General features: G+C 41.0%; 5 protein-coding genes across 10 annotated transcripts; 2 read left to right on the top strand and 3 right to left on the bottom strand.

Moving 5' to 3' along the window:
* The first annotated feature begins 11,634 nt into the window (after nucleotides 1-11,634).
* On the top strand, nucleotides 11,635-22,103 carry dpp4 (dipeptidyl-peptidase 4). The gene is made up of 26 exons (XM_048235527.1): nucleotides 11,635-11,736; nucleotides 12,000-12,087; nucleotides 12,246-12,338; nucleotides 12,709-12,809; nucleotides 12,922-12,996; nucleotides 13,115-13,167; nucleotides 13,321-13,387; nucleotides 14,210-14,330; nucleotides 14,850-15,004; nucleotides 15,602-15,699; nucleotides 16,013-16,142; nucleotides 16,409-16,447; nucleotides 16,631-16,729; nucleotides 16,906-16,976; nucleotides 17,093-17,140; nucleotides 17,489-17,613; nucleotides 17,954-17,998; nucleotides 18,153-18,251; nucleotides 18,341-18,410; nucleotides 18,499-18,693; nucleotides 19,749-19,803; nucleotides 19,894-19,993; nucleotides 20,121-20,179; nucleotides 20,259-20,331; nucleotides 20,911-20,984; nucleotides 21,576-22,103. Exons 1-26 carry the CDS (start codon nucleotides 11,734-11,736, stop codon nucleotides 21,666-21,668), a joined length of 2,229 nt encoding a protein of 742 aa, XP_048091484.1. The 5' UTR covers nucleotides 11,635-11,733; the 3' UTR covers nucleotides 21,669-22,103.
* A 984-nt stretch (nucleotides 22,104-23,087) lies between these two features.
* On the top strand, nucleotides 23,088-26,829 carry LOC125288552 (glucagon-2-like). The gene is made up of 6 exons (XM_048235008.1): nucleotides 23,088-23,168; nucleotides 23,390-23,492; nucleotides 23,812-23,967; nucleotides 25,434-25,550; nucleotides 26,065-26,208; nucleotides 26,421-26,829. Exons 2-6 carry the CDS (start codon nucleotides 23,398-23,400, stop codon nucleotides 26,443-26,445), a joined length of 537 nt encoding a protein of 178 aa, XP_048090965.1. The 5' UTR covers nucleotides 23,088-23,168; nucleotides 23,390-23,397; the 3' UTR covers nucleotides 26,446-26,829.
* A 17,353-nt stretch (nucleotides 26,830-44,182) lies between these two features.
* On the bottom strand, nucleotides 44,183-104,845 carry slc4a10a (solute carrier family 4 member 10a). Of its 5 annotated transcripts, none has more exons than XM_048234268.1 (27): nucleotides 104,295-104,845; nucleotides 97,928-97,957; nucleotides 75,240-75,321; nucleotides 69,491-69,634; nucleotides 68,767-68,908; nucleotides 67,065-67,225; nucleotides 66,391-66,582; nucleotides 66,191-66,279; nucleotides 65,689-65,846; nucleotides 61,618-61,705; nucleotides 59,404-59,550; nucleotides 57,994-58,094; nucleotides 56,887-57,061; nucleotides 55,195-55,328; nucleotides 54,031-54,276; nucleotides 51,994-52,099; nucleotides 50,912-51,073; nucleotides 50,490-50,603; nucleotides 50,240-50,401; nucleotides 49,904-50,155; nucleotides 49,503-49,571; nucleotides 49,029-49,202; nucleotides 48,736-48,858; nucleotides 48,411-48,475; nucleotides 48,184-48,294; nucleotides 47,578-47,602; nucleotides 44,183-45,854 (listed from the first exon to the last, which is right to left on the bottom strand). In XM_048234268.1, the coding sequence occupies exons 1-26, from the start codon at nucleotides 104,340-104,342 to the stop codon at nucleotides 47,590-47,592; spliced, it is 3,288 nt and encodes a 1,095-aa protein (XP_048090225.1). In that variant the 5' UTR covers nucleotides 104,343-104,845; the 3' UTR covers nucleotides 44,183-45,854; nucleotides 47,578-47,589. The 5 variants fall into 5 exon arrangements, with proteins under 5 accessions (XP_048090225.1, XP_048090224.1, XP_048090221.1 ...); XM_048234267.1 differs by having other exon boundaries at nucleotides 47,564-47,602; nucleotides 104,295-104,843; XM_048234264.1 differs by lacking the exon at nucleotides 47,578-47,602.
* A 1,624-nt stretch (nucleotides 104,846-106,469) lies between these two features.
* Nucleotides 106,470-110,767, bottom strand: LOC125288148 (T-box brain protein 1-like). Of its 2 annotated transcripts, none has more exons than XM_048234269.1 (6): nucleotides 110,073-110,767; nucleotides 109,733-109,902; nucleotides 109,442-109,560; nucleotides 109,005-109,163; nucleotides 108,827-108,888; nucleotides 106,470-107,856 (listed from the first exon to the last, which is right to left on the bottom strand). In XM_048234269.1, exons 1-6 carry the CDS (start codon nucleotides 110,756-110,758, stop codon nucleotides 107,058-107,060), a joined length of 1,995 nt encoding a protein of 664 aa, XP_048090226.1. In that variant the 5' UTR covers nucleotides 110,759-110,767; the 3' UTR covers nucleotides 106,470-107,057. The 2 variants fall into 2 exon arrangements, with proteins under 2 accessions (XP_048090226.1, XP_048090227.1); XM_048234270.1 differs by having other exon boundaries at nucleotides 109,748-109,902.
* Nucleotides 110,768-111,693: 926 nt separating this feature from the next.
* On the bottom strand, nucleotides 111,694-130,071 carry psmd14 (proteasome 26S subunit, non-ATPase 14). The gene is made up of 11 exons (XM_048235442.1): nucleotides 129,941-130,071; nucleotides 126,220-126,271; nucleotides 124,201-124,272; nucleotides 123,376-123,495; nucleotides 123,067-123,137; nucleotides 120,676-120,826; nucleotides 114,586-114,693; nucleotides 114,297-114,371; nucleotides 113,618-113,743; nucleotides 112,742-112,804; nucleotides 111,694-111,875 (listed from the first exon to the last, which is right to left on the bottom strand). Exons 2-11 carry the CDS (start codon nucleotides 126,265-126,267, stop codon nucleotides 111,777-111,779), a joined length of 933 nt encoding a protein of 310 aa, XP_048091399.1. The 5' UTR covers nucleotides 126,268-126,271; nucleotides 129,941-130,071; the 3' UTR covers nucleotides 111,694-111,776.
* Between the last annotated feature and the right edge of the window lie 14,108 nt (nucleotides 130,072-144,179).

Genomic DNA, 144,179 nt, shown 5'->3' with positions numbered 1-144,179 from the left:
GCTTTTAGCAGGCTTTTAGGGTTTTATCTCACTGGCTGGATCTCATTGAGTGTGTCTGCTCAGGTTTTCATTGACCAAATCCTGTGTATGTGACAATCGGCAGATGTTACTGTTAGATCAAAAGTCCTTGCAAAGCTATAATAAAAGACATGACATAAGACAAGTGTCTATTATCTCAGAAACAAGTGAGATGGATTCAGAGTCAGTCAAGTTTACAGAACCGGTATACCATTTTCTTGTAAGCCCATCAATCTTCAGCCATCATCAAAGTACAGATTTTACTACTATAATTCTATATGATTCTATGTAAGTAATTAACTGGTACACTTAATAGGTTTATTCCACTGTATCAAAGAGTAACAAGGTTGTAGCAGCACAGCTGTTACATGTACACTGAAGACAATAAGGCCTTGACTGGAGCTAAGAATGGTTTGTATATCAAATCTATCATGACCAGATTTACCCCATCCAGCAGGTCTCAGGTCAGCTATTTGCCTCTGATGAAAATGTAGGCAAATTGGCAAAGTTTTGTAAAAACACTCAGTATTACAATGTAACAACTATATGTAGGTACCCACAAATACATAAAGCAAGTACAATGATAGTACCTGATAGTACATGATGTTACACAGGTACACTGTACCTAATTAGGTAGGTACACTGTAACAGCGACACATTAAAACTAGAAAAGCATTTCCTGAAGGAAATACAGTGCATGAAAATGCAAAAATATGAGGTAAAATATCATACAGAGTAAAAACAAACTATGTTGGTTGCTAGGTAGATGAGGTTTAATATAGTTGGAATGACTGAACAGTTAAATAGGTGGATAGTTTAAATAGTTAAATTATTTAGGTAGATAGTTGACGATAACTGACAGTTGGAATGTCTCTAATGTTTGCTAGCAGTTATGTTAACTATGTTAACAAAGATAATAATGCTAACCAAGTTACTTAGTTAATTAAGCTAATATTTTCTAGCAGTTTTTTTAAAAATGCTAATGTTTATGCTGTTAACTATGCTAACAATGCTAACTATGTGACTTAGCTAATAATTTATAGCAGTTGTGCTAAAATACTAAGAATGCTAACATGCTAACCATGTGACTTAGCTAACCTAGCTAATCATTTTTAGCAGTTTTGCTAAAAATGCTAACAATGTTAGCAATGCTAACATGTTAACTATGCTAACCATGCTAACTAGCTACAGTGGGTAGGAGTCATACTTGATGACAAGTGTTGACATAGTTGATGACAAGTTAAAAGTTGTTGATAGACAGCTAGTTTAATAGATAGTTTAATAATAGTTTAAAAGTAGACTGTTTAAAAGTTGAATGTATATAGTTTAAAAGTTTAAAAGTTGAATGTAGATAGTTTAAAAGTTGTTGATAGACAGCTAGTTTAATAGATAGATAGTTTAATGATAGTTTAAATGTAGACCGTTTAAAAGTTGAATGTAAAAAGTTCAGTAGTTTAATGGGTTACATTGTTTAACAGTGGATTATTGTAGTGAGGACTTTTATTTTAAAACAGTTTTGGGCAGAGGAAACAGTTGAATAGGATGTGTAGTCTTAATTGACCCAGATTGTATGCTTAAAGCCTGAGGCTAGTTTCAAAGTTTCAAAGTCGAAAAGACATAGCAGCTTGGTCCGTTTGAATACCTACGTTACAAAGTTTGAATGAAGTTTCTAAGTCAAACTGTTCAAGAGAAATTGCGTACGGAAAAAGTGGTAAGCGGAATAATAATAAGAAGTTGTTGCCTAGGAAGAACTGTACAGTGCATTTTCATGCACTGTAATAAAGTGTTACCAAGTATAATTTGCCAAGCGTTTCCTGAAAATGTAATTGAGTAACCACTGTGGTAGCCGTGGGGAGAGAATGGGTCTGTCTTTTAATAGCCAAAAAAGCATCTCTGTGCCAGGCACATAGGTCATAGGGTTGTTGTAATGTTTTTTAATCAAATCATGTCTGTGTTTTGGGCGAAATATCTATCTTGACCAAAATAAAAGGGACTCAGTTCATTTTGTATTCACATTATGAGTTAATTTGAAAGAATCTCTTTCTGGCGCACTTCGGCTCTGATAGGGCCTCAGTTTCCTTCCTGTTCACACTATACATTCTCCAGGGGTCTCAGACCTTAGGCGACTGCTTTAGATTATGAGCTATGTAGTTGCTCATTTCCATCATCATTCATTATCAGGTTGAAATAATTATTATAAACCATAATTGGTGTGGTGATTTTGTTTCATACATTCTTTTTTTTTCTGAAAAATATATTTTAGGACTGTCAAACGAAAAAAAAAAAAAATGAACTAATTAATCTCATATTTTGGAATGAATTAATCTAGATTAATCACGATTAAAAAGTAAATTTTCTCCCTAAAGACTAAAGCTTCTTAAATGACACCCACAATTTGGGGAATTAGGTTCATTTTCCACCTCCCCTCGAGTTAAACAATTGATTTTTACCTTTCTCCAGTTCATCTAGCTGAGTCTGGCGATACTACTTTTAGCTCAAGCCTAGCATAGATCATTGAATCAGATTAGACCATGGATTCTGAAAATAGTCCCCGTAGGCCAGGGGTGGGCAAACTCTGGCCCGCCAAGCACTTTCATCCGCTCCGCCGAGCATTTCATTTAGTTATCAGGCTGCTCGCTATTTTTTTCCTGCGATAGAGACAACGTTGGTTAGCTTTACTGCAAACTGCTTTTCTCTCTCCTTAGATAACGTTTACAATGTCAATGTCAATTACAATTACAATGTCAATTGCGACCCGCCGGCCAATTTTCAAAACCCAATGTGGCCCTTGAGCCAAAAAGTTTGCCCACCCCTGCCGTAGGCTGTAACTTCCAGCAACAAGTTTGAGGTGCAGCAGATTATTACGCCGGAATGAGAGTATAGTTCCATGTCAAATCAGCCTAGAAAATCGCCACGTTTCATTTTCCGTTAGTCTTATTACACTTTCTAACTTGAGAAGAGACAAAGTTTTAAGTAGGAAAATTACCAGAATTCTTAGTCACTTTTTAGCGTGATGCTAGCAGGCGAGATGATAATGGTCTAATCCGATTTAATGATCTAGTCTGGAGCTAAATGGGGTATCGCCAGACTCACAGAACGGCTGGATGAACTGGAGAAAGGTAAAAATCAGTTGTTCAAATTGATGAGAGGTGGAAAATGAGTAATTCCCCAAATGGTGGTATTTCCCTTTAAATACAACATAAATCACAAAATTAATGAGTAGGCCTAACCAAAAAGGTAAAAGTAAAACACTTTTATATTATTTAATTGATAATAATGACACAGTAATTTTGTTTTAAAGTATTAATTCCTTAAAGGGACACCAGGCAAGCCTGATGCTTTTTCTCTAAGCTCCCCCTAACGTCTCGGTCTGAAGCTCTTTTCCTTTTCTTTGCATCTTCCGTCAAGGGTTTTCGCTGCTTCTTCGCCGGCTCTGCCATTATACACACGTTTGCAACAATCGCTAGCATTTCGTTAACTTGCCTCTGTGCTGGGGATGCAGGATGTAAACGGATCCTGCTTCTCGCGATGTCTGAGACTTTGTGAGACTGAAGGTCGGTGGGTACGATACACCGAACTTGTAAAGCGGGATATTCCTCCTACAGGCAGTAGGGGCAGGCGAGAGAGTCTTTATTCGCCCTGTAATGAGTCATTTAACCATATACCGACTTACGAAGATGATTAATTAACACAAAACGTTGCCTGGTGTCCCTTTAAGAAATACTACTCATTTTATGCTGTTTAACTCATTTGTAAATGGTGCACTGTCACTTTAAGCTCACTGTGTCCACACGTTGTCATAATGATCTTTTTTTACCAGCTCCATTCAAATATAGGCTAGTCCACATACCCTAACACTGTTTGTACCAGCACAATATTAACAATGATAAGCATGATATTAAGTTGGTATAGACAGTTTTCATAGAAGCATCAAATAGAAGCATGTATGACATGATGCTAGCTAGACATGTTCTGTTTGCAATTAAAAGTAAATTATGAGCCTGGTAGCCAGTAGCCACCTAGCTAGCTGAGTGGAATGCTTTCAATCGGCATGTCATGTAACCTGACTCTCGCCAGATGAATTTCGTTCCGCCTAGTTCCACTAGCTCCATTGGAGAGGTGTTTCAGAAGGCTGGGCCTTATCAAAAATCCTTGCATATGATTGGATAAGCCACTTGTCCGTCATCTTTATTGACGTCCTACTTCAACCACTCCTCGATGCGAGCCGCCATAGACCTCTCCAGAATAAGTCCCGCCTCCGTAACTTCCGTATCCATCCAACTTCCTGGCGTCGATTGTCTATGGGAAATAACATGGCGTTTCGAAATATCATACCGGTAAAAAGATTGCAACTGGCTTTCCCTGTGTTAGTCTCTGCAATCAGTTGTTGACATGTTCTCCAGCCAAGCTCATATCCTACATTCCTGTAACCCCATAGGCTACGTGGGACAAGCGTATACATGCACGGGACTGACTGATTCATGGGGAAACCCTACATTTAATTAAACTGAACTTTCTGCTGAGATGAGGAGACGAAAGGAGAGTTTACTTTCAATCCGAAATAAAGATAACCAACTACCTAAATGTCAATTTATATCAGGCTCCGCGGGGTTTTTTTCTGGCCGTCGATTGACTTTCCCTATCGAGTTCACAGGAAAAAAGACTTGACTTGAGGTAGGCTATATTGAGTCAGTAATTAGCAGGGCCGGTGTTACCAGATATACGGTTTCTGAGATTCTGAGTTTCCATGGGTGGAGTCGGGTGGAGTTTAGCGTGAATATTTATAAACGGAGGTTGACGCGCAGCGCCTAGAGAGCATTCGTGAAGCGTGACTCAAATGGAACTGAAAATGTTGGTAAAGAAGCTAGAAGACTACAGCAATTTTAAATCGTTTTTTAAATGTTGATATGGGATATTGTGGAAAAACGCGTGACAATTTCGGCGACCACTGGTGGTCGAGTAAAGTGTCTGATTAGGCAATTTACGCGTCTATGTTTTGATCTTGTGTAGCTTTGACAGGCTAGCCTACAGCCTATCAAATTGTCATAACTTTAATTTAGCCCTGTTTAAATGGGCTATTTAGCACTTAAGGTTGTAATGTCAGTGGGACATCATGGTAGATGTCTTGAAAGTGTTAGTACATCATCTGTTTTTGTGTGTGATGTCCAATGAGTTTCGAGGTTTGGTCATGCATGCTTGCCTACACAAACATGTTAGCCTAGTTTGACAAATTTACTTGTGCTGCATTACAGTGCCCAGCTAGCTACCTCTGTTGCCAAAAATGCTTTATTGGACATTCTGATATCTTGGAGTCTTGTGAAATAATACAACTTGTTTTATACAATCATGTTGTTATTGTACCATTAGGGAAGCAGGGCATTAATATGGGCCATGCACTTTCAGTATATTGGTTATGTTTATCCATAAAGGTCATAACTGCATTAATTCAATATGCTTTATTACCTTACAAGTACTGTCTAGCTTTACATGGATCATGCCTTCTGTAAGAGAAGTCCTTCAGATACAGTACACAAGATGAATGGGTTATGGTGTGGTGAATGGGTATGAATGGCTAATGGTTACAAATTAAGTAGTACTTTACAAGAACCTATGTGCTCAATGAGGATGATGGGGGGGGGGGTCTATAAGGTAAAGTTCATCAGTCATCAGATTGAGGTGAATGACTACATATGGGCTGATTATAACAGGTAGTAATCTGGCCCTTCAAACCCCAAATTAGTCATGTGATGCATAAAGGACCCCAGAGGAGTTTTTACCTTAAAATAACGTTTCCAAAATCATTTTGAAAGCCCATGAACTCTTAGTTAATGGCATTTTGAGCAGGCTCATTTTGAGTCTTATCGCTTTGAAAGTTTACTGTTCAGGTAGGAACAGAGAAACACACCACTCCACTCGTGTATTTGATGCCAGACAGGCTCATATCTTGCTGTTATATATGCATGCCCATTAATTTACATTTTCGACCAAATCTGCTGTTATGTTCTATTCCCTAAGAATATTAGGCTAACTTGGCCAGACTCCCTCTTACTATGTAAAATTAAAATGGAAAAGAATAAACTGCTCTACAATAGATAGACAGGGCACCCCATTTCTGTCCTTTGAAGGCTGATTACCCAAACTTTATTTTGTATATCCTTATCCTTGCACACAATACTCTGTGGGTTTTTGGTATGGTAATATATATATTTTACAACTTTGGCTTGACATCAGTATTAAGCTTAACTCAATGTTTTTGTCTTGAAGATAAAATGTGATTGCTGCCAGGGCTGGCAGGCCTACCACTGAATGTGTAAACTGGCCTGACACTGAAGGACAGTTTATATGCCCTGGTTGTAAATAACTAATACAATAAATTGTTTTCACAACTTTTGTGTGTTTAGTTATGTGTAGTAATTCCTATATTATGTCTCAGAATAACATATCACATGTGCATGCGAGCAATGACAGGATGCCATTTGTTCAGAGTTAGGACACACACAGGCATGTATAACATGCTATTTATTGCACAGACATTTGTGTTGTAGGCTATACAGTGGGTCAATTTGATGTAGGCTATGTTGCTGCCTGGGCTAACATGTCACTACAGATGCACAGAGCCTAGGCTACAATCAAAACGATAAAAAAAAAACATAATAGCCTAGCTAGGCTAAGACTACCATCAAGGCCTACTGTGTAAAAATCGCCAATATCCTTAATGGTAAGCGACCCACTGAATCTGACACAAAGTTTTGTTTGACTGGCTGCAAGATAACAAGATAACAACATTGACGCCAAATTGCATCTAAACTCGAACACAACATAGTCATACTTTCCATTAATAACATCTGACAACATCCAAAAACGTGTTAAAAGGCCGTGGTCTTCTACTTTCTTTGACAACATTTTCAGTTCCATTTCATTCACGCTTCAGCAATGGGCGTCCTAGGCACTCAGCGCCGCGACATCCTCCGTGCATAAATATTCACGCTAAACTCCGCCCTGGAAACTCAGAATCTCAGAAACCGTATATCTGGTAACACCGGTTCTAGCCCTTTGGTTGCCCTAGGCGAGATTGAGATTTGAGAATTCTGGCAGGGTGAAATATGCGTAGTTACGCGTTTTTTGACTTTACGCACGCACTTAGTGTTTTGTTGTGCATCTACAGTGTTGGGAGTAACGCGTTATAAAAGTGGCATAATGTAGGCCTAATGGGCCTAATTTTCTGTAACGTGGTAGGCTAATGTAAGGCATTACAAAAAAATGGTAAATATTTTACTCGGGAGTCGGGATAAACTTCAGTAACGCGCGTTAATGCATTTTAACCCGAAATTAAGTGGTATTTTGTTTTTATAAGCATATACAAATTCGCCAACAACGCCGAGATCAACAGAGGAGAAAAAAATCCGTGTAAATTGTAGAATGTTATCTCCTGTCAGGCCTAGGCTAGGCTACTTTCAAGATTATTGTGGCTGCAGCAAGTCGGACTCTACATTTGCGACATGGACATAAAGGCCTGCTTGAGCATATGAAGGCAGAACATTCATTCATATCACAGAGGGCCTCTGACTCTGGGTGGACTGGGTAGATTAAAAAAGTTAAAGCAGATAGGCTACACACCTTCCAAAATCGCCTGTTTTCCGTTGTATATTGACAGTTGCTGGACGGTGGAAGAATAACGATTTTTTTTAACTCCCAATTACTGTAACTGTGTGTCACGTCACCCTGGCGTTCGTTAGGTCCGTAGCCTACCACTGGAGGAGGGACCGCTCAGGGGCGATTCTAGATCTAGAGCTTTGCTCCAACTCCCAATAGCCTACACAAAAAAAAAAAATGTGCGCGCAATATGAAATAAATGGCTACAAGCTTCAAAACCATTATTGTCACTGTCATACTGTAGGACCAGCACTCTCCCTCAATTGTTGTAGCAGCCACTATCCAGCAACATTCAAACACATAGGCATAAGTAGGCCTAAACTCACTGCATGAATGTAATAGGCTTTCCTACTAACACAAGGGAAGCTTATTTTTTCAAAATGTACATAGCTCCCTCCCAAAGGGTATCTGCAGTTCTTTTGCTTAAATAGCCTACTAAAGCCTTCATACCAACCCGATCTCACTGTAGGACCAGCAACACTACCTCAATTGTTGCAAAATCAGCTAGCCACTATCCAGCAACGACGGCCATGTCAAAACATTTTTTATTTCATAAATAAGGCAATAAATAATGGTTTGGTGTAGGCTAATTAATGAAAATTCGTTTGATAGCAGTACTTAAAATTTGATAATTAGGTAACCTTTTGGTCACGATGCTAAAGGTTTACGTTTGTAACACAAAAAAATCCGTTTTTTTGTTTTTGACCCATGTTTTTTAAAAAAAATGATTTTACATGGCCGCGGCGTGGGCCATGTTGCTTCCCAGGATATGGCTATAGTCCTGTCAATGATTTGCGTATATGTTCTTTAATTCGGTAGCTTAAATAGCCTACTAAGAGCCGGGTTGTTCATACTGACTTTTGGTGATAATTTCCAAATGTATCCTATAATAATCTGCACAGAATCAGAGTAGCCTACATTTGCAAATGCAGCAAACTTATTTAAGTTTGCCATTAAACCATAGATCAAATCACAGCACTGGCTACCAACATAAATGTTAATGTTACCGTTAATGTGGGCAATTATCATACCTCCCTCATCCTCCTTATCTCTCCTCACTGTTCCTCTCCCTCTGCCTCTGTTCAGGAAGACATTTCTAATGTCCACAGGGTTGCCAACTCTCACGCATCTGGCGTGACACTCACGCTTTCAGCACCAATCTCACGCTCTCACGCACACTCAAGAAATGTCACGCCAATTCCATTCTTTTTTTTTGCAATCCGTTCATTTTTTGTTGATGACTAGACTAGACCACAGCATTGTTTCTAAATGACAGGATACGAGTTTAAGGCATACATATGTCTAGACCAACAGCAGGTAGGTCTAATATCCGCCTACAATGTTCTCAGCGCAGTTTTCTCTGATTGTTCGCTGACTGTTATGCTGCGATAAACGGTTCGCGAGAAAATTAACTTTCAAGAAATAATCATATTAGGCTACTATAGCTCTGCGCTTATTTCAATTCATATAGGAGGAATATTTCACAAACTTTTCGTTCCACACATGACAAACCGTAAACCAGAATAAACAGCAGACCTTACCGAACACAAAGGTGTAATGCAACCCCCTGTACAATAAGCCGTTCCAGAGTAATCCGGTTTTGAAATGGTAGCACATTTCTATATGGTCTCCAATTTTGGGCATTAAGTGTCTTAAAACTGAGCTGTGCTTAAATACCTACATATGTGTTAATATTAAAATCAGAGGATATACAGCTCATGGCTAAGAGTTTGTCGATGTAGCCATAATGATTTGTTTTCACAAAATGCTAAGCATGCATGTATTTAAGTGTCTTAAAAAAGTGTGCTTATATTGGTCAATGCATAATTTCATAACAGGCCAAATAAAAAATAAATGTTAAATGTTAAATATAGCCTAGACATAATATTAAAATCAGATGATGTAGGATAGTATAGAGTTAGATAAAGTTGGATGGCTCCAGAACTCACAACAGTGAATTGGGTCTTAAAGGAGCCACACCACTTTTATGACACTATAGCTGTATAGCTGTTCTGTTGACCTTTAGATTTGTTGCTACTGGGCATGAAGGGCAGGCCAATTATGAGTTCTGTCCAACATTGATGGTAGGTTTAGAAAAAAAGTCAGCACATTTTAATCATATTGCATATTTCATCAAATGTTCATACTGTATATCTAGTGGCTGGTAGACTTTGGAATCCACCAGCCACAATAGTAGGTGGAAAAAAATATTTTAGGCTATTTCCATCCCTGATACATATGTACACTCATACACACATTCATACGTCTCAATCTGTCCATTTCTTTCCACAAAACTAGCCAGAAGTCATCATTTAAGGGGTTATTTTTCATGTTTTTCTACTGAGCTACTACCTTTTACAGGTGGGCAGGGGGGCCCTTTTCATGTCTGTGCCCAGGGGCCCAGTGGCTCATAATCCTTCCATGCCACGGGGTTAAAACACTGGTCTTGTTTTCAAGTGCAATCAATAATTTAATTGTACATTTTGAAGAAACTTTTCCATTCTATTAGGGTTTTTTTAAATAAAAAAAACATAAATCAGGGATTATACTGTACATAGCAAAAAAGTCAGATGACAGACATTTTTAAAATTAGGTTTAGGGAAAACTTTAACACACACGCACTATGACTTCACAAAATCTCACTCCAGCCAAACACCCAAAGTTGGCAACCCTGTGTCCATCTCTGAATAGTTTATCAGAAGGCTATGTTTAGTTTTACAGTAGGACAGCTTCACAAACAGTATACACGCTACTTTTACAGGACTCTCTCTACAGTATAAGTAAATCATTATTAATTCTCCGCATGTGTGCATGCAGCCTACGCATGGTGTGAGTGTGTGTGAGGGAAAGAGCACAAGCTGGTAAACTGTTGCTAAATTTAGGCTACGATGACGCTAACCATTGAAAAACAGATGCTAATTATGTGGGCAACATTCTCTAACAGCGATCAACTTTCTGTCAAACAAGCTGTGAATTTGTTGTAGGCCTAACATTAAAACAGGGGACGACTTACTATGCGCTCAAAGTGATGTGATGAGCTCCAGCAGTTTCCACAATACAACGAAACACTCGGAAGAATCATGTGAACGATTTTCATTGGTTGTTGCGTTCAATCTTACCCAGCTACAGAGGTGCTATTTTCTAGTGGGCTATTATGGCAACTTTGTTTTTTTCCTTTTTTATTTTTATTGGCTGGTAAGTGACAGGCTCGAGTCATGACTAAAGCACGCACGAAGATGCGCTCATGAATGCCATTTCCAGCGAGAGCAGCGCTAGAAGTTTACTGGGGCACTGGAGACTTTTACTAAGGCACGTGCCCCAGTGAATAAGGTCTAGTGACGCCCCTGGGACCGCTCATAAACTCCCCTTAATTGTTGCAAATATAGACTAGATATAGTTGCGACTTCCGAACAGTTTTTGTGAGTGCTACTTTGTTAATATTTGGGGAAATTGCGAGTAAGGGGCTGCGACCGTTCTACATGTAGGCGATGGCGCAGCAAATGAATTTCAGAAACAATATATTTAAACTCACGACATTCAGACAGGCACAAAAAGTTAACGGCCCACCGGGAATCCTCCCGCAGCTCCCGATAGCCACTCCGGGGCGCCCCCAACACATTTGTCTCCCTAGGCAATTGCCTAGCTCGCCTATAGCAATCGCCGGCCCTGGTAATTAGTAATGAATCATCTGATGTAGCTACGACAGTTACACCCTAAACAAAGCGCACAGGACCTGTACAGTATATTTGATATGCAGGATATGTCTACTGTGCTGAAAGCAGAGCAAGGTTGTCCATATCAGCCCTGTTGGTTAGCCAATAGCCAGTTTTACCTGGGCGAACTTTAATCTATCGGAATTTTATTGTCTAGGCTACTTTACAACCGATGTTCAGATAATATGTAACACATTTGTTAACTGTGCTCGTGTTTTTTTTTTTTTTTTTTTTTTTTTTTGACGGAGTACCCTAGGTTGGAAGTAACTGGCTACTTTTCATGTCCACAGTGGAAACACAACATAAGACGTGGATTTGACCTAACCGACCAACAACCCTATCCACCGCAATGGTCAGTATTTTGAAATAAAAATTCAACCAACTTTGATACAGCCTTGCGTAGATATACTAGCCTATTTCCTTCAGGGCTGCTTCAACGACTGTCCTAACGCAATCAATTTAAACGAATTAATGAATGATTGAGCAACTGAATGAAGGAGCAACTTCTAGTTTTCTAATGAGCAAAAAGGAAGCAAACTATGTTAAAATAGTAACCTGAAATTTGTAGACTTGATTTCTTGTATTGCATAGCCTTTTTATTTTTATATCGCACAGAACACTATCGGCAAGTGGATCTTGGGAATTTTTGGGTTGGTTGTCGTTGTCGTCTTGATAGCTGTCCCCACTACCATATTTTTGAACGGTAAGTTCCAGTCTGCACTAGATAGTTAATTCAGTGGTGGGATTACTGTAGCCTAAATAAAATAACCCAGTACAGGTTCATGTGAAGTTGATTTGGTAGTCTATAGTTTGCTGCCAAAACTAGAAGAATCTAAATGTGTATTTGTATGTGCTTTTAAGAGGAGAAGATAGAAGCCCAGCGGACATTTACTTTGGAGGACAACTTCAACAGTAGCATCCGGGCAAGGTCCTACAACTTGCGCTGGATCTCAGGTAGGCCTGCATCACACTTTTACTCTGTAATATTTCCCAGACAGCATACACGTCACAGCTTCTTAGCATCTCCTTCTCAACCAGTTTTGGTGAACCAGTCTTTTTGAAATTGAATGTTGAAGTCCAACACACACACACACACACACACACACACACACACACACACACACACACACACACACACACACACACATACAAAGAGAGAGAAGTTGTCCCTCCAACAACCCCCAAATTTCAAGTCAGTTGTTTGTAGCAATTAAATAAACTAAACTGTTCTCCAAAACAGGGAAGGAAGGAGGTCATACTGGGCATACTCGTTTTATTTGCTTATAAATGTTAATTTGATGTATTTTTGTCATCTTTTGAAAAGACATAGATTATGTTCACAGAGGAAGTGATGGCAAAGTCTACCAGCACAGTGCTGCAGCTGTAGGCAGTGGAGGATTTGTGTTTCTGGAAAAAGACATATTTGTAAGATCATTTTTTTTAAATATTATGCTAATTGTACCATATTGGTGTGTGCTTGGTTGTGTGTTTTTGACAGAAACAAATAATTATTGTTTCACATTCATTTCCTCATTAGGATCAAAAAGAAGCCTTTGATTATATAATTTCTGGGGATCATAAGTATGTTGCCCTCATGAGTAACTACTCCAAGGTAATGACTCCAGTCAATACATGATTTATATGCCCGTCCAAGCCATAATGTTATGATGACCATAATTACACAGTGATTTTGTCAACACAAATATCTCACCAACCTTTTAATTCTACAGCTATGGAGACACTCCTACACAGCATCCTACCACTTCTATAACCTTACTTCAAAGTAAGAAACTCATTCTTAACCTCATACATATAGCTATAGCCAGCCCAATGAACTTTAAAGATCGTATAATAGTACACTAATCATTGTATGTCAGCATTTTTAGGAAAATTAAATCTTCATGTACGGTCAGTGTTATTGTCTGATTCCATTTAGGATTTTTGTCAGCCCAAGCCTTCATGAAATCCAGTATCTGGCATGGGCACCAACCGGCAATGCACTGGTATGTATAAGCATTGAAGTACAATATGCTAAAACTTCAATGCAAATCATTTGCACTTTAACATAAGATACTAATTATTTTTTTATGCAAATAATGTAATCCAAAGATGTGTATCTCAACATCTGTGTAAATCTTTCAAGACCTGTCATGCACACATATTCACTAGTCACATGGCAGGGTCAATTTTATTATATCTATATTACTACAGTGCTTAAAGCCATATCTCTGAGTATTTCACTGATCTGCTGATACTTGTAATACTCACATGTAGGGAGGAGGCTTCATAAAAATGTACTATCTGTACGACTATGTAATGACTGTACTATCTCACTGGATGACTTTATGGCTGCACTGCAGAACATTGGTTTTGGGATTTCTTAGACATTTCCTTTGGTGTGTTCATTGTGTGGGGATGTATCATGAGTGAAGTTGTAAAGTTAGTGTGAATAGTGACTGTGCGATTTTATGATGCAACTTTGGCTCCCAATAAAGTGAGTAAGTCCACAAACTGGACTTGGATATCATGAATATCTTCACATGAAGTATCCTCTAGTATGCTCTAAGATGTCTGGACATATAATAGCTCCATTAAAGATAGTTAAAATATATGATTGTATAATGAGGATAAATAATCAATATTTGCACGTGTGCTCATAGCCATGCATCTGAGAAGATAGATCCATTGAGATAACTCACAACACGTCTTTTGATGTGGCTGGTACCACATGGCCTAAAATGAATATTTAAACAAGGTAGCTCAAACATACAGTAGTTGACAATAATGGTTATTTGCTCAATACATCATATGGATTCTACCTCCAGGCTTATGTGTGGAAGAATAACATTTATGTGAAGGCCAGCCCAACCGGTGAAGTCAAGCAGGTCACCAGTAATGGAGAAGATAATCTGATCCTCAATGGAATTCCAGATTGGGTCTATGAGGGTTTGTGATGCCTGCTCATCCACATTAAACAGTACCCAAACTCAGTCAAAGCAAATGCCTTTCTATACTTTGTCAACAATTACAGACTAAGTCGTTGATCTGTGGGACTTGTGAGCAAGATCCCACAGGGTGAAAGGCTTTCATGTTTATAAGTGGTGTAGAGTTAAACGCCTCTGGAAAGCAGGCAGTATATGAAAATATACCAGGGTGGTGTCAAGTTATAGGTGAAGTCCTTGATTATGATTCACTTCACGTTTTGTTGCATTTTCAGAAATGTGTCACATTCCTCTTGATTTTCATATCCACTGTGTGTGCACTCAAAACTAACTAACTAACTAACTAACAAACTAACAAAGTAGCTTGAACTCAGCCATTCATGTTGCTTAAGGAATTTGATTGGTTGGTGTGCTCAAATATCAACTATAGGCCTATGGGAAACAGGCCTGGTTAGAAAAATATCAAGCTAATGTTTGTTGTCATGTTAATGTGCTGTTTTATGTTATGGTGGTGACTCTGCAGAGGAAATGTTTTCCACAAACCGCGCCTTGTGGTGGTCCCCAAATGGCATGTATGTGGCCTACGCTGAATTCAATGACACTGGCGTTCCCATCATAGAATATTCCTGGTACGGAAAAGGGCAGTACCCAGAGACTGTCATGATTCCCTATCCCAAGGTAGGACTTTTCATACAAAGAACAATCATTAGAGCAACAAATAAGCGGTCCTACATTTGTCTAATAAAACCAAGTTTAGATGTTAATTGGAACAAAAAAAACAATGTTTTTAGGAACTTTGTAATTTTTTTTTATTTATGGTGTCACACAGTCAGTACCAGTCCTGTCATTGTAAAACATTCACATTGGAGCTCTGATTTTCAGTGGCATTTTGAGACGGCTCATTATCAAGCAGAAAGAATTCTTCTACAGTAACAAGGGCCAGGCTAAATTAAGTTTTCTGTCTGCATGTGGACTCTGAACTTGATGTGTGCAGAGTAAACTCAAAGGTCAAACATGACTGGTTTGTGTGGGTAACACACTCAAGACTCAAGTCATGCACTTTGCACACACTGCTTTCATCAGTAGTTTTTCCATTAGTGATATAACTTCTCTATTTGAGAAAGGAGAATCTGAGTCGTATACCTATTGATTACATTGAATCATGTACATATTGGTTCATGTGAAAACAAGTACCATATGTTACTGATTTGATTGGGTTTAGTCTGATTTATATTTGTCTCTTTATTTTTGTCTCCTTTGGGTTTGTGCCTGAAGCCAGGAGCTGAAAACCCAACAGTCCGCCTGTTTATTGTTGATGTGTCGAACACATCAACAAATATTGAGGTCTTCGTCCCAGGCTCTGTTGGAGCAGAGTAAGTTAACAAAATAGTTGTAAAACATGCATAAATAAAACATCACCAAAGAAGAATAAGACAAAGAGTGGATTTAATTTAATTGACTTTGTTTTTGTTTTAACTGCAAGGCACAATATGGCATTTAAATGTTCTTATACACAATGGTAAATGAGTTGCCATGGGTGAGTCTAAGGGATTGCACTGTAGATGGTGTAAATTAACTAGATGTGTTGTATACAGTAAATGCCTCCACTGCGCTAAGAGACCCCTCACACTTATAATGGTTGTCTGTGGCTCTGAATTACTCTTTGATGAACCTTTTCCCAATTAGTGATCACTACCTGAGCACTGTTACCTGGGTGTCAGACATACGCATAGCTGTCCAGTGGCAAAAGAGAGACCAGAGCCATGTGCTTCTGCAAGTCTACAACCTTAATGGAAACAGCTGGGTTATGGGCACAGTAAGTGACCTGTTACTTACTGTAATGCAAACAAGGGGAAATGTGGGACCTATTTTTATACCGGTAGTTTTCAGTTTAAAGGACTTTGTTCCATTTTTATTTAATTAGAGAGAAAATGACAAATGGCAAATATTTATTTCTAAAGCAAACCATCATATGGGCTTGCACTTTTGGAGAGAAACACTACAGTATACTCAGGTCATACACTATACTGTTACCATTGAGTGAAAATGGGTGGAAAATCAAATAGTCTTTTTTCTTTCCAGAAACATGAACAAATTATGCAAAATGGTTGGGTTGGTCGGGTAAGTGTTCTGACTTGTGAAGACATACTGACACAAGCAATACTCTTACCCATATTGCATAGATTTCACCTAAATACTATACCATTGATAAGTTGTTTTAATGTACCAATACTACAAGGTAATCTACATAAATAATATGTGTGTTGATGAAAGGCCTTGATATCAGAATTCCTTTGCCTTTAGTTTTCACCATCAGCACCCGTCTTTGCTGCAGATGGGAACAGTTTTTACCTTATAGAGAGCGATGCCAATCACTACAAGCATATCAATCATGTCAAGGGAGTAAGTGCTCAGAACACACACACACACACACACACACACACACACACACAAACACGAACACGAACACGCACACACACACACACACACACACACACACACACACACCAAACATACAACAATAGAGAGAGGACTGAATGATCGTCTGACTAATTTAATGATGAACTTCTTTGGCACAGAACATCAACACATTCATCACAAAGGGAAATTGGGAAGTCATCAGTATTTTGAAGGTCACTTCAAACACCATGTAAGCAATTCACACTTGCATCTCCCTGTTACCTCCTGTGCTTGTTACTGCATGCACATATAACTCAGTCTAGAAGAGAATCCTTGTTATTTTTTCATTCTTACTTTTTGCTGCAGATTCTTTGTTGGGAACGAAGGACATCCTGGGCAAAGAAATGTTTACAAGTAAGATCCACATCTCATATTGTTTATTCACATTACTGTAACTGACAGATTAGAAAAACAGCTTGGAAGTCTCAGGCCAATCACTGTTATGTCATCTCTTGCTATTTCCCATGATCGCAGCATAAACAGGAAGTACTCGCTCTGACTCGTTCTTTCTTTTTCTTTCTCTCTCCATCCCTCTCTCTTTCTGTGATTCTCTAAATGTGTATGCTTGTGTATTGTGCATGTTTGCCTCGCATGCATGGTGGTGCTTCTGTGCACCTGCGTGCCTGTACAGTATTTGTGTTTATTTATGTTTGTGTGTGTGTTTGTGTGTGTACTGTGTGCGTGTGTGCGCGTGTGTGACAGGATCACAATCTCAACCACACATTCCAGTCCAGAATGTCTGACATGCAATGTGAACCAGGAGAGGTGCAAGTACAACTCAGCCAGCATCAGCTTAGGCGGCTCCTTCTATCGCATGGATTGCTCTGGTCAGCTTTCCAGTTCGCTGGATATAAACATACACATACACACACACACAGAGAGAGAGACTCACAAACATGTACATGGCACTCAGTTTCTGCATGCTTGCACAGACCAAGCATACAGTAGCTTTCAGGGTGCTTTTCCAATGAGACAGTGTCAACTATAGTACTGTATTTCATAGCTTTAAATGCTTCAGAGTGTGGATACATAAATCAAAAGCAATGGGGCAGAGGGTGCACACACATTTTACATCACACATGCCCAATGTCCCTAACTTAGGAGTGTGTGTATGTGCGATGAAACACTGATATGTTGTAATAAGCTGATGTTCATGTGTCTCTGAAGGTCCTGGACTTCCTCTGTACACCCTCAGAAATACCACTGGTGCAGGTGGGGGAAAAACTGCTCAGAAAATATGCTTTATCATTTGTATTATTTCTAAATTCTGTTGTCAACTATATTTTTGTCAAATAGTACCCATCATTGACCAATCATTTTATTTTCATATGCATACATGCATTCTTTTCTTTTCTCATCATACCAGAAATCAAGGTTCTTGAAGACAACCAGCAGCTGGATGACATCCTGAAAGATATTGCCATGCCCTCAGTTATTCACGATACCCTAAAGATTGACAAATATGGTCAGGCTGATGTAAAATGCTTTAAAAAAGTTAATTCCACACTGCAATTCTCACTTAAGTGAATGATTTATTATTGTACTATTTTATAGACTTATGGTACCAGATGACCTTACCTCCTGGTTTTGACAAGTCCAAGAAATACCCCCTCCTCATTGATGTGTAAGCATTTGTCAGGCAGCACTGAACTGGACCACACACGTTGTGATTGCAGTGATTTTATCTTGATTTGATGTGATGCCCTTTCCAGCTATGCAGGGCCTTGTAGCCAGAAGTCAGACTTTCGCTTCAGGCTAGGCTGGACTACCTACTTGGCCAGCACGGAGAAGGTGATTGTCGCCAGCTTTGACGGCAGAGGAAGTGGTTACCAAGGAGATGAAATAATGCACCTCATCTATAAACGGCTTGGAACCTACGAGGTGGAGGATCAGATAACAGCAGCAAGGTGAAAACAGCTCTCAAACAGCTGAGAAAACTGTGTCAAAACCAGAACCTTTCAAATCTAGAAACCCAAATCTTGAATCTCTGGGCTTCTTTGGTTTATCACCACTATAGAACATTGAAGGCCGATTGTTCTGAGGTTTTTATAGTGTTGTAATGTCATTATATTATTAGGTTATCATTCTCTTCCACATGTAAATTTGGGAAAAGTAGGCTAATATAAAGATCCTCTGGTTTTCTTTTGAACCTGTTAAATTGGCTTGTCCAGATTTGTCCCAGTGTTAAACTGTATCAGTGGAGTCAACATGATATGGACATGAACAGTAGTGAATCACCATTTTCTGGCGTTCTTGTTTTGGATTATTATACTGTTATTTGATTGAATAATTGAGAGTAAGACATACGGTACTGCCATACTATATTTCCTATTGCTGTTCTATCGCCCTCTGTGGACTGGTAGTCCACATTACATGTAGTACTGCAAGACATTTTGGTACTTAGTGACTTGACTACTTCAATAGCTGGACACAATTTAGATTAGGCTAGCTAAACGTATTGCTTCAATAGAGCCTTGGATTTGGTATCCAGTATCAGGCCATGCTAACATTCACATAACCAAGAACATTCTTATTGAACCCAACCTTATTTTTGAACCCAACACTCATTAATGCCACCCTCCTATAACTAAATGTACTGTAACTTTTATGTTAAGAGTTTTTGTACCTTAAAATAATGTTTCCAAAATCGTTTCAGTGGTTCATCAACTCGTAATAGGGTGAACGGCACTTTCTGCATTTGCGGCCCTCTACCGCACTATACTATAAGTTTGCGGGATCGGGTAGCGGATCAGTAGTTCGATGGAATGAGACATGAGAAACTACAAATTTGACTTGCATCTGATGTTGCAATACATCGTACTTTCATAAAATCATGCAACATATTCTACATTGTCTGTGGATTGTTGTGCATTGTTATTTGCAAAGCTGGTGCTGGATAAACAAGTGCGTGCGACAGAGGAAAAGTTCTTTGGTGTTGCTTTAATAAGATATTTTCTCTCAGACGATTCATAGATCTTGGATACATTGACAAAGAGAGGATCGCCATATGGGGCTGGGTAGGTAAACCTTGGAATAAGAATTAATGACTGCCATTGTATGTGTCTGTGTTTTGACTTGATGAACATATGTGTCCTCTTCTTTTTCAGTCTTATGGTGGCTATGTCACCTCCATGGTTTTAGGTGCAGGAAGTGGCGTTTTCAAGTGTGGCATAGCAGTTGCCCCTGTGTCCAAATGGGAATATTACGGTATAAATAGAATAGAAAAATAAATAGAGATGAATCAAATTAAAATAAATTAAGTTTCACTGATGTACAGTATAATGCATACACAGACTTTTTAAATGTATGTAATTTTCGTTACTGAATCCCTTAGATTCAATCTACACAGAGAGATACATGCAGCGGCCACAAGACAACCAGGCATTCTATGATGTAAGTTTATCATATTAATAAATGTATTTCAAGTGTTTAAGAGTGAATTCAGCATGGTGATTGCAATAATTTTCTACAGAATTCAACTGTAACTGGCAGAGCAAAGAACTTTGCATCTGTCCAGTACCTCCTGATTCACGGAACAGCAGATGGTGAGGTTTCTCATTTGACTGACATTTACTTAAGCAACCATAATTATTACAACCTTAATTAAAACAGACTTATCACCGCTTTTATCACCCGGAGAGAAGAAATACTGTTTTCTGATTAGCTGGTGGGTGGCTATTAATTCTGAATAACATGACACCTATGACGTACAGTAGATCTGATAAAAAAAGTTTAATCAATGCTTATGAATGGCAACTTTAACAACCACAGTAGGACGACAGTTGAGCCTAGAAACAGGCTTCACAACAATGGAATCAACTGTAAACAAGCTATCTGTCCACTGCTATCACTGTTAGGGCCAAAGAAAGTTGTACAACAAATTGAAAAAGTCGGCTTTTTTTAAATGGAACAGCTTGTTTCCTTTGCATGCTATAAAGGCATGATTATTGCCTATAGTGGCAACCGGGTGATAAGCGGGATAACGGATGCTGAGGTGTCCTGTTATACGGAATTAATGACCTTTTTTTGTTAGTGAAAGTCATCAGAATGGGCAAAAAAAGCTATGTTGATATTTTTACAATGTTTTTTTGTTTGTTTATGTGCTTGTTTTTTGTTTACTTCAGACAATGTGCATTTCCAGCAAGCAGCCCATATCTCCAAAGCTCTGGTGGATGAGCAGGTGGATTTCGAAGCCATGGTAAATATGAAGGAAAGAAAATGATCTGGATCATCACAACCCTTAACATGCTTATGTTAAGGGTTGTGATGATAATGACATTGCAGCGACATTGTGACCTGGTCAGCTGATGATGTTGCATTTTGGTACTGTGAAGAACGGTGCGTGCCACACCATTGTGATCAGGTCAGCTGATGGCATTCCCATTTGGTACCATGAGCAATGTTGCAGCAACGTCCTTACCTGGTCCACTGATAATGTAGCCAGTTGGTAATGTGAATAACATTGCCGCAACGTCATGCTATGGTCACTTGGAAAAGTTGCTATTTGGTACCATAAGTAATGTTGCCGCAACGTCCTGACCTTAATTAAACTCAGCTCAAATTTTTGGTCATTAAATTACGTTGCAGCACGTAATGGCAACGTAACTGTGGTAGCTGGGTAGCCATTATGATACTCAAGGGTTGAAGCATCCGAGGGCCCATCTAAAATGTAGCCTATATAATGATGACAAAATACTTTCATGGTCAAATGCCTGGTCATACCGTTTACCATTCTCTCTACACCTTTTGCAAATCTGTCTCTTTATCTCTCTCTCTCTCTTTCTCTCAGTGGTACACTGATGAGGATCATGGCCTTGGAGGCACAGCCAATCACCATGTCTACACTCATATGAGCCATTTCCTGAAGAGATGTTTCGCTTGAGACATGGCATCTGCCTCCCTTTTGACATATGCTCTACCCACAAATCAGGGAATTCTATCATTTATATAGTCTCTCACTCGTATTAAACTGCCTAATAGCACTTTAAATGTAATTTCCATATTTCTTTATTTGAGAGATGTACTGTAGGTTGATAGCTGTGTATTGGTTGATTTTTCTAAGAACGCTGTCTTATGTGGAACAAAACATTATGCAGTTGCAATGTTATTCATGTGGCCTGGATGACCTACAATAAAATAACATTTAAAGGAACCACGCCATACACTTTTCAACTAATTTGAACATTTCCTGAGATGCTTTTGTAAAGTCTGCAAGTCTTTTTATTGAAAAAATGCCTTGACTCAGTTTTCTCATTATGTTGTAGCACCTGAGCTTTTATTTTGATATTAAATTGAGACGGATATGTCTCCAATCACATTGACATATCTTATTATTACATATAATATTGTATTAGCCAACATAAAAAAATGGTTTCCTGTGGCATGAACCCTTTAAAACCGAGACTCAGCACAATTATTTATGTAGTATTTCATACTGGTTTAATTTGTGAAATTATACACTGATATCACACATCTTCTTTGTGTAATATTGTTTGGAATGACTACAGAATTTTTATAATTGCTTAATGAGCATACATTATGAGTAGTACATATTTATTTTATTTACTTAATTTATCATTTACAAGGATTCATCTACTTCAATTGATTCATGGTGTTTACTTTACATGTTGATAATAAAAGTGGTATACACAAACAAATTTGGAAGAGTGTGATTAATTTATACCACAAGGGTCCATCATAGCTACATAGCAGACATTTGTATAGTCAAAGACACCATTGTTTCAAATGAGGTTTCTCAGTCTAACACACATATATCTCTAAGGAAACAAAAGCCTGCATAAGCATATTTCCTCAGGACAAACATTCTGTGACTAAAAATCTACAAATACTGACTCAGTGAGTCAGAATTTGTAAATTTTACTGACTCTTATATTCTAGACAGATAGATACTTTATTGATCCCCAGGGGAAATTCAAGAATTGTTCTTTATTGATTATTCTATCACATAACAAAAAATTACCCAGTTTCGTGCTGAGCTGGCAGAAATAACTTTCTCTTTTCCTAATTGACAGGATGGCATCCTGTTTTTCCATAGCCGACAGAGCTCTTATCTTTGCTTTCTTGCAGTCTTGCCTCCTTCTCTTTCTCTCTCTCTCTCTTTTTAAACAAACAGAGCACCTAAATTTACCTAGCCCATCGAAACCGGTCCCGGTGTAATGGGTTGGGACTAACGCGCGAGTTTAACACGTGTGCGTGTGGACCATGCCACTGACTTTGCCTTGCCCACCTGTGGGGACTATAAAAGGGATCTCTCTGCAAGGAGACAGCCACAAAACGGCCAGGGAGGACAACCTCAGGACACTGCGAAGATCTCAAACTCCTGTCTTCACTCACTCAAACTCTCTGCTCCGCACTAAGACAGGTGAGACTAATGTGGGGAGGTTTCCACCACTTGGCTGTAAAGGTTTCTTGCTACCAGTGGACTTTTTATAAAAAAGGAAATACAGTATCATGCACCCAATGGATGTAAAATTTAAGAGGAGAAAAAAAAAATAGATCATATTCTAGTGAGGCACAAAGTGAAGAAGTGGTAATTTTTGTGTGTGTGTGTGTTGTGTGTCTGTTCATCTCTTGTTGATGAAGGTGTCATAATGACAAGCATGCACTCTCTCGCTGGTCTTCTTCTTCTCATCATCATCCAAAGCAGCTGGCAGATTCCTCTGCTGGAAGACGGGGGGAACTCTAGGTAAGGCTGAAGTTGTCTATTAGTTCTGTCCTTAGCTGCTGTTAGCACTGTCATTAGCTTCTGTGAGAGACTACTTTATTGTGACAGACTACTGAGGCATTAGTTCTTTCTTAACTGGTAGGCTAATAACTGAATTAAGAAATTATACATTGTTCTTGGTGGTAACAATGATGGACATGTGGAAGGCAGCCATGATTGAATATGCTCACTGGAAGGACCTTAGTCCCTATCGATCATCAGAAACGGCCACAGCTTGTGTGCTGTTAACAAAAATATCCTTAGGCAATCGGCAGTAATTGTTTCCTTTAATTTTTAACAGCTTGGAGCCACAGGATACCCTCATAGAGGAGCCAAATGAGGTTCCCAACATGAAAAGGCATTCAGAAGGAACATTTTCTAATGACTACAGCAAGTACCTGGAGAACAGAAGAGCTCAAGATTTTGTACAGTGGTTGATGAACTCCAAAAGGAGTGGGTGAGTGTGACAGAGAGAATGAGAGGGAGAGAGAGAGATAGAGATATAGAGAGATCTTGCCTATCTTGCCATAATGTTGAACAGAACAGGTTTATTTGCTGTGTGAAGCCCTTTGAGCTTAGAATGTATCTTGATTGTGACTAATGTACTTCACACAAATCATCATTAAGGGACAAATGACACCTTGTTCTGCTTCGTTAAAATATAACAGGGAGGGAGAGAGGGAGAGAAATAGAGAGAGATCTTGCCTACAGTATCTTGCCATAATGTTGACCAGAACAGGTTTATTTGCTGTGTGAAGCCCTTTAAGCTTGGATGTATCTTGAATGTGACTAATGTACTTCACACTAATCATCATTAAGGGACAAATGACACCTTTCTGCTTCGCTAACATATTAGCTCTGCACTTATGCACTTGACCAAAGACTGGTATGTCAATATTCCATGACACATGTATCCTTTGATATGAGAAATTCCTAATATGTTTTCAATCTATACAATGGTTATGGCTCTAAAAAAAAAAGCCAAGCAAATAACAAATTGCAGTGGCACAAATCAGATAGGCCTATGACAAATTCCTAATTATTCATAGGCTAATTTAATAACTAGCTTAATAAAATATTGACAACATATAGACACAAGCAACATGGGCGGATTATGAACCTCGGGCCCCTGGGCCCAGATGTATTAAGGGCCCCCCACTAATTGTCGTATATGTGGGAGGGGGGGTTTGGGGGTCCTCCCCCAGAAAAAAAATAATTTGTTTGATGTGATTTCCTAGCCTGATGAGCCAGACCCACATTAAAATGTAGGGTCTGGGCACTCACCGTTCGCAGTGCTCAGTCCGAGGGGCGGGATAATCGGGTTGTCTTTCAAATTCCCTGTGCACATAATGGGGACAGCTGAGTCCCATGTGTTTTCCCACCAGCGGAGCTAGTTGGCTAGTTCAAACTTTTGCCATCTTAAAACAAGCTTAACTCGTGTCACACTGTTGGCCAACAGCAACATCCATCTTCTTTGTTTTCAAGTAGCAGGGAATTCAAGCCAAACCGTTGCAACTCTGCCATCAATCATTATGTTAAGCCAGAATTGACTCTATACACGATTTGATTGGCCTGATAGAAGTTTAATTTTTCGAGCTCACAAGCCAACGGAGAGTTGCTAGACTAGCCCTGGAAGCAAATGTAATTTGCTGCCGCTAGGGTGCGTCTAGATTTCTAGGCTAGTGATTTCCTGTATTCTGGTGCATTTTGTGGATGGCCAATACTAAATTCAATCAGATTCATAGCCTACATCCTGATTTGTTGATAGTGAGGCAATGATTCCATGCAAAGGCTTGGGCTTCAGAGCCCCCTGACCCCTTGGGCCCCTGGGCCTGGGCCCGGTAGGCCCGTGCAGTAATCCATCCCTGACAAGCAATGGATGCTCTGAACATCAATGTATCCCATATGACTCCTTTCTTACAGCGGCCCTTCCAGACGTCATGCAGATGGAACGTTCACCAGTGACGTCAGCACCTATCTCCAGGACCAGGCGGCCAAAGAATTTGTGTCCTGGCTCAAGTCTGGACAAGCAAGAAGAGAGTAGGCTCTCGCCCTACACACAGTATTAGTGACAAGCCAAGAGAAAAAGAGAGAGAACCAAAAGACAAAGAGAGAGAGAGAATCTTCACTGCTGTCATACTAATCCATTCACCTCCATCAACAGTCTTTCTCATATTACTCGTGTGTTGTTCTTTGAAATGGTCGTGCTAATAAAACGCCATGAAATTAAGATGCTATTCACTGATATTTTGACCAGAAATGACAATTTGATGTGTGCGAGAATTTTGGGATGAGTGGACACATCAACATTCAGTATATTGTATCCTACAGCAATCAACTACACATAAATCTTAGGCCTATATATGGTGTACATTGAAACATGTAAGGTATTACACCCTAATGGTATTTCTAAAGGTGCAAAACCTAACACAGGCACAAGCTAAATGATGCTTCACCACAATGTTTCTCAGCTGAGTTACGTGCATGTGTTAGTTGGATGAAGATGTGCACTTGTTGCTACATGATGTTCACATTGTGTTTGCTGTACACTCAGACTTGAAGAGCCTCTCCGCATAGAATCACTGCAGAGACGACATGTAGATGGGAGCTTCACCAGCGATATGAACAAGGTGCTAGATAGCATCGCTGCAAAGGAATATTTACTTTGGGTGATGAACTCCAAACCCTCTGTGGCAAGGTACTGTGACAGCCAATGCACATTATCAGTGTTTTGATTTATTTTCCACTGAATTTCAAAATAGTTTATAATTAGAAGGATCAACAAGAAGACAAAAGGTCAATTAACTGTTTTATCATTGCTTCACATGCTATTTTTTATATCTTATATCACAAGTAGTTAAAACTGTATTGAGTCAATGTTTCCTTAAAGTATCTCTCCTTCTCTTTTAGCAACAAACGAGATGGAGAACAATAAGTGCTTCCTTGTTCAACTCAATGATTCTCTACCACAACTTAAAAGAATGCAGTCTAACAATCTTTAAAAGCCATATTGCTTAGCCAACAAAGATGCTATGAAGATCGTAAGCCATATTTTTATTGTATGCACTGTGGCATTGAAACAAATATCTATTTATTTTCCAACAAAAGAGGAACACCACATATTGACTAATGGGATAGACTATTTTTCTAAAGATATACATTATTTTCTATAGTTGTTATTTTGGAGGAATACTGTAATATGCTCAGGTAAAATGCCCATGTCTGAAGGAGTTGGTGTGGAAATGTAGTTTACAAATGTTTTAAAGTGCCATTGATAATGGTGTCATGCTCTGCAAAATAAACTCATTCAATATGTTCATGGGTCGTGTCACTATCCTATTTTCTGTGGTCATTACATTCATGCCATTATGTTCCTAACTATGATTCAGTGGCAAAGGATTTAATGGCCACTACTTGACTAAATGAGTACCAAGTATGCAAAACAAACAAACAAATGAATGAATAAATAATAATAATAATAATAATAATAATAATAATAATATTAATAATAATATTACAAGTGGTAATTGTCAGGGTCCAAGCAAAATTGCAAGGTCACAGAGGAAATCTGTAGCACTCCAATTTCTATGTTAATCTGGTTATGCCGGGATATGCTTCTCTGTGTTATGAAGCCCTATGAAGAATAGAAAATGTGATGAAATGATGGCAAGTGTAAGTGTGCAAAATTTCACGTTTTTACGTCAAACAGAAATATGACAATGTAAATGTGCATATAGCGATCCCTTGTGGCCAATTTGTATTATTTGATGCATAGCCTCTCTGTGTCATTATGAAGAAAATGAAATGTGTTGTTCCTATCTGGACACAGAGAGTGTTAAAAAAACAATGCAAGTTGTGTTGTTTTCAACACATATTGTGTAACAAATAAAAAAGGAAACAGCACAAAATGGGGTAGATTTACTAACACTAGCACAGTTTGCACTGCATCTGTCGGTATTAGCGGACATTGTGCTTCCTCATTGTGTGCAGTATTTATCAAACCTGCAGCTCATCTGATAACTAACCTTTCTCCGCCCTCTACGAATTTACGATACTTCGATCACAAGCGCAGTTGAATGAAGTTCGCTGATGACAACATTAAAATGAATCAAACATTTAGCGATCATGAAACATTAATACAATACATGATAAGATGTCAACAAGCAGGGAGATAATGAAGAGCAGTTGTTCTACTCAAACTACTTGTGGTAGGCTATGGAAGATTGGTCAAATCTAGCTAGTTCAAGTGGATAACTTGAAAGTGAAAGTATGACATTCGAAAGCCCAATGAAAATTAAGGTTGCTTTGGATAAAGTGCAATGCAAAAATGGTGCTCTGAATAGTGATTCCGTTGTCTTTGAAAATTCCTTTTCTTGATGCACCGTAATTTGGAGTAACACCTGCTTCTACCAGGTGGAAATATTTCACTGCAAAACAGATGTGCGCTTTCATGGGCAGTTTTCGTAAAGACAGGGGTATACCTAATTAGGCGCATTTTGCTCTCCTCCTACTTTTTAACACAAAACTTCCACTTTCCCCTAACCCTCCTCTGAATGCATATGCATGACACGGCAAAACGCAATTTGCCATTTTCAGCTCCTGCAACAGGCAGTTTGCGGTTTTACTCAAGTGTGGCCAGTTTGTAAATAGCTCGCATCAGTTACGTCAGTCTTTGCGAACAATTAACGCAAATGGCTTGATAAATCTAGCCTACTGTGTTGTCCTTATCTGGGGCCTGTTGCACAAAAGCAGAATTAAGACATCCGGGATAAGTTACTGAGCTGCGCTCAATTAATCCAAAACAAGAGTGTACAGGCTTAATTGGTTGCACAACGAGCAAGCCAGGATGAGCAGACACGGATTCATCAAGCCAGGTGAAACCTATCCTGGATAAGTGCGCGTTCAAGGCTCCCTCAATTAGACCCCGCCACCGATCACAGATTCACTGATTCACCATGGCAACTAGAGCGGCTTCATTGCTTCTTCTACGGTGTGAAGTAGGTAGCGATAGCCTTTTCACAACAGCAACAAACAGCAACACCTCTGTTTAGGAGAATATTGCAACTAGTTACGCGACCACCACGTGCGAAATGGTTAGGCACTTCTGTGACGTCACATTGTCGCATGACAGGTCGGGAATGCCGAGTATGTAAAAGTTAATTATTGATCAAAAAAGTTTAAATAATGACAGTGGGTCTAGGTATATGTGATAACAATGTGTAGTGGGCAGTGGAATAACTATTGGTTTCCGTTTGTGGTGACTGCTGACTGAGATAAGGGATGAGATTAAATAGATCCTGGAACTTAGCCTGGTCTGGAGCAGGCTAGCTCCACAGAATAAATCGCCATGGTAACTTATACCATAACATATCCTGCTGCCCCCTATCCCGCTTTTGTGCAACTGGATCACGGATAAATTGAGCCAGGATAACCAAGATATCCCGGCTTAATCCCTTATCCTAGTTTTGTGCAATAGGCCCCAGGACACAGAGATGTGTTATAAACAATGCAAGTTATGTTGTTTCAAACACATTTGTTTTAAGAGTGTATGAAGTTTCATGAGGATCTGCCATTTACATTTGCCCCTTTCCCAAGTTCTTCCATTTTTGCATATTTGTCACACTAAAATGTAAAATGTTTCTGATAATCAAACTAATTTTAATATTAGACAAAGATAACTAGAGTAATCGCAAAATGCAGTTTTTAAATAATGATTTAATTTCTTGAAGGAAAAAAGGTATCTAACTCGAAATGTGAAAAAGTAATTGTCCCCTTAGTCACTAAATTAACCAACTAACCAAATTGAATTTGATAACAAACAAAGTCATTGAAATCTATGTCTGGAAAGGATTACAAAGCCATTTTTAAGCCTTTTCGGGTAATATTCTGTGGACTGATGAGTCAAAAGTGGAACTTTTTAGAAGATGTATATTGTTACATCTGGCGTAAAGCTAACACTGCATTCCACAATAAGAGCATCATACCAACAGTTAAACACGGTGGTGGTAGTGTGATGGTCTGGGGCTACTTTACTGCTTCAGGGCCTGGGCAACAAAATTAAGGTTTTGGAGTGGCCTAGTCAAAGTCCTGACCAGATGCACTGACTGGAGAGCACTTTAAATTCCATTGTACTTGTGAGAATGACAATAAAGACCTACAGTATTTCTATTCCTATTCCTTGAAGTCAGGACTTTGACTAGACCACACTGTATAAGTATATATACTCTTTTGATCCTGTGAGGGAAATTTGGTCTCTGCATTTATCCCAATCCGTGAATTAGTGAAACACACTCAGCACACACTAATCCCGGCGCAGTGAGCTGCCTGCAACAACAGCAGCGCTCGGGGAGCAGTGAGGGGTTAGGTGCCTTGCTCAAGGGCACTTCAGCTGTGCCTGGTCAGGGTTCAAACCGGCAACCCTCCGGTAACAAGTCCGAAGTGCTAACCAGTAGGCCACAGCTGCCCCCAACTTTATTGTAGACACTGTAGGTCTTTATTGTCATTGTCACAAATACAATGGAATTTGAGGTGCTCTCCAGTCAGTGCATCATTCATTGAGTCTATAAAAATATAATTTAAGTGCTAGTCAGTGCACACAGTCATACACACCTAGTCATTGCATAAAAAACAGTATGAACACAGTCATTGCATAAAAACAGTATGAACATACATCTACAGACATGCATACTTTCTGTCATTGCATTAATCTATTTCACATCAACTTCCATATTGCACATTATTTTTTGCAGAATTGAGGGTGGCTATTGCAGTAGGATAAAAACTGTGTTTGAGTCTATTTGTTCTTGCATTGATTGATCTGTACCTTCTGCCTGAAGTCTACAGTTCAAACAGGGAGTGACCAGGATGGTGGGTGTCCTTTATGATGTTCTGGACTTTTTTAAGACAATGGGAACTGTGTAGTTCTTTCAGTTTGGGGAGAGGACAGCCGCCAATCTTTTAGGCGGAGTTGATGACCCTCTGGAGCGCTTTCCTCTGAGCCGCTGTGCAGCTGGTGTACCATACGCACATGCAGTATGTTAGCATACTCTCAATGGATGCACGGTAAAAGGACACCAGTAGTCTTTGTGTGATGTTATTCCTCCTGAGTATTCTTAGGAAGTACAGTCTCAGCTGGGCCTTTTTCAGCAGCTCAGAGGTGTTCACGCTAAACAGATGACCACAGCGCTGCAACATTGGAAGTCCGGAATCAGTCAGTAAACATTGGTCGTAGTGTTATCCAATTGCGTCGATGTCCGGAATCAGTCAGAGTAAACATTGGTCGTAGTGTTATCCAATTGCGTGCAGTGAGATTTTCAAATGCATGCTTGGTGCCGCCCCTCGAGTTGGGCCATTACATAATTCGTGGTCAGACCCTTAATCTTTCTAGATTACCAGGGTCTGGATTTTCCAGGCTACTTTGGACCCCTTAATAATACAAAATTTGTTCTCACACTTTCAATTGGTAATTTCACTCTGCTCACCGCATAAAAGAGCAACCTGTCCATCTTTCCCTTGAGCATATAGGCTAAGCAGGGCCACTGCACTACACCAAATATTATACTGTTATGTTACGGTTAAAAGTGTGCACAGAGTTCTTAAATGATTTGCCTAATTGCCTATGGTCATGTTTGTGATGTTATTGTATCACTGTTGCTGAGTGCTATCATGTATAATCTGTGTAGAGTTGTGTTGATCTGTCTTCTGACTGTAAGGAAAAGATGACAAAAGGGAATTTCACATTGTTTTCACAGCAGTCGGCCTACATATTTAAAAAAAGGAAATATTCAGAATAATGAATGATCTATCACTGAATAATTTGATCAGTGTTCTTGCACTGAGAATACTGAGCCACACTATCCTGCCAAAGTGAAAGGCAGAAAATACAATGTACAAGAAGCATGGTTGAAGGTGTCCAGCAGGGGGCAGTCGTGTATTTAACTATAAAGGATTGGCGCTTACTGTAAATCTACAAGTACCCCACACAACCTACCGTAATCATAGTAAAAGCAAGATAAGCTTTTCAGTCCTTGCAATATATTTAATATAACTGCAACACTGCCTGGCAGCTTCGTCCTGCTTTTACAACAAACAAAAGGTTGGATATAGGTATAAGTAGATATACTCTTTTGATCCTGTGAGGGAAATTTGGTCTCTGCATTTATCTCAATCCGTGAAGTAGTGAAACACACTCAGCACACAGTGGACACACAGTGAGGTGAAGCACACACTAATCCTGACGCAGTGAGCTGCCTGCTACAGCGGCGCTCGGGGAGCAGTGAGGGGTTAGGTGCCTTGCTCAAGGGCACTTCAGCCGTTCTTGCTGGTCGGGGTTCGAACCGGCAACCCTCCGGTTACAAGTCTGAAGTAGGCTACAGCTGCCCCCAATGACAAATATGTGCCTGTGTTGTTCTAATAATCTAATCATCAACACCTGATTCCTGATTCCTTTTAATGTGAAAGCAAAGGGGACTTAGTAAAAGAAGAGCATTCACTGGGTTCACCATAGAACTACATAGAGCTTAACCTCGTTTTTGCTGGAAGATGAAGTACAGTCACCATTAGTCAAATATAGCCGTAAGCGGCAATGGTGGGCTCGAACACCTGCGGTCCATGACCCGTGACATTTTGGAATTCAACAATGCACTCAGATGTGGTGCATGCGTCAAATGCATGTATCTGATGTGTGTGCTATTTGTTTTGCAAGTTTTAGAGATTGGAAACACTTACTTCCTGTTGGATCTGATGATTTACACCGATGATATTCACTATGTGGCGCTACAATTTCAATTTCATTTCACTTATAAAGCTCCAAAACATTACAAATGTCTCATGCCCCTTTACAGAGTGTTAAATAAACTCATGAGTAACAGGGGCAAGGAAAAACTCCCTAAAATTGGAGAAATATAGGAAGAAACCTCAAGCAGATCCACGACTCAAGGGCCTGACCCAAGGTCTGTATACATGATAAATGAATAGGTTAGTTAGGTGTAGAGAATAGAACATGGTGTTTAAAGCCACCTGAGGTATATGTTACAAAGAGGTAGGATGGTTACATAACCAGGTGTGCTACACCACAAATATATAGGGTACAATAATGTGCTTCCAAGTAACCAATTTCTGACATACATTTTGTGATATCCAGTGCAACAATTGACAATCCTAAAAATTGTTATCCTAAAAACTCCTTTCAGCCTTCCCACTTGGGGGTCTCCCCTTATATTCGTCTTAGGGAGGTCCATATTTTTTGTGTGTGGGTGAAAGTATTTGCTGACCACAAGACTCAATGACATAGGGGGCACTCTCTGTCCCAGAGTAGAAACTGTGAGGGATGACATGGTTGCCAAATTTCACCCATGGGAACCATTGATTTCAATGCATGACACCCTCCCCCCATAATATGAAATTACGCCACCTGCGAGTTCATACACTACATGTAAAATAAATCTGATAAAATTTCTAGGAAAGGTATAATAGGTAAGACCTGTCAAATAGCCATTTTAAGTGTTGCCAGACGGTGGCGCTATGCCATACATACATGTTGGGCATGTGAATATCATCATTATCATACTAATCAATAAACTGTGAAGTTTCAGCCAATAAATTCTAACATTATGACAGATTTTGTTCTTATTTTGTTCAAATTTATTGCGTCACCATTTTGGTACTATTCAATATCAACAACATCTATGTCATGTCCTCTAATTTTCACATGATTCTAATGGGCCACCTAGAAGAAAGTGCGTCAAAATTGATCATGTGCCACCAGAGTTATATGCTTTAATAATTTGAGTGCCATTTTGAACATTTTCAACATGAATAGGAGGGGAGGTGGTAAACCTGCTGTCGCACTACATTCATTTACAGTGCCATACAATTTAAGCTGCTTTGATAATCTTGCTGGCTTGACAAACAACCTTGAGGGCTCTATTTTGACGATGAGAAACATGGTGCAAAGCTTATTCTTAGAGCTACAGAAAGCTTATTCCTATCTTACATTTGAATTTTGCACCATGCACTTCACTTTTATTAAGCCTTGCGCCCAGGGTGTGGCAGAAGGTGTGGTCTGGCGCATTGTTCAAAAATCACTGTCTTACACCCTCTAAAAATCATTACACCACTGACCAAGAGAAACCTGGTCTATAGCGAAAGCCACATCTAAAGCACAGCCGAAGACGCATTGTCACAAGATGTAAGTAGCCCTTAGCAGATCTAAATTGTCTAAGCTGATTTGACATGGAGATAATACCAAGGCCATAGTCATGATGTCAACATTGGGAGGGGGGGCAACTTCATGCAGAGGCTTGGGCTTCAGGGCCCCCTGAGCTCTTGGGCCTAGTAGGCCCATTTAGTAATCCATCCCTGGACATAGACCTGTGGTATGACTCCATTTGTCTCCAAAATGTATATTTTAAAATACATTACAAACTTTGTCTTTGTTATCTTTGTTAAAGGAGAATTCCGGTGTGATATTGACCTAAAGTGTATTGAAACATGATACCGAGTGTGAACGTATGTCTCATAGCCCATCTCAGCTTGTCCCCTGCACTCCAAAATCTGGCACTAGTTAGCCGATGCTACCAACAGCTTTTTCAATAGTGGTGCTTCTCGCATTGGGCTAGCCATGCAAATAAATCACTGTTTTACACCATTTACGAGGCTCAATGTATCTCCACACTTCATTGGTAGACATCCGAGGGCCCTGACATTTTAAAACGAGACATTGAGAACTTTGAAAAGCACTGGTAGTTTATTTACAAGACGATTTATACAGACAGTATCTTCAAATTAAGTTTAGCGCTTGCAGCCATCTTGAATTTAGTCACTTATAAAGTCGGCGGACGAAAGTAAGAATGAACAGGTATGATAAGGGATCAGATTCCAAAATAATTCAGTGGAAATGCATGGATTCCAGTTGCTGCTACTGGAAGAAACTGGAATCCATGCATTTCCACTGAATTATTTTTGGAATCTGATCCCTTATCATACCTTACCTCACGTTACCCCATGCATTATAGCCTGGTTTCTGACAGAAATTACATTTTGTGCCAACATATGCCAACGTATAAACACTGCTACAGTTTTCATTTGAATGGAGGTGCAAATTCCTTTCTTTGATTATTGTCTGCGATTCACATTAACTGTAGGCTATCACCGCTAGTGCATTGTAAATGTTTTTTCCTAAATTGTGTGCCGTCGCCACATTTGATAAATGTAACATGCAAGATGCAACAACCATTTCTAAAAGGCATATAAATAAGTTAATCTCTGACATTACTACTAGCATATGAAATTATGAATGCATTATTTATGTTGTAAGACATGTGAAAGAAATGACTGACAAATTCTTCATTTGAACTAAAAGGGCACTTTTGCAAGAAAATAGGCTACAATATGGAAAATGCTGGGTCTGATCGGCTTCAAAAATTAATGGGATTTCCGTAGCCTGTGCTACACCTTTCCAACAAGTTTTGTGAGAATTGTACCGGTAGCTTTTGCGATATTGTTTACAGGCAGAGGCCTACCATACTGCAGTATGGTGCAGTAAATGGAAGCGTTTGATAGCCCACGCCACTAACAAATACGCAAAACCACCAGGACAAACCATTCAGGGGTGTACTCTCGAACCATCACTAGGTTACTCATATATGCTCATACATGGACTGTTAACACTCAATATGTTCTGAAGAAGTCCAGACAACGACTCTACTTCCTTCGTCAGCTAAGGAAATTCAAAGTTTCTACATCCATCATGAAGGCCTTCTACACTTCAGCGGTTGAGAGTGTTCTAACTGGTAGCATCATCACCTGGTATGGGAACTCCACAGTTAGAGATTGTAGTACTCTGCAGAGAGTAGTGCTCAGCTGAACATTATCTATAAGAACTCAACTCCCTGCTCTACAAGATATCTATTCCAGAAGAGTACTCCTAAGAGCCCAAAAGATTCTGAAGGACTCTTCTCATCCTAACAATGGATTATTCCTACCGGGCTGAAATCAAGAAGACGCCTATGTAGTCACAAAGCCAGAACTGAGAGACTCAGGAGAAGTTTTTATCCCCAGGCCATCCTAACTCTGAACTCACACTACACTGACTTTGCACACATTCCTCCTCAGCACTCTCAAACATTTCCCAACTCTGAACTCACACTATACTGACTTTGCACTCATTCACTCCTCAGCACTCATGACCCCACACCCACACACACACCCACCTACAAGACTTTTAGCACTTTTTACATCCCTCTCCCTATGCTACAGACCTTTTATTTATTTTCTTATTTCATCACACGCCAAAACACACACACACACACACACACACACACACACACACACACACACACACACACACACACACACATATCTGACTTTCTCCAAATTTTGCACACTTTTTATTTATTATTTTTGATTTCTCCTCCATCTACCCATGTCCTTGATTGCCTAGCCTTTCTGCCCCCCCCCCCCACCCCAACACACACACACTTACATCATCACTGTCATCACTTCACATACATACAGCACACTGCTTGCTTCCCAGTAAGCCTCTCTACATGCTTGCTGCACAAACCCCCTACATACACAGCACATTTTCTTTCAGGATCTTCTCCAACACACATCCTCTACATACTTACAGCACACTGCCCCCACCTACCCACACACACACACATTACACACACACACACACACACAGTCACTGCTCCACTCCCTCCCGCCCACACACACACATCTTCACTGTCATCACTCACATACATTACATACAGTACCCCCTACATACACAGCACATTATTTCATCAGGAAGCTTCTCCAACACACATCCCCAACATACTTACAGCACACTGCCCCAATACACAGCAAATTGTCTCATGAGGAAGCTTCTCCAACACACATATTGCACACTGCCCCCTCCCCACATACACAGCACACTATCCCATCTCCCCCTGTCATCCCCCAACACACACACCAAGACCCCTGGCAGTTGGGTTAGCCCCTTGAGCCGTGGATCTGCCCAAGGTTTTCTTCCTTGGTAAGGGAGTTTTTCCTGCCCCTGTTGCCTTGGGTGCTCCTTGTTGGTGCCCCCACCCAATCCCAATCCTCCCCCACCTTTTTTATGCAGCCCTTGCCACTTAATCTACTAAACCCTCTTCTACTGCACTCCCCAATTAATGCACAAATAGGCTGACACCAGACATAATTTCACTGCATTTCTTACTTCCAGTAACTATATGCATGTGAAAATAAACTTCCTTGTATCCTTGTATATGCGTTAGATTATATTTCAGACGGTGGTGCTTATTGGTTTCCTGTAGTAGCCTATAGCATTTTTTTCTTTCAGTATAGTATATTTGGGGGGGGCATTTTGGTCATATCTGAATATTGGGGGGAATGTATATGGTGACAATGGCCCTGATCTCATTCAGGCGTAATAATCCAGTCACTAACCAATTTGTCTCATACAGCTCAAACTTGTTGCTGGAATTCGTCCGCTGCTCACAGCCCTCGAACCCGCCACCTCGACACAAACCGGCATGGGAGTCAAACGATCTAACTACTGAGCTAAAAGCCCAGGCTTCCAACTCAGCGGTTAGAAGCGTTCTTAAGGTTAGGGGTGTGTGGATTTACACAGGCAACTAGCACGCTAGCTCAGTTCGCCTCCGTTACACTGGCGTGCTGCGTGATATCAATGTGCTGCTGCGCACATGGTAGGCTGCTTTTGCAATGTTCCTTGATTATTAGCTGGAATGAGAGTATAGTTCCATGTCAAATCAGCCTAGAAAATCGCCACGTTTAATTTTCTGTTAGTCTTACTACACTTTTTAACTTAAGAAAAGACCAGTTTTAAATAGGAAAATTACCGAAAATCTTTGTTACTTTTAAGAGTGATAGATGCTAATGGTCTAATCCGATTCAATGATCTATGCTAGGCTGGAGCTAAAAGTGGTATCGCCAGACTCAGAGAACGGCTGGATGAAATGGAGAAAGGTAAAACTCAATTTTTTAACTTGAGGGGAGGTGGAAAATGAGCGTACCAAATGGTGGCATATCTCTTTAATTTAGTTAATGCATAACGATACACACAGCTTTTAGGATGTTATTTTATTGACTTCCAGTAAAATTGCCACTAGGCACAATGTTTAAAATGGAAAGCAGCGGCTTGCTGTGGTGGTAGAGAGCTGTCTCATATGACATGACTTTGGATTGAATGTATCTTTTAAGAATGATAGTTTCAAACAGTATGACACATTTCCTGTTTATGTAGTGAGATGTTTCAATTCATCATATCGCCATTTCAGCATACAACATATCAAAAAAAGATTCTCAACTTAGAATCAACAATATCTTGATATATGTATACCATATTTGACATAAATTGATAGTCTAGGAGAAGTACGTCAAAATTGACCATGTGTCACAACACAACAAAATCCCAAATATCTCACTTCCTGTGGTTAATGAAATGTAAAGTTGTTGGTCTTGGGGAGTTACACACCCCTACCAAATTTATTAAAAAAAGGCAAAGCGCGGCAGGATATTCCCGACTATAATAATGATAGTCCTCACAGAAACAATAGGGCCTTGCGCCCTTTGGTGATCGGTCCCTAACCAGTGATTTGATGGCAACATGACACATTAGGTCAAGCGAAAGCTCCCAGGAGATGGAGGATCATGGTGCTGAAATTTGCTTCTGGCTGGCCGGTCCGCTGCCTCTCATTTCTGCACTTTTGTGTTCTGCCTTGGACAGAGAAATCCCATGGAACTAGAACAGAGAATTCCTACACAGACAGAAAAAATAGCTTTCCTTAAGATCCCTTTTTTAATTCCTAAAATAAAAGTGCAAATCAATCTACCTCAGAGATTAATTAAAACTTAGGATGACCCCTATAATTACTGATCATGACAAAATCTTACACCGAATCTGACTGAGTATGCTGAGAAGTTTGTAGTGAACAACAACCATCAGTGTAGTAAATTATAATTAGCATCCAATGTAAATGGTACAACATGTCCCAGACATGCCTGATACTTAAGTGATGGTTCATCACTAGCTGGCCAGACCACTTGCCTTCCATGAGTGGCCTGGCTGACATCTGACATCACAGCCATTGGTTGTATTCACAGCGCTGCCTATCTGTCATTGTAAAGCCCCCATCCCATGTAAAATAAGCAGTTGTGATGGGTTCCTGAGGTCTAAGTGCGATCAAAATTCCAAGACAAACGATCTCATGTCTTTCTTTGCCATATGCATGATCAATATCAGAAGATTTTTAAAGACGTTTTTGGACGCAGCTTATAGCCCACTTAAGAAAGTGAAAAAACGTATAGCTTACTTATTTCATAATATCTAAAAAAAAACACCAAGACGTACAATAGAATGATTGAAACATTCTTACAGGTGATCTAGTATATTTAGTGTTCTCACCAATCTAATATTGACCATAAAATGTCAAATTGCCCTCGTTTAGGAGAGGAAAAGTACATTTCTGCCAGGGATGTAGTGGTAAAATAAGAGGTGGGTGAACTATGAATTCTGCAATCTCGGTGAGGTGGACTGCGCCATGCGATATCGGATTTTTTAAAAAGGCATTCAGAACATGTTTGATAATGGTGGAGGTTATTGTACAATATTGGGAATATAGGATAGTATTGGACAATACAGTTTTGAATGTTAAAAGTGAATAAACTCTTTTGAGAGATGGATAAACTCTAATAAGAGGTGGGTGAGCCTAAACTCTATTTCTGGATAAACTGCGTTTACTCGCGTTTAGCCTCCACTACATCTTAATTTGCGTCGGAGTTGCGTAAAGAGGTGCAGAGCGCGCACCTGTTTGCTTTTTTTGACTGGCAGTGCCCAAGATCAGATGACAGTACGTGAGTTGAATAATGTAGGCTAAAATATAAAGGTAGGCCTAAAGCAAACAATAAAGGACAATGTTTAAGCCATTGGACATTATTGAAAGAAAACGATAGCAAAGATACGAAAGCAGAATGGATGAATAATGACCGGCGAACTAGGCTACTTTTTCAACAAAAACATAGCTTATCCTAAAAGAAACGTTACCTACATGACATATCACGCTTAATTTAGTCCTCTGTTTTGTAGACTAAATCAGCATATTACCCTGGGTCATATTGGAAACGTACAGTAGCCTACCATAACGTACAGGATTATGCTGTAGGCCTAGGTCTTTCCTTCATAAGGTAGGCCATTTTTTTCTTCTACAAAGTAGGCCTAAACATAGGCTACTAAATGTTGATTATTCACATTACTGCAAGCAAAAGGAATGAAAGCGAGCAGAGGACAATGGACATGGATGCATACCGTCGCTTTCCAGAAAGCTTTGCTGGAAAAAACATAATTAGTTAAGCTATTCGAACTGACGCATATAGGCTAGTTAACATCAGATGGCATAGGCTAGGCCTATACAATGTTTTCAATATATCATTTTATATAGGCTACAGCTTTTAGGCCATTGATTTCATTAAAACATATGCTAATGATATTGATGAGGGGGTGTTTACAAGGCGGAGACCTAAAACCATCCGTCTGCGCACAAGTTGACGTTCATTTGTGATTTATAATGGGCACATCTGGAAGGGTGGCGTACGCACGTTTTTTTGTGCGTACGTTCGTGTTCTCTGAATCACACGTACGATCATTTCAGAAATGATCTAAGATCAAATGAAGGATGGTTTCTACGCAACACTTTTATAAATGAGGCCCCTGGGGCCTCATTTATAAAGCGTTCCCCCTGGGGCCTCATTTATAAAGCGTTCTTACACACATATTTGATCTTAGACCGTGCGTACGCTCAAATCCATGGCAACGCTCAGTTCTTATCTCCACGTCTACGGCAAGCTGATTGAGCATTTATTCAGATATCTTGATATCAGGCATAATTGTCATGTACATGTAAGCCATTTCTGTCCACTAGTTAACTAGTGAGCCGTTTCTGTGTGAACTAGTTAACTAGTGACAGCCAAAATTCTCTCTAGTTAACTAGTTCATATGTTTCATATCTTACTAGTTAACTAGTAATGCTCAGCATGTTCACTAGTTAAATAGTGGACACTGAAATGTGCACTAGTTAACTAGTTTAAAGACTTCTATATTTTACTAGTCAACTAGTAAGGTACAAAAATGTTTACTAGCTGACTACTGAATGTCAAATTCCCACTTGTTAACTTCTATATAATTTGGCCAGCCGCTTGGGCATTTATTCTGATATATTGATATTAGGCCAACATGCAAGCCATTTTTGTCAACTAGTTAACTAGTGAGCCATGTTTGTGCACACTAGTTAACTAGTGACAGCATAAATGCCCACTAGTTAACTAGTGAACACATATTAGCTTCACTAGTTAACTAGTGAGAGCCAGAAATGTCCACTAGTTAACTAGTAAAGGCCAAAATGCATACCAGCTAGTTGAAGGCTTTTGGGTCTCACTAGTTAACTAGTGACAGCCAAAAATGTGCACATGTTTACTAGTGAAGGGAAAACTCCTCACTAGTTAACTAGTTGGAGTAGGTCAATGTCACTAGTTAACTAGTGAACCATAAATGGCTTACTAGCTAGCTAGGTGATGGCAGCAGGCTCACTAGTTAACTAGTTGATGCATCCTTTGTCCAAACTAGTTAACTAGTGAGGTCATAAATGTATACTAGTAAACTAGTTGAAGCCTAAATTCACACTAGTCAGCTAGTGGCGCAGAATTAAAATTAGGAGGCGGAGAACTCTGGAAATTGAGGCTTTCTATTGGCTCCCTATGTCCAAATAAAACATGACAACCAATCACAGCGCAGAATTTCACAAAATCCCACCCACAACATTTGCATGTGGCACACAAGTTAACATGCTGGCCAAGTTATGTAGGCTTAACGTATGTAGGCTTAACGTTTCTTTTAGGGTAGGCTATGTTTTTGCTGAAAAAGTAGCCTAGTTCGCCGGTCATTTTTCATTCATTCTGCATATCTTTGCTATCATTTTCTTTCAATAATGTCCAATGCCTTAAACATTGTCCTTTATTGTTTGCTTTAGGCTTACCTTTTTTATATTTTATCCTACATTATTCAACTCACGTATTGTCATCTGATCTTGGACACTGCCAGTCAAAAGCAAACAAACGCTTCTGCACCTCTTTACTTAACCCTAACACTAAATATGAAGATGCCCTGCTTTCAGAGGATAACTTCCGTCCCTTGGTTGTGTAGGCTATATATGATATAAAATATCTATAGCCTACATTGTATAGCTTACAGTCATATATTACCTTTCTGTTACGAAGCTGGGAATAGGCCTATGAGCGCAAATTAGGATGTAGTGGAAGCTAAACGCGAGTAAACGCAGTTTATCCACCTCTGAAATTTCAGAAATAGAGTTTAGGCCTAGCCACCTCTTATTAGAGTTTATCCACCTCTCAAAAACGTTTATTTACTTTTAACATTCAAAACTGTATGATCAAATACTATCCTATATTCCCAATACTGCACAATAACCTCCAACATTATCAAACTGTTCAATGCCTTTTGAATGCCTTCCTCTCCTAAACGAGGGCAATTGGACATTTGATGGTCAATATTAGATTGGTGAGAATACTAAATATACTAGATCACCTGTAAGAATGTTTCAATTATTCTATCGTAGGTCTTGGTGGTTTTTTTTTTTAGATATTGTGAAATAAGTAAGCTATACGTCTTTTCACTTTCTTAAGTGGGCTATAGTTCTCATTAGCAGTTTTATGCCAAACCATGAAACGTTAAACTGCGTCCAAAAACATCTTTAAAAATCTTCTGATATTGATCATGCATATGGCAAAGAAAGATATGAGATCGTTGGTCTTGGAATTTTTGAAAATGCATCGCGACTTGGACCTCAGATTACTTGCAGTACCCGGCATTACCACAAGGAAATGGTAGTGACGCCAAGTTTGAACCTGATTTGGAGATAAGCACTTTTCCACGCCAAAGACGTTTTTATAAATCTGAGCCATCATGGATTTGAGCATACGATGGTCTAAGATCAAATCTGTAAGAAGAACGGTTTTATAAATGAGGCCCCTGGTCCATTCTACTTCTATCAATGGTCCTTAAAATGCTTCTACAAATTCATTGAGTCCACCTGATGCTTGTCCATGCTTGTCCTTTTGTAACCTTTCTCTCATCTTCACAAAGGAACTCTGGATCTCATTCATAGTGACCATTGGGTCCTTGGTTACCTGTCTGAACAAGGCCCTTCGTCCCACATTACTCAGTTTGGCTAAGGGCCAAGATTGGAAGACTGCTGGTTGTTACAAACTTCCATTTGAGAATGACGGAGGCTACCGTGCTCTTGGGCCCTTTCAATGCTGCAGAAATGCTTTGTGTCCTTCCCCAGATCTGTGCCTTGACACAATCCTGTCTGGCAGGTCTACAGACAATTATCTCGACTTCGATTGGAGCGCTGTGCGGAGATTGATGCAAAAATAAATTAATTGAATCCATTCTAAGATGAGTCTGAAACATAACAAAATGTGGAAAACTTAAAAGGGTCTGAAAACTTTCCGGTTGCATTGTCCCTAGGAAGGAAATATTACAATTTCATGCAAATATAGTAATAGGCTATTGAAGAATTGGTGTAAAGCAATTTGTGACTCTCTGGGCCAGGGGAGAGCTAAGTTACAGGGCTGGTTCTCCATAGACGGATAGGGTACGGCTGTAGAAGACACACCAAGCTAGTTTATCATAAAAGGTTGTTTACCATAAAATTACTTCAAAGCTGTTATAAAGGTAAAAAAACTTGCATGGGATGACTTTCATCTGTCTGTCAGTTTGTTGTAGTATGCCTACAACAAATGGCATTTAACTGACCATAGTAACAGTCAGGGGCGTCATGCAAGCCGTGGCCTACTGGTTAGCACTTCAGACTTGTAGTGATGTAGTACTCAATTCTCAAGAGACCAATTTCTGCTTTCTCGGTCTCGTCTCGGACTCGTTCCTTCAAAGACTCGGTCTTGACTCGGTCTCGGACCACAGTGGGAGGACAAGGACTCTTAATTTCAGACCGAGTCCTCGAGACCAACGCTTTTTTTATGTTCATATAAAAAAAACGCAACACATAACAACAATAATAATAATAATAAAATGCAATGTTGACCGGCATTATTTTAAAATGACATCCCATGGTGCAATGCAAAGCAAAGTTCTCAATGTCTCGTTTTAAATGTCAGGGCCCTCGGAAGTCTACCAATGAAGTGTGGAGATACATTGAGCCTCGTAAATGGGTGTAACAGTGATTTATTTGCATGGCTAGCCCAATGCCGAAGCACCACTATTGAAAAAGCTGTTGGTAGCATCGGCTGACTAGCCAGATTTTGGAGTGCAGGGGACAAGCCGAGATGGGCTATGAGACATACGTTCACACTCGGTATCATGTTTCAATACACTTTAGGTCAATATCACACCGGAATTCTCCTTTAACAGAGCAAGCAGGAACTCTCCTCTATCTGAGGACTAAGCTTAAGTATCTATTTTGTAAGTTGGTGAAAGAACTGTAAGCTCAAATTCAGCTCATTAAAGTGTAAGCTCAATAAAGCATGTTTAGACACACACATTTACACTTAGGCCTATACACATGATTTTAAAAACAGTAAAGTGGTCTAATTTATACGCAAGATTTATACACACAGAGAGAGGACAGAGCCAATGTTAATCAGCTTTATTAGCTTTCACATGTACTTTTTGAAAAAAGTCACAATAACTATTTGGTCAACAATGGAAACAATTATTTCTACAAGACAATACTGATTTGAACGCAACATCAGTATTGCTTTGAAGGTTTAGTTGAATAATCAGTTGCAAAAAAACAAAAAAACATGAAAGTGCACAGTACAAAAAAAAAATCTACCACCTGCCTCTTTGGGCAGTTTCAAGCATGAGAAGCCAAAGGAAATGGCCCAATACTTCCATACTACTCTCTCTAAATCTGATTTAAATTACATATAGACAGGTAAGTCATGACACTTTATACAGTACATGGACGAAAGTACAAGATGGAATGTACAGATACAAATTTCCATTCAAAACTTGATATAATGCCATCTTATCAAAGAATTATTGCATCCTTCTCTCTTTCTCTCTCTCTCCCTGACCATTACACACAGCAGGTTTGATACAGTTAAACGCACACATTTATGGAACAGATATGTCAGCCGCCAATCAGGAGCTTGCATGGAGAAGTTAAGTGACATGACTGACAACATAGATGGAACAGTATGCAGGCATAACAGGTCTTTTTTTATCCCATTTAAACAAAATATATATGTAAGCTTTCTATATACTATATGTACTGTTGACCCGACCCCCCCTTATCATCTGTACATGGTTGGTTATTCTGCATTCAAAACATGCCAACTCACAACTCCTAAAAAGGGTTACGACAAGTCAGCTGAGATTCTAATGGGTTGAAAGAGGAAGGTAAGAACAAAGATTGACAGTGAGTTTGGGTAAAGATACTGCTACAAAAAATAAAGAAATAAAATAAAATAAAACAGCACCCACTTTAAAAAGTATGGATGTGGTGAAGCATTCAAGATGTGCTTCACAAGAATTTAAGAACATACTTCTTGAAATATACTGCTAATATACTGACAGTTTACATTTATTACAATTGCAAAGATTTCAGTAATTTTGTGATATATTTGCTATAAGAACATTTCAGACATAAACACAATATCTACTGAGTACATTTCTTAATTTCTATTTCTAGCACTTTAAAATAAGCTACATACAAAAAATGGATATATTTAATATACGAGATCATTTTCAAAAGGAGAATATTGAAAGTCAAAAATTAAAAAAAACATACAAAATACACACTATTCATTTGAAAAAAAAAAATTTTGAAAATGTTATTGGACCATTATTCAGTATGGAACTTCACACTGAAAAACTCCTGTGTCCTCACCCCTTCCATTAGAAGTACTGATACATCACACACATACACACACTCTAACACAGAAAAACACAAACTCTCAAACAAGCACTCGCGCACACAAACACACACACACACACACATACACACACAAAGACTATGGAAAATGGTGCAATGGTTTCCTGGAGGTTTCCACAACTTGTACAAACACAGACAAATGTGAAAGGAACGTATAGAAGTTTTGGAATGTGGCACATTAATACATGCATGCAGGTGATGTGTGTCCATTCACACACACAAGTGTGTGTGTGTGTGTGTGTGTGTGTGTGTAGGTTATTAATCATTGATGAAATAGGGAAAATGTCACAAACTGGTCTCCCTGTCCAAGCCTTTTTCGACATCTCTTTGGCGATCATGTCTTCGGCTCATCGCTCCGGGAAAACTGAGAGAAAAATGGGAGGTAAAACGACATGGGTGTTACTATGGCTTCCATGGCAACTCAGGGCTGTCAGCCCACAAATGTCCTTCTTCACATGACAACACCTGCAGACAGGCCACATTAGTCTATTCAGTGCTGTCTTTCCTCCTACATTGCTGCATATATGAAACATTTTAACATTTAATGTGTTTAAGTACACAGTGGGTAACAGTTCTAGATAGAAACTAAATTATGCATTAAAGGACAACATGCTGCATTTATTCCACATGAATTATGATTTCCTTAACTAAGTAACCATGAATGGTAAATTATATTGATTTCAGTATTAAAGGTGTCCAATAAAATATACTTGAATAAGCAAGGCTGGTATAGAAAAATGGCAAACCTAATTATATATGATTTGATCCAACAATTAATCTTGAGACAACAAGTGTGACAGATGTTGATGAGACAGATGTTATGATGGCTCAGCAGCTTAAGGCGTTGAGATCAACACCTTCAGCCATGTCTGAGAACATTCACAATTGAAACCTCCATTTGGGTAGTTGATAAATGCCTCTATGGAGGAGTGGCTTTTTTCCGAGTTATTGCTGAAGGGAACCATGAGTGTGGAACTGTCAGTTTTGAGTGTTTCAGAGACAATGACAACATCAACATTGTCATGCAGAAATGTTCCATCTACCATTTCCAATTTCCCATGACTTCATGGATGAAGATTTCTCTCTCTCTCTCTTTCTCTTATCTCTCTCTTTCTCTCTCACTGTCACCCACTCATTCGTTCACTCATTCACCTCTCTCTCTCTCTCTCTCTCTCTCTCTCTCTCTCTCTCTCTCTCGAGCAACACTCATGCGTTATGACTGAGCTTCCTTGCACATCTCCCCCTCGTTCACAAACAAACATGCACACACACACACACACACACACAGTCTCATGCAGTGCACACAGACACACTCGCAGAGCACCACCACAGAAACGAGCAAAAAGAGTCACACTCCAATGGAAAAACCACAGACAGAGACAGAGACAGACATTTTCGAGCCCCCATGGAGATGCTTTTTTTTACCCTGATGCAGTTTATTCAGGCCTGACCCAGTGGCATATCTGAGAGTGAACAGGTTTGTCTGGCAGTGACTAGACCAAGTCAGACGTCTACAACATAATGTCATTAGCAATCAGTGAGACGGTTTGCCACTACAGCCTTTGCCACTACTTATCTGATTTCAAGCACTGCACTGGCTAGCCAGAGCCTTGGCAGTTTAATGCAGAGACAAACATTTGCCATGAGACAAACTGTGCTAATTGGCCCACAGTAAGCAGCCGTCTGAATGGGCTTTGCACAGAGTGCAGAGTGCAACACGGAACAGCATCTCTGCCAGATCAAGGCCAGACTCCTCCTGAGGATGCTGCTATAGTATGGGCAAGTTGTTGTTTTTGATGTAGAAACTATTGATACTGTTTACCAATTAAATGGAAGTAGGAGTTTTCTAGTGATAAATTCTTCTTTTGAGATGACCTAGGGCATAGACTAGACTACTGAATTAAATTTCTGTGTCATGAAGCAAAAAATAAACTGCATTCTTCAAAAGAGAAGAAAAAAAAAAAAAGACAGTGATCAGGGAGGGTGGGGGAGGGGGTGGACGGGAGGTGGACGAGAGTGGCATCACCATGGCAACGGGTGTACCCCAGGTGAGGGGAGAGGGGAGGGGCTTACCTGTAGCCAATCACCTTGTAGGAAGTTTAGGTGGGGGAGCTTACATGTGAGATGGGATGAGAGATAAAAGAGTCAGGAGATGTGAGCTGTCGCCAGGTCAGAAGTTCTCTCAGAGACCGAGGGAGCTTCGCTTTTTACATACACTACAGAGGAGGTAGCAGGACTGGGCAACAGTTATACAGAGGAACAGTAACACATCAACGACAGCTGCAAAAAATCAAGTGCTGGAAGATACATTCCACTCCTTAGGATTCGAGGAGCTCAGTCATAAGTGAAAACAAAATGCATAAAAACGTTTCAGCTGAAATTGCCCAAGTTTTAAGTCTCTATGGCACAGCTATTGAAGAGATAGGGTCTAAAAGCAACCCCCTCTTGGCACATGGAATAATGTAGAGAAAACATTAAAAAGCAAAGTGCTCCTGTGCTCCAAAAGACTTAAGACTTAAGAAAACTAGATTTGCATACACCACAGATGCACAATGTGAATTTGATCTAAAAATAAATAACTCATTTTGCAGAGGCGTAGCACAAAATCAAGCTAGATGTTCCAAAGCAACTACCGGTATGTGGAATAAAACTTTTAATCAGAATGTGCAAATAAGAGGAGAAGAAGGTCAAACCTTTTTGAGGTCATGTCTTTTTTGGTGTTCTCTGGGTTGAGGCCTTTAAAAACATTACCAAAAGAGGCCTTTGTCATTTCATCAGAAATGTTAACTATGGAGGGGTCATCCCTGGTGAGAACAAAAATATGAACAGAAATATTAATGTACTTGCTGTTAAACACCACATTACATAGGTAAATGTTAATAAATCAACACATCCTAAATGAGCAAATTATTTCACTCACTTGTAGTGTCCCTCCAGGGGCACCTGGACGATTCCCTCATCCTCTAACACTCCACTGTGGACCTCCTGAATGAGACAAGAGCCACATTAACTGGACAGCCATACCAGATACTGAGAACATGTGAGGGGATCTGTTTACGCAGTCTGTGGCCACTTCTGAGGGAGAATGGCTGCTTGTACAGTATTACATAACTCTAATTTGATGAAAGTATACATAAACAGACATGTACTGACACAGAGACAGAAAGACACACACAAAAAAGGAGGCAGACAGACAGACAGACAGACAGGCAGACAGACAGACACACACACACACACACACACACCTCTTCCTCTGCATCTTCCAGCTTCTTCTTCTTGCTCTCTGGCATTAGATCATCCAGCCAGCTTAGGTCCCTCTTGCTAATGACGAAGTCCAGCAGTTTACGGATGAATACCAGAGCCAACACCTACACAGACAGAGAGGACAATGTTAACAATACTTGCAAGGTCACTTGTACAAACACACAAACACACTAAACCCAAACTCAAAGGCATACAAAAACACACAGACACACAATTGCAAATCTATGCAGAACATTGTGGAGAAAACTGACACACACACACACACACAGCTCACCATCATAGGGAAGACTATGGCGGCTCTGGAGGTCTTGATGACCCAGAGCAGCACCAGACAGGTAAGCTGGATGATGGTGAAGAGGTGGACCTTCCGCAATGGAACGTGGCGCAGGTAGATGAAGTCAGGCTGGTGCTTTGCTGGCATCCCAAAGAGCTTCAGACGGTCAAAGAACTGACACACACACACATGCACATAATATAATATATACTGTAAAGAAGGTGCATAGTGCACCCATAATATTTCACAGCAGAAGATAAAGCATTAAACTGGGAAAAACAAAAGTGTCATGGTTATACCAGGAAATAAGTGGGGAAGAAATGTATTTATGATGACTAGTACCATGATGTTTATACTATTTTGGGTGTTCACTGTGAGCCCTTGAGAGCTCCTGCAATGTGCATGCATTTAAAGGAAATTAGCTAAATGAAATGGGCTGTGTCTGGAGGGTGCAGGGGAAGGCCGGTGACTCACCTGGATACCTCTGAGGGAGGAAGCGCCCATGTACAGAAACACCCCATACAGGACAGGCATGGGGATGAACTGTAACAGAAGAGAATCATCTGATAAGACTTATAGCTCCTTATAGTGATTTGTAGGGATTTGTTTATATTTTTGGTGAAATCCGACAAAGGAACGATTTGGACAACCAGTGAGAAACCGAACCTCTCAAATTACGTGCTGATTTATTTCTGGAAAACCATTTTTTTTTTTTTTTTCAATCAGAGATGTTAAAAAATTCAGAGAGGTTTAAACTACACAGTTAGAAATCTATGATTTAAAAGCATTTCAGACATAATGAAGTGGGCTTTAAAAGCCAGAATCTGTTTCCCCTTTTCCCTCTCTTCCCCTTCCTCCCCCTCCCTCTCCCTGACCTTGAGCACAGAGGTCATGAAGACTGAGCAGCCCATTAGGGTGAAGATCATGAGTCCAGTGAAGCGCTGCTCGCGGATGCCCAGGAACTTGGGCTGCTCGCCAGGCGCTGAGCACTCTGACTCCAACTTCAGGCTGTTGACGTGCGAAATGGAGAGCACTGTTGCCGCCACAAACCATGGCAACCCCATCACTGAGCATATGCCCAGCATCACACCCACCACAAACAGGTCCAGGTGGTATCCGCAACCTTTCTATAAAAGCAACACATGCAAACACACACACACATTAGTTACAGACAAAGACACACACACACACACACACACACGCACACACACCTTCAGCTTGTGTTCCTTGCGGTTAATGATGACGGCGGTGATCTGCTGGTCCATGAAGATGAGGATGGTGCAGAGGAGCGCTGGGATGCAGGAAATAATGGTTGTCCACCATGGGTTAGGACCTAAAGGACTGATCAGCCACCCACGGTCATCTCTGGTTGGCTGTGGGAGGTCACATGACGGACATTACTGAAGAGTGTCATGATAGCCACCCAGATCAAGTGCTAAACAGGCCGTTTCCTTCACTAACCTTAAACTTACTGGGAACCTGAAGCTTTGGAGAGGGGACACCCAAGCCATAGTCCACTAGGACCATGGTGAGGATAGTGATGAACACAGCAAAGTCACTGATGACCTGCCTGACCTGAGAACAGACACCAGAGGAAATCAGGCCTCACTGCACTGTACACATTTGCCTATGTCACAAGGGTTTTAGAAAACCTTCACTAGACATACTCACAAGAATGGACAAACACACAGCTGTGCCTGCACAAACACACACATACTGCACAAACACACACAGCTGTGCCTGCACAAACACACACATACTGTACTGTACAAAGCCATCCACCTGCACAAACACACCACATACTGTACAAAGCCATCCACCTGCCCATGCACACCACATACAGTACTGTACAAAGCCATCGACCTGCACACATACAGACTTGCCTTGGTGGGGAAGTAGCGGCTGGTTTTGAACTCCTTGAGGAAGAAGGACATGGCCACAGTGGAGAAGAAGAGCACCACTGACCAAAAGAGAACGTCAGGGACATACGGGCCGTGATGACCACATGCAGTTCCCTCAAAGTGCCCTTGCATGTCTATGCAGCCCTGCAATACACACACACACACTTTCAGACCATACAGTGTCCTCAATGCACAGTGCATTGGTTTTAAGAGAACAAATCTGTGATAAGATCTGTTCTCCCTCTTTCAATGGTTGTCACAAACTATATTAGTATTTAAGCTTCAAGATGCCTCAGTTTACAGCTTTGTAATGACATTGAATACAGCTCAGCCAATAATGGCCAAAGACCAGAACTGTCCATTTTATGTAGCATGATTTCTCACTCTGGGTAACTGTCCTTGAGCTGCCCTTGCATAAAATGCACATGACTTGTGAGAATAAGGGCCTGCAGAGTCAGAGCTGCACCAAAGATTTAGAGTAAAAAAAAGGCTGCACGATTAATGAACTGAACTGAAGTAGATTGGATTTGTGTTTGGATTTATTTGGCTAAGCCAACGATGAGAAAGACACAGAGAGAGAGAGAGACATATACAGTACACTCCTACATCCTCAGGAGGGAAACCTTCATGATGACGAGAATCTGCAGAAATGTGCAGTGTCATGTCAGTTCACCGAACACACACACACACACACACACACAAAGACATGCACGGAAGGGCAGTGTCTGTGGGTTGATTCAGAACAAATAAATCCGGCAAAATCCAGTCCCTAATCTCCATCTGTGGAGGAAACGTCACCCAGCCAGGAAAAGGATGCTGCCCAAGTCCTTCATTTTGCCAGAGTTTAGAGTCAATGTAGGTAAAATGAAAGCTTTGTTTTTGCATTGGTTGGGTTTATGCCTTCAAGCCAGCCCACCCCATACACACTTTGACACACAGTGTATGTTCGTCTGTGACCCTCTCCTGCATGCATTCTACAGCCAGAAGGATTCCCTTGACTGGGCCCCAAGGGTAAAGGGAAATAAAGCACAGACAAACACACACACACACACACACACACACACCTGAACATCCAGATTTCCCCAGTCGACCAGAGTGCCTGTGATGTTGTTCTGCTCCCAGTATTGCAATGTGGCGTTACTGGGATCCTTAGGCATCACACACACACACCTGCAGCAACACACATAAGCAAACATGCATTACCACATTCTTTTCAGAGCATAAAAAAGTATTGTATTCATTCATTCTAGGCCTATACACACATGCCTATAAATAAAACAAAATAAAATAAATAATAACATAACCTACATAACATTATAGAGGAGGAAGGGAAAAATAAAAATACATAACATATTAAAATATTAATAATGAAATAATAACAATAATACAATAAAATGTACTTAAAACAGGTACAATTTGACATAGGAAGGAGTACAGATCTGAATTGATTATAGGAATGTAGGAGAGTTCATTTTTATATTACATTGAAGATTATTCCAGGAGGTAGGGGCACCATAACAAAAGGCCGACTTTCCCAACTCAAAATGGATACGAGGAATCTTGAGCATCAAACAGTCATTTGATCTGGTCTGATAGGGACCAGAATTCCAAACAAGCATGTTTGAAATATAACCTGGTAATTTCCCAACAATACCTTTGCAAATTAACAGATGCTAATGATTATGTCTCCTCTCTGTCATAGATGACCAACCCACTTTACCATAGAGGACACAATGATGAGTGCTATAGCCATCACCAGTAATGATTCCCAGGGCAGAGTGGTAGACTTAGGCTACGTTTATACAGTGACGATGAAAAGAGAAGACGCAGAAGTGGCGTCTCGTCTTCATTTTTTTATTCGCGTTTAGACGAGCATTCTCAGGAGGAAATCTTTGTTTTATGAAGACGCAAGAGTATGTGATATTCGATTGGATATGCATTCCAGACCGCTGGGTGGTGGTGTGATAGAACCTCGGTACGTCACGCGCAGACATTCTAATTTGACAGTTTAGCCAGAGAGGTAATCAAGGATCTTTGGTTTAGCCGTTTAGACGGAGACGCAACCCGGGTCTTCTTCAAAACTCTACACTCTGGAAACTAATTCAGCAACTTGTTTCTTACTTCCCATAGGGAGGCTGGCTTTGTTTATGTAGAAGAAACCAATTGTATATCTCAATTGCTTTACTAGGATGGTGATATGGTGACTAAATGTGAGTTTCTCATCCAGCTAGATAACAAGATATTTGTATTCAGAGACTCTATCAATGCTGGACCCACAGTGGTTATTTGCACACCTCAATGTTCCTTGCTTTAATTGACAGGATAGTGGAGAATGACAGGAAGTGAGTGGGAGAGAGAGTGGGAGGTGGGATCCGGAAAGGACAACGGGGCAGGAATCGAACCTGGGTCGCCGGCGTATGGTGCAGGTAAATAGCATATATTTAGTTTTCTTTTCATTTAGTACTAATTTAAGATTAATGAGAGCTTCTTGAGGAACATTAAATGAAAGCTGTAGATTGTCAATGGTAAGTTGAACAGAGTCAGCAATACAATACAAAAGTGTCATCAAAAGATTATTAAGAGTGTGCTCCAGCCGTGGTGCAACTGGCTGGGGCACCTGCACCATACGCCGGCAACCCAGGTTCGATTCCTGCCCCGTTGTCCTTTCCGGATCCCACCCCGACTCTCTCTCCCACTCACTTCCTGTCATTCTCCACTATCCTGTCAATTAAAGGCATAAAAGCCCCAAAAAATATACTTAAAAAAAAAAGATTATTATGAGTGTTTGTGTGTGTTTAAGGGGTTACATGACTACTGATTATTACTAGCTGAAAATCTTTTCATAACAGCAGCTGGTAAGTGAAGTTGTGACAGTATGTAACGGTAGAGTGCTCTTATTGTACTTCAGTACAGCTGTACATAAAATTACATATCATAACTGTGTGACACTGTAGTGCCAACTAGTGTCGACTGGTGGTTATAATAGTCAACTAGTTGATGAAATCCTGTGTATGTGTGTATACAAACATTTTTTTGTGTGTGTGTGTGTGTGTGTGTGTGTGTGTGTGTGTGTGTGTGTGTGTGTGTGTGTGTGTACTCACGAGTACTGTGTGAGCTTGTTGAGGTCATTGTGCATGTTGAAGGGGTAGTGTTCGCCCAGGTGTATGAGCTTCTCCAGGGCCTCGTAGATGAAGATGATGCAGATGAGGGACGCAAAGGCCTCCTCTGTGAAGCGGGTGATGTAGCACACCAGCGAGCTGGCGTCCGTGGCAACCAGCAGCAAGCAGAAAAAGGCCGTCCACAGACCAATGCACACACGCAGAGAGAGGTAGGACAGGCCATAGTCCCTGTGAATGCACGAGACACACACACACACACACACACACACACACACACACACACACACACACACACACACACACACAAATGCATGCGCAAACACATACACATACACACACACACACACACACACACACACACACACATGTACATGCACACATTAATACAAACAAATGCACATATCCACCCACATACAGACACAAGCACAGAAAAAACAAACAAGGTGTGGGCTTTTTCAGTTTTATGCTCTCAAATGGAGTGGCCCTTGCAAAATGTAAAACAAACTTCAATTTGCTGATAAGGTTATCAGTTGGTTATTATCAGTATGAAAGCAGTGAAAGAAACCACTTTAACACCATCAGCAACAGAAAATAAAGCAGTCATGTCCAAAGTAATGTTTTGCTTATGAAAGTATTACAGTGGGCACCGTGTTTTTGCTAAAATATTTATTTCTTTATGAGATTTTCCTTTTTCTCAGAATAACTTTGCTTCCCTTTAAGGTTGGATTTTTCCTCATTGTTTTCATTGCATTATAATAAATCACCAAAAGATTATTTTTTATATCTGTTTTTAGTCAACTTTAGCAAACTTTACCATAATTCTGGAGGGTATTAACTAATAACTTCTTCCCCCCTACGACTACCTCTTTAGCACTAATTGCTATTAAGTGTTCCTCTTCGGAGAAAATAGGACGGTTTGCCCTGAGCCTAGAGATTTAGAGAGTGGATGGGGCTGTGATGGCTGTATTGATTGAGCATGAGCAGATTTATGGGCAGAGCATGCTCATAAATCCATCAATAGCTGCATGTTCCTGTTTCAATAACAATATCACTACAACTCGTATATAGGCTACCCAACTTTCAATCAATCAATTGGTCTCCCTGACCATACACACACATACAGTATGCACCCGAATAGCCACTTACTTGCAGAATTTAAAGAGGATCTTCTCAAACACAAGCACAGGCCCAGTGCTTCCCAGAATGGTGAGGGGTTGTCCAGCAAACAGGGAGTAGGCAATGCCAGTCATGGAGGCACCAAACAGGGACTCAATGGCACTCTGGGTAGACGGAAAATTAACGCATATGTGTTTGAATGAATTTGCTGGTTTTATGTCTGTGTGTGAGTCTTTTCAGCAAACGGTGTGAGTTGTTAACAGTGTGCAGACATTGACAGAAGAAATGCACACATACTACTGTAGGGAACTGGCTATTGTGCAGGACACAGAATCTGCACACAGCAGAACATGAGAAAGATTTTAGTCAGGCATAATAGAGTGAGAAAATGGAAAATGTATATACATAAAAAAATAATGAATAGAATGAATGAATAAATAAATAAATAAATAATAAATAAATATAATATTATTATAATACTTAAAATACAATAAATAAGATAAAACAATACAAGATAAATGGTAGAAAATAAATCAATAGATCAAAATAGTCAAGTTTGCACCTCCTTCTCAAAAGCGTTCAACGGTGAATGCCAAGACAAGCCAGAGGCTCCACTGTAGAGATCGAAATCATACCATGTGATTTCTATCAGTGCACCATGCATTTGTATATATGATGTGAAAACGTGCCCCATGCTTTTGTTACAGTATGACCACCGGACAGCGAGTCATATAGGTTTAGTGAGAGGTGAGAGTTTTTTTTCTTCCGGATTTTTTTTTCTTCAGTAATTTTGTGTCAACGATTCCCAGGACACTGAAAGACCGGGGTGCACCCGGGGTGTTCCTTTTGATACGTCGTCCCCTCGACGGACATGAGGGTAGGGCGGACACAGTTTATTGGTGAATATCTCGAGAACCGTAGGGGCTACGAGGACCACATTTTTTTGTTGGTCTTAAGGGGCTATATCAACCTATCCCATAAACACTCATTTGATGTATAGCGCCACCTAGTTACAAATGAAAAAGCAAAAATGAGGTGTTGTAATCACAGGTATCTCTGGCTGACATGGTCAAAACTGCATGAAATTGGAGGTGTAGGATTATTATGACACCCACTGAATGCATCCCAAGTTTTGTGGAATTCCGTTCTAGACCATACAATAAATGAATATATATGTGTACATTTAGTGACTGTACACTACACATGCACACACACACACACACACACATAATACATGCACACACATGCAGGCACACACACGCACACACACACACACACACCTGAACGCATAAATGCACACACACACACATTCAGACACAGGTACGCACACACACACACACATGCACACACACACACACACACACACACACACACACACACACACAGTGGACATGCAGGCAAATGCACACACACGCACATGCACACGCACACACATGTACGCACGCACAAAGTGTTTTTTAGTGTATTTTATACCACTTTACAGTAAATCTAGTTTATTTTAGATCTCATGCCTTTAATTTCTTTCACACAAAACTCTTGCTCAGCAAAAATGGGAAACACTATTAAATTGATTACGGTATAAATAATTGAGAACGGTATGTGTGTATGAGCTCATTATTCTTGTGTTGTTGATTTGTTGTTGGATATCACATCTCTGACAATGTGTATCTATATGCATGTGCATATTTTGTGTGTGTGTGTGTGTGTGTGTGTGTGTCTTACTATGCGTCCCTCGGTGGCTTCCCCCAGCAGGCCTCCAAAGGTGATGACGGGGGACATGCAGGCGCAGTAGAGGAACAGAAAGGAGGCCAGACACTGCAGGCTCAGTGCGTCTGTGTAGTCTGACAAGTAGTGGGGGGCCTTGCGCTTGATGTCTAGGATGAGGCCACCAAAGAGCCTGACACACATGGCAAAACAGACAGGATAACGAGAAGATACACAGGTAAAAAAGAGAGCGGTATATTTAAATTTAAATTTACATTTTACAATTACAAATCAATGCTACATATACCAATATTTTCTGTTATACGTTTGAGACACCTTTGACATGTCCTTGCTTAATAGCCAATAGTGATGCCTAGGTTTGACTTTCTGATCAGGACAATTTCACTTCTCCAATAACAAAGCCAAAGGGGAGACAATGTTCGCTCTCCATTAATTTTGTATTGTATGGCTGCATCCTTGCTGTTTTTGAATACTAAAGCACTAAAAATGCCTGAATATTTTACAGTGTAACATAAGGCACATACAGACACCAACAAGGGCATGTTCTGTGCACTAATCTACTCCAACACAACTTGCGAAGACTACATGAACCACATGGTGTGTAAAATCCTAAACAACCCTCCAACAGCAGATATATTTTTAAAAGCATTTCAATGAGTGATCACTTGAAGACAAATGACCAGGGAGGGAGAACTCCGCTTGTTAGAGAGAAAGTGGGACCATGGGAGAAAATCTAGAGAGAAGTGAGCTAAGACAAAGAGCCTCCATTGGAATGTCTCTTCTGTTGTATTTCATTCTGAAGTACTCTGAAAGAGGCTGAGGAACAGCAGCAGCAGGAGCAGGAGGAGGAGGAGGAGGAAAAGGAAGAGGAGAGAGGGAGGCTGACTGTTCTCACACAGACAGCAGATTTACAGTGAAGGAGAGGAATGGCGGGAAAAAGAGAGTGAGACTGAAGGACAAAAGGACAGAGAGAGGTTTCGGGGGCCACCATGACCTGTGCTGTATAAACAACCTCCCCTATGCTAAACAAGTTCGTATTTCTGCTGCACTTTTGTGTAGAATGTGTCCCCTGTACTGTCCACACACATACACACACACACACACCTCCCTGTGCGCTGTAGTTCAGGGCCTCCATGTCCGCCGTGTTCCTCTGCTTCTCCCAGGTCTGTGACGCCATTGGGTAACGGTGGCAACTTCCTCTTCTCCTGCACCATAAACACACACACACAAACTTTGCAGATCCGTCTGGCAATCCTTTCATTCACAACAATTTCCAAAATCAACGAAAACCAAGAAACTAATCATAATGTGCCAGAGTTTAATTTCACTGATGGTTACGCCCCTTGGCTTGGAAAACGGTATAGAATGAAGCATCCCAGAGTAATTTTGTTATGGGAATCAGGTGAAGTACTAAGGCATTGGCAAAGCATGACAAACAAAACAGTGAGCTAGCTCGCTACTCCCTCCTCCTCCCTCTCATGCAATTGAAACTCTCCTAAACCCGCATCTCGTTGGTGATTGGTTGGAACAGTTTGTTATGTTTTTATTGTCCAGGCTGGACCAAGTTGTTTTTGTTGCCGTTTTTGGAGCCTGGGCTGTCCACAGAGACCACATTTGTTTTACAGTGTATTCAGGGCACAGGCAGCTACCAGATGGTGAGGTGATGTTTGCTGTATGTGACAAAAAATATTTTAGTTTAGAAACCGTGTAACATTGCTTAGAGCACCTTTAAAGTTGTTGTAGGTTGACTCCATTCAACTGCGCCTTGTGATTGAATGATACTTTTTAGCTGTGGGCATTACAAGTTACTGTAGAGGGCAGGGATGAATGCTATTTAGCTAATTGAATTAATGTTTAGTAAATTCCACTTATAATTAATATAGCAAGGCACAGCATGACAAAGGTGTTAATTACACTTTCCTTGTCCATCTGGCTTAGCCTGACTGAATTCTATTTAGAATTTGAGTCTGGTACTGCACCCTTGGGTTGTTTCAACCTATACAGGTGGGGAAATGCCTCTGCACACAAGAGGATAGAACTAACCAATCAGAGCAACGTAATACTGTATGTGAATCATAGGGAGAGAGAACAGACAAAACCTCCTTCTCTTCTCTGAAATCTAAATGTTTAGCTTCTCTAGCCACAGCCTTTTTGCTGTAAACAAAATCAACCAAAGCATTCAGGTGACGTGAATGGCTAGGCACTGTTGCTCATCTGTCAATCATTGTATAAAGCCCGCAAAGACAATCTGATTGGTGCACACATCTCTCATACGGGCAGAGAGGCTTCTCAATGGAGCAAGTCCAGTCTGTACCACATTCGGGTCCCAGTGCCTACAAGGGACCCAGGTTCAAATCCAACCCCCAGTTATTTCCTCATTCCACCTCATCTCTTTCTCTCCCACTCACTGCAGTCAGTGTCCTATGTGAATACATGCACAAAGCACAGAAATATAGCTAAAAAATTACAGAATTGGTGTGCACCATAGGTGTGTATGTATGTTTAGTGACTAACCTGAGAGGGCACATTTTTCGGGGGCTCTATCCTGATGGTGGGGTCCCACTCTCCTGGTGGCAGCACGGTCACCTGATCCAGGAACTCATCAATGCCGGCCACCAGGTCACTGCGCTCCTTGGCCTTATACGCCACATCATGGAACACCTGGGAACACAGCCGTGACACAGCCATGAGACAGAGACCAATAGCAGAGCTACACTGGCTGTTCATTCAGCTATGCTGCTGTTGGTGACAGGTGTAAATCAGCCCTATTACACACCTGACTATACCTACATACACGTGTGTTCACAGTACAAAATAAAATAAATAATAGGTCAGGTTACTGCAGACCCTCTCCCCTGTCGTGCAATATTAACCAAAGTGAAACCAAGAGTAACTAGATGTACCGCAGAGCGGTACAAAATATGACCGCCGCCCAGTCCAGCACATTTTTTCCAGAAAAATAAGTCACGCTTGTCCAATTGTGTTCATTTCCTACGTTGTTCCTTTTTTGTGTGTTTGTAATTGAGTGTCTGCAGAGTGTGTGGTTGTTTTTGTGTATATTTGTTTTGTGTGTGTTCTTTTGTGTGTGAGTGTGTGTGTGTGTGCGTGTGTTTGTATGTGTGGGTGCATGTGTGTGTGTGTGTATGTGTGTTTATGTGTTTGTGTGCGTGTTTGTGCGTGTTGTGTGTGTGCATGTAATGTAAGTGTGTGTGCATGTGTAGTGTGTGTGTGTGTTTTTGTGTGTGTGTATGTGTGTGTGTGTGTTTGTCTTTATGTATCTGTACATAAATAAAACTGTGTATATTTGTTTTGTGTGTGTTTTTTTGTGTGTGAGTGTGTGTGTACGTGTGTTTGTGTATGTAGGTGTTTTGTATGTGTGGGTGCATGTGTGTGTGTGTGTAAGTGTGTTTATGTGTTTGTGTGCGTGTTTGTGCGTGCCGTGTGTGTGCATGTAATGTATGTGTGTGTGCATGTGTAGTGTGTGTGTGTGTTTTTGTGTGTGTGTATGTGTGTGTGTTTGTCTTTATGTCTGTGTACATAAATTCAGTAATTCAGCAAAGTTAGGAGTATCTGCTGGTCTGGCTGCTGGCTAAAAACAAAAGGTGAAAGGCATAGGATTCTAACTGTCTCACTGAATTGCATTATGCACACTCAATTCTCACTGGTATCTGCTAGACAACAAGTACCAAAACATGATTAGTTCATAGATTTCACATGTAAAATACATTTTATACAACCCCACCCCCATCTTGCCTGTTCATAATTCTGAGAAATGTGCATGTGCTTGTGGGTGTGCCTGTGTGTGTGCCTGTGACTGTGCATGTGCATGCATGCGTACATATGTGTCATACGTATGATTACTGTGAATGTATGTGTGTGTGTGTGAATATCTGTTTATGCACATGTGTGCATATGGAATGGATTAACATGACCCCTGGAGGCAAACTGACTCAAAAAATTGGTCATCCTCGGCCCTACGATTCTCAAGATATTCACAGAAAACTTTTGGTGTACGGTCACTAAATGTACACATTAATTAATTTATTGTATGGCCCCCCATGAACGAAAGTCCACGAAACTTGACATGCATTCGGAGGGTGTCATAATGATCCATAATGATACAAAAAAGGGGGTCTCCCTAAACCCTACGGTTCTCGAGATATTCACAGAAAACTGTGTCTGCCCTACCCTCCTTCCGGGGGGGCCAGTCCAGCGGGGGGGCTACAGATCAAAATGAAAAACGATGGTTCCATGCTATCCATGTGGGGCTACATGCCCACCAAGTTTCGTGTACCCCGGTCTTTCAGTGTGTGGTTTTCATGACCCGTAAGCCGTAATCAAGATTACAACAAAAATGACATATTTCACTTCATATCTAATGAATCTAGAATATACAGTATGAAAGATCCACTTTTTAAATTAGGGGGTAAAAATTAACTTTTCCACAATATTTTCATTTGTTGAGACTCACCTGTACAGTATATACAGCTCTGGAAAAAATTAAGAGACCACTGCCCATTTTTCTCATATCATCCTACGGTTGCTGAGTGACATTCGAATGAGTTGACAGTCATGTTCAAAATTAAGAGACCACTGCATTTTAATATGACCGTCAACTCATTGGAATGTCACACAGGGAAGCTGTATCATGTATGCAAGAGCATTTTTTTTCAGAGGGAAATGATAAAAACTGAACATGTGGGTGAAAAATAAACGGCTTCTACTGACCTCGTCTGTCATCAGCGTGGCGATGGAACGGCCGATCTCGTGATACTGAGGGCCCTTCCCCATCGGCCCCAACAGGATAAACAGAAACCTGAGGATAAGGTGTCATGTTTATAAAGGAAAAGTTTATGCCATGGGCATCCATGGCCTACTGGTTAGGGAATCGGATTTGTGACTAAAGGGTGGCTGGTTCGATCCCTGACTGGTTGGAAAAATGTGATTGGGGGATGAAGTGCCCTTGAGCAAGACACCTAACTCTCAACTAATTCTCAACTGGATTAAGGGCTGCCCACTGCTCCTGGTCTGTGTGTGTGTGTATCATAATAATAATAATAATAATAATAAAGCTTTATTTGTATAGCACCTTTCATACACAGAATGCAGCTCAAAGTGCTTTACATTTGAAACATGTAACACAATAATAGTCAGTCAGTCATTATCAATCACTTTTTCTTTTGCTGTTTATGTTATACTCAGCAACATATCAAAAATATAGAAAATGACGCCATAAGACTGGCAGCCTTAACCTCTTACCCCCCACAAGCACTTTATATATGGCAACTGTGGCAAGGAAAAACTCCCATATTCCAGGAAGAAACCTTGAGCAGAACCTGACTTAATAGGGGAGCCCATCCGCTTTTGGCTGGCTGCTCTCCACAATAGTAGCAGATGTAGAATAATCTGAAAATGTAGTCTACAGGATAAGATGAGTTAACTAAAAGCTTTCCTGGGTACAGGTATGTTTTCAGATCTTTTTAAAAAAATATTTACTGAACTCGCCTGCTTGATGTACAGAGGCAGGGTGTTCCATAGTTTGGGGGCATAATGGATAAACGCAGCTTCTCCACTTTGTTTGTGGAGCACTTTGGGCAATTAAAAAAGATTAGAATTGGATGATCTAAGTTTCCTTTGTGGTTGATAAGATATTAAAAGCTCAGAGATATATGAAGGTGCTATGCCATTCAGAGCTTTGTAAGCAATTAACATAACCTTAAAATCAATTCTATAGGAAATAGGAGCCAGTGCAGTTCAGCCAACACAGGGTGATGTGTTCTCTTCTTAGTCTTAGTTAAAAGTCTAGCAAAGAGAGTTCTGTATGAGTGCCAATTTCTTTAGATGTTTTTGGGAAGACCAGTGAAAAGTGCATTGCAGTAGTCTAACCTGCTAGTGATAAAGGCGTGAATTAGCTTTTCTGCATCTTGTTGAGTTAAAAGGGCCGACTTTGGCAATGTTTCTCAAGTGGAAATAGGCTGTCTGAGTAACTTTACTGATATGGGGCTTAAAACTTAACTCTGCATCTAAGATGACACCGAGGCTTGTTACTTTTGGTTTGACCTGGTGTGCCAAGTTCCCAGATTACTAAGAATAATATCTCGCTTTAGTTTTGGTCCAACCAGAAGTACCTCTGTTTTGTCATCATTTAGTTTCAAAAAAGTTTTTGCTCATCCACTGATTAATGGAGGTTAGGCATGCAGTGAGGGAGCAAAGGCCATCTGGGTTAGTTGGCTCCACAGAAAGATACAATTGGGTATCATTCATGAGCTGTGGAAGTTTACATTATGCTGACTTATGACGTTTCCCAATGGGAGCATATATAGAAAATAGCAGGGGACCAAGGCAGCTCCCCTGGGCCACACCAAAAGGCAAGTCATGTTTTTCAGATACATGATCTCCTAGACTGATATAAAAATCTCTGCCAGTAATGTAGGTTTGAAACCAGTTTAGAGCATTATCAGAGAGACCCACCCACTTTGCAAGGCGGTGAATTAGGATGCTATGATCAATGGTGTCAAATGCCGCACTCAAATCCAGAAGAATAAGGATTGAGACTTTGTTTGAGTCGGTAGCTAGTCTGAGATCATTGACTATCTTTACTAGAGCCGTTTCTGTGCTGTGATTTGATCTAAAACCTGATTGGAATTTTTTTTTCAAGGATACTGTTTTTATGTTGAGGAAGGTATTTAACTGATTGCAAACAACTTTTCAAGTACTTTGCTCAAAAACGATAGATTTGATATAGGCCTGTAGTTGCTCAGATTGGTATGGTCAAGTTTTGACTTTTTAAGTAAAGGTTTCACAACAGCGGTTTTAAATGTGTGTACACTACCCCTGGATGGGTAAAATGCAGAAAACACATTTCCTACAGGACTAATAAAGTATAACTTAACATAACATAAGTGTCAGTAACCTCAAAATAATCCATCCATTAAAAAAAGGCATTCTCCAACTAAACTAAAAAAAAAGTTAGCCCCTGGTAGTCTTTGGATCAGAGCATTGATAATTTATTTATCAATTATGACTTAATAGAGATTATACCATCCCAAGTGTAGTGCACACACGCACACACACACACACACACACACACAACCGTACAGAGTGCCCTGAGGGCAGGATACTACTGTAATGAAACATGACACTGTTTATGCAGAGTCCGCAGGTCAGGCCAGATCAACACAAGCTTTGTGCAAAGGATAGGGTGTATGGGAATGTGTGTGTGTGTGTTTGTGTGTGTCACACAATTTCATTAAAATAATTAATAAATTCATTAATTCATTAAAATGGAGGATATAGTGTTTTGGAACCAAACTCTTCATTGTGTTTGAAAGGAAAGCATTCTCATTAGGGGTGTAAAGATTAACCGATACGTATCGGTATCCGTTTTTAACGTGTAAGATACGGCTACATCGATACGTGAAGCCCCGTATCGGAATAAAACTGAAATGAACTGGTCGTTATATTGATTTACTTGTTACGAATCGGTTCACAACCTTTTCTGCTCACTCAGACTCTCATTTACGCTCCAAGCAGCGCGTTCATCCCACGTCCGGTTTTGAAACTATACGTGGCACGGAATTGTGGGTAATGCAGTTCGTTTTTGGCTACATTCATTGCCCAAAGTTGTCAAATGACCTCATTACCCATACATCTACTGCAACTTAAGCACGTGACAACTCGCACTCGGTCGTTTGTTGTACAGTTTTTACTCTTTTGTTTTTCAAAATCCAGTGCGAAATTAAACACTAAACAGCAACAAATTATTAGCCAATTATTTTGTTCATATTCACTCAGACTTGTGGCATTATAGGTTTCTGCATTAGGTCTACCGTTGAAACAAAATAAACCCAGAGAGTTCATTGATATGTAGGCCTGTTTTATTCTTGTAGGCTATATGAGAAAAGGCCAAGAGTGTCTTAAGCACTGTTTTATTTTATTTCGGTATTGTCTTACCTCAACAAGGCTACAGCTCCATGAAAACAATCAGATATAGGCTAACTATAAAATCTATAAAGTCTATAAAAAATATGTTGTATTTGGCTGCTGTGTTTGACTGAAATGTAGACTATTCTTTTTTCATTTCAATACAGTACAGTATATGAAACAAACCTCAGTTTAAATAATCATATTCACACATTTTTTTGTCTAATTGACAACCATGACCATGATAACTGATCATATAAAATTAATGTGCACCTTGAGCAAATGATAAAAAATCTTTCAGAATGCTTTCCATTCTTGAACTGCATCGAATTGCATCGAATCGCATCGCATCGAATCGTACTGAATCGTTTTTTATGAACATGTATCTTTTCTTGTATCAAATCGTGCCCATGTATCTAGATGCGAATCGTATCGTCTTTTACATGAGAGATTCACACTTCGTCACACATCGTCTTTTACATGAGAGATTCATGTTGGAGGGAAGGGAACAGTATATGGCACAACTGTGGGCAGAATGTGTAAAAAGGTTTCTTGGCCAAGTATACTTGCGTATACAAGGAATTTGGTCTCTGCATTTATCCCATCCGTGAATTAGTGAACAGAGCACACAGTGAACACATAGTGAGGTGAAGCACACACTAATCCGGAGCAGTGAGCTGCCTTGATACAGCGGCGCTCGGCGAGCAGTGAGGGGTTAGGTGCCTTGCTCAAGGGCACTTCAGCCGTTCCCACTGGTCGGGGATCGAAACGGCAACCCTTCGGTTCCAAGCCTGAAGCCCTAACCAGTAGGCCACAACTGCCCCATGTGTATGTGTGTGGGGGTAAATGAAGTGTCTGAGTGGACAAGTCTCTCACCTGGTGGTGATGGGCACCTCCGCCAGACCGTTAAGCAGCACGGCAGGACAAAGGCGCACAAACGCCACCACAGGCTTTTCAAGAAACTCCAACTCGCCCACCAGGATGTTGGAGGCCTCTGCACCAGGGGGGATCTTCTTCATGAAGTGAAGGTCTATCTGCAGGGGCCAAAACACGGGATGGACAGGGACAACACTCCTTCATAAATACACTTGCATAAACAGCCATGGTTGCTCACAAACAGTTACGTCATACATGGTACATACTGGATGGGTTGAACTCTGACATAAAGCATTTATATTTTAAATTAAAATTATAAAGCAATACATAGCACATTAAAAAGACCAGGGGACATCATTGCTTATCTCTACTTAAATGGTGTATATTATTTTTCTTAAATTGACAATGGACTCAAATAAACACACAGATATACCTCATCACATACATCAGTATAGAGACTGCACCAACATTTTGAATGGCCTGAGTGTTGTGTGGGCCTTACCTTACTGAAGTCAACTGAGCTGTTCTCCCTGCTGCCATCACCCCGGCCCTCCGTGGCAGTCGGTTGAGACTGTGGGGACACCATCTGACCTGGGAAAGCACAGACACACCAGCACTGTGAGTGAGTGAGTGAACAGCTTGTGAGTGAAGCGGGGGGGAGTGTGATCTATGGCTAGTCAGACAATACGTGTGAAATCTCACCGCCATTCTTGTCCATGGAGTGTGGCTCTGACTGCTTCTTGCCAATATCGGCAAATGAGCGCACAATGGGGATGCGATTGGCCAGCTTCTTTTGGTTCTGGTGGTGGTGGCGCTTCAGCAGCGCATTCTTTATCTTCCTGCGTACATCCTCCCCCAGGGACCCTGTCGTCTCATGCTGGTCCAACACCATGTCTGCAGGCAGGGAGAGGCATGTGAACACACACTGACAGATTCATAGACAAAACCATGATAAATGTTGTTGAACAACTAAACTGACTTTCCGTAATTTACAAATTCAGACTCTGATATTAGACTAATGATATTATCTTTTTCATGTTAATGTACTATTTCTAACCATATTTTTACCACTGCCACTAACCATATGTTTAACTTCATATCACTCTTGAAGGGTGTTCTATCTTGCATTGTGTCTTTCTGTTTACCTCTTCTATGTGTACAAACATTCATTTTACAGAGGCAGCAGGAGCACCCCTGATTCTACTCAGTCAGTAGAAATCATGTGTGATTAACTAAGATTTCTTGGGTTGGAATGAGCCCTCTGTGGATTAGACTGCTTACAATGCCTTGAGGTTTACTGCTGTAGGAGTACCCAAGCTTGTCTCTCTCAGTTGTGAGTGGTTGAGTGAATGAGAATGAGCAAATGGAGCCCTTACCTGCTATTTCCTCCAAGGAGTTGGCCCTCATGTCCAGCATGACAATGCCGTTGAGGATGCAGGAGCGCAGCTCAAACAGACTGTGCAGTGAGAGGGTGGCCACATAGGGCTTACTCCACCTCTCCCCACCATCCTCCACATCCTCCTCAAACTTCAGCCATCTATACAAACAAGTGAGAGCGAAAGAGAGGGACATCAAGTAAAAAAAAAAGAAAGAAAGAAAGAAAGAAAGAAAGAAATAAGGAAATAAAAATGACCACAGCAGTATATGCTTCATCAATATGGAGAGCATGGACTGAACAGATGAACTGAACTGAAGTGTGTCAACATTAGTGATCTCAGAGTCTGACACACTGCCACAACACCAAGGAGATCCACCAGCTTCATGAAGACACAAAGTCACAACACACATACACACTCACACATAGCAGCAGGAGACACGAGCTTACACCTTCACATGGCTGCTTGCACTCACACTCACACATACACACACTGGCAGATGATGGGCTAAAACCTGCGGCTTTTAGCCTCTCATTAGTCCTGTGATAGTGGGCCCAGTGATCCCATAATCCAGGGCTGGGTCGGGCACGGGTCAACTAATGGAACATGGTCACATTGACACATCCCTTTAAGCCCAGGCCTGAGGAAGAGCCCAAATTCACTGCAAATCTCTTTAAATACCAAAGCGCCATGCTATACTTATATAAAATGTATAGAAATATATGTGCTTACAGCTCTAGTCATTTCATGCAGCAATATATGCATCTGTACAGATAACAAAACAGATAACAGAAAATATGCTCTGACAATTTGATCCATAACTCACCCAAATGGTCAAGTGTCACTATCTAGGCCAAGTCAATGAATTTAATATTTTGCTTTACTCATCCACCTCCCCACCAAAAACAGAATTATTTTAATTTTGACATAATTTTCCCGTTCCCGTGCTCCAAGACCTCTCCTCTAAATGGTTGGTTAGAACGTTATAGAAGAACGGTTAATAACGTTCCTTTAAAAATTACATTGCCTTTACAAATTGATTTATGGCAGGTGGCACAATAGCATATGCATATGACAACAGCTCTAAAGCTTTTAGCAATGCACATTAGGTATCAAGGTTACACTGTGCCTGAATTCAGGCATGGGGCGAGATTGAACGTAGGCAATTAGCCTATAGATAGCCTTAGGTCTTCAAAAATGTCTGACTTCAGACACAGAAAATGTCCTTGCTTTAAGCCCTGTAATATGTGTGGTGCTACCAGCTGCATGACACTAGGCCTAGATGTTTTCTTAGTGTTTGTTGTCTGCTATTTCACACAATGTTTCAGTAATTTAGGCTACATACTTGGAAAAGGCGGTTAAATAGTTTTAGATATGAAAATTAATTTGATCAACTCGTATATAGTAGGCCTAGTTTATTATACAGGGGAGACACTGATTCATAGAATACACAGTGAGGAACACACAGTGAGGTGAAGCACACACTAACCCGGAGCAGTGAGCTGCCTTGCTACAGCGGCGCTCGGCGAGCAGTGAGGGGTTAGGTGCCTTGCTCAAGGGCACTTCAGCCGATCCCACTGGTTGGGGATCGAACCGGCAACCCTTCGGTTCCAAGCCCGAAGCCCTAGGCCACGACTGCCCCACAGTAGGCCACGACTGCCCCATTTCTAATCCCTTCTTTAGAGTTTTACTGGTACAGTACCTTGCTGTCTCCTTCCACTCGGCGTCCTCTCCCTCGTGTAAGCAGATCTCGTCCAGCTCGGTGAAGAGGGCATGGGGGATGTGCTGTTCGTCATCATCCTCCGTCCCCAGCAAGAACTGCACCCTCTGGGAAGGGGTGTCCGCTGGGGAAAGGAAAGATGAAAGAGGGAGAGAGAAAATTAATGGAAAAAAGAGAGATAGAATGAGAGTAAATTACAAATGGACAGAAGACAGCAAGCTAATGTATTCTACTACTATGTGTGTTTGCTAACTACAGCTAACTGCAGAATTGAAACTACAGCTAACTACAGTCAATGTTTAAGCTTGTAGACCCTAATTTGTATGATGGGCAAAGTGCAAAGTCTTAAGTCTAACTAACTCTAATGTGATAGATAGGCCAAATCAACACCATGAGTGAATTTAACACCATGGGCAAGACAATGATGAGTCAGCTCAATGCTCCCACTTGTCACGTGATAGCTATAGTTCATGCACAATAACTTTGCTTGTTGATAAGAGGTGGTAACGTAGTGGTTAAGGAGCTGGGCTAGCATGCAGTAGCATGAAAAGTTGTGGGTTCAATTCCCGGCTTCTACCGCTTGCCCTTGAGCAAGGCACTTAACCTCAAGTTGCTCCAATGTAGTCCAATTGCCATTGTAAGTGTCTGCTAAATGTAAATATGCACTTTGTCCACCATTTATTGGTAACTTATGGCTATCTTTTACTGTATGAGGGTGACTCTCGTCCATCCTCCATCCCAGAATCCCTTTCTCTGGATCTCTTCCTGTGTCTGTGTCCATGGTGACGGTGTCGTCTGTGGGACCTTCTGCCGAGTGGCACATGGACACCAATGTAGAGTGTACGGTGGCCTGGCGGAAAGATATAAAAACACACACGCCCACAGAGACATAAAAATCCCAATGTAAAAACCACTGTGGTATCGACTTGACATTACCACATCAATAGGAACATGCCCTGGACTGAGAGAACACAGTGATCAATCTCTGCTATTTCACAGAGCAATGTCCTCTCTCAGCAGGTCACACAAATCCAAAACAGGAATAAACAGCAGTAGGTTTGACTAAAGCATTTATTAGCTCCGCTCTGCTCTGATACTTGCTGGCAGAACATGGAGAAAACAACAGGGTTCACCAGAAATGCTGCTTGAAGTTGACACCAAGCTTTAGACTGAATAAAAGACTCCATTTCGTCCTCTGTCTTGCACTGTCACACCATGTGTCTCTCACTGTCTCCCTCTCCCTGACACCCTCTCATCTCATCTCCATCAGATCAAATTAGGCTTCACAGCACAACTACAGAATAAACATACAAGTGAGCACAATCTCATACACTGCCAGCCACAAGTACGATAGCTGTATGATAACAACACAAATCTCTGTACACGCAATAATACAGTATACATTACTAATATGTATGTTGTAGCAGTTGCATTGTTCGTATGTGTGTGACAGCACATACATGTGTTCACTTCAGTTCATCTTACTCACCTTCTCTGGCAAAATGGCATATTTCCTTCTCTATCGTATCCATGTCTTCATCCCCCTCTCCATCCTCCTCTAATCTTGCCTTCCCCATCCTTTCTTTTCTATCTTTCTCTTCCTCTCTCTATTTATCTTTCTCTCTCTATCTCTTCCTCTGTCTCTACTCTCTGTTGTGGACTCTCACGTTGCCTCCCTGGGCTATGATTGTATGGAGAGGACAGAGGAGCGATGACTGGCAGAGTGTGTGTGTGTGTGTGTGCATGTGTGTGTCTGTCTGTGAGCGAGGGAGGGAGGGACAGAATGTGATCCATGCTGACTCTGGCCTGGCCCTGTAGCACATGCACAGGCACACACACACACACACACACACACACACACACACACACACACACACATACATACACAGATATGGGTAAACACTCACATAGCTTACCCTCACAGAGTAGCTACACAAATAAATAATAATAAATATACAACTTAAAATATAATAAATATACAACTGAAACATGGTACTTAACATATAAAATGGTAATAACATATAAAACACATATACTATACAAACAAACACAAACACACACACACACACACACACACACACACACACAATACATACATACATACATACATACATACATACACACACATATACACTACAGTTTGTGTAAAAGTGATTATATCCAGCACGCACAGAATGGAAACACAGAAGCAGCACTCCTACCCAGCTACAGCCAGACACAAATCAATGAATAAGCCATCTCCCCGCTCAGACTGGTGACTGATGGCTAAATACGGCTTTTAGCGATATAGATCCTTCTTAAATAATGATTATTGTTTAAATGCGTCATCAGCCTTTCACTGACAAACAAAAGTTGAATACACTTCTTGAGACACTATATTATGAGACATTTCTAAAAACCAATTGTTTTCTAAAAAGAACGCACATCAGATGTCAAAGATGGTCCATTTTCTGCTTTAGGTTTGTAAAGAAACATTAAAGAATCGTTTTTTTATAAACTTGGGATAACAACTCATAGTAAACATGCATACAGTAAATAACTGGACTAATACGCTCAACACCTTAGTGTACTGTATAATAGGAGGTGCTAAATTCTCCTGAGTGTCAATATAAACGTTATAAATAAAGGATAGCACTCACAGTTAAACACTTTTTAATCGTCACACGGACGTTTCGGGTCAGACACCCTTCTTCAGTGTTATTATGCCGATTTTACCTTTGATGCCTCACATGCATACATGCAATAATATAAACAGTAAATCAGATGTGACAAGAATAAAGAATCTTTGCAGTGTAGCTTAAGCCATCTGATGTCTAAAGGCGTGTTCACACTGGGCACGGTTCACTTGTACTGTGCCGGAGTACAGTTCTCTCCCATTCTTGCTCCGCACTCACACTGCATACTATCAAACTGTAACCAGGCACGGTTGAGCTGCTATGCTCTAGAATCTTTACATAGGCGCAATCATAAGCCCACCATACTGTGCCCGAGTCCACCTCCTCAGGGTACAGATCACACTGGTCAAACGAACCGGACTTTAGGGGTCAAGCATACTCGGGTACGGTACGGATGGCATAGTGTGAGTACGCCCTTAAATACATTTTCAGACAGTACCAGCAGTATAAGGATGTGTTTGATTGATGTAATACTCAACAAATGATCTCTCAACTGCTCTCCCAAAAAGCCCTGCAAGACAGAAGATCCATCCCATTCAGTTGCACTCTACATGAATGGACGCACCTTCACTGGTTCAAAAATCATAATGTCTCTTTCTATAAACCATTTTTCACAGTAATCTTAAGTTACTGTTACTTTCACTGTTTTTAGCAGACTGTCATTGTAGTTGTTATTAAGCAAATAAGTTATTCTACCAAATTCTAAGCATCACTCTACAATGCAAGTTCATGAAGTTCTAAGAAGCACTCTTTTCAAAGACAGAATATTTGACATTTCAGGCCAATGTAACTGAAAACCCACTCATGTCAGTGCAGGACATAAGCCCTTAGCAAGCTTACAGCAGACAGAGTGACTAATTGCAAAGTTTGACTTGTCAGTTGGCATCAGACTCACAGCATTCAGGACCAACACACACTGTCACAATCTGCTCCAGCACTGGCATCAAAACGCCAGTGCCCCCTTAGTAAGTGCATGTGTCATGTCACACATACATACACACATACATAATATGTATGTATAACTATTACATGCACACACACATCCACGCACACACCCATATCCACACAACAGATGGCATCTGCACATCACTGGTAATTCCCTGATCTCTCCGGCATCACCTTTCCCTCAGTCATAAGTATTATTTGCAGAGCATGAAAACAGTCCAGACATCAGTTTACATCTGCAGAGGTGCTTAGGGAAAGTGAAAAGTTATACACTATTTTACAAGCTACCACTCACATCAATGGCATTCATAGGGTTTCTAAAATAGACACAGCTGGCTTATTTTGTTTGCGAAGCACAATGATACTACAGATCTTCTGAGGTCATATTTACTAATCGCTTTCAGACATACGTGTAAGACCGGAGGTTCTGCCGATGTTAAACGGTGGGGCCGTATATAACGACATAACCGGTCATATGGAAGTCCGAATTTAGCCGGTTGTTGTACTACTCCCCCCCTAGTATTTCCTCCGGACATTATGTAAATGTACTGTGTCTGAACGAGGAGTAGAACATGCGGTTAAAATTCACACCTAGTGAGAGGGCGTGTTGGTGATGTTTCTTTTGTGCGTCCATGTGGTTAGATGTGACTTAAATGCCAGTGTTATGATGGAGTGGCATAGTCCTGTCCAGAAAATCTCCGACCTGGAAAGATGCAGACATCACGGAGCTACTGTCCATGAGGGCATACAACATTTTGATAGAACACATGAAGGAAATGGCACGTTGTAGCCTACAACTGCATGGCAAGGCCAAACGAATTCAAAAGACTGAATCATCATAAGCAGAAGGCGAAAAGGCAGTAGCCTACAGCGACGTCGTTGACGACAATAACAGGAGTATTTAATAAATTGTTAGCCAACACGGTTCTCTGTTCATTGATAGCCTTAGGCAGAATTAGGCTACAGAAAAGAATACAGGATTGTTTTCTCTCCCGGCAGTAAAGACAGTAGATTCGTGTTTAAAATGTAAATGCAAACTAAAGGTATAGGCTAACTATGCATATGACCATCCAGAGGAGGCTGGTGATCTGTCAAGAATGATGAAGATCGTAAGATACAGATGGTTTTATTGTTGCTGTCATTATTACCACAAACACGAATTGACAACGAAACCATGGCGATCGTGGGTTATATCTTGCCTGCTTATTAGGCCATGCAGCCCTGTCAGAACTCCGTGTAGCATGCATACTGGCAGTTTTCATAGACCATCACCAACTAGTTCGCACTTTGGATATATCGTTGGATTGTGAAAAGCCCAATTTCGAATAACTCCAGTACAACAGATGAGGTAGGATGCATCTTTTGCAATTAGAATTTCGTGTGGGTGAGACCTGTTGCCTATCAGTAGACATGTCATCTCGAGTTCCACGACAGCTTAGCTAGTGCCACCGAAATATGACACTGAAATCCTTTCACTATTGGAGTCGCTTAGATAGAAACAGCTGTGGTTGGGACACTTTTGCTGTGGAGTGGAGACACCATAAGTTAGGCTACTCAGAAATTGTTTGCCATTGTAGGTCATTGCAGCCTAATTAGCATATATTTTAAAGCCAAACATCTCTGATGTGGTTTTGACAATCAAAAAAGCAATATACTGAAATAGTTTAATGATGTAAAGTCAAGTGCGCTTTTGGGTCTGGTGTGTGCGCGCACTCATTTATTGATGAGTCGGAGTGGCAAGTGCTGCGCATAGTTGCAGTGGAATGTGGCTGTCCAGGGCATTATAAAACCTCTTGCTCTTAGGCCTACTCATACACCGCGCTGAAATGGCGTAGCTGTCTAAATTCAAATCATATCATGCTAGGGGAGAAATCGTCGGACATCCATTATTTTGTTATTCAGCACCCATGGTCAAAAATATGTTCCTACGCCTGCATGGGGAGAGGATGCTTTTGGAAAAAAATAAACCATGAAAAAACGAACAACTTCACTGTTATGTTAGTATTTTGTTTGTTGCTTAAAAACGTTGTGATGGCCTTGAAGTCTTGAGTTAGCCTACTGAATTGGCTGGTAGCCTGCCATAAAGTTTGTGCATGCTCTCTCTCTCCAACGCAAACCAGATTCTGGTATATTACGTTGAAAACAGATAAATGTGTTTATTTGAAGCACACATACAAATACTGTATGTGCGCACTTACGTGACTAGCCTACTTCAGGTATTAGCCTACGCACAATAGATTTCTCTTCTTTAGCCTAAATAATGCATAGGCTACACTTTGTAAACAAAAAGCAGCTGTGACAGGCAGCGGCCGCATATATTCTACGTCATATCTCGCATCTTGTGAACTCTACAAGCCCCCACCCCTCACTCGACAACCACACGTTGATTCTGTAATGTGCGTGTATGTCGTTCACACATACGTCCGTATAAGGTCAGTATAAGGTCCGCAGGTTAGCATCATATCTGAATCATCCGAAGGGTAGGACCTCCGTTTGACAAACCTCCGCATATACTCCGGAGGTTATATCTGAAAGCGCTTACTATGTGCAAACTACTGAAGTCTGAGAGGTAGCCAGAGCATCAGAGCCTTTCCATTGAGCCCATCACTGAGACTGTCTCCCTTTGAGCACTTCTCTCTCTCTCTCTCTGTCTCTTTTTCTGTATGTCTTTCTCTCACACACACACCTTTTCACATGGAAGAGTCTAAAATAGACTGTGTATATAAGTCTATGTCTATGTCTGTGATGACATGTCATTTGTATGCATGTTTCCATGACAGTTTATGTATACGTGAGAATGTGTGTGTGTGTACTGAGTGTTGTACATCTGCTTACCCTCTAGCTCCTCCTTCTCAAAGTTGGTGTTGAGCATGGAACGCGTCCCACCTCTGTCCAGTACCGCTTCCTCATCATTCCTCTGAGGAAAACACACACAGTCATCAAAAGGACATACACACAGGTACGTACACAGATACATAAACACACACACACACACACACACACACACACACACACACACACACACACACACCATTTTTAAGCTGTGCAGTTGCAGTGCAGCTGTGCAGTTGTGCAAGCAGATCTGCAACCCTAGCCAACCAATATATCCCAAGTTTGTTCAACAAAAGCATAAGCACGTTGTTTTCCACTCAAATGACTCAATTACAGTTCTCCAAGAGCCATGCCAAATAATCTTTTACACACAATACCTTTCAACACAATAAAACATCTCAGGCACACCACTTATTCTGTGCATTACAATAATCAACACTTACAGTATAATACAATGTATTTGCATACACCTATGTCCATGTGTTCTGTAGGGCACAGTGCCTGTAAAAGCACTATCACTGCTAGGTCCCTGATCAAAGCTCATAAGCCCAGAATACCCCCTCATCTCTCTCTCCTCACTGGCAACAGACTTTACAGCAGGGCTATTCAATTGGTGACATGTCCACATTAAACTCGAAATTTCGAGAATAAAGTTGAAATATCATGTCGACTTTAATCTTGACATTTTGTCTTTATTTTCGACATTTAAAACTAGTTAAAGCTGTTGATAAACTAGATTCTGAAGTACAATTTCACCAAATCATCTAGGCTACACAAGGCATTTTGTTGAGTCGTCGGCCAACTGATTGAGTCTGAGACTGACTGTCTGGATTCAGTGGCAGCTACTTTGGAGAGGTTGCTCTCTCTCCAAACTAATTTTGATGGACATGTCAAGATGAAATGCTGAGATTAAAGTTGATGATATTTCAACTTCATTCTCAAAATTTTTACTTTAATGTCGACATGTCGAGTTTAATCGCGTCATGGAAAAAAAAAAAAATCTTCATGTGTGGCCCTAATACTCTGTCATAGTTCTCCGCTCTTGCATGTCTCGCTTGCATCTCTCATCTCTCGTAGTCCTGCAGCCGATTGCTCAAGTTGAACGTAAGTTCCATCTTAGTTTCAACGTAAATTGGCATTACATTGGAGTTTATGAGCTACTAATATTTAATTCACCCGAACAGTGTTTGAGTTTGTAGGCTACTCACTGGAAATCCTATGGACCTAGCAGTACACAGATTCCATTGCTGTTGATCTGTTATCACAGATTTCATTAGCCATATTAGCAGTATAGAGTCAGTGTCATATTTCAAGCCGTAGGCTATTTCTCCGGCCCCTCAGTTGTGATACTTTTCATGAACTGGCCCCCATTACAAACTAACTAAATAGCCCTGCTTTAAAGGATCTCTGTCTCCGTCTCTCTTTCTCTCTCTCTCTCTCTCAAGTTCAACAGCTTTATTGGCATGAACGTTTCAAACATTATAGCCAAAGCTCAATTACACATAGAAGGACAAACATGTTTAACTTTCATTTGAGACCAGGATTATGCTTCTACACAAAGGGGTTCATGTGCAGTAAGCATTTGATTGTCAGTATGCATTTTGGCTAACCAAAAGTCCTATGGGGAGTTTCCATAGGCATTTTACAAAACGCATAAGCATACCTTGGCAAATAATGATCTAAAGCACTCATATTTTCATTCTATATTGATCTACTTTTTGCACACAGCTTCACAAGACCTGGTGCTAGGGCTCAGTTGTGTTTTAGCCTCTGTAACTCTGTGTGAGTACACATACACATAGTTATTTTGACTGTTGTCCTACGAAAACTACAGGTTCTCAGCTTTCTATAGAGGTCCAACATTTGATTGTAGGCCCCAAAAGAGGTGGGAACAATGCCCTTGTGAATAGGCACAGTGCAATTTCAGGCAAAAACTTGAAAGTTGATTGAGATCCATGTGGTTAACAGAATTGGGAAATTAAATGAGACATTGAAATAAAGTAAACAATTCTAATAATAATGACAAACATACATTGTTGGTTGTTGTGGCCTCACTGGCTGTCCCTCAAGTTATGGCACACTGCTACAAATTTTGCAGCTAGAATGGCTACTTCCTCATTCTCTCCTAGGATGTAAGGCAATTTTACCTCATTTGTCCAGGTTCGAAACTCAGGAAAGATTATATTTAATTTATTGAGTGAAGATTTCTGTATTTCCTCATATTTCGTAGCCTTGAAATCTAGACGCACCTTAGCGGCTGCAAATGTAATTTGCAGCCAGGGTAGTCTAGCAACTATCCTTGGGCTTGCGAGCTGGAAAAATCAAACTTCGATCAGGCCAATCACATTGTATATAGAGTCGGTGGGTGGGCTTAACATAATGACGGCAGAGTTGCGACGGTTGAGTTGCGACGGTTGAATTGCAACGCGTGAATTATCTGCTACTTGAAAACAAAGAAGATGGATGCTGCTGCTGGAGAACAGCAGTGTTTGAATAATGACTCGAGTTAAGCTTTTTTTAAGTTGGCAAAAGTTTGATCAACTAGCCAACTAGCTCTGCTGGTGGGAAAACGCATGGGACTCATGAGTTGTAGTGCTATCCTATTGCATGCAGAGGGAATTTGAAAGACAACCGTTTATCCCGCCCCTCAGATTGATCACTGCCAATGAGTTCTCAGACCCTACATCTTGATGTGGGTTTGGCTCGTCAGGCTACATATTTCGCGCATTCTGTCAGGCAGTGCAGCTCTGTCTCCACAGCTCCCAGGCTGCTGTGCGAGCATAGTCTCTCCTCAATGGCCAGCCAGGTCTGCCTGTGTTTGCCTTTTTCAATTGAGAGACTGTGCTCACTGAGTCTGTACATTGTCAAGGTTTTCCTGCGTTTTGGGTCTCTCAGTGTACTCAGGTAAGTAGCTATTTTGTATTCACGTTTAATGCATTCAGAATCAATCCAATGGTCTGATTAACTTTTCTTTTGTTTGTTTCCAATTGTGGGCAAATTTAAAATTGTAATATATATCTTTTGTAGATGGTGTACGGCCAAGTTGATGCCTTTATCATGCAGGTAGTTTGTAGATAGAAAACAGGAGTTCAGTGATTGTGTTTCCAGGTGACCTATTGACATTCTCTCTCTCTCTTTCTCTCTCTCCCCCTCTCTCTCTCTCTCCTTTACCCAGGGGAGCAGTGAGAGGGAGAACCTCAATCCCAGCTGACCTACTTCCATTTCCATAATAAAACAGGCTCCTGTACCACCTTCAAAGAGATTACACACACACACACACACACACACACACACACACACACACACACACACACAGTCATTATCTTTACACACAATAGGATTATCATGATAAATGAATTTAAGGAGCAAAGCACACATGTGATAAACACAGATTCTTACATAACAATCTTCACAAGGTATAGAATGCACCATCTAGTTTAGTCAAGTGATGCTTCATTATAAAGATTAGTTTCAGTGTTCACTAAACACCTCGTATAGACTTTAAACACTCTGATTGCTGAACATGAGATATGACATGGAAATAAAGGGAAAGTTGCTTCAGAAAACCTTCATTCATATAACTGAAATTACTGAACATGCGCTGGGGTTGGATTGTGAGCTTGAGTTGTTAGTCTTTAGCCTATTTTACATGATATTGCATAACACCCCCAGTATCCCTGCCAATGATGGGCTTAGTCAGCCTGTGCTAGCCTCTCTCTCTCTCACACACACACACACACACACACACACACACACACGCACAGGAGTCCTGCTGGGTAGGGTTGGCATGTTCCTTCCCGAAGGAAGACATCCGAAAATAAACTCTGCTGCTCTGTGAGACTGACTTTGGGAGACAGTAACCATAGCAACTAACATGGCCAACCACACACATTTATAAGTATGTATCTTTTTATTTGCTTTTTTCTTTATCTGGCTATCTGTGTTGGTCAGGGACAGGGGTACCATTGTGGCTGCTGAGGGAGTCCTTTTATACTTGTTTCGGCCCTGATTAATTCCCTCTATGAGTTGAAACACAAGCGGTGTCCCTGGGGAGCTGACATGACTTTATAAGGCCAGGTTACGCGACAGAGGGGGAAGGGATGACAGATGATAGGAGAGAAAGAAAGCCAAAGAGAGAGGAATGATAGAGAGGAAAAGATGGGGAGAACGATAGAGGTACAGAGAGAACTGGCCAGGCAGGAGTGTCTTTGGAAGCACAATGAACATCTAACACACACACACACACACACACACACACACACAAAGACATGAATAAATAAGTAAATAGGCTATGTATGTTAAGGATAGAGGTGGCATCGTCTTCTCCAAACATGAAGACTGCCTATGATAACTGACATATGATAACTGAGTATTTGGCTATTTGCTTAGAGGTCCCTTTACTCAGTCCACACTCACACACACACACACACACGCACGCACACACACATACACATACACATACACATACACATACACAAGCACACACACACGCACGCACGCACGCACACACACACACACACACACACACACACACACACACACACGCACATAGGCACAACCTAAGTCCTGCTCCCAGACAATAACTCATCACACAGACTCAGCCAAAGACAGATGAAATCATGTGGCCAGGGGAGTGAATCTATCATATCTGTCTGCATGATTATCAATATCTGTCTGATGGAGAAAGAAGTGGCACAAAGGAGAATGGCTCTATAGGGTTTATCTAAGAAGGGAAGAGTTTTTTTATCTGCATTATTTTTGTCAAATAGAACATCTCCTCGGCATGAGGGGTATGCCACTGAGAAAAAAAAAATTCACTGATGAAAACTTGTATAATCCTGACACCCAAGGAACCATTAAAATATGTTTTTAGAAACGTGTTAATGGCAGGGAATCTTTTCATAAAATAATCTTCAATTAGGAAAAGAACATATGAGCAAATGGATGATGTATGTGTGTGTGTGTGTGTGTGTGTGTGTGTTTGTAGTGCGTTTTGTAGTGGGAACTAAATGGGAACATGTGTGTGTGTGTGTGTGATACTGTACTGTGAATTGCACTGGAGGAGATTATCTGTGTGATGGATAAGGGCATGCCCCCACACACACACACACACACACATGGCTGACTATGTGATGGGATCATGAGAATGACAGAGATCTGTGGGGTATGTGAACCGCTGAACTTCTAATCCAAATACACACGGCAACTAAAACATGAATGACATCAACAAATATCTCACTTTCTTCTGCTCCTATATCCCCTCCGTTTTAAATAATATAATTATGTTGAACAGTGATATGCTACAAACATGTTAAACAGCTGGGAAAGGCTGTCGCAAATCCCTCGAACAGGTGGTCAATCAGAGATTTCAAACGAACGAGGGAACATGTCGCAATGCAACAGCGCTGTTTTCCCTTGATGAAAGTGAAACCATGAGTTTTCCCACATCTCAACTTTGACCAAAGTTTTCAGAAATAATCGTTTTCAGTGAATCAACCTCATTAAATAATATGAATTTTCCATATGGGGTCTTAAAAGCCATGTATCCTTCTAGCCACAGCGTTTTTGTTTCAAACATAAGCCTAATCTAAGTGTGCTCAGATGACGTGATAGACCAGGCGCTGTTGCTCACCTGTCCATCATGGTAAAGCCTGATTTGATTGGTCTGCCCGATTTAGGGTGAGCATACTTCCACCACAATAGAGCAATGCCAGACCGAACTTCCCGTGGGGCGGTAGAGATGCGCGGATGGGCTATTATTTCAACCGTAACCACATAGCAAAACTTCCAAAAAAAGTCATCCATCCGCCATCCATCCGCACCAACGTTTTTTGACCAATTTTCAAAACCGCACCCGCCCGCCATCCGCTGGTTGTTTTAATGTATATGGGTGATGCGTTTGATTGGTTCAACCGCCACCCGCCCGAATTTAATTAAAATATTATATTTCTTCACGTCATCCGCCCGATCCGCGGTTTAACCGCGGAGTCCGCGGCTGTAACCGCGAACCGCGCATCTCTATGGGGCGGGACTAAGTTCGGAATGGCACCCAGGCTAACACACAACCAGCCAACCCCTTAGACACGGCTGTCAACAGACAGCCCACCACCTCCCAGGAGAATATATGCAGTAAAGCACACTCACACAACAAAAATTATCTACATGGATAACATTAACACCAGATGAGTGTGAGAAATGTAGCTGTATACAGACATGAAGGTGAGATATGACACTGATAGCCATTCTAATGCTTAGAGATTTTTCTATCAAAGTAGTGGCAGTTTCATTTCAAAAATAGATTCAGTGATATTAACTTTTAAGAGCAGCCAGAAACAGAGCTGGGCAAAGAAACAGGCGATTCATCAGTGGCCTATTGTTGGGCTTCCAGAGGGGATGAGTCACCCTCCTTGCACCTCACACAGGGGATGAGGTAGAGCACATCTCCAAAGGGAGACAGGTTGCGCCACAAAAATACTAAATCATCCCAAGGGGCTCATGGCAATCACTCTGAAAATGACGACAGGATAGTGGGAAAGAGGGCAAGAAATCATTAGTCCTATTAGCTCTCTCTCTCACCCTCTCTTGCTCTAAAACCAGATTGATAATCTTCTATGTAAATCCTTCACCATCACCTCATAAATGCATTTTAGAAAATGATTTGTTCAGTTGTGTTAAATAAATATACCAACCAAATATGAACCATCCTAGCAACATCCCAGATTTTGGGAGGATAGTATCCAGGATATTGCTAGGGGACAATGTCCAGAATGTTGCCAGGATGGTATCAGAATCTTAAGTTGGTGAAATATCATCAGAGATGGTTGAAACGAAACATGTGAAGGGTTTTCCTAGATCACATCACATATATGTGACAGCCACCTTGGAATAGATGGCAGATACTGTGTTTTGTGAGCTGTTTGATATGAAGTTAACTGGTGTTAGATGGTTTGTTGGTGATGCTTAAAGGAAACAGACAAGGCAAAGCTACACGATAAAACGTTTATTTTCTGGATATTACCATATGAACATTTATAATTTTAACTTCTTCGATGTTGGCATCAGGGCCAGCTGCTTCCTATAGGTGAACATAAATAAGAACTCTAGGAGAATTCTGGGCCACTGTCACCATGGAAACCAGCCTGGTCCAGCCAATAGCCTCTTGGGAAAATCCCGTTCTCATTTACCAACCAACTGCCCCACCCCCCAGCACCATAGCCACTATGACATCATCAAAGCGAGACACAAATCCCTCTTCTCATAACCTTTAGAGGACACCTCAGAAGAGGATGTCAAAGAAGGGAATTATGAGAGCTCTTATCCTGTTTTGTACCAGAACTCGAGATGTTGCTTTGATGTCAGTTGGATGATGAGTGTGTGTGTGTGTGTGTGTGTGTGTATGAGTTTGTATACAGAAAAATATGCATACTAATGCATGCAGAAACTGTGATCATTAATTCACTGCATTCTTTCTCTCACAGGCATTTAAACTCAAGCACACTCAAGCATTCGCATGCACACACACACACACACACACACACACACACACACACACACACACACACTCACACTCACACTCACTCACTCGCCTCTGATGAAATTTACAAACACACCCAGTCACACATGTGCCCTCAACCAGTTATCCGCCATCAACATTGTAAACAAACATACAAATAAACACTCACACACACTCACATAATATAACACAATGAGTGAGGCAGCAAACAGAAAAAGAGAGCGAGAGCGAGAGAAAAGAGAGAGAGAGAGAGGTGGGGGGATCTTGGGGGCCGTGTTGAATACAACAGAATTTTGTGGCCTGTAGGTTTGATCGCTCTATTAATAGCTCCAGTGTTGTATGCCAGCTGAGGCGTAACATTAGAGAGCAACACCCCCTCAACACAGACACACACACACACCATCCCATCCCCCTCCCACCCACTCTTCTGCAGATCTGAAGTCCTCCCAGGATGCACTGCACTTCACGCATCACATGACTCAGGAGCCTACAAGGTTGAGCAGTGGTGGAGAGAGAAATGAGAAGAGACCCCCACAGAATAACATATGGGCTCACAGTCTCTCTCTCTCTCTCTCTCTCTCTCTCTCACACACACACACACTCACTACATTTGCAATCAAATATAGCACACACACACACACACACACACACACATACACATAGACATGCAAGCACACACACGCACACAGATTCTGACCTTGAGCTCTACACACTCATTAGGGGTCACACAGTGGGATGGGTGTGTGATGATGCTGTAAGATATGTTTGCGTGTGTGAGAGAGAAAAAGACACAATGAGCGGAAGTGGGAGGGACAGAAAGACATGACAGGGAAAGAGGGATGGAGGGAGAGGAGAGGAGGCTGCTGAAAATGCTATGCATTTCTCATGAATAAAGACATGTGGGTGGGTGGGAGGGAGAGGGAGAGAGAGGCTGCCTCCCCGGAGAGTAAGAGGGAGGGTGGGAGAGTGCCTGTATACCAGCATGCACGTGCTATATGAGAGGGTGAGGGAGAGATAAAAAAGGACAGAGGGAGACAGAACAACATAGAGAGAGGGAGAGTGTGAGAGAGAGAGAGAGAGAGAGAGAGCTCATCTCACAACAGGCTGGTGCATGAGTGGGAGGAGCTGCACTGGCCTTTTCTTCACATGGCTCTCCCTCTGGCTGACCTCCATCCCACTTCCATCACTCCCTCCATCTTTAATGCATTCTATACATCACAGCACATCTGCACAGCTCCACTCATTCATCCAAAGCAAAAGACAACCACCGCTTCCTTCCTGTGCCCTGCACAAGAGTGGTTGTTAAGTCTGCTACTGTCATACTATGTGTGTGCCCTTCAAATCTACACTTTTTTTTAGATATTGCTCATTACACACAATCATGCTTTATATTTATAATGCTTTGCAATATTTAGGTGAGTGAGAAACTGAGTGCACCACTTGATGAAAGGTGAATAATAAAAGGAAACAGGGACAAGGACACACAAACATACTCATGCATGCACACACACACACACACACCAACCATTTCAAACATAGAGATCCATTTGTGCAGAGGTATTAAATCAATGGCAGCCATTTTGACACTTTCTCATACACAAAGTGGGCTCCAATTTCATGTAGAACGGCTAATCATCCTGCTACTGACTAATGCTAATGACATGACTGCTAGGTTTGGCCCCTTCTTGACAGACAGCATCTCCTCTCCTCACCTTCAGCTGGGATCTCAAGGGGTGAGTCGTGACACCATGTCACCTGCCCCTCGCATCTCATCAAACTGCACGTTCACCCCACCCGGCCAAATCACACGGGACAGGCCCGAAAAGCTGCCTGCCTGTACCGGGTTACACACACACAGAACAGCTTAACCCACTTCCAAAAGCACAGGCCAAATTACTCATTTAAATCAATACTAAAGAGCAGCGCACTCTGGCAGAAATTCAAATGAAGCTTTATTAGCATGACCATTGTACAGTAGTACCAAAATATTGGGTTGGCTTGTACATTACATACACACATACTCAAATACATTAAAAAGGGTATATCTCTCTTCAGATTCCTGCTACTTATTCATCTTCCACTATTTTTCTTTCCCTGTCATATCTTCACTCACCAGTTCCAATGGATTTCCTATGACTCTCTCTTCTGCTTCCGTCCCTGTCAGTCTCACTGAGTAGCTCTCTCTGCCTATAGCTCTACATAAGAACAGCAGCTATCAGTGTGTGTAGATGAGACAACACAAGCTTAGGGAGAGTTTTTGTTGCGTGCATGCACACAAATAGTTTTCTCCTGCCAAAGTCTTTCACTTCAACCTGACAGCAAGGAGGCAGGTGCAGTGTCTGAAAGCACACAAATTGACAAGCACAAATATACATACACACTTACACTCACACACACATGCACAGAGAGACAGCATTTAATTACTACTCACTCATTCATTCATTCATTCAACCGTTATTTATTCTTGGAGGTTCATTGAGGGTAGTCCTCTTTTTCAGTGAAGCCGAGATCACAGACTCACCATGCACCAAACTAAAATCTTAAATCAATTAAGATATCTGCTCTCAGTGCTAAGCTGAGAACAGTGCACACACGCAGAGCTCTAGAGCAGGTGCTCATCTCTTTGACATCTTCCTCCCCTTCAACCCCCCCAGCACCCCGAATGTACTATTGAATGTACTAACTCAGAGTTAGTAAACTTGATAGCCTTGAGAGCCACTCCATCTCTGTGCATGAAGGTGTCTCTTTGTCTCTATCTCTCATTCCCTGTGTGTGTCTGATGTGTTTATGTGAGGGTCTCTCTCTCTCTCTCTCTCTCTCTCTCTCTCTCTCTCTCTCTGTGTGTGCATGCTGTTTGTTCTCCCAGGCCATCGGTGACTCTCACGACTCACAGAACAGCCTTGGCGCAGTTATCCTCAGTTCAACTTGTCGTGCTCAGATGTGATCTGTGGCTACAAAGCTTTGTCAAAGACAAAAACATGTTCCTGAGCCAGAGGAACCATCATAACAGAACCCTGTCCAAAAATGAGCACTTAGAGGAAACTAAAATATCTGGCTAGTGTAAAAGCTAAAAGTGACAATGAATTTTATACAAGCATATTAGAACTAGAATTAATAACTAGAAAAGCATTTCCTGAAGGAAATACAGTGCATGAAAATGCAAAAATATGAGGTAAAATATCAGAGTAAAAACAAACTATATTGGTTGCTAGGTAGATGAGGTTTAATATAGTTGGAATGACTGAACAGTTAAATAGGTGGATAGTTTAAATGGTTAAATTATTTAGGTAGATAGTTGATGATAACTGACAGTTGGAATGGCTCTAATGTTTGCTAGCAGTTATGTTAACTATGTTAACAAAGATAATAATGCTAACCAAGTTACTTAGTTAATTTAGCTAATGTTTTCTAGCAGTTTTTTTAAAAATGCTAATAATGTTAATGCTGTTAACTATGCTAACAATGCTAACTATGTGACTTAGCTAACTTAGCTAATAATTTATAGCAGTTGTGCTAAAATACTAAGAATATTAACATGCTAACCATGTGACTTAGCTAACTTAGCTATTCATATTTAGCAGTTATGCTAACAATGCTAACATGCTAACTATGCTAACCATGTGACTTAGCTAACCTAGCTAATAATTTTTAGCAGTTTTGCTAAAAATGCTAACAATGTTAGCAATGCTAGCATGCTAACTATGTTAACAATGCTAACTAGCTACAGTGGGTAGGAGTCATAGTTGATGACAAGTGTTGACATAGTTGATGACAAGTTAAAAGTTGTTGATAGACAGCTAGTTTAATAGATAGTTTAATAATAGTTTAAAAGTAGACTGTTTAAAAGTTGAATGTATATAGTTTAAAAGTTTAAAAGTTGAATGTAGATAGTTTAAAAGTTGTTGATAGACAGCTAGTTTAATAGATAGATAGTTTAATGATAGTTTAAAAGTAGACCGTTTAAAAGTTGAATGTAAAAAGTTCAGTAGTTTAATGGGTTACATTGTTTAACAGTGGATTATTGTAGTGAGGACTTTTATTTTGAGACAGTTTTGGGCAGAGGAAACAGTTGAATAGGATGTGTAGTCTTAATTGACCCAGATTGTATCCTTAAAGCCTGAGGCTGCAGGTGGCCTGAACACCTGCCATAGGATTCTAATTGCTTAATGGCCGTTTTATGATGTCACAATCGGCAATGTTAAGTCTATGGGGATTTTTAAAAAGTTTTTCTTTAATAGTTTAAAAAGTATAAAAGTTTGAAGACCTACGTTACAAAGTTTGAACGAAGTTTTAAGTTAAACTGTTCAAGAGAAATTGCGTACGGAAAAAGTGGTAAGCGGAATAATAAGAAGAAGTTGTTGATGTTGTTGCCTTGGAAGAACAGTACAGTGCATTTTCATGCACTGTAATAAGAAGAAGTTATTGTTGACTAGGAAGAACAGTACAGTGCATTTTCATGTACTGTAATAAGAAGAAGTTGTTGCCTAGGAAGAACAGTACAGTGCATTTTCATGTAAAAATCACATAAAAATCTGTGACCATTTAGAAAAAGGATGATTCTTTATATTCCACTACTTTCACTACTACGTTTTTTATTTCACTTGTATGTGAGTCTATGGCTGGATAGAATATATGACACTACTGTACACTAACCTATTCTATCCTGCCTGGGTACCTTTTGTGTCGAACACTTTGCCTTGTACACTTGGATGAACACACAACTGTCCAGTATATTTTCTGGCTTCTGTCAGCTTTGCCACGCTCTGGACTGCACTCACCACACACACACACACACACATACACACTAGCATGAAACCTAAACATTTGTCTTCAGTATCCTCCCACTGAAACATGTGCAGCATAGACCGCAAAGATTTCAGACTGCCTCTGGAGAATTCCTCCAGCATTCTTCCCACATTTATCTCCACTTCTATGGAGATCTCAATCACTAAATCTGTTTCCCTGGGGAGACCCGATGGACAAACCAGGAGCTACAATCCGTTTTTTTTTTTTACTTTAAAATCTCATCTCATTAACTGTTTCTGGGTAAGGTTATCACCATTCACCATAAATGGAAGAAAGATCTTTAAATGTCTTATGACATGTTAAGAGATTCTCTTAAAGAGCAACTTGCAGGTTGGAAACCGCTATAAAGTATAGTCTAAACTAGATCGGTACCGCAGAGCGGTACAAAATATGACCGCCTCCCAGTCCTGCACATTCTCTCCGCAAAAATAAATCACACTTGTCAGTTTGTCTCCATCTCCTACTCCATCCCCTACTTTTGTGTATGTACTGTAAATGAGTGTGTGCATAGTGTGTGCTTCTTTTTGTGTATATGTGTGCTTCTGTGTGTGTGTGGATTTGCTTGTGAGTGTGTGTGTTGGGGTAATGGAGTTTGTGTGTTTATGTGTGTTTACGTATGTGTGTGTGTGTCCGTGTGCCTGCTTGCCTGTAAGTGTGTGTGTTTTTGTGTGTGTGTGTGTGTGTGTGGATGCGTGTGTGTATATGTGCGTATGTGTGTGCGTGCCTGTGTGTGTGAGTGTGCATATGTACTGTGTGTGTGTGTGTGTGCATATGTGTGCATGTGTACTGTGTGTGTGTTTATGTGTGTGCATGTCCACATTGGCATGCATTCAGAGGGTGTCATAAAGTATAAGTATAGTATAAGTATATTTACTCTTTTGATCCCGTGAGGGAAATTTGGTCTTTGCATTAATCCCAATCTGTGAATTAGTGAAACACACTCAGCACACAGTGAACACACAGTGAGGTGAAGCACACACTAATCCCGAAGCAGTGAGCTGCCTGCAACAACAGCGGCGCTCGGGGAGCAGTGAGGGGTTAGGTGCCTTGCTCAAGGGCACTTCAGCCGTGCTTACTGGTCGGGGTTCGAACCGGCAACCCTCCGGGTACAAGTCCGAAGCGCTAACCAGTTGCCCCCAAAATAAACCTGTCAGCCAAAGATTACTGCCATTACAATGCCTCGTTGTTGCCTTTCCAGTTCTAGGTGGCGCTATACCTCAAATGAGTGGATATGGGATGTGTTGACATGGCCCCTGGAGACCAACATACCAAGATAATTGGTATCCTAAGCCTTATGGTTCCTTATGGAGATATTAAAAAATGAAAAGATAAAAACGATGTGTTGTAATCGCAGGTATCTTTGGCTGACAGGTTCAAAACTGCACAAAATTTAATTTGAAGTGTAGGATCATTATGACACCCTCTAAATGCATGCAAGTTTCATGAAATTCCGTTCACGGGGGGCCATATCAGCTACACACACACACACACACACATGCATGTACACAGAAACATGCACACACAAACATGCACACATAAAGACACAGGCACACACACACACAGTACACATGCACATGAACACATGCACATGAACACACACACAGGCACGCACACACTCATACACACACACTCATTTACATGCAGAAAAGTTGCAAGAGTAGGGCCTGGAGTAGGAGATGGAGACAACCAAGCGTGCTTTATTTTTGCGGAGAGAATGTGCAGGACTGAGCAGCGGTTATATCTTGTACTGCTTTGCGGTACATCTAGTTGTATTATAGTTATTATTATTAATATTATTATGTTGTGTTTGTTTTGTTTTTGTTTTTATATGTGAAGCACTTTGGATCAATTATGTTGTGTTAAATGTGCTATATAAAAAAAGTTCACTTGAATTGGATATTATTTTCTTTAAGGCTAAAATGTTACCCATGGAAAGTGTGGGGCCACTGAATGTCTGCAATACATCAACATATGTTTATGTGCAAATGGCCCCACTAAAAATGGGACCGATGGTCTTTTCCTGGTGACCGAATCCCCTAACAGGCACGTGAACAAAAACAATGTGCATCGCTTCCATGCACTACATTTACACAATTGATATAATCAGAGATATGTTTTTTCTCATTAACTCTGTGCTTCTTGGTAAACAGTAACAAGCTTTTAACACTTGGAGAGATTGATATTCTATTAATTGTGCGAGGTGAGATCAATGGCTCACAAAATACATTTTATCTAATAGACCTTGATGGTGCAGGCAAAACAACCAAGAGAAAAGCTTCAGCTAACAGAAGATCTTTGTCTACACAGAGCCAGGTTAAGAGAATGGCATTTGGTCTTTCAGAGGGACTTAAACAAGTCAACAAACAAGATGAACCCAGCTCAGAATTAGAAATATTTAAAACAGACATGCTAAGCCTTCCCTTAGCTATAGGATTTGAATAGAGATTTTACCATGGCAAGTTCAAAATTAAAGTATCATACATAATCCTCATCCTGAAAACCAGTATGCATGCAATATTATATGTGAGACCTTGATGTCAGTTCAAATCTGGGCCAGCACTCACATACATCAAATGTACAGTTAATACATGTATGCTTTTAGTGATGGTGTGTACATCTGTCCAGATGTCCATTACGATGCACATGTTTCAAATGGAAAGTCTTTCCCAAACATATTGAATTTCCATGCTACTGCAGTGCAGTGCATTGACTGAGCTGTGATGTCCAGAGCCAATCAGTGTGCGCAGGATACTGATAGCCTGTGATACCACACCCCTCTGGATACTGCCACATCCTGTTCAAAGGGCCTGGGTGTTAATGAGGACAGGGGTCTTCAGTGTGCTGCATTTTGGGAAAAAACAGAGACGGGTTGAGAGCACAGTTAGCTTCTGCTGCACAGAGAATACCTGATGTGTGCATCCTCACTAAGGAAGTCAGGTCTGGAGAGGATTCGGCCCTGATTTGGTACATGTTTGCCAGATTCCTGCCAGTTGAGGCCTTGAACCTTTCCAGAATCCTCTTTCATTCATGTGCAGTATCCTTCTGGTGAAATATAATCTTTACTTCTCATTGAGTTTGCAGACACACACACACTTGCATATCAATTTCCTGGAGCCTATGGAGGTTGAATCGTCACTTTCCAGGACACATGATTGTGACCCAGATATCCTCTTCCTAATTGCTGTCCAGCCTCAGACATTCAGGCAGCCAAGGAGGAAAATGCACAGGGCTCAGAACACACAACCAGAAAAAGAAAGGGAAAGATAGAGAGATAGATCGACATTGAAAAAGAAAGAGAGAGAATGAGAAAGCAAGAGTGAGAGAGAGTAGCACTGTCAGTGAGGACACTATGTTGTGCAGAGAGCAACGAAACATACCCAACACGACATGCTAGCAGCTCAGCAGAAACATACTGCCACGTGTACATCTCTTTCCTTACATATGCATGTCCTTTTATCTGTCTTCAAATGAGTACTACTGCACGTGTAGGGAGGAGGGAGAGAGGGAGAGAGAGAGGAACATGCTAAGAGTGCTTGTGTCATATAGCCTGAGCGGCAAGAGGCGGGGGGGGATTATCAGAGGAATGTCAGAGGCAGCTGATTGGTTGAGAGAGGAGGGACTGATCCCTACAGATGGCAGCGGTTACTATGGCAATGGCAGGATCAGCATCAGCATCTCCTCTCCCCACTGCCACAGCACATCATACACACATGACAGACCACTGGATTACTGGATTATACACACACTTCAGCTTATGTGTATGTGTGTGTGTGTGTGTGTGTGTGTGTGTGTGTGATCAATTATATGCACAGGCGGAGCAATGTATATTTAGCTTTGATCAATACACTGGTGCAAATAACACAGAATGTACCAGTGTAGTCTGTCCTGTCTGCACTTCAAGCAAAGAAGAGACGACACACAACATAAACAAGAGTAGCCACTGATGGGGTACACACACCAGTATGCCTCTCCACACAAACTGATCAATGGTCTGAACTGGTCAGCAAGGAAATTCTCCTGTCCCACTCTAGACCCTCTTTAAAGCTTGATGGAGATAGATTGAGTGTGAGAGAGGGATGGAAGCAAGAGAAGAAAAGAGATTGAGATAGAGGAAAAAGAAGAAAGGGGGGAGAGGGAAAACAGAGAAAAATGGAACAAAACCAATTTGCTATTGATAAATCCATCTCCTCCACTGTCTCCCTATCATGTTTCACAGTAAGGAGAATTGTACTGTCATACTGTGAATCACTCACATTCAGAAACTGGCAAAACAAAATGAAGACTCCAGATTGGCAAATAAGCCACACATGCTGACAACACCACTATCTCCCTGCACTAGCTAATGCCAAATCATTTAAAGAAGAGGGCACAGAAATAATAAACACATGACTGCACTTGGTAAACAAACAATAACACAACACGCATCTTCCTCTCTTGTCTCTTTCTCTCTCTCACACACACGCATCTTTCTCTCGTCTCTTTCTCTCTCACACACACTCACACACACACTCTTGTCCTTGAGAAATGGCACGTGACTGTAACACTCAACTCCCAGCCTCACATCCTCTTTACTCCATTCTCTCTCACTCTTTCACCCCATCCTCAATTCCCTCTCTCCTCTCCATCCTTTTCCATCTCCTGGTCTTACCTGGCAGTTGAAGCGTCCAGGCGGTGCGGAGCCTCCACTCTGCATACTGCCTGCCCGGCAATGCACTGGCTTGTGTGTGTGTGTGTGAATGTGTGTGTGTGTGTGTGTGTGTGCGTGTCTGTGGTAGGGGGATGAGCCCGAGCACAGCGACAGGCAGCAATGCTACAAATCCATCTGATGCTACACTCTCCCACCTCAGCTCAGATTCCTCTTCCTCTCGCTCGCCGTCTACCTCACTCACACATACTCCCTCTCCGTCTCTCGCTCTGACTGTAGTCTCTCTTTCACTGCAGCTGCTGACTGGCTTCCTCTCTCTAGCTCTCCTCTCTCCCCTTTGCTCTCTCCCTCGGCACAGCTGACAAGCTTCTTTGTGTGTGTGTGTGTGTGTGTGCGGGTGTGTCTGGAGCTGCACAGCCAGAGTGTTTCAGAATGTCCGTCCGACAATCGCATAGGAGATTAGGAAGTAGACAGAGTCTGAATGAGCTCAAGCAAGACCTGCAATCTTAGCTCCTCCCATGGGGTGTGTGTGTGTTTGAGGATAGTGTGAGAGTGAGAATGTGTGAGTGTGTGCTGATTAGAGTTCTGCATGCTATGAAAGCCCCTGTGGTGTCTCAGCATTGCCTGTGCCACCACTGGGGCATCCTGGGAAGTGTAGTATTTCAGTCCAAATTTTAAGTGAATTAAATTGATCAGTAAAGCTTAATTCAAACGGGTTATGGGTTCAGTTGTGGTAAGTGCATATTATGTTCGATGGGTCTGCCACCGATTAAGATTTATTATAAAATTGAACTCTTTTCAGACACAAATTAGAGCATTTTTACATGGAATTACTTTAACATTACTATAATTAATAATTTAACCACAATTATTTACATTGCATCACTGTAATCATTATTGTCTCATATATTCTATAGCTTTAACTGCAGACTGAGTGAATAGACACTCATAATTAAACTAAAAAGAGAGTGGACATTTTAAACTTAATCTTATATGGCCTGATGCCTGCTTGAGAGCAAAATCTCAGCAGAGCTATTTATTGTTGACACGTTTAAAAGAATATGATGTTTGAGAGTTGGTTTAGCAATAAGCAAAGGGCTAATGGATGACACAATGTTCGGTTCACAGAAATAAATACACGTTTGAGGTTGTAAAACATTGTAAGTACATTTATTTCTGTGAACTGAACGCCGTGGAGTCCATTATCCCACTTATTTCACTGTTGCCACTTGCGTTGTGTTCATTTCCTGTTATAACGTTTTAATCGTTAAAACTGTGTTGTTTGTAGAAATAGGCCTAAGCTACTTCTTTCCACCACATATCAACTAATTTCTCAAATTGCAGGACAAACTGCTGTTAGGCCTACTAGTTCTAAATGGATGATTGCTATAGTTAGTTTGTTGTCGTTAGTTCCATCTCTCCCGTTGTCTGATGAACTTCTGATGAACCTTAGCTTTGAAACATCGCTATTTTAGCCTACTGCCATCCAACTAGCTAAAATCCACCCGTTATATTCTACAATGTTGCTATGCTCTGAACGACTGTATTTTACAGCTTGGATGCAACATGACAGTTCATTTAACTGAGTTCGGCAAATTAATATAGCCTACAAGTGTGATAAGGCCAAAAAATAAAATATTGTAATTAGGGGTGTCACGATTCTCCAAATCCTAGATTTGATTTAATTTTCGATTTTAAAGTAACGATTCGATTCGATTTTGATATGACTATTAACGCATTCCTTATGTTTTTTACTGTTTTTACTGGTTTATATTTTGAAACCGTTCCTACCGCGAGGTTGTAAACAGAACAGATAAACATAGACGTGAACATAGTGAAATGAAACAACACAGAATGATAATTTGATTGTTTCAGCAGATTCTAAATAGACCCAAGGTTAGTGTTAATGGAATAGGCCTATGCACATATATCTCTGCATTTTATGCCTTTAAGTAATTTTGGACTGTAACTAGGCTATATCATCTTTTCACTTGCTAAGTGTTAATGTTAATTGTGTTAGTGTTAATTGACGTGAATGAACAACAAAATACTTCCACACCGGTGAGTAGCAAGAGGGGGCTTCGATTTTGGTCGATTGATTTTTTTTTATTTTATTGGCTGCAAGCAACCTAAAGTTAGAGGAGTGGGAGTGTTGACCCCGCAGTTTAACACGTGTGTGTGTTTTTGCGTCTTGGCATGTATGCTGGACGTGACACTGGGGGTGTGGCTACATCGTTGATTCTACCTTTGAGTTCAAAGTTCGAGAACGAGATGTAATTTCGATCAAATTCTACTTAAAATCGAAATCATGACACCCCTAATTGTAATACATTATCCTGATTATCATACTGCTACTTGCCAAAACGAGAAAAGAAACTTCACACAATGTGTCTTTAAAAATGACTTGGCTACCGTATTACTGTAAATATAATGTTGTTTAGGCTACGGCATATAGACCCTTTCAAGAGAGTTCCATTATCAGCATCATAGTTGGCACCACAAGACTTCCTTTTTAACATTCCATATGTAAGGGATAATGTATAGAACTCCGCTGCGCGTCGGGATCCGGTTCGCCCTGTCGGGACTTATTTTCCCAGTAATGACCGGCGTTCTATACATTATCCTTATTATACGGCTACTTGCCAAAACGAAATAATACACTCCCCATGATATGACTTTAGCCTACATAACCTAGCCTATTTGTTACCGTTCATCGTGGCATTTGCTGAGAAACAAATAGTTCGCAACAACACACGCTGTTGAACTTGAATCAAACATTCTTTAGAACACAGCTGATCAACCGTCTGCTTTCACGTTTGAATGAAGTTCCAGTCCTTGCGTAGTGATATGAAAGACATTAATCAGAAGCACAAAACCCGTTGCCATTGACAGCGGTGATTAAATGCTTTGCCGGTGATTTATGTAGATTTAACATAGGCCCGAACGTTGGGAAGGCCCATTCATGTGAATGGAACTTTCTGCAGCACTCTGAAGAGCCGTGTAATAAGTTATCTTAATGCAGAGGAAGTAGACTGGGACCCAAATAGAACGTTCAAGCATTGTTTTTGTTTTTATTGTTGAAAGGTTCTATAAATCTATTCACCTTATTCAGCCCCGGCCATTTTTTCAATTTCTTGTCTTCCACTTTGTCTTTAAACTTCCGGTCGGCTAGCTACATCTAGTTAGCTTAATTGGGATAACATGGCAGAAGAGGATGGAGAGGCTAACTTGGGAGGAAAACGACAAATGCCATCAGGAGGTCAGACTGCAATATTGTACTTAGCTACCCAAGGCTATTCACCTCTACGGAGTGGGTAGACGATATGCGGTAGTGGCGCTGTATCGTATGGAGAAACTCGCAAGTCCTATCTGTTTGGTAACTATGGTAACTAGTTTAGGAAGTCATTACAGAACAGCCGCACCAAAGTCAGTGTTTTCCTAACTTCAGATTGGAAAGGTGTTTAACAGAAATGTTTTAGACACCAAAATCCTAAATAAACGTTCCTAACTTTAGGATGACCCATAACATATAGAACTCGATAGAGTTCTCCTATCTCTTTTTTTTTTAAGTAGGCCTATATATTTTTGGCCTTTTTATGCCTTTAAAGAAGCCCTATGCAGGTCTGGTTATTCCTTCGCTGTTTCTGGGTTTTCAATTTCAACAGCAAGTCGGGGTCCGTTTTGCAGTCTTCTTAGAAACTACAATCTGACTACATTTTAGAGGCGAGAATGGATCCTTCCGCTGAGTTACATCCAGATGTATTCGGACCGCGACCAGAAAGTTGCATATTTGTTTTTTCCACGGAGAAGCACTAGGGGGAGACGAAGCACCCACCAAACGACCCAAAAAGTGTTGTAGGACCATCAGAACGACTCTCAACCTGCATAATTAAGGTAATTTTTGCTAAAATTGTTGCCGTGGCGCAACTGGCTGGGGCACCTGCACCATATGCCGGCGGCCCGGGTTCGATTCCCGCCCCGTGGTCCTTTCCGGATCCCACCCCGAGACTCTCTCCCACTTACTTCCTGTCACTCTTCACTATCCTGTCGCATTAAAGGCATAAAAGCCCAAAAAATATACTTAAAAAAAAAGAATAAAATAGGCCTACATATCAATGAATTCTCTGGGTTTATTTTGTTCCAATGGTAGACCTAATGCAGAAACCTATAATGCCACAAGTCTGCGTGAATATGAACAAAATAATTGGCTAATAATTTGTGCATCCTTTTAGCAAGGGCCAAATTATTATTTAACATTAAGGAAATCCCTTCATCAAATGTAAGGCTATACTATACAGACTATCATTGCTGTTTAGTGTTTAATTTCACGCTGGATTTTGAAAAACAAAAGAGTAAAAACTGTAAAACAAACGACCGAGTGCGAGTTGTCACGTGCTTAAGTTGCAGTAGATGTATGGGTAATGTCATTTGACAACTTTGGGCAATGAATGTAGCCAAAAACGAACTGCATTACCCACAATTCCGTGCCACGTATAGTTTCAAAACCGGACGTGGGATGAACGCGCTGCATTCGTAACAAGTAAATCGATATAACGACCGGTTCATTTCAGTTTTATTCCGATACGGGGCTTCACGTATCGATGTAGCCGTATCTTACACGTTAAAAACGGATACCGATACGTATCGGTTAATCTTTACACCCCTAGTGATTAAACTTTTTTTACCAGATCTACTTCAAAGGTGTTCCGTTATTCAGAATTAATAGCCACCCCACCAGCCAATCAGAAAAGAGTATTTCTTCTCTCCAGGTGATAAATGGAACGTTGGGAAGGCCCATTCATGTAAATGGAACTTAGTATACAATATACTGCTCACATCAACCACTGCGCTTACATATCCCTAAACAGCATCCATCTGGAATGTAACCATAACAGTGAGTTGTACTGTAGAGAGGGGCTCTGTGAATAAGCGTGCAAATGTGTGTGTGTGTGTTTCCTCTCTGGGTACTGCAGTTCAGAAGGATTCCCACAGATCCCTGAACATGGTGGCCCTGAGGGGCCCAGCAGCCCCACAGAGACACTGTCTGTCTTGTCTGGAACCAATCCAATGTCACACTGACCAGCGTACACACACACGCACAGTACACACACACACACACACGTACACATACACAGAACTGTAGAAATGAAGATACTGCATTTCATTTCATTTGTACTTCTACTCTGCACAATGACAATACAGTTGAATCTAATCTACAGTATCTTAATCTAAAAGGTTATACTCCTAAACTCATCTACTGTATATCCTCGGCTCCACAGCACAGACTCTCTCACAGAATATTACTATTAATATACAGGAAAAATATTTCACACACACAAGCTCATGAAAAAAGCACTGCGCCATAAGGGGGAGCCTTTTCTCCACATGCACAGCTCCAAGCACACATATACATGTATACAGACACCCTTCTCAAGGTCAACTCAGTGGTGTGCACAAACACACCCACACACAAAGACAAAGCAATCCCTCTGTGCTGAATGCATTTCACTCTATGGCTGATGGCTCCACATACGCTGGACAGAATTTGATGGGGCACACATCAGATAGCATGGACTGGTGAGATAAACAAATAAAAGCATGTGAATACAGCATGCAACGCACACGAGCGGAAAGCAGGCGAAAGCCTTTTAGCAGCGCACGTGTCTGTCACACACAGCATGTCTGTGCCAGCATGCCAAAGCTGAGAGAGTGTGGCAAGGAACTCACCGCTTCACTCTCACTTCCTGGACTGTGAACCTGTAAAGAGCACAACATTGGCACAATCAAATGTCACCCACAATCCTGTAGTTCCATCACACCTCCATACATGGATGAGGGAGCTGTCCATGGTACTGTTCTCTTCACCCTCAACAGGCATATGCCATTGTTCCATAAGCATATAGGCTTCTGTTTACAGGGACCATGCCTATTAAATATAATGTTGACATTTACAGCAAATAAATCCTTTAACATACTACTCAGCATTTTGTAATGAGCCTGGCTTTCATAACTGCAGGATGAGTCATACCGTCCCTGTCCCCAAAATAAACACAAAAAACTCTCATAAAAGACACCACAGACCATTACACCAGCTTGTATCTACACACACAGACAAATGCTAACACTAATGCTATCACTTTAAATTCATTAATTTCCATTAGGAAACAAGAGTTTTAAAAAAATTACCTCTTCAAATGTTCTAATTCTATGAACACACATGAGCACATGGATACCATTAAACTCCTCGAATTCCTTTCTCTCTCTCACTCTTTCATACACACACTCACACATACACACACACACACACACACCAGACACAAACTCAATCAGCATTCTGAGCACAGTCTATCTCTACACACAGAGAGAGAGAGAGAGAGTTACAGCTAAGCGGGACACACACAACATTATTGCTGCACAGTGGCTGAGTTACGATGGTGTCTAAGTGGCCAAGGCTGAAGTGACAGAATGATGGTGCTGAGACAAGCGACAGTAGGAGGAGGAGGCTCAGCTCATCACTGTTTTCCTAGTGACTCTCCACCACCACCATCACAGCCAATGTCACACCACATAGCACGTAGGGCCTTAGCTGCACAGGGGGAAGAGAGCAGCCTTGACTACACATCAATGGGACCTGTTTATAACTCATGCATATTTAATGTTGTTGGATTTCATTTGCACAGAGTGCATTGATAAGACTGGAGAAACTGTAAATGCACAGGGGCATGGGTGAGGTCAATAAATTAACTGATTCATTCAATGGGAACCCATCATGTTTTGGTGACTGTACTGCAATCTGAACATCTCTTTCTAGGCATGTGTGAGTGTGTTTATGAGCTTCAGTAGCATATTCTATGGGCAGCTTATATAGCACATATTGTGAGTGTTTTTGAGGGGTGCACCTTGCAAACACAATTCATAATAGCTATAACCGATTCTATTTTATTTGCAGCAAAATTTTTCAACGATTAACCAAAGTTTATCATTGATTTTGCTAAATTTCTTTAGCTAAGAGGTTAATAAACTGAGACAGGATAGACATGTTCTTCCATGTTATTAAATCACAATCTGATTCTGATTCATAATAAAGTAACGTTAAAACCACGGTTAAAGGTGCAGTCAGGGCTCGTGGCGTTGCAAGAAATGCAAACATCTTCTCCAACATGTATGAGGAGTATCCTAACACTGCAGTTCTCCAATGAGTTTTTCAGCCATTTCAATATCAAGTTACTGAATGGATTAGATTAGTCTAGATTGTGAATGGGTAAAAAATTAACAGGTTAATCCTGGAATATCCAACCAATCAAGCCAATACTCAATTGGCAAGGCAGTCAATATTATCTCCGTGCTCAGCTGGTGAGCATGCAAGCAACCACTCTGCGTCTTCAACTCTGAATACAACACTAAAAGGGAAGATTTGTTGTTTTTGCTGTAGACATTGAAACTACCCAGCTTTGAAAACAAGCAAAACTCTTGTCAATTAACCACACCTTCAAAATATAAATGATTTCCAAAACAAATGTGTTTAATCACAGCAGAAAATGTTGCATAACTTGAATGCTTGAAGCAGTCTACTGGGGTGGGGGTAGGGAGTCGTCCAAGTACATGGTTTAGTGACAAACCTTAACTTAGTGACAAACCTTAACCATTTCACTCAGAGTAAGTGGTAAACCTTCTAATAGAAGAGATGTATGGCTTCATTCACCTAACAAAACAATGCCATAGGACTCTTGTTGTAGGAGGTTTACCACTTTTTCTGAGTTAACTTATCTCTTAACTTAAGTTTGTCACTAAACCACGTACTTGGAATACCCCCAGAACTTCAGGAGGGTTCAGGAGCAGATCCACTCATGTCTGAAGGTAGCCTGGTTTCCAGACGCATTACTTAATCTCACTTTGTGAAGAGAGTCTGACCTCTCATGATTGGGAAACCTTTCCAACACTAGCATCGTAACGGCATAGACTTTGTGCTGACTTTGAAATCATTGGTACAGCCCAACTACTCACATTGTTCAAGGATTCCTAACGTTACTTCCTACATCGCCCAATAATTACAATTTGATAATAAACTGCATCGGCAGTCAGGAAACTCTAGAAGATCCTCTAGAATCCTTCCTTGCTAGAAAGTCCTGCCGAGTCAGATCCTTCAGGGACGAGGCAATGCTTATTCCTAGCATTCAGAAAACACACACATGGAACTGACTAGCGAGTGTGCAGGAAGTGGCAGGTGTGCGTTATTGAAAACCATGCCTCCTGTCCAGGGATGTAGTGGAGGCTAAACACAAGTAAACACAGGTTATCCACCTCTGAAATTTCAGAAATAAAGTTTATCCACCTCTCAAAAGAGTTTATTCACCAATTGCAACTTTGTATTACTGTATTATCCACATTCACAATATGTACACTCTAGGAACCATTAAATACCACTGATATGTTAAAAATATTGGACAATAACCTACACCATAATCAAACATGTTCGGAATTTTTTATCCGATACCGCATGGCACAGTCCACCTCACAGAATTCATAGTTTACCCACCTCTTATTTTACCACTACATCCCTGCTCCTGTCTGCTTCTTTTTGAAAAACAAAGAATGCACCACTGTCATTCTTCCACCTCAATACATTTAATTATACAAAGAATAAACTACACACCAATAATCATTAAGCAAAACCTTGTAGAGAAATTATTTATTGGCTCACAATCATTCTCAAGGAAACAGGTTTAAATTCCCCTGCTAAATCCCTTCAAACGATTGCGGTGTCAAAGCTCAAAGAGTTCAAAGTTCTCAAAATTACCTGAGCTCATACTTCACTTTACACAGTGACAATAAATGTGAAATGAAATGAAAGTCAATGTTTAATTTTAAATACATAAGTGAACTGCCTTATATAGCACAGTTTTTAAATCCTGCATAAATATGGCTTATGGGTGTTCCAAGCACGATGAGGATTCACACAGGCATCTTTGAAAATTCTGTCAAATCAAGGGTTTTGTCCTTGGTAGAATTTGATAGATGCTTGACATAGACCTCTGAAGTTCGCCTAGACCTCTGAAGTTCGGCTACAAAAAACCTGCCATTTCTGAGATCCTGTATCTTGTGATTTTTCCTATGGGAAAATAACATGGGGATTTTGAATTATCGCACTTGTTAAACTCTGAAGTCTGAAATGCAGACGTTTTGCTCAACATACTTTTGTCCTCTGCCTTCGAATGGGTCCTGTGATCTTTGGTACGTTAAGACAGGAAACTTAGATTTTTGCTACCCCAGAGCTAACTTGTAATGCAACTTGCCATAGGTAGTTAGCTTCAATTAACACCCGGATCTCCTTATATTATGGGCAAAGATGGCAGCTTTGGTTATTTTTTGTAGGCAAACTTCAGAGGTCTACTGGAATGGTACTTTAGTGAGATTTGATGATGTAACTTCCTTGAAAGAGCAGCCTTGAAGGATCCTTCCTTGAGTTTCAGAAGCAGTCTACGTATGTAGGCCTACCTTTGCTGTACATAAATGTACACATTCTTCTGATTCTTCTATTTTTATATTTGCAGGCATTGTGTCTGAGCGAAATGTCAGTGTATTTCCGTGTGCCAGATTAGTACAGAAAGGAGATTTTAGGTGGGCATGGCCAGGCTAATCTGAAAGTGTTAAAGGTCCCATATTATATTTCTTTTTCAACAAGTCAAAATAGGCCTGTGGGTTGCACAAAAATGTCCCTGAAGCTGTTTGCACATAATTCTTCTCAGATTACACATTATCAGCAGCTCCATTCTTGCCAGTTTCAGTCCCCTTCAGAATAGGCTGTTTCTGGGGCCTGTTGCCTGAACTGTTGTTGGCCATGCCCAACTCCAGAACTGATTCCATGTTTACATCAACGGGCAGCATGGTCGAAAGCCAGGGCGTACGAGTCGGTTAGTGACACAACGATGGATTCTCCACCAGAGACCATCCGACTGCCAGATACAATGCAATTTGTTAAGCAGGAATAATAAAGAACTAGTGCAGTGCCCGTTCAAACATGCTATTCCTGTAGCCCAATTACATGCCTGCAGGAGGCCTGCTTTAAAAATAAGGAAAAACATAATTCCAGGTAAGCATTCAATAATGAATAGGTGAAAGCCAATGTGCTTCTTTTATCGATATATTTAACAATATCTTTTGCATTTCTTATTCAAACAACATCTGGCACTGCACTCACTCATGCCCATAGCAAGACACCTGCCAAGTTTGAAATCAATCTGACAAACGGTCAGTGAGATATGCGTGCCACAGACATCCGGACACACGGACACACAGACACACAGACGCTTCTTGCTTTATAGATAGATGTGTGACAAACATCAGTTCTGCCGGTTCTGTTTGAATGTCCGTAGTAAAGTAGACTAGTCAAGTTATTGTCAAGTTTAGCCGAAACATCTGCTAAATACAATAACCATAGCAGAATCAATTCAAATAATAATAATAAGCAAGGTTGTTCAGTGAGTAGACCTATTGTGTAATATACTGTTGAACTAGGTCTACTGTTTTTTTTGTTTTAGCTAGGTGGTCCGTGATTTTTTTTTTATTATTGGTTAAGTGGTCTAAAAAAGTTTGAGAAACACTGACATAGATAATGCATGAAGACAGACTCAGGCTGACAAAGACAGATTGAGACAGAGAGACAGAGAAAAGTGTGTGTGTGTGAGAGCGTGAGAGAGATTGAGAGAGAGAGAGAGAGCGGTAAAAGGGCAAAAGAGCAACAAATGACTCAAAACAGTCTTCCTTTTGCATAGTTTGTGCTTCTAGGAGTGTTTTACAAAGCACCTTTAAAGGTGACTTATTATACAGTACCTGTACCCATCGTAATGATGCTGAAATGATGCTGACACAAAATAAGACTGTCTGTGACAAGGTGGCAAGGTCGATGTCATTCAGAGAGTAACACTGCTCCTCATAAAGATACCCAATCACCTTTTCAGAGATCACACTCTGTTACACGAGGGTGTGAACAAAGATGGAGGGGGGGCACAATATTAATTTCCACTTCACCTTTCCAAACTGTAGTGGTGCAGGCGAGCCAACTCTGGGACAAAATGGCTGCTCTCTCTCTGGAGGTCCTCATCAACAAATGGCACACTTAACGGATGCTTAAGAAAGTCTGTTTATATTTTTCTCTGATAGGCTACTGTTTCCAAAAAAGAAAATCTCTGACCTGTCTCAATGTGGTAACTATGTAGCACCGGTTGTAATGGAGTGATGAAAGTTCTTGTGAGTAAGCATTTTTCCTGTAAAAGCTTTCAGGGATGAAACCTCATGATGAATAACTGGAGAGGAGAGTAGACCACCTGTTTCCCCAGCAAGCACTCAAAGGAGAGAGGAAGTTGGATTTTAAGAAATGAAGGCAGGACTAACATAGGTGCAACCCACTCCGATCAAATGGGAATTCCCAAACATGTTGATGCAAAGATGACTGGCTTGCGAATTTTTTAAAGAGAGGCGCATTTAGGTACTACTTGTTTATAATCCCACTGTGTCTGAAAAGCCCTCTTTTTAAAAATAGGATACTGTACAGCCTGTCGTGACAACAGAGTATTACACCGGGAATGAGACATAGCTGGACGGATGCAGTATAACCAGATTTGTGGGGGTTGCCTGCTGAAGATTGGAACGAGGCAACTGGTGATTGACCACTGAATGTCATAAGCTATCAAACCCTTAAGGTGGGTTTTATACGTAAAATACAACGTATTCCTGTTAAACAATACAGCTCGGAATGTTTCCTCCTGTTATTACCACAACGCCTTGTTACTACACTAAATGTGTTGGTAATGTGGGCAGTGCACAGTGGTAAAAGACTACATACCACTGACGAACACTAGATGCCATATTTTTTCGCGAGATATGATTCATTGGAGCCAAATGAATAATGTAAGCCGTCTTTCTTTGTTCTTGACATTGGGCAATAACATTAATTATAAGCCATGTGCTGTTTTCTCGCGCGGACGCTCGTAGTCAGAGATGTGAAAATGAACACGGTAGGATTCAATTTTCCTTTAGATAAATGAATAAAAAGGAACGTTTAGCCGATGGTCAAATGCGACGAGCATGATCTTACCGGCGGCAGAAGCGGCTCCATCTGAGCTCCTTGATCCTTTACATCCATCTCTCCTTTCGCGTCTTCAGTAGTCTATGTCGACGTTGTTCCTTGCGAGTTCCCGGAGGCGTTATTGGACGTTATGTATAGCCTAGTACTTCACATCAACCTACTCAGTGCTATCGCATGTCGTTTACAATACAGCTTACACCTCAAGCTTGCCCCCGTTATTTTTTTCCGGTTGGAGAGCGCCCTTTCCTTCACTCACGCTTTCGTAGGCTACTACTCGCATGCAATCTGTGTCTCATGACGCGACTGTGCTGCACGTGAGCATACATTGGTTATAGGCTACGCTACACATCAAACCGCGGACAGGGTTTTTTTACGGTACAGATCTGTATGCATCATCAGACAGCCAGCCGTGTAGGTGTATCCTACTACCCACGCACAAGAGCATTCCTTGCCTGATAGTGGCATTGGGTGAACAAGTGTTTGGATTTCTTTACCTAGTCGAAAGCGTGCAATCTCTCATGATTCTCTCAGCCTCTGGGAAGTCTTGGACATTCGCATTACATGGACTGACACTGACAACGGGTTACTAGCACAGATGACCAGGGGCGCTTGACGCCTTGCATTAACTTGTGGTGTGGATGTGAATACAATATTCAATCGCACAAAGGACGCACTGAGATTGGAAGACAAACTACAGTTAGCCTCGCGCTCATATCACATATATCATAGTAAGATCCCGCGAAATGTTTTTCTTTCTATAGGGAAGATGTGATCCTCTGCAATGACAAATGCATGAATATCGTGTGGAAAAGAGATCACAGACTGATTTATTGTAGACTGACATGACTATGCCTGCACATCCCCAGAATATTTGTTCAAAGTGTAAATGGCGCTAAACATTTTAAGACTCCAGAGAGAGATAGTTGGTTTTGGATGTTTTCTTGATCGTAAAGTTGACAGGAAATAATGCACTCACACATATCACAATAACTATTTTAAGTCAGATCTTCACTAATTCACGGATTGGGATAAATGCAGAGACCAAATTTCCCTCACGGGATCAAAAGAGTATATATACTTATACTTATAGCCTATCGTTTCGCTTAACAGTGCCATCTTGATGATAGTTCGCATATAGGCTACTTTGGCTCCATCTTGTGATGGTTAAATGCAATGCGGATGAGGAAATCAGTCTTGTTTGACCAGATTCCTGTCATTATCTTCAGAAATACATGTCCCATGTTACAAATGACTATATTGTCAATATTTTAAAAATAACCGCACTAACCAACAATAGCCTATTTAAGTTGCACAATACACAATAAACTACTGTGAAATTCAAGCAAATTCTTGCTGTTTCTCATCATTTGAATTGTCCAGTCTTAATTCAGTTATGTTATCTATCTCTCTGGGTATTTATGCAGGTCTAGCCTATATATTTAGGCAAGACTAATAGTGTTTGAAAACTGAATTAACTCAGTCAGCCAGGAATTGCCAATGAAACATGGTATAGCGATCTCTTGTGAGTTGTTGTCAGGACTGGTTGTACAGTAGGCCTTTTATTCAAGTTTAACATGATTAACACTCAACCCCCTGTTGCCTTTTCTTTGCTTTCTCAGTCAAATGGTTTTCACCTTTCCAAAATATCACAACGATCGTATCCTGTACACCTACGTTTACACAATTGAACAAGTTTGGTGATAGATCATTCATTTAAAAAAGAGCGGGATAGCCGTTTAGGCTGCAGAGTAATTTCATCTGTAGGCCTACATGCTTTTCCCAGAAGATGGAAGCAAGGATCTTGGTTGGTAAGATAACTCGTCCCTCTCAACGTCTATTCAATTAGCATATCTGGAGGATTCCCCGACTCGCGGTATGGCCAGTATGGATTAGGTTAATGACTTTTCGCTAAACTGTGAATTTGGAAATGAAAGTGCCTTAAGTAAGTATATAAGTATAAGTATATATACTCTTTTGATCCCGTGAGGGAAATTTGCTCTCTGCATTTATCCCAATCCGTGAATTAGTGAAACACACACAGCACACAGTGTACACACAGTGAGGTGAAGCACACACTCATCCCGGCGCAGTGAGCTGCCTGCATCAACAGCGGCGCTCGGGGAGCAGTGAGGGGTTAGGTGCCTTGCTCAAGGGCACTTCAGCCGTGCCTACTGGTCGGGGTTCGAAGGTCCGAAGTGCTAACCAATAGGCCACGGCTGCCCCGTAAATGCAAGTACAAGTCAGTTTCTGGGCGTTTTAATTTCATAGGCGTAAAACAATTGAATAGAAATGGACAGCCTGCAATTTCACCACAAGAACACAACCACCTTCTGTATGAATAGCCTAACTTTAGATAGTGAGGACATCCACTAGCTTTCTTGATATAGCCTGCTGAAAGCAAATAACAAACCCACATAACATATTGAAACCAGTTAGGCCTAAGCTATTGAACAAATAATTTCCCATTATTGTAGCCTACTATTGATAATTAACTAGTAGCCCTACTAGTAGGCCTAGTCGTATTTTGACATAAACTCCGCGGGCTATATCATGCCCATCACCATCATGTCAATCTTTGATCGAAATGCCTTGATTTGCTCTGTTCATTATAGTAGACAAGGCTATCCCGTGTCCATTTATGTTGACTTAGCTGTTCTATTTTGTCTTTCTGAATCTCATCGTGAAAGCAAAACATAAAATACGTTTGGCCTTGTTAACAAATGTTTACATTGCCTGATGGCACTGAGGTTTCTCGTCATTTTAAGTCTGTGATTAAAAGCATGTGTAATTTACATCCTTTTTGCATTTCTGGGTGGTGGCGGTAGAATCAGTTTCTGAAGAGGACAGACCCTCTGTCTCCAAAGATGCCCGCATAGATACTCTCCTTCGTTTGCTGTGCTCGTAAATACGAGAGTCACCGGAGTCCGAGGTTGGAGTTTCTATCCAGTTAGATTCCGACCTGTCCTTGGGTTTGGAATTCTCGCGCACCTGCAAGGACGACCTCTCCACGTCGGCAATCTCGTTATTCTCCAAATAACTTGACTTTTCAATTCGGTTATCGGTGGACGTATGTGTCCAGCATGATAGAGCAGATGAGGATTTCGCAGTGTTGGGCTGTGGACTACGCGAAGACCAACCATTAGGATCGGTGTAATAGCCAAATGCATGACTGGAACAACTGGCATTGGCCAGTGACAATGCCTTCACTCCCGCCGTGTAGGACAAAAATGATGCCGCACCTGCAAAGTCTGTTCGTGCAGCCGTGTCGTATCCAGATGTGGGGAAGTCAAGTCGATTACCCGCTGGCCCAACGAACCATCGCTGCGCACACGTTGTGGTATTCTCATCGACCTGTTGCTGCGGCACCAAGTTATTTAGAGAAGACGTTCGGTCAATGTCAAGACCAGGGGCAGATCCATTCCTAGGGTTAAAGGAAGCCTTGCCGTAGGGACTGAACTGATCTGGGAAGAAAGGGCTGGCCATAGCATACCGAGTCCCGGGTATCATCTGCGGTCGTGAAGGATCACCTGGAGACGGGGTTAGCCGGTCAATGTCCAGGCTGGAGTATATTCTGGTAGAAATATATACATAAAATGTGGTAAACTGGACCCAAACGTCTACGATTGAATGAGGATTTCAATAATAGCCATACGCTTAATAAAGTATAGGCCTACAACAAAGAAACGAAATTGAGCTATCATGTCACAAAAGTCTGTTTTTTGTTCGGGTCTGTGGGACCCGTTTTCAGTGTTTGCTAAAAGAGAAATTATACTATTTATTATTTATTCTAACTCAAACTCATTGGCCTTGCCTCATTTTCTGTGAATAACATAAAATAACTTATTTCATCGACTGCACGATAGCCTACGTCCATCTACACATAACTATTACATGGTATTCGGGTTAATGGACCCAAGTGTAATAACAGGTGATATGTACCTTAACTGTGTCCTCTTAACTGGGCCTGCTGTGTGTGTATCTGTGTGTGTCTGTTTGTCTGTGCGTCTCTGTGTATATGTATATGTGTGCGTGTCTGAGTGTTTCTGTGTGCGGGAATGTTGTCTTTCTGCACCTGCTATTCCCACACAAAGTTACAAATTGTTACATTTCAAACACTTTCATCTGTTCTGATGAAGTTCTAAGAAATAAGCATCAATAATGATCAAAAATCTTTTTATAACCTTTTTTATAATTGAATTTCCTAATTTTCTCACAAAAACGAAAATGATCATATGATCAAAAATGTTCTCACAAATGGCAAATATGAACCATAAATAATGTCTATATCATTGGTAATTGAGCAATAAAGTAAACATCTGTTAGGCCTAAGTATTTTACATAAATTGTTATGTAGCCTATTGTTTTAAAAAAAATTATGTTGTGGGCCCACCAAAGATGAATATTAGGCCTAGTGGAACTTCCAACACCAACCGAAAATCAAGACATTTATTTTCTTTAATTATTTGATGAATATTGTAGCAATAGGACAGTGGGTTAATTAGCACAATAGGCCTACGTCTAAAAATATAGGCTTCACTTACGTATCGTAGTTGTCACGAAATCCCTTTGCAAATGGATTGTGGTCAATTTTCAGTTGAGTGATCTGAAAGGCGGAAAATTCAATGTCAAATACATGATTAGCCTTCTGAATTTATGTGCATATCCTGAATGTATCTAGAACTAGCCAACAAAACGATACCAAGGTCAGGATATTCTTACGTCTGTGTTCTGGTAGGCTGTGACCGCGGTGAACTGTGTTTCGGGAAAGGTAAAGGTTTGCACTCTGTTTTGCTGGTTTGTGTCTTCCGTGCCATCCTCGTTCAGCTCGACCACGTGTAGCCTGGGCTGATACTTGTGTAAAGACTGTATAACCACCATCTGGACTCAAAAAAAGACATTAAATAGAGGTGTGAAATTCGCCTTCATTCAAACCGAAAGGCTTCGCGCCTGCAATGGCCAAAAAATACACTTGGTGTGATAGAGATCTCCATAGCAGCCTGGAACCAAAGATGAGGTGAAGAGGAAACCAAATTAAGGCATTTAACAGTGTGTAATGAAAATGAATAACAGCCTGTGATCAGCTTAATACTATATGTAAGGTAAAAAATAAACCCCAAATGATTTTCAAACACTAAGATATGAAAATGTTTTGATACCTGTCCAGGGCTGGAGCTGCCTTTGTTGTTTGTTAACTTCAGTTTCCCGAAAGAAATCTCCTGACGCATCCAGTGCACTCCTGTGTTCGGTGAATCCGAGTGCATGTGCACCCTATTTGCTGGTCAGATTAAGAAAACAATTACATTTTAAAGTCACATAAAATCATTCTCTTTGTGTGTGTGTGTGTGTTGCCACCACTGAATAATTGTCAAAAATTCAAGGTAGAAATATGGAATCATGCTGGTGTGGCCTATTTTCAGCATGGCGTCCAGTCTAATGTTAGACATTACCTTTCCTGAATTTACCTGTCACGTTTGTGTCCGTTTTGCCACATGGGACCCATTTCCCTCCCTGAAAACGCCAGTGATTTGGATCCGCAAGGATGACATCCACGAACACATTGTATTTCGCCGTCGGATCAAGGCCAGTGATATTAAAACTTAAAAATGGGAACATCCGCCTAAGAACAAAATGTAACGTTATTTTCAGTGTTATAGCCTAACCAAACTAACTATAAACTATTATCTGACTAAAAACGGGAATAATAACCTTTGGTTTGGTTGTTTTGTGTGCTACATTTTCAACTATGTTGTTAATGACTTTAGAATATTTAGTGTACAAGATACATACCGTCCTTGTTTAGTAATAATCATCTCTGTTTGATGTCTGTGAAATTTCAGCCACAGCGCCCTGTTGCACAAATAGACTTGAGCCTTGCCTGAAAGCAGACCATCTGGGGCCACCGAAAATTGGTATAACTGACCATCTTGTTCACCATGTCCGTACTGTTGCGCATAAGAGTAACCAGCGGTTGGGTATCCTTGTCGAGGACTCAGCAGTCCGTAAGGTCCACTTGTGATGACAGGGTGATGCGACATGTAGGGGTTCGGACTAATAGAGAACGCTGGGTGAGTTGGCCCATGATGGCCCGGGTATGGAAACATGGCACCTGGAGAAGATGAGAGGGACTGCGCGTGGCAGAGCAGAGATGAGAAGTAGTTCTCGGCGTTCGATCCATCTATAGATTGGCTATCTTCAGGGATCTCGTCTTTCGCTGTGGGCCGCTTGCTTCCCTTCTCACCCCCCTGCGAGTCCTTCACATCAGATAAAGAGACGACAAGCGAATGATCCGTCAGCTCACTAGAGGAACTCTTGAGAGGCGAGTTTCTCTCAAAGCTGTCAATAGATGACATTATGGGATGGTAATGGTCCCCATTGACCAATTCAGAATCGTTATAACTCAGGTAACCACTGCCAATTTTCATTAGTCCGTCGGAGAGCATGACAGAGGGCGAGACACACACCTTTAGCGGCATTCCTCCTTGACATCTAGCGGCTTCTGATGTGCAGCAACTCCAGAGCGCAGAAGGGACGCCGTCATGCTACACACATGAGGCTTATTGGCCACTTCAGATTCGCAATTGCTGCAGTTTTCCTTTTTTGTCGTTTTGCCGAAAGCCCACGTAATTGGATAATTTTGATTAATTCAACTTCCATCAACATTCGATAGGCTATTATTAAATACTGTTGCGGTGCGATATTTACGATATGCTATAGGCTACGTTTAAGATAGACATGTTGGCTATTTCAGACGAGATGTTTAGTTTCTTAAATTAGCTCAAATCGATAGGTTGATTAAATCCTGCAATATTTTTCTCATATGCGTGAGGGAAAGGGTGTCGAAAATGAAAGAAAACTCCTACATCTAGGGCCGTAAGATAACGATATTTTTACATTAAAGGCCATCAAGATAATTTCATTCTTTAAAAACTGTTTATATCTAGTAGTGTTAGGCCAACGTTCACCCTTCTCATCACATTTCTAAAATGTCGGCTTAATGTATCCACTCGTGAAATGCTTTTGCATTAGGTGCAAAAACACGTGTAAATAAACTTCACATTGCACTGTATTAAGCTCGTAAACATGCTGTATTGCACTATAACATTTCGTATAGAAATGTTACTGCAGGTATTTTTTCAGGAAATCTTGAGGCTTTCCCCCAGACACCGGCCTTTCACCCCATACCGGCAATGCGCCATTAGTACACCCAGCACAACTTTCCTATTGATTATACAGTAGCCTAGTTTCCAAATGCATGTGGACTTCCCCAGCATTGGATTAAAATAACTTGTATACCTTAATACTAAAACATAGACCCGATTTATAAAATATCTCTGCTTCAGATTTCAGTGGAAAGTCTGACATCTAATCATTAAATATAATAACAGAACATAGAAACTGAAGACCCATCTTACCCCTTTTTATATAAGTTTATTTTTTAAAAAGACAAAACAAGAACTGGAATTTGACAATAATGACAGGCAGATAAAGGATTTACTGAAAGACCACAGTATCCAACATGGCTGCCAAGCACTGCACAATATTGGACGTCATCAAGACATCAACATGTTCTTCCAAATGCCTTTTGGGATCCTGCAATGAGAGAAAGGGGAAGAGCCAGCAGGAGTGAGACAATGCTGCAATGGCAATAATACAATCAACATCCACAAAAAACATAAGCATACTTAAATATTGTCCAGCTGTATAAAATTGCAAAATAATTTCAACTTTACACCTTTAGCCCTTTTCACTAGTTTTGTTTTGTGTGTGTGTTCAATCAATTAGTTGATATCAATACAGTCAATTAGATTCATATAATAAAATAGTGAATCAATAAGACTAATCGGAAGAATTAAATATCAAAATCAGTTTCTGCCCTGAGGCCGTTTTTTAAATGTTCTACTTTTGATCTGACCATAAAATCAAACGTCTGACAAACAAAGCCTTATTTGTATCACATTCATAAACAATTAATGAAATAACCATTTTTTCCATTTAAGTCATTTGGATTCTCAATCGAATATCAAATGAACAAATCATACACAGATCAGTTATAGCTTGTATGTTCTTTGTAGTGAAAGCTCAATATTTTCATTGTTGATATTCTTATTATTGCTATGTTTTGCAGTGCCCATGCAAAAATGCCATTTCTGTAGAAAAAATGTAGTCCAATTACATGCCCGCAGGTAGGTCTTCTTTAAAAATAGGATAATACGGGAAAACACCATTCCAGTTAAGCATTCAATAATGCTTATGATAAACATAATTCAACCATTTTGCACTTTTTCAGATTACAGTTCAGAATGATATAGCCTAAAGTCAAAACAGCTGTTACTATTAGGTCTATGTTAAGCCTATTTTAATAACTTGATTTTTTAGGGACAGCCCCATCTCTCTAAACCGGCAAAGAAAACAGGGGAGCCAAAAACACCCCAGCCTACGATGGGTATGTATCGTACCTGTTTGCCGACATTCTTGATAGCCAGCTGCTCTGGGGTCATTTTGTCCTCCTCCTCTACTGCCTGAAAGAAACCACAACAAAATCAACATCAAATCACCACAAAGGTTAGATTTAGGATTTATTGCGCAGGGTAGGGTGGTAAAGACCCACCCCCTTTTTTTTCTTTTCAGAAATGGATTGTCTTTGTATCACATGCGCTGCCATCATCATGTTCATGCTTGGGCATTACTGAATTTGAACAAACATGAAAGTTTCATGGAAACCCATGATTCTAATTCATTGAAATGTAATTTTAGTTTTGACTTCCAAAGATTATGATACAATGATTTAAAACGATACTCTTGTTTTATTTTGAGTTATAAACCCAGCATATCCCTTTGTTTTACAGTGGTAACTGTTGTATACAACAGTTTTTTACTGTAAAACAAAGGGATATGCTGGATTTTTTTTTAATTTCTGTTTATTTCTTTAGAAAATGGCTGGTGTTTTCAAAAGCATTGAATAATTACTGGTATATTAAATAATTAAGATCATCTCTATTGACCAACATACTGATTTGGATTATTGCCATAAACACATTTATTTATTTCATCAGGGACAGAGCACAAAATTGTACAAAACAGGGAGAGATGTATTGTGACAAGTTATAGCAAATACTGCTAATTTCCACCCATAGTCCCTGGGAAGGTAGGTGGAACAATAAAAAGATACTAACATGTACATTTGGTCATAAAACAATCTTACAAAAACGATCCCCCCATATCCCAACCCATCTCATCGAATGCTAAAACTAGATTGCCCTCTCTCAGCTCTCACAGACTGTGTTTCCCACAACCACCCCCACCCCCCTTTCTGTATGATTTGTAGTCACTACCTTGTTGTAGTTTTTGGCGAGCTCCAACATCTCCTTGACAATGGTCTCATTGAGTTTGCAGTGCTCACTGTAGTCCTGTAGAGTCAGTCCCTCCATCCAGCTCTTTTTATGCAGGTTCAGTAACATCTGCACACATTTAAAAATCACAAACAATGAATTGGCACTGATAATGCAGCTGCAGTAACATGTCTTAACAAGTAACAAGGGAGAAAAGGGCAGAACAGACAAATCCGTGGTCTTGTGTGCCACTCTAGTAATAGCTTGGAAAATAAGCACGGCATTCTGTGTCAAATCAGATAATGTCGTTTCTGGGTCCCAAAACCAAGGCCTATAAAAGATCTGCTCAAATCCTACAACTTTATATTGGTTTCAGCCCTTGATATTACTTCAGTTTTACAACCTGAAAAATACAATATCTGAAAAGCAATGCTTTCATGTTTCCAAAAAAATAAAAAAAATAAAAAAAAAAATCATGGATGAAAAATGGATGAAAATATTGGGATTTAACACAAATATTTTACAGGTCTGAATTTGGGACCTAAACATTCTAAATCTGAGACGGTGTGGCAACTACAGTATTTCCCTGGATTCAGTCTGATTGGACAAGGAATGACTCAAGCATATTTTCTCACATAGTGAACAGAGAATGTGTTATGTCTAAGAAAGAGATCTTGCAAACCTTCTGCTCCAACTCATTCTTTCTGTAGTTGATTGTAATGGAGTAGTAATGCCTATTCAAGCCATGAATCAATGCCTGAAAATGGTCATAAAAAGCACAAAAAATTATTTTTTAAGATGTGTATATGAAACAGACCACATCAAAATGTACAAATATAGTAAATTACAAATCAACTTCCCTCACAATTACTACAGCTCAACTATCCTGACAAATATCAAGGAGCATGCATCCATTCAAACATTTCAAATGTACTGTACATCACAGGTCTGAAACTGGTCTTAGTCATCACCTGAATAGACGGCTTGTTCAGGTGGCCCAGGTTGGAGGTGGTTTGCCGTGGCTCGTGACCCAGAACCATCATGTTGGCATTGATCAGTCTGAAGGCATCAATTACCACCTGAATGGGAAAACAGCAGTGTGAGACAAACATGATTTGCAAGAAAAGACACACTTCACGAGAACTATTCTAGACTTAGAAGACCAACAAAAATAAATCTATTTGCAAATATATTTATCAGATAGGCAAAAAGGATGAGAAACTGGAGAGACCGATATCAAGGAGGACAAATGAAGAAATGAAAGAAAGGCCGAGCTAGAGAAGAAGGAGGGAAGAAGAACTAGAAGGTGAGAACCAGTTTGGGGACTGTCTGATTGCAATGGAGGCAGTCAGACATTATCAACTGGTTTAGGGCAAAGGCCAAAAAAGCAAGAAAGAAGCCATTTCCAGGCCAGTTTGACTCATGGAGAGGGGGTGGGGGAAGAGTGAGTGACTACTGGTCAGACTGAGCTCCTGATATAGGTTGAAATATTGTGGTAACAGAAATAGCTAACTGAGTACCAGACTACTTTACAGCTCAGCTGGAAAAAGAGTACATTGAGAAAGTGCCTATAAAAACTGGGTGGAAGGACAGAGATATGGCCAGACAGAGAGAACAAAAGAAGAGCAGTGATCCAGTGCTTTATGCATTTGTGAATTTCTGACAGTTACAGGGAGCCATAAAAATTGCATGAGAATGCATTTAAGGTGGCCCTAAGTTATTCATTGTTCCCTGAAGTTGTTTACCAGATGTCACTTTGGAATATGTGCATGTAAATCAATAACTACCCCTTTTTTTTTTTTTTCTCTATTTTAACCTGTACTTGATTGAGGAAATATTAAAATAATGAATTACATCTTATTTCATATCAATATAGTTTGTATAGTCAACGTAGAATGCTTCCAAAGGTAAGATTGAGGCACACAAACATGTATCCATTTACATAATTTATAATAATAATAAGCTTTATTTGTATAGCACCTTTCATACAATATGGATTTTTGCCAACCATATTCATAGTCTTATTCCTCAGTCCTGCTCTTAGCTGAGGCTGTTGGCTGCATCTCCATCTATACGACTCCTCCCCCCGCTCTTGTGCCAAGAGCGCCTAAAATAAGATTCAGAGCCCAGCGTACAGTGCAGCCCCACTACATGGGGTACTACTGTGCCACTCAAACCACAAGCATGTCACAGTCACACCAGTTTTAGCATGAGGCATTCTTAGATGATCAGGTCAAAGATTGCTTGAGGAGATCTTTAGGGCGACATCTTGTGAAAGATCCCTAACAGACTATGAGGTTCATGTAGAACGTTTATTTAAAAAGGTGCCTTCTAGATCAATAAATGTTCGAAATAGCAATAGCAAGCAAGATGGATGTCTGAAATAGATTGATAATCCTACTAAAACAAAGTAAAGAAAGTACTACGGTCGAAAAGGGTCTAGCAAAATATGTGTCAGTCCTTCTATAGGCCAAGAGTTATAATAAGAATTCATTAGAATTCTTGATAGGGACAATCTGCATAACATTTTTATCTGAGAGTACAACAGAATTGTACTTGTACTGAAAGGTACAGGGTGAGATGAGTTTAGCACACATAATAGAGTAACAGGGTAGCACCCTTTATTTTCTGCATGAAAAAACACAAAGGACCTTTCAGACAATAACAGGGCGAGAAAGCATTTGAATGGAGAATTCACATGCAAAGTACTCAGTTTGATTCTTTACAGCTGGTATACTGATCATGGCCACTGCCTCGGTGTTGGTCACTTAAGTCATGTACATGACACTTACCATTTGCCTCAAAGTGATGCTTTACAGACAGAACACACACATCACAACCTCCCAGGGCAACCAGGTAAAAGATGGTCGCATAGACACCATGTTTTAGGGAAAAATGCTTCTCAACATGTGGCCCTTTACAGTGCACCATCAGTACCACTTCATAGACACATACAGTACATGTGTGACAAGACTAACATGAGCTGAAGGTTACATGGTAAACAGCCATATTTTACCATTAAGAGCAAGGCATTCACACACCAGCACCACCCCCACCCCCCCACACACACACACACACACAGGAGTGCTACCACTACATGTACAGGGAAATGTTCCAGCCCAAACACCCAGCAAGCAGTGTTGTTGTTTAGATACTATGGAATTACAACAGGCCCAGGAGTAAATCAAACATCCTGGTGTATAACTTCATCTCATTTAAGTGATTATTTATTGGTCTAAGTATATCAATGGAATCAAGAAATCTGATGATACACCTGAAATTATCAGACACTTCATTGGACAATATGCAAAGATGCTCTTTCTAAACTGTAATTATGCAGTATGACAACTCTATTTAAGCAATAAGCCGTGGCCCACTGGTTAGCACTCTGGACTTGTAACCGGAGGGTTGCCGGTTCGAGCCCCAACCAGTGGGCCGCGGCTGAAGTGCCCTTGAGCAAGGCACCGAACCCCTCACTGCTCCCCGAGCGCCGCCGTTGTAGCAGGCAGCTCACTGCGCCGGGATTAGTGTGTGCTTCACCTCACTGTGTGTTCACTGTGTGCTGTTTGTGTTTCACTAATTCACCGATTGGGTTAAATGCAGAGACCAAATTTCCCTCACGGGATCAAAAAAGTATATATACTTATACTTATATAAGCCCCAATAGGCCTTGGTTCCACTGATTTCAGAAAAGCTAATGGGCATTGTTAGGCACCACGCAGCAGCCCCTTAGCTGTTGTAAAATACAAAAACTATTTTCATGATACATTTGAACTTGCTGACATGGAAAATATTTTTATATGCACTGATGCATATGCATTTATGTGAGGGCGAGGGAAAAGTGAGATTGACACACAAACACAGGGGAGAAGTGCAAATAGCGATTGATTAGGTACTCCACCATATTCCGGTTAAATGTGTCAAGTACAGAAACTTCCAGAGACAGCTGAATCAGTATTCAGATCAGTTTTTCTTCTTTGTAGGCTACCATGTCAAAAGCAACTTTAACTTTTATTTGCCTTTCTAATATCGTATTTTCACTTTCACAACATCCACTTCCCAATCTGCTAGACTACGGTATTAGGTCTACATGCAGTAAATAGTTTGAGTATTTCAAGGAGTAGAACTACTTGGCCTACTGTGTATGTTGCTGCTTGTTGACACCTTATTATCATGTATGATCGCTAAACTTTGATTCTTTTTAATGCCGCAATCGGTTAACTCCATTTAACTGCACTTGTGGTTCAGCTGTGGACACGCAATTTGCGTTATAAAGGGGGCAGGGACGGGTGGTGATGAGCGCTGTTTATAATGAAGTGACATCTTAGTAAATTCCAGGCAATATAGCAAAGCACAGTGTTTGCTTTCTGTGCATAAGAAACACTTTCTTTGTACATCCAGCCCTGAGTGTTGGCCTTTGCTAGCTTCTTCAAACTTTGCAAGCTTATCAGATTTTATCTGCAAAAGGTTTTTTGTGTCGTCCCTCCATGCCCTACTTTTCCTTGTCTTCTTCACACACGCTGAAGGATTTCCATAAAGCTGACGTGTTGCAGGGTAATCCGCGAGTCTTCCTACATGTGCATGCTGCACCTGTGCTGCTGATGTTGTGCAATGTTAATCATGCGGCGCACGAGTGCATTTGACCGGCATAAAATCGGCATCTCAGACTGACCGGCCGGTCGCTGGTCATGGCCCATCACGCGAAAATTGGCCAATTCCGGTCAGCAGCTGTTCAATCTGTCCATCTCTAATAGAAAGTCATATAGGGAGTATTTTTCCCCTCTCTCCTGAATTTCTTACCATCTTCCTTACTCTTATCACTAATCCTTTTACTAGATCATAAGGGTTTCTTTCCCTCACTCATGCACTCATCTCTTTCATGCGCTCTCTTCTCACCCAGCCTTGCACATTTCTCTCCACCTTACACTTTCCACTATTTTTTCTCCATGCTCCCCTCCCTTCTTACACTTAGCGCTTTCAGATATAACCTCCGGAGTATATGCGGAGGTTTGTCAAACGGAGGTCCTATCCTTCGGATGATTCAGATATGATGCTAACCTGCGGACCTTATACTGATGTATGTGTGAATGACATCCACGCACATTACAGAATCTCCGTGTGGTTGTCAAGTGAGGGGTGGGGGCTTGTAGAGTTCACAAGATGAGAGATATGACGCAGAATATATGCGGCCGCTGCCTGTCACAGCTGCTTTTTGTTTACAAAGTGTAGCCTATGCATTATGTAGGCTAAAGAAGAGAAATATATTGTACGTAGGCTAATACTTGAAGTAGGCTAGTCACGTAAGTGCACACTTGAAATTGACCTACAGTATTTGTATGTGTGCTTCGAATAAACACATTTATCTGTTTTCAACGTTATGTACCAGAATTACTTGGCTATAGAATCCCAAATCTGGTTTGCGTTGAAGAGAGAGCATGCACAAACTTTATGGTAGGCTACCAGCCAATTCAGTAGGCTAACTCAAGACTTCAAGGCCATCATACAACGTTTTTAAGCAACAAACAAAATACTAACATAACAGTGAAGTTGTTCGTTTTCTCATGGTTTATTTTTTTCCAAAAGCATCCTCTCCGCTCGTGTCTATTGCATTTACGTAAGGAGCTTGGAACAAAGTTGCGTTTTCTTCGTTTTCATTTTCTCTAGCCATATTTATGCTCAACAAATATCAGCGAGCTCAGCTCTGAGGTCATGAGAAGGCTATCAATTAACAGAAAACCGTGTTGGCTAACAATTTATTAAATACTCCTGTTTTTGTCGTCAACGACGTCGCTGTAGCTAGGCTACTGCCTTTTCAGCGCCTTCTGCTTATGATTCAGTCTTTTGAATTCGTTTGGCCTTATGCAGTTGTAGGCTACAACGTGACGTTCCCTTCATGTGTTCTATGAAAATGTTTTATGCCCTCATGGACAGTAGCTCCGTGATGTCTGCATCTTTCCACGTCGGAGATTTTCTGGACAGCACTATGCCACTCCATCATAACACTGGCATTTAAGTCAGATCTAATCACATGGACGCACGAAACGTCACCAACACGCCCTCTCACTAGGTGTTAATTTTAACCGCATGTTCTACGCCTCGTTCAGACACAGCACATTTACATAATGTGGCCGGCTAAATTCGGACTTCCATATGACCGGTTATGTCGTTCAGATATACGGTTTAACATCAGCAGAACCTCCGGTCTTACACGTATGTCTGAAAGCGCTTACTCTTTCCCCATCCATCCTATTCATGGCACAGCCTTACTCGCACCCCCAAACCTCCACCCCTCCCGCTCCTACCCCTGCCTTGGAGGGCTAGATGAAATCGCATGACACCTCCACTCACAGCTCAAGGGAGGTGTTAATAGAGTAGCGCCCTGCTGCCTCCCGCTGGCGCTCTCAGGGCTCCCGGCACGCAAGGGGGGTGGGGTACAAGCACAGACACGGAGAACAAAACATGAAGCACAGAGTGGAGGAAGTGAGGGGGCGGGAAAAATGTATAGTGGGAACGAAAATTAAGCAGAAAAGGACTCGAGATGAGAGAAAGGAGAAGAGAAACATCTACTAAAAACCATCTTCTTTCTTAACACTTTCCGTAGGACAAGATGTCAAAAGGAAGTCTACTGGCTTTGTATTGATGTACATGGGTCTTTGACCATGGATCAAAGGAACTGACATTGGTCATTGCTACAGTAAACACACAGCAATGTGAGTAGATTAATGTCTAACCACACACTTTTAAAGACATAACATCCCATCTTAAATGATCATAGTGTTTTGAAAGATACCATTACAAATCTCTGGGTCAACAAAATACACTGCAGCATAGAATATGAATGTCAGCACATTGAGTTGTGAGAGGTCTGAGACTTATGAAATGATGAATGTAGGCACTTTTCCAATCATACTGAGATCAAGTTTGTCTGTCAAGTTTGCCTATGCCTAAACCTTCCTAACAAGGTAAGGGGCACAGAGAAACGGTTGTGAAAGCATTTACTACACTTGCAGCCAGTCTTATTGGCAGCATATTGGATGGGTCACAAACAAGTGAGTGAGTACCTTTCCCTTGACGCTCTGGATGGGGTCAACCACCACAGCTACCGCTCGCTCTGACAGTGCCTCGAAGCTCTGCTGTGTGTTTATGTCAACGCCAGACAACCAGCACCCAAACCCAGGGTGACTGTGGTACCAGCCCACCACCATCTCTGGCCTGAAACAGACACACACAATATACATGTTTCAAGAGTAATCAACAGAGCAACGGTATTCCAACATTCACAAATTCTCCAGATGCTACGTTTCTTTTATCAAGAAATACTTATTACTCCTTTATAGGGCTGTCACTTTACGTTCGAAAATCAATTGCACAATCGATTGGACCAACCAACACAAGTTTCGAAAACTAAAATAGGGAATCGATTTAAACCAAATATGTACACTATTAATTTTAAACAATTTAAACAAATAAAAAAGATAGATGTAACAAAACCATAGACTGAACAAAACTCACAAACAAGCAGAAAAAGAAAATAAAGAATTCCAAAAATGCAGTTGGCGAAAGCTAAAAAGAAAATTCCCACCAATTTTACGTACTGGAAACAGGGTTTAGGATTGTAGATCAAACTATGGAGAAGGACAAGGTGGTATGCAAACTGAGATCGTGAATTCCTACGTAGGCAAAATTTTTCATTTCGATTGACATTTCTAATCGTAAACATAGCCATGTTGAAGACTGCAGTAATGTTTTTCATTGATGTTATGAAAGCCCAATCTGCTTACTGTTTTTTTACTGTTACTAGAAAGAAATATTGCTGACTTGTGCGTCTCAAGTAGCCTAGAAATCTAGACGTGCCCCTAGTGGCGGCAAATTACATTTGCTGCCAGGGCTAGTCTAGCAACTCTCCGTTGGCTTGTGAGCTCCAGAAATCGAACTCAATCAGGCCAATGAAATCGTGTATAGAGTCGTTAGGTGGGCTTAACATAATAGGCGAGTTCGACTTCAGGCAGATCTGTGCAGATCTGACTTGATGTGATGCATGCTGGGTTGAACACAATGCATACTGGGATGGACGCAATGCTTGCTGGTTAGAAATTCTGTCCGAATTCTGTCAGCCGGGGAGGGACTTACCACCGTGACACCATGTCACATGGCCTTAAAATATCATGGAGTCTTAGCCTGCAGACAGATCTTGCAGTTGCCTTCCACGAGCTGCACAAGCTGAAACACGCCCTCATGACATCAGTTCAAAGACGTGATGGGGCCATTTGGGAGGAATGTCCTCATGATGATTTTGACGGGAGTCTCATGCTGCTTCCTTATGTTGGAATATGCGAAAATAAACAGAAATCGAAGGGATACCTTCTAATATGTGATTTCTGCAACAATGGTAGGCTACCCTACTGAAAACGTTTAGATATTCTGTTATTTTCTGCTGTTGGCTAAAAATAGATAGACACACATATAGGGGAAACACTTGATATTGAATTGAAGTGCTACAATGCAGGCCTGTTAACTGTATGACAACAGTGGTTTATTTAAACTACATCATAATAATTTATTTTGTCAGTCATCATGCTCATTTTAATGAGTAAGAATGAAAGTTCTGCTGTGTTTATTGCAAACAACATTCGCGATATCTCCCGCTGATGTCTCCCCAAGGAGTCACGCCAGCCAGACTGTAGCCTGCCTGTCCGGGATGAGCTGCCCTCTGTTGTAGCTCCTCCCGGCTAGCCTCTGAAGATCACGTTTACGTAGAAAGCCAGACCAAGTCAGACTCAGTCAAAGTCGAACTCGCCTAGTGATTGATGGCAGAGTTGCAACGGTTTGGCTTGAATTCCCTACTACTTGAAAACAAATAAGATGGATGTTGCTGTTGGCGAACAGTGTGACACGTGTTAAGCTTTTATTAAGTTGGCAAACGTTTGAACTAGCCAACTAGCTCCGCTGGTGGGAAATGCATGGGACTCATATAGCTGCCGCTGTCCTATTAGTGCAGAGGGAATTTGAAAGACAACTGATTATCCCGCCCCTTGGACTGAGCACTGCGAACGGTGAGTGCCCAGACCCTACATTTTAATGTGGGTCTGGCTCGTCAGGCTACGTCTCAAGCGCCCTCCTTACGTGCGTCCTAATGCCTGTTAGTTGTCCGTGTATTGGTCTATATTTGGTGTTAAAAATGGAAACTTCTTTAGACATGGAAAATCAATTTTACAATCGATTCAATGAACACTTTTGTCTCAAAGATCGAACAGGATTTTTTCACAAAAGTGGCAGCCCTACTCCTTTATCCTTTTTTAACATTTCAAAATGCTAGATAGATCAGACCTGTATTCCAAGGTCTCTATAAGGTCGAAATCAGTTAAGTCAATCTAAATCCAATGCACATAACGCCCTGTCATTTCTCATGCAACTGCGCTGTAACTCGGACAGTTCACCCTCCTGGCCTTTACCTTCCAGTCTGTTTGAGCATGTCCAACATCTTGGCCTGAAAGACTGGGTCCACAGCTTCCACACTAACACCCTGTGTGGAGAAACATGCTGATGTCAGAATGCCCGGCTCAAACAAGCGGAAACAAATTCAGGCTCTAAGCATATGATTCCATGGAAATATAGACAACCAAGCGTGTGCATCTGTATGTGTGTGAGAGTGACTGTCTAACAGAACAAAGCGAGAACATGTCTCAGACAACTATGCCGAGACATTTCCTATGTATGCCAAGTGTTGGGTGTTGAGGCTAATGTGTGTGTGTATCACTCACCGTTCCTGACTGGGGCATGGCAAACACATCAATGACACGCACAGTGTAGTCATCAACAAACTCCCCCAACATGAGACCCATGACCTCCATGGGTACACCAGCACGACCATGTTTCAGCATCTATACACACACACAAATACACACACACATTATATATCAATAACGATAATAACTTCAACGCACGATTTGGGGAAAATATCTAAGAAAATATCAAATTCCGATTTTTCTGACAGATGCTGCGATTGTGATTTGATTTTTGAATATCAGTGAATTGATGATTCAATGACCCCTGATTGGTGAGCATGTCCGGTGCACAGCACCCTTGACCGACTGTGAAGCTCAACAGAATTTCTGTGCACCTCACGCATAGTGCACACCTACCAACCAGAAGTGGCACAGCCAAGGAGGAGGACATGAATATAAAGGTCATAAATGTGACAAAATGTAACTGTGCACAATTATTTGTAGCTTTTGCGATTAGGTAATTGTGTTGGTCTATATCGCGATTGCGATAATTGTAAACCCCTAATTTATATTCAAGTTAATTTTGGCAGATGAATGAATCATTGAATAGCCAAACCAACATTACAAACGAACACTTAAAGTGTTATTCTGGAGTAATTTGAACCCAGGGTCATTTTCACCATGACAATGAGTCAAACGCCCCCTCCAGAGCTAAATTGCATTGATTGAAGGAGTACCGAGTTTGACCGGCTTTAGTGCTTTAAGCCTACATGCTAGTGCAAGTACTAAGGGCCAATAGCTAAACGTACCCAAACCGCAATTTTTTAACCACTAATGTGTGTATGTATATATTCCTCTCACCTTCAGAAGGGCAAGTGATGAAATGTACACCTGTTCTGCTGTATCAACAGCGGGTGCGTCTGTTGGAGGACCCTGGAATGAGGTACAGCAAACAGAATCTCTGTCAGTATCTCTTCTCAACAGACTCAGATTCATTTACATTTACCGGTAGTCATTTAGCTGACACTTTTATCCAAAGCAACTTACAACAATCAATGTAGAATACATGTACAGTGCCAAATGACCAAAAAAAATGGAATCAAAAACAATGAAAACAAACAAAAACAAACTAAAAGTTTCATACTAGAAGCTATACTGCAGCTATGTGCTACAATTTTTTATCATTGAGTAAAAGTTAAAAATGAAAGGTTGCAGTGGAAAAATTAAAATGTAACTCTGACATAAGGATAACCCTGAACTCTGCCCATTTCTGGAGATGCTTCCTTTAATGACATATCCGTCAGCCATTTCAATCAAATTCAACAATTTTCAGCCTTGAAATGATTACAGAGGTATGGCTGTGTAAGCCACACAGAGTAAGCCATAAAAGGAGAATCCAATTGTACCAAGGTTGCCAAAGTAAAATTAAAATCAGAATTCAGGAAAGCCAAGAAAAGCAAAATGACAAAAAGTTGGTAGAGAATTGTGACATGAGAAAGCAGAGAGGTGTTTAGTTGAGCATAACAATAGACACGCTTATGAACACACAATCTCAGCCTTCTTTAAATAGTTGCATCTGGTGCATCATCTAAACTTTGATATAGATGTATTTTTCTTTACTACAGCCATGTCAATCTTTCACAAAACATTTTCTATTGTGAGATATACAGTAGAGATCTAAGGATCAAGGGTTAGTGTGGCTTTATATTGAAAGACAGGGTAGATTAGGATGCAGTCAGCTGTCCTCACTATTCAAGTATATGGTTTAGTGACAAACCTGGGTAGGTTTAATCAGAGTAAAGGTAAATCTATTGATGGAAGAGCGTTATGGTTTAATTGTCTTAGCAGTTGGTCACCCTAAACTTTGAATACTCCCAATTCCAGTGTCCCACTAGAATTTGATAGTCCCAAATTTGGACTATCAAAATTCTATATGTTATTCAGGTCACATTGCAAAGTTAAATTAACCAATCTCATTATTACGGTAATATTGGATAATGCACTCAGTTGTAGCTTAACAGAGCCAACACATTCAAAAAGAGAGGTTGAGAACAAATAAAACAGATCAGCCTGTTCTCCACCTCTATTATCCCTCCTCTCCATCACCTCTATTCTTTCCATCTTGTTCTCCCACCCTTTTGTTCAGTGTGAAGCCAAGGCAGACTGCTAGCAGAGGTGTTAATTGGCTACAGACATGAGCCCAGCTTCTGTGTGTTTGACCCCAAGTACCTGACCTCAGACAGACAAATGTAATGCTTTTATGATTAATCAGAGCAACACTTTGCACGGCTGCCCTATACCTATAGCTAGCTAGTTGGGCTGAACGATTTTGGAAAATAATCTTTTTTTTTTTTTTTATCAATATTGCGATTGTGATTTAATTTTGTTTTTTTTTTTAACTCCCTATCTTCTGTATTAACAGACAGCAAGAAATAATTCTATAGTATGACCAAAATCATATTAAACAGCCTAAATTAAACATAAACTGTTCTTTCCTGGAGGCCAGGCATATGTTTTGATGACATTAGGTGATAGGTGATTGAATTAATATGAATTATATTTTTTATTTTAAAATCACAGTAAGCTAGTATATTTGTTGAACTTTCAGCCTTGAAAACAAGTGTTCCCTCAAATAAAATCTGTGCCCCCACATTAGGCTTCTATTTTATATTATATGGTCTTCTTTTGTTACATGCAGCGGCAGAAAACTGACACAGCTAATACTTATAAAAAGACTCTCTCATTAACCTTATGAATACCATTTAAATCTACAAAGAAAGCAGCATAGAGGTAAGAGGCTACATTCCACATCAGTCAGTACCAAGCTACATGTGAATGTGACATACTACTTCCATGAATGTAGTTTGTGTGTGAACCTACCTGTCCAAGCCCTGGCATTCCACCTCCCAGTCTCAACAGCCGGTCCATGATTCTGTTGAATAATGAGATCAGTTATCATTATTCTGCCAAAGTAATACATTTACGTTTACTTTTATTAATTCAGCAGATGCTTTTATCCAAAGTGACTTGCAGCAAGAGAACATTCAAGCTACAGTGCAGAAGAGACCTTAGCAAGGACTAAAGTCCCTTTCGCACTGTAGGAACTTTTTGCAGTTCCTAGAACATACAGTTCGTAGAACCCCATTTAATGCGCATTCGGACAGAGTTCCTCCGACCTTGGTTCTTAAACTTTTTGTCTGCCAACCCCCCAAAAAACATGTGCGAAGTCTCGCGACCCCCTTCTCTCTAACCGGCAGAATTTGGTTTTGAAATGCTGTGAGATGGGCATTGGAAGCAGAGGCAGAAAATGTCTTCTCTCATTGTCAACATCAAAGGCATTATGTCAATGGCAGCCTTTCATTAAAAACCTTTACAATAATGTCTTTAATCCAGACATTTTGCGACCCCTCCAATATTTTTGCATATTAAAATATTGTTTATCATTATTAATATTTAATGCAATTCTCATGTTGTTTACTTTTATGGCCTAATTTCGAGTTCTGTTTTGAAACCGTATTTTGCTACTAACCAGAAAATACAACTAGGAATGTTTACCGGTGTGACAATAAACCACGATAAAATTCTCATCGATAACAATTAATGTTTTGATTTTAATTATCTTAATTACCACGGTGCAAATCGTGGGCTTGTTATATCTTTGAAATCAGGCGTCACTGCTACACATATTTCAGGATGACTGCAAACTAGGGCTGTCAAACGATTTTTTTTTTAAACTCACGATTAATCACTGAATTTCTATAGTTATTCGCGATTACTTGCATATTTTATGGGGTCATTCCACGTCAGTTCAACCAGGGCCCACGCACTTAGGTCTCAAAAAAAATCTGAAAAAATTACCAGGTGTACCCATGTTACCCAGGAGACACACTGTAAAATTACTCTTATGTAAGATCAATACTTTCCAAGATACAGCCAGTTTTACAGGGGGAGGGGGGTGTCGATTTTGTCCGGCCTCTTTTTTTTGTCAAAGTTCACAAGCCCACAGCGCAAGAACTAAACCATGTAGGAGGCTCAAATTTTGCATGCTGGTACATAAATAGGAATAGTATGTAGCAAAATCGTCACGTTTGGTCTGGATAATCCTGCATGGTCATAACTGTCCCTCAAAGTTGATACAAATTTTATTGGAGTTTTGGGCTGGGCTCTGTTTAAGCCTTTAGAAGACATATTTGTACTCAACATAGGCTCTTGATTTATTTTCCTTACTGAGATAAGTAGAAACACTCTCACAAAAAGCAATGAACAGAAAATAAATCCCTTCAGGGTCTGAACAGCAGACCTCACAAGTCTGAAAAATCATTTTGGTTATCATTTTCAGAGCACCCAAACACCTTGTGGGAATATACAAAGAATTTTTAAATACGTTTTTCCTTATTCTCCATGATCCCTTCTTTTTGAAAACACCAATTTGACTTGTCTTATGCAAATCTTTCTTTTTTATTTTCCACCCTGAACATGGGCTAAATGCCCTATTGACATCAATATGTTTTATATAGAGTCACCACACTGCCACCTGTGGTTGTATAGAGTAACCTGTGGTAGCATATGCATATGCATATTTTTAAAAATACTCCATATATCTTATATTCATTATCTTTAGAGTTAAGTTAAAAATAAAGAACTTTTCATATTGAGAAATATGCAAAACTGCATGTGCAAAATATAGTGTAGGCCTACAGCACATTTCAATGAAGTGCTAACAGAAATAGCCTAGTCCATTAACTATGTTCAGTTCACGTGTAACAGTGTAGGAGTGTAAACAATGTTTAGCTTGTAGATTATATCTTAAACTTGAAGTGCTTCGGTGATGTAATGGCCGGTCATTTTTGACTAGAAATACACATGGGTGTTCTAAAGTTAAATAAAACACTCAAATTGTTATACAAAATGCTCAAAATTTGTTTTGTGTGTCCAGCCTCCGCTCCCGCTCCACCAGACTGGCAAGTAGCTTCATCCACCAAGCAATCAGGATGCTGAACACTCTACCCACTCTCCCATCACTGACAGCCCCCACCCACCAGCCAGCCAGGAACCTAGGAAACTAGGATCCTGTCTACCCTAACCCCCCCCAGTGGAACTGCACTGTGACTGCGCAGCCTAATGTGTTGCTGATTCACATCAAGCCTGATATACTTGAAATTACTGCATACTGCATATCAATGTAAATATACAGGTCACAAAAGCACAAGTTTAAACTTCATGTAACTGTTAAGACTATATAAATATACAACACAACTACCTCTATTTTATATATATATATATATATATATATATATATATATATATATATATATATATCCTATATTTCTATTTTGATACATACATGTTCTATATTTTCAGTCTTGCACTTTAATTTAATGTTTATTGTCTATGGCTATGTCTATAGCATGTCTATGTCTGTATTTAAAGTATGTCCATGTCTGCATGGGAAAGTAAGAAACGAAATTTAAATTCTTTGTATGACCAGTGCATGTAAAGAAATTGACAATAAAAGCCGACTTGACTTGACAGATGCCCTGTGTTAACAAAGTCAAGGAGCCTCATGGTAGTCAGAATAGGTAAACAATATTTTTGAGAGAAAAGAATTGTGAATCGGTCACATTTGACCTCGAACACAACAGGAGGGTTAGGATCAATAATACTGCCAGGCGTTTTAGCACAGCCTGAGTCTTTGCCAAGTTTGCGACTAGGTTCACATTAACGCAATACACCACTAAATCATTTCAAATTCTACTATTTTTTAACAGTATGACGTCCAAAGACAATAATAACGTTACCACATTATTCAAACGATTCATGCGTGTTAATAAGATGTTTCACCATTAGGAGCAACGTTATATTATTCTAACTGAAGAGGAGGATCAACATTGCGTGACGGGCAAGCCGGTACACCAAAATGGTTAAAGCGATATTATTTCAGATCTGTCAATTCTTCAGTAGCAAAGCATGACTTGACAACTTGTTAGCATAGTTATTGGCCTACTGGCAAACCTAAATTAGCTTGACAGCTAACTATCTTGTATGTCTAATCATTAGCTTCTAACGTTACGGAAAACGTATTATATTCATATAAACATCATCTCAATCCCTCGAATTAGGGAAAGCGAAGTAGCAAATACCGAATACATTTCATCACCCGTATCGATACAACGGTTTGCTATCTTATTCATTAGTTCATAACGTTACCGGTGCCGTTGAACACTTTCGGGGTGCAAGCTAGCTTCTAGGTATCCTAGCCAGCTAGACTTAGCGAACAACTCCAAGACAACATTTAACTTAATTAGATTATATGATCGTTAACGTTAAGTTTACTAACCACTTGCAAAACCGGTTAACATGCCACGGTAGACAGAGAATTATGAGCCACATTATAGCGCCCATCATAGCTAGCATCTAGCTTTCTTCTTGCTGTACGTAGCCTGACACAGCTAATTAGCTAAACTAGCCGCTTCATCTGCAGCTAGCACAAGACGCTAAAGTAACTAAGGGGTTCAGATAAAGAGATATCTACGTCTCACAACGTTGCAGACAACACCATATCAGTCATTAACTTAAAAAGGAAAAAATATGTTCACATTACCTGTTGTTATATTGTATAATATATTCGGCAAGCTCCTTCTGAACAACGACTATTTTCTCGTGTGCAATGAATCAGCCCGAATTCATTCAAAACAACTAGCTAACCGATGTGCTTCCGGATCATGAATAATTACTTCCGACCAGCTGTTGTTGTCGTCGCTCATCCAACACAAAACACACAAAAAATATATGATTGAACCAAAATATATTTCTTGCAATAGTTTGGAGTCTTTCAAGAGAGGTTTAGAGACTCATCTGTTCACCTTAGGCTGCATTTAATTTATTCTCTTAGGCCACAGAGTTATTCAATTCAATTCAAAATACTTTATTTAAGTAGGCCTATAAGTATAAGTATATACACCTTTTTTGATTCCATGAGGGAAATTTGGTCTCTGCATTTAACCCAATCGGTGAATTAGTGAAACACAAACAGCACACAGTGAACACACAGTGAGGTGAAGCACACACTAATCCCGGCGCAGTGAGCTGCCTGCTTCAACGGCAGCGCTCGGGGAGCAGTGAAGGGTTAGGTGCCTTGCTCAAGGGCACTTCAGCCGGGGCCCACTGGTCGGGGATCAAACCGGCAACCCTCCGGTTACAAATCCAGAGTGCTAACCAGTGGGCCACGGCTGCCCACATGTTTAGTTTACATTTCTATCACATTTAGATCCTTAGATACACCCATTTTAAATTTCGGGCCTAGAAATTCCATATCACAGTGGTACAGGTGAGTTACAGGATAATAGAAGTAGATGTCCATAAACCCCTCAGTAATTCTTTTCCCATCTCATACGACAACCAAAAATATTTTGAGCCTGGCTTTATCAGACAATCTAATTATTATTTTTTTTAAATGTATGCAAATTAGGAATTTTTAATGAGATAAGGCCTAATTTGCATATTTAAACATTAAAATATAAAAAACTTTCAATACATTTTTTTCTTAGTTTAACATGAGTAATCAACTGAAAAAGTTTCATGGTGATATGTATTATTTACATTTTTTACCCCATTCACCTGTAGTGTCACAACATATTACAGAGGTCAATGACCTCTATCTGACCTCAGAGGTCAAACTGAGAATGCCTCCAGATCTTAAATTAAAGCTTAGGTCATCAAGGATACAAGGAAGTTTATTGAACAAACCCTGAAAGTTTCATGAAATTATGTCTGGTGTCAGCCTATTTTTCATAAAAAGCAGTAGAAGAGGGGTTTAGTAGATTAAGTGGCAAGGGCTGCATAAAAGGTGGGGAGGATTGGGATTGGGTGGGGGGCACCAACAGCCCCACTATAAGACATAACACAACATATGACAGGGGAGATGGGAAGACATGTGGGGCAAAAGAAATGTGTGTTGGAACAGGACAAGACAGGAGTGTGCCAAGTATGTTGGGGATGTGTGTTGGGGTGGGGTTGTTAGTCCCAAAGGAGGCAAGGCTGGGAGCCCCACTATATTCAAGTTAAGAAGGCTAATAGGCCTCAAAAGGCTGGGGAGTATATTCAAGTTAAAGGTAGCCTTCCTCCTGTTAGTCCTAGCCAGAGGACAGCGCAGACATCTGCCAGAGGGCAGCCATTCAAAATATGTAGGACATGGGTAGAGTCTTCTAGATGCAGTTGGCTTTCCTTAATGTCACCTTGTCGTGCAGTGATGTCAGAGATGGTGGCCAATGATTTTCATAGGCTATTGTAGCTGGCTAGCCCAATGCCACACACACAAGTGGGGGCAGAATTGGAAATGTGTCATAAATCACAGCCGTGGCCTACTGGTTAGAACTTCGGACTTGTAACCGGAGGGTTGCCGGTTCGAACCCTGACCAGTAGGCACGGCTGAAGTGTTCCTGAGCAAGGCACCTAACCCCTCACTGCTCCCCGAGCGCTGCTGTTGTTGCAGGCAGCTCACTGCGCCGTGATTAGTGTGTGCTTCACTTCACTGTGTGCTGAGTTTGTTTCACTAATTCATGGATTGGGATAAATGCAGAGACCAAATTTCCCTCAAAAGAGTATATATAGACCCTTTCAACAATAAAAACAAAAACAATGCTTGAACGTTTGGGCCCCAATCTACTTCCTCTGCATTAAGATAACATATGGAATGTTAAAAAGGAAGTCTTGTGGGGCCAACTATGATGCTGATAATGGAACTCTCTTGAAAGGGTCCATACTTAAATGTGAAATATGCCGACATATGAGCCATATCACATGTAGAACTCTACCTACATCAAGAGGTGAAGCCTTGGCTGCTGCATGTTTTGTATTACGTGGACATTGGTTCATTTTTCAAAAGCTTCATCTACTCTTCTACTACACAATCTGTCATGTTATCTGAGTTCCGCATACAGCACAAGTCAAATGTAGGATAATGAGGCACTCCATTCTGATGCCTAGCACTTCTCACCCGCTATTACTCTCACCTCTTTTTTCTACTTGCTGCAGGCAAATCTAACACCTCCAGATCAGTCATCTGCTCCATCTCTTCTCTATCCCATGTTTTGTGTGTCTCATATCATGCTAATTTATCCCATTCTAAAATAGGTTCCCTTCTTCACAAAAAACAGGTGCTATGGTGAATTAGAATGTGTGAAATTCCAAAATGTGTGAAACTCCAAATTCCCTTCAGTAGGCTAAGCTTTCCTCTGTCTCTATGTTCTCTCTGCATCCATTACTGCCACTCAATGATAATGTGATATAAATGCAGGGGCTCATGATTTGTTAATGCAAGGTTCATATTCCAAGGCTATTCAACAATGACAGTGTCATTATATACAAGCACTTGTCAGTTATTTGATTTTTATTTCTGTTTTTTTTTTTTTTTCTTGAATCTGCCAAATGTAATACTGGAGACAGACAGTTTTTTGTCTTCGTCACTTCTCATATATATTTTTTACACATTTTATTGCTTTTATTATTATTCTGGTTTTATATCTTATTTTTTAAGTGTAACAAAAACATAAATGGTAAAAATAGCCTACTGGAAAATATTAGTGACTTAATCAAGCAGGCTATTACTGATAACCTGATGAATAGCAATTGTCTTATCTGATAAACAGTCACAGTTTGGTGTGCAACCTCAACTATCACGGCATTCTGGGCTGGGTGGGGGAAGTGTATGTAGGCCCCAAGCAATAATCTATGTTGTCTATTCAGGACTGTTCAATAATTGTTCATAAAAGTATGACCACCACATTTTGTCTGTGCTTAAATTTCATTGGATTAGCCTATATGAGATTTATGGAAATATGCAGATTGTGTTTGGTGATTAGCACAGTAAAACGGTTCTATGAATGTTCTATGAATTATCTATTAATAGACAATAGCTAATAGCAATTAATGCTTGTAAATGAAAAACAGAAATATCTGACCTGTGCAATGGCCCATGATAACAGTTAACAGTTAATTTAACAGAGGTGCATTTGGTGTTTTACAACAGTCACCATATCAAAATGATAATCAAAAATGAAAATGATCATTAAAAATGTTCACTGTCAGTATTGTGGTATATTGATCACATAAATATGTTTGCCTGGACCTTTGGGAATTCAGTTTTGTTGAAGGATTGTAAGACATGCATGCTCATTTATCTGTACTTTTTATATGGCGCAGTAAAGTGAATGAAATGCTACCCTTGCATTTGCTTCATTATTCTATATCATCACTACCACACAAGAATTCCTGTGACTTCATCACACACAAAAGACTAACAATATTCAGTCTTGCAAGATAAAAGATAAGAACTGTACCAAAAAAGGCAAATCAGTCGTGAATCGGTATTGTGTTGTCATTTCTGCTTCGGTAAAGAGTCTCAGAAGTACTCAGATGTTGACTTGTATAGTTTACAGAATAACAGCAGTCAAATGAACAGATTTTCTGCTTTAGCTTTCATTTGAGTGTCATGCTTGTAAATATTTTCCATATACACTGTATGTGCAATCCCACATTTTTATGAAAGGGCACACTGTATTTGTTCTTAGCATAAAGAAAGGCTAATCAAATGGTGAGGGGCTGACAGACATCACTGACATCAGGGGCTTACTGACATCCCTCCTTAGAGTGTCATGTAAAATACACTTATGTTGTATTGATAATATGGCATGGTTTGTTTCAAAATCACCCAGCAGTGGTCTGTTTGACTGACATTGCTGGCATAATTGGTAATTTGGCCAAATTGCATTAGCTGCAGTCTGTTTCACTATAGCCTGCCTGCCTATTTCAGGTGGTTGGGACATACTGTATAGACTGTAGTCCTGCATGATTGTCTACTCAACTTTCTAGTTTGCATATCAAAATAAAGCCTAACAGCTCTGGAGAATATGGACAGACATCGCCCCCTATTGACTAAAACAAACAAAAGACATTTTGACAGTTGGGCATACTCACATTTCTTTAAAGGTGCCATGTGTGAGAATTGAGGTAAAAATATCCAAAAAATGAGCTACACACATCAAAAGAATGAGAAGAAATAAGGGCGATGATGTCATTAAAAAAATTACAAGGTATAGTGCTGCAGAGATATCAACCTTAATTAGCATGCTAAATTACTAGCCACAGCCCGACAGGTGTCATAATACCAGTTTCGGCCATGGGAGGCGGTATGCGGGCAACATAACCGCCAGCCAAACTGCAATACATGTGTCTCGGGTGTTACTCTAGGGTAGACCAACTCACTTTCTGGAGGTATAATGCCCCCATCTTTTATTGAATGTGGAGTATGAATTGATTTTTTGCCGGACATTACACATGGCACCTTTAAAAATACAGATGCATTTTCATACATATCAAAAACAGTTAAAAATGTTTTTATCCTACTTGGATGCATACCAAATATACCAGAAGACAATTTAGGAAATATAAAGAGTAACAAGTAAACTGTTTGTGCTGCCAGTGAAAAATAAATGGCATGCTATGACCCGGTCAGGTAAAACAGGTAATAAACAGATTGATTTGACCTCTCAAACAAACTTTAGGCTTATTAGTGGACTAAACAAAGGACATGGACATAGCACAATGTATCTACCACAAATCATGCACACAGCAGGCATTCAAGAAATCAAAATGGTGTGATTTGAGTAATGGGGTGTGCCCCAGTAGCTTTATGACTATAGCAACAAGGCATGTGATGCGAAGCCATCTGTCTCCACATTAAAACACCTTCCAACCCATCCCTCTGGCTCTCCTGTCTCACAAATGTCTGCATCACTGTCAATCATTCATTTAATTGAGATGCGCTCCTCTGAAAATTTTTTGTCATTTCACATTCAATCTTCACCTGTCTATTGTCTTTTATTTTGTTGCAGTCCTTTTTTACTATAGGTTTAATGCTCATATGATTTATTTTTTGCCTATCTTTCTTTTGTCCTTTTAATTGAAATGTCTTCACATTCACATCCGTGAATTCTACCAAAACTACCATTTCTTCACATTTCTCTCTTTGTCTTTCCTTGCTTGGTTGAGTGAAAGATGGAGAGAAAGTGTGTCAGCCTCTCTGAGGTCCTCCCTTCCTTCTGGCCTCTTCCCTTCCTTCTCCATGAGCATAGGAGTTTGCTGTAGCACCATCTGTTCAAGATGTGGTTTATGAGCAAAACCCAATATCAACAGTTCTACCAGAAAGACTCAGTAGACAGAATAGAATCAGTTAACAATTTAATTAGTAAAGGAACGGCTTGGATGCAAGCATGATAGAGTCCTGAATAGGTAACAGTCTTTGGCGTAGGCCCCGTCTCGGATCCGTCTAGCGATGAGCGGATCTCGTCTCCTGCCGATGGATGAAGGCAGGGGCGGGGAGCCTACCCCCAAAAGGATGAGTGATGCCCGCCAGGGCGGTGACTCAGTAATCTGGTTCTGAGAGGAGCAGAGACATTAGTATACATACAAGATGAATTAAAACAGCATGACTGGGCCTGGGTGAAGACGTTGTGCCAGGACACCGACAGAATTTTAAAGTAGCTAGGTGTTAACCATAAACCTAGGGTTGTAGTGGGGCCCGCAGCATGCTTTCGCTTTAGTGGGATTTAGAAGCTTGACGAGCTGGGCAACCAGCGTTTAGGGCAACCTAGACCAATGCGGCGGCCGGGCAACCGGCGTCCAGGGCAACCTGGACCATAAGCACTTCACGACCTGGGCGCCCAGTGACTAGCAAGCTAGTACATCGTGACGAGCCAGGCCACCGGCATCCAGAGCAACCTGGACTTTAGTGCTTATGCGAGCTGGGCAACCAGCGTCTAGGGCAACCTAGACCACGCGAGGCGTGCGGGCTACCGGTGTCAAGGCAACCTGGACCATTAGCTGGGCAACCAGCGCCTAGGGCAACCTAGACCAACGGACGGCCGGGCGACCGCATCCAGGGCAACCTGGACCGAACTGGGCAACCAGCGTCTAGGGCAACCTAGGCGAAGCGGCCACGAGCGGGCAACGGCTTTCCGACGCCGACCTGAACCATGAGCTGGGCAACCAGCGTCTAGGGCAACCTAGACAGACATGAACCTGGCAACCAGCCGCCTAGGGCAACCTAGACGAAGGTCATGAGCGGGCAACCCGGCGCCCAAGGCAACCTGGACAGTGAGCTGGCAACCAGCCGCCTAGGGCAACCTAGACCAACGTGGACGGCCGGGTGACCGCATCCAGGGCAACCTGGACGAACTGGCAACCAGCGTCTAGGGCAACCTAGACGAAGCGCCACGAGCCGGCAACCGGCGCATTTACGCGACCCTGAACCATGAGCTGGGCAACCAGCGCCTAGGGCAACCTAGACAGACATGACGGCCGGGCAACCGGCATCCAGGGCCACCTGGACCAAACTGGGCAACCTAGACGAAGGCGTCATGAGCGGGAAGGCAACCCGGCTGGGAGGCAACCTGGACAGTGAGCTGGGCACCGGCACCAGCGCCTGGACCGAACTGGCAAAACCAGCAAGGCAACCTGACAGTGAGACCTGAACCATGAGCTGGTCAACCAGCCGCCTAGGCAACCTAGACCGATGTGATGGCCGGGCGACTATGATTAGTCATGTGCCAGCACTGGCCCCTGAGTGAGTGGAGGGGTGTGCATTCATGTGACATTCCATGTGGCCAGGACATTTTTAATCAAAGCGACTGAGAATGTACCCTGGGAATCCAGAGTTCTCACGGAAGCGTTTGCTCAGGGAGAGACTCAAGTCTGGCAAGGAGTATGATGCACGTAACTTTTGCCCCTTGCATCGCGGGGAACCAATATCTGTAGCTGGTATAACGGGCCTGAGGCGATCTAAACAGACAGACGTAGTGTCATCCAATTGCGTCGAAGTCCGGGATCAGGCAGTTAACATTGCCGTATAGCGGTATCCTGAACCATGAGCTGGGCAACCAGCGTCCAGGGCAACCTAGACAGACATGATGGCCGGGCAACCGGCATCCAGGGCCACCTGGACCAACTGGGCAACCTAGACGAGCGTCATGAGCCGGGCAACCGGTGACCAAGGCAACCTGGACAATGAGCTGGGCAACCAGCATCTAGGGCAACCTAGACCAACGTGACGGCAAACAGGTTAAAGCTAAAACAATTCTCCCACAATGCCAGTGCAATTAAAAACAATTTAGAAGGTAGAGCACAATAACGAAAAGTGCATCAGTGAGTTTTACACAGACAAGAGTTAGTTCTAGACAGGTGATAAGTGCTGGGATTAGGAAGGCTAGTTTTAAGCCGTGCTACAAGAGGAGATATCCTCGAAAGCGCTGGCCTTCGGGAGACGGAGGGATGACCCCCTCCAGTATGAACTCCACATTCAACCTTTATATGATTCTGTGAACTGGCACTGCCATCCCTGTAAGAAAGTAGATGTTAGTGTGATATGTGGAACTGCTTCTCCATTGACGAACTGCATCCCCTCAACGGAAGAGGGGAGGCATGATGCACCTGCAGGGGTTAGCAAATTAAAGATTGGGAGGAGAATGTAAAAGGAACTTGCACGTCCTCCCTGGCGCGATCACGTCGGGTGAGCATATCTGCCAAAACAAAACAGCCCAGGCAAAATAGGAGAATGGAAATTAGAGTACACATTATGCAGAGGATCCTGCTAAAACGGCAATTCGAGTCAGCAATCAATGTGACTGATGGCGTGACTAGATGGGCTGAAATCACACAGACACCCGTTGTGTCTAAAGAGAGTGCATGAAGGGCGCGGCGTTGGCCTGAAGGAGACTTGAGTCTGCCAGTGATGATGGACCGCTCCGTTTGACCTGCGAGAAGGAAGGAGTGGTTAGACAGGCGACATGTAGCATCGTCATCGGTAAAACAACCAGCCAACGGCTACGTTGGTAGTCGTGATCAACGAACTTCCAGCATAGGCCACCACTTACACCACAACTAGCGAAATGTAAAATTGCCGACATAATCATGAACAGCCGGTAACCATTAACACCAATATATGGAGTGCTGAAGCGACCCACTGGTGGGCAGTGAGCAAAGTGAGGCCTGCCATAGAATTCCTAGGAACCCAATACACGATATGGAATCAGAAAATACATTTTAAACATACAAAAGACGCTAGAAGGATATGTTACATACACAAATGACACAGCTTCTTAATTAAAAGCTCAACCATGTGGGCATGAGCCCACACTGTGGTGTCAGCTCATGAACACTGACATAATACGGGCATTGAAAAGAAAACACCTATTATTGCCTAGATAATAGCTTGTGTGACATACTGGCAATTGATGACCATGGGCCGGCGTGCCGTCATTTTGGTTCGAGCTTTGGTGTAAGACCCCCCAAAATTGAGAACCCAGATAGCCGAGAACGTCGGGGACGTCACGGCATACCTGGGACATGACAGATCAGCGGTAGCTGAGAGTAGTTTGAGCAACGGCAAGTGCATGCAGAGAATCACCCGAGGAAGGCCGTGTAGACTTCCTACCTGAAGGTATGGGACGCAATCCCAGATGATTAAATGAATGCAACGATGAACTGGCTTCCCGCAGCCATGCACAAGGAGTGATACCTGAACCGAAGGTCCAGCAGACGAGTAGCCTAGCCTAAAGCCTATGCAGCCCAACGAGCAGCGAGGCAAATTAAGAGGCTACACAAAAAGACAACTGGTTTGACGACGCTCAACCAAGGTAGACATCGAGATAACCACAGTGAGTGTATAACATCAATTAAACAGGTCTTAATACAGGGTTGGGTTCAACGGCAGCGTGGTGCAGGCCAGCAATTTACAGCACAAATCGCAAGGATTATAATATCAGCAGGAATTATGTAAGGAGGCTTAAGTGAAAGTTAAACCGTGTCAGACAAGTCAGTTTGTTTGCTGCCCGCCGAATATCGTTGGCAAGCAGGTTGCATGACTGTGGGTAGAGTGTAGCCCAGCTCGAGGAGCTTGGGAAGAGAGAGCACGATAACCTTACCAACCAGACACTGAAGCTTGAGAAATTGTTGCCGAAGACATGGGCCTGGAACAGAGTTGCGCGAGGACGGCGACCCGGCAGTAGGTTATCGTGAATTGAAGGCTGCAACAGCGTGAGCGTGACTGGCTCCGATATGCAGAGATTAGCGATGAAGCGACATGCAGTGGCCCTGACTGAAGGACGCACAGGTCTGAACAGCGCAGCAAACGAGCGCGGTAGGATTGTAACAAGTAACGCCACTGAGGGCAGAAGGGGCGAATGTAAAAATGCAGAGAGCCCAGGTCCACGCGGAAGCCTGAGCTAGGACGTCAAAGTCAGCATACTGAGAAGCAGAAGCAGTGTTAGGTGGTACGTATTTAAAGAGCCCACTGAATTCCTATAGGCTAGCGCTGATTGAATGAGTGAATGATCAGATTGCAGGGCTTTCCCGAAAGTAGGCAAAGCTAAGATTGGCTCCGTGTAAGCATGGGAGGAGTAAGTTACACTACGAGTCTTCCTAGTAGAACTTTCGCTGAAGCTATCATGTCTTCATAATCATTATGATTAATGCAACACAGACCTCCATGCACTCAATCCACTTCCACACCCTCCCCCTGTACGCACAGACACACACACATACAGAGAGGGAGAGACTAGCTGTCGCTGAAAACATGGGTCTTTTTCTGTCTTTAAGCCTTTAAGATATTTGGTATGTGTTTGTTATGTTGTTGTTATTATACTAATGTAATGTAAATGTTAATAACTAGATGTACCGTAAAGCGATACAAAATATGACCGCCGGAAAAGTATATAACGCTTGTCAATTTGTCTCCATGTCCCACTCCATCCCCTACCCTTGCAACTAAATAAGTGTGTGCATGTGTGTGTTTGCTTTTGTGTACAGTAGGCCTATGTGCTTCTCTGTGTGTGTGTTTTCGCTTGTGTGTGTGTGTGTGTGTGTGTGTGCATGGGTCTACTTGCCTGCATGTTGCGTGTGTGTGTGTGTGTGTGTGTGTGTGTTCGCTTGTGTGTGGAGTGTGTGTGTGTGTTTATGTGTGCAAGTTCCTGTTTGCCTGCATGTATGTGTTTATGTGTGTGTGTGTTTGTGTATGTGTGTGGGTATGTTTATGTGTGTGTGTGTGCGAGCATGCGTGTACATGTTTGTGTTTAGGTGTGTGTGTGCATGCGTGTGCTTGTATGCATGCATTTGTGTGTATTTGTGCGTGTGAGTCTGTGCATGCGTGGGTATGCCTGCATGTCTACTGTGTGTGTATGTGTGTGCGGGTGTCCTTATGTGTGTGTGTGTGTGTTTATGCGTGTGTGTTTATGTGTGTGTGTGTGTGTGTGTGTGTGTGTGTGTGTGTGTGTGCATGCGTGCTTGTGTGTGAGTGTGTGTGTACCTGTGTGTGTGTGTGTGTCTGTGCTTGTGTGTGTGTGTGATTGTTTATATATGTGTGATTAATTCCTTTTGGGGGTCCAGTCCGGCAGGGGAGTGGAACAATGGTTCTGTGCCACCAAGTTTAGTACACCCCAATCTTTCAGTGTCCCGGGAATAGCTGACACAAAATTACTGAAGAAAAAAGAAATCCAGAAGAAAAAAAACTCTGACTAAGCCAATTGCAAAAGGGTTCTCCAATGTTTTCTCAGCTAGCCTTTTAAAATGACATCAGATTAGTAAACAGAATGTGCCTTTGGAACATTGGATGAATGGTTGCTGATAATGGGCAATGTACATATTGCATTAAAGATCAGCCATTTCTTTCTAAAACAGTCAAGAACCCTTTTGCTTGTAAGTACATAATGTAATCTGAAAACTGTTGCCCTGATAAAAAAACAAAAAAACAATGCAACTGATCTCAGCTGGTAGTCTGTCTATAATGGAGTGGAATGGAAAGTGACCCCAAACTTTTGACGGTAGTGTATAAAATACATTCTTACATAAAGATATTGTAGGCCTACCTAAGCATGTTCTTCAGAGTATTGAATAGCTTTTGACCAGTAGTGTACTTTATTTCAGTTTTTCACGGTGTTTCACAGTGATTGAAAGTGCTTGAAGTTGCGAAGAAATGTAGGCCTAATAAAAGAATTGACAAACATCAGTTGAAGCGTAGTGTAGCCTAGCCTGACCAGGAGAATAAGTTTGGGAGCAGCTAGACAGCTACAGAGTTACATTTATGCATGCACATTCACCCACAGACACATGCACACACATTCACATACACATAACCAAGCAAAGACACACAGTGTGCTCTAGTGAACTGTGTTACATGGTTAAGTGTGTAGGTATGACCAGTAGATGTCACTCCAACACACATTTTCAGGCTTAACTTTTGACCTAACAAATAGAATATATGTGTGTTTATTCTTACTGTCAGACTTTTGCAGCACTATTACTTTTCATTGTGGAGGTAATGTCAGGTCGTCTAATGGCATTATATTGCAGTTTTCAGCTCTGAAATGAAGCAGCGCATTGGAACTCCCACTGGAAGTTTCTACAAATTACTCTTTTGATAATGATTGATTGATAATTAACTGAATAATTTTGATAATTGAATGATGATTAATAATACTGTACTCACTTAATCAACTGACTTGACCATACTGTATACAATGTACTAAACGTTCAACTAGAATAGAGTACCAAAGTAGCATCGTGATTTGCATTGAAAATAATAATTAACTGTAATTTTTGTCAATTCTCTCATTTCAACGAGGAATGTCACTCACAATTGGTCTAAACTAATTTATCTTATTAGAAATGGAGACATTAATTCCAAAGATCTCTCCAAACCTGTAATCCAAAATACTTCAATTGAAAAATATCTCACTTAAACCAATTCAGTTCCAACCTCAAGCAACTCTGGTCATCATTGCAGGCATGGCCACGGTTTCCATGGCTACAAGAGTCACATTGCTTTTAATTACTTCCCCAGGGACAGCCATGTCTTTAGAGGCAGGGGTCATCTGTGACCCCTGGGGTTAAAGTTCAGCGCTGACCCTCTCATCCTTGACAAATGAAACATGTTTCACTAGTGGTCTACAACACTTGTGGCCCCTGGCCACCCTTGCTTGCCCTAACTCTCTCTCCTGGTGTCAGGGCATGTGATGATTAAAACCACAATTCTCCCTCGCCCACTGCCTCTATCCAATTGAGCTTAATTTCTCTGTCAAGAGGCATAATGGGTTGGGAGAGAGCTTTCACTGTGAAACATGAGCTTCTTGCTGCCATGCACACATTGATGGGAAATGCTATAGATGGAGATGCTGAATGTTTTTTTATTTGCAATGGCTTCTCAAAAAATCAAGTCGAGTGTCATCAGGGAAATCATTAGGAAAAGAACAGGGTTAGAGTGTATACCATTAATGATGTTAATGTTGCACACACAAACACTGGCAAGCAGCCATGTACAGTCTTGCACATGCACACACACACACACACACACACACACACACACACACACACACACACACACACACACACACACACACACACACACACACTTAAATACAAATGCATGCAACCGCACACATATATCATGCATGATCTCTCTCTCCTCTCTCTCTCTTTCTCTCTCGTTCTCACACACACACACACACACACACACATGCACCTAAATACTACAACCGCACACATATCATGCATGATCTCTCTCTCTCTCTCTCTCTCTCTCTCTCTCTCTCTCCTACACACACACACACACACACACACACACACACACACACACACACACACACACACACACACACACACACACACACAGTGCATGGTACCATGGCAACACATTGTGGGTGTACTGGTTGTAATATCGTAATGCATGAATTAGATTAAAAGGCTTCCCATCCCCCAGACCATGTGTCCAATCCCACTGGCACTGGCACTGGCTTCTGTGTCAGCTGTCCTAGTGTATGGATGGACATGGCCAGTTGAGGCGTATGTTTAGTATATGTAGGTGGTGTAATGAAGTATGCATAATTTAGGTAATAGGGTTAACATTATTATATCAATGGTTATGAAAACACTGAGTATTGAATGAGTACAACTGACTTATCAATAATTAATGTGGTGGAGAATCTTCAGGCTGTGCAGGAAGATAAAGCCTTTTTGTGTTAGTTATACACACAGCACACATTAAACCTCTTCAGTCAATAGTGGAGTTCCACTGCCTGCTTGAAGACTTTTCCTTCTGTCGGGGACTTCTGTTCAGCTGTCGTTACCTGATAGCTCCCCATTAGAGTTTCCGGTGGAATAGCCAGCCATTTGACAATCAATACATTGTGAAAGACACTATCTTTTTATGCTTTCATGATCAATATTAGTAGTAATTTGATGAGGCCTGCTATACTTGTCATTTTCGCTAAACTCACCCTTGATATGGAGTTACCCTTCACCCAGATAAGCATCTCGTTTGCCCACAGCCTCCAATTCACATACTCCCCATCCAAATTATCCCCCACACGCTGAACCTCCAACAGGGTTTTCAGAGGGCAAGCTGAGACCTGATACCGCTATGAAACCTGCCTCCCTCCTCCCCCTGCCTTGGTCGGGGTAGACGCTGGAGGAACTCGACACTGCAAAACTGCTGTCCCATCTGTGTGTCTGTGTTGCTTGCCCTCAGCCAGACACTGCCAGGCTCACTCGCACAGCCTAACCAGAGCTCCTTCACCCACAAATCACTACTTCAACTCCCCTTAACAGCCTCTACCAACACTGGATGATATAGGCATTTTCTTTGAGGAAATATTTACCAGAACTTTCCAGTGTCAAGAACATGAACATTTGTATTGTCTATTCAGAAACCTTTACTGAAGAGAGATTTAAAAGCAATTCTAAATATGTATTCACCTTTATTCAACTTCAACTTACTACAATTTCTTAGTAATTTG

The sequence above is a fragment of the Alosa alosa genome, chromosome 23, assembly GCF_017589495.1.
Source record: "Alosa alosa isolate M-15738 ecotype Scorff River chromosome 23, AALO_Geno_1.1, whole genome shotgun sequence".
Classification (NCBI taxonomy): Eukaryota; Metazoa; Chordata; class Actinopteri; order Clupeiformes; family Clupeidae; genus Alosa; species Alosa alosa.
Note: the sequence above shows the minus strand (reverse complement) of the source record. Positions and strands in the feature narration are given on the sequence as shown.

Bases quoted from the DNA above. Each gene is read 5' to 3' on its own strand.
- slc4a10a (XM_048234264.1), bottom strand. From the start codon at position 104,342: ATGGATGTAAAGGATCAAGGAGCTCAGATGGAGCCGCTTCTGCCGCCG. The intron at 75,322-97,927 runs GTGAGTTCCTTG...TGTTTTCCTCAG, and splicing joins CAGGAAGTGAGAGTGAAGCG to AGGAATGATGAGGAAGCGGT. The intron at 49,572-49,903 runs GTCAGGGAGAGG...CTTCTGTTACAG, and splicing joins TCATGACCTCTGTGCTCAAG to TTCATCCCCATGCCTGTCCT.
- LOC125288552 (XM_048235008.1), top strand. From the start codon at position 23,398: ATGACAAGCATGCACTCTCTCGCTGGTCTTCTTCTTCTCATCATCATC. The intron at 25,551-26,064 runs GTAGGCTCTCGC...CTGTACACTCAG, and splicing joins TCTGGACAAGCAAGAAGAGA to ACTTGAAGAGCCTCTCCGCA. The intron at 26,209-26,420 runs GTACTGTGACAG...CTTCTCTTTTAG, and splicing joins TCCAAACCCTCTGTGGCAAG to CAACAAACGAGATGGAGAAC.
- dpp4 (XM_048235527.1), top strand. The intron at 12,339-12,708 runs GTAGGCCTGCAT...TCTTTTGAAAAG, and splicing joins CAACTTGCGCTGGATCTCAG to ACATAGATTATGTTCACAGA. The intron at 18,694-19,748 runs GTGAAAACAGCT...ATTTTCTCTCAG, and splicing joins GATCAGATAACAGCAGCAAG to ACGATTCATAGATCTTGGAT.
- LOC125288148 (XM_048234269.1), bottom strand. From the start codon at position 110,758: ATGCCGCTAAAGGTGTGTGTCTCGCCCTCTGTCATGCTCTCCGACGGA. The intron at 109,903-110,072 runs GTATGTATCTTG...TTTTGTTCTTAG, and splicing joins ATTATTACTAAACAAGGACG to GCGGATGTTCCCATTTTTAA. The intron at 107,857-108,826 runs GTAAGTGAAGCC...TATTTCTACCAG, and splicing joins TTTCGTGACAACTACGATAC to AATATACTCCAGCCTGGACA.
- psmd14 (XM_048235442.1), bottom strand. From the start codon at position 126,267: ATGGACCGGCTGTTGAGACTGGGAGGTGGAATGCCAGGGCTTGGACAG. The intron at 124,273-126,219 runs GTAGGTTCACAC...ACCTCATTCCAG, and splicing joins GAATGCCAGGGCTTGGACAG to GGTCCTCCAACAGACGCACC. The intron at 123,138-123,375 runs GTGAGTGATACA...TTCTCCACACAG, and splicing joins CCATGCCCCAGTCAGGAACG to GGTGTTAGTGTGGAAGCTGT.